General features: G+C 46.4%; 1 protein-coding gene across 4 annotated transcripts; it reads left to right on the top strand.

The window, feature by feature from the left end:
* The first annotated feature begins 76,559 nt into the window (after positions 1-76,559).
* On the top strand, positions 76,560-134,663 carry LOC122556134 (interleukin-1 receptor accessory protein-like). Of its 4 annotated transcripts, XM_087993360.1 has the most exons (12): positions 76,864-77,448; positions 83,660-83,736; positions 89,133-89,215; positions 96,045-96,330; positions 97,844-98,075; positions 105,087-105,255; positions 105,363-105,434; positions 105,949-106,075; positions 123,331-123,479; positions 124,619-124,762; positions 128,044-128,187; positions 131,175-134,663. In XM_087993360.1, exons 3-12 carry the CDS (start codon positions 89,134-89,136, stop codon positions 131,585-131,587), a joined length of 1,818 nt encoding a protein of 605 aa, XP_087849486.1. In that variant the 5' UTR covers positions 76,864-77,448; positions 83,660-83,736; position 89,133; the 3' UTR covers positions 131,588-134,663. The 4 variants fall into 4 exon arrangements, with proteins under 4 accessions (XP_087849487.1, XP_087849486.1, XP_087849488.1 ...); XM_087993361.1 differs by lacking the exons at positions 76,864-77,448; positions 83,660-83,736 and adding an exon at positions 76,560-76,733; XM_087993362.1 differs by lacking the exon at positions 83,660-83,736 and having other exon boundaries at positions 128,044-128,181.
* Positions 134,664-144,179: the final 9,516 nt, after the last annotated feature.

Here is a 144,179-nt window from a genome sequence, read left to right as displayed (position 1 = left end):
TTCTCAATCTGATTGTGGCCCCTACATGTCTTTCTGATCATCATAAAAGTTTAACTTTGGAACCATTTCATCAATTAAGTCCCCAAGTAGTTTATCTTGTCATTTACTTAAGTCGCATGCTTTCTTGGAAATGATATTTGCATTCACTGTTCCAAAATAACTTACTGACCTCAACAAAAAGTTAGGTTTACTGTATTAAAACCATGTATCTATTTACCTTTCCTTTAAAATCCACATTCCTGAATCATAAACCTTTATCATACCCACCAGTACAAGCTAAGAGGTTTAGATCCATTTTTAATTTCATATTTAACATGAGGATTGAGTAACTTCAAGCCACTCTTACTAATACTAACTTTTTCATTCCAGATAAAACCAACTGAATCAAAAGTCCTAACTGCTGTGGTGGGATTTGTACTCACTCAAATATTCACTCAGGTCTCTAGCTCATTAGACCAAGAAAATACCACTTCACCACCACAGCTTTAAGTGTGTATACATGGTGTGTGAATGTATGCATCTGCATGCATGTATTTCTCTGTATGCATATGTTGAGAGTGTGTTACTGGAAAAGCACAGCAGGTCAGGCAGCATCCGAAGAGCAAGAAAATCGACGTTTCGGGCCGGAGCCGTTCATCAGGAAGGGCTCCGGCCCGAAACGTCGATTCTCCTACTCCTCAGATACTGCCTGACCTGCTGTGCTTTTCCAGCAACAAACTCTCAACTCTGATCTCCAGCATCTGCAGACCTCACTGTCTCCCTCTGTATGCATGTGTATCAGGCTCAGGGCAGCCAGCAGAATGTTCAATTGTTCAGTTGTGTTACGTTTGATATGGAAGGCTGGGAACTGATCTATGGTCACTGTGTTTGATTTGCTAAGCCTGGAGCAAAATAAGGAGTTACCACAGTAGCTACTCAAAGCTGCGCTGGCATAAGTATGGTGCAGACATTTTGTTATTGCAGAGGCAATTTAAAACTCTTGTAAACAAATCTATTGCATATTTAGAAAATTGTGCCATCTCTGAGATACAACTGATAGGATAGTCAGGTTGACTCTTCGGCTTGACTGGCCAGTCCTCATGAATATTCTGCATTTTGTCTTGACATTAATTACCATATGTTATCTCCCATTTGGTTAGGAGTGAGAGTTGTCTTTGCAGTGAGAAATGGTTTGTTACTAATGTGATTCCGTCGTATTGATTCCTCTGCAGACATTGAACAAATAAACCATCTGCTCAAGGGTGAAAATCAATCGCCCAAAAGTACACAAATTTTTAAAACTAATTAGAATTCTTACTTTTTCCACAGATATTTTCAAAGCAACACAGAAATGTTCATCCATAAAACTCACAAAGACTTTATCCTCCATTCTTGATTGATGGCTATAATCTTTCAGAAAACCTCTCCTTGAAATTGTCCCTTCCTTCGTCGCATAGTTACCTATTCTCTCTCAGATTGACACACAGTTACACATTGAATTGTTGTGATTCAGTCTTCACCCCCACTCATTGTATCAGAAAAAGGAACAGATGTAACATTTCTCAATTATTTTTTATTCATTTGTGGAATGTGGGCGCTGCTGGCTGGCCAGCATTTATTGCCCGTCCTAGTTGCCCTTGAGAAGGTGGTGGTGAGCTGCCTTCCTGAACCACTGCAGTCTACCTGCTATGGGCTGAGCTAGGATGCTGTTCGGGAATGAATTCCCGGATTTTGACCCAGCAACACTGAAGGAATGGTGATATATTTCCAAGTCAGGATGGCGAGTGGCTTGGAGGAGAACTTGAAGCTTGTGGTGTTCCCATGTATCTGCTGCACTTGTCCGTCCAGATGAAAGTTATCATGGATTTGGAAGGTGCTGTCTGAGGATCTTTGGTGAATTTCTGTAGTGCATCTTGCAGATAGTATATACTACTGCTACTGAGCATTGGTGGTGGAAGGAGTTGATGCTTGTGGATGTTGTGCCAATCAGGTGGGCTGCTTTGTCCTGGTTGGTGTCAAGCTTGAGTGTTATTGAAACTGAACTCATGCAGGCAAGTGGGGAGTTTTCCATTACATTCCTGACTTGTGCCATGTAGATGGCATACAGGCTTTGGAGAGTGAGGAGGTGAGTTACTCATCGCAGTAACTCCTAGCTTCTAACCTGCTCTGGGGGTAGACACTATGTTTATGTGGTGAGTCCAGCTGAGTTTCTTGTCAATGATAAGCCCTGATAATTTGACTGATTCACCAGTTTCTGTTGGATTATGGGATCTTGATAAACTGCAGAAGTTGCCTGGGTCTGCCGTAAAGTAAAATCAGTAGGAGACTTTATTCTCCCCACCTCCTGCACCTTATTACAGACAGCCCAATGAGCTCCTCAAAAATAATAGTGTTAAAAATAATCAACTTGCAGTTGTCAGCTGGCTCCTATTAGCTATACACACAGACAAGGACCATAAATTCAACTGCGCCAACACAACAATAATAGGACAAGCCAAAGAGAGAACAGCCAGAGAAATTCTAGAAGCATGGCACTCATCCGCTGACTCCATCAATAAACATATTGGCCGAGACGCAATATACCGACCACTGCAATGAACTACTGGAACCAGCAACCGGAAGCAGCAGGAACGTTACCAAGTAAATTCCAACTGATGCGGTACAGCAGCGCTTCACAGGAGGCCCCATAGCATCGAGGATGTCACCTAGAAAGGGGATGAAATGTATGCAAACCAACTTCCCAGCTCAGCGAGCATTCCCACCACAACTGCAGCACCCGAGCGACAAACCTTCACACGAGTCTTGACAATAAGCCTGCATGGAAGTAACTCCATGCTATAGTAAACATGTCAAGGCAGATCTCAGGATTGATTATCAAGCAAAATTAGACAAAGATGGAAGGAAGGGAATATTAAAACAGCCAACTAAATGTTTGGTCAAAGTTGAACAATTGTCATAGTCTATCACTGCATCAGACACCAGGTGAAGGTTTAGATAATGTCTAAAGAGATAAATGATTGCTTTACCAGCTTTTCTCTGTGTTACATTAGGTCACTTGTCAATTGAAATAGCTCCGTTAGGTGAGCATTAGGCTGTAGAACTCAAGGTCCCTGATGCAATCCTGTGTTTCAGTAAAATTCACAATTTGTTTCCATTGCAATGCTTCTTTGGGGTTCTAATGGTGCAGTGGTAGTGGCTGTACCTCTGAACCAGAATTGCCAAGCTCAAGTCCCACCTGCTCAAGAGGTGTGTCATATCATGCCTGGAAGGGTTGGTTAAAAATATTGACATTGGTTCGCCACATTGCCTGCCAATTGCCCTTTACATTCCCCACCCTTTTTTCTTATTTTGCTGGTGGTTTTGCAGCTAGCTACTCTTCCTGTTCCTAACCCTTTACCCGGGCTGGGGACTGGCACTGACACACACTGGCTCACCAGCACAAGTTGCTGGGCAGATAAATGGTCGTGTTTCAGTTCACATAATCATTTTTGTTCATGCTGGTCTTTGAACAGCTACGCTGAGTAAGTAGTCTGCTGAGAGTGCCATTACCCTCACTGGATTAACAAATGGCCCCACAGTTGGAGGATTATACAAAATTTATCACACATAAACAATCTGTCAATGGGGCAGAAATTAGTCATGTGACTTCAAACATTGGACAGGGACTGTTATAGGGCTCAGAAAATTAATAATATTACTCAAGCAACTGATTTACTGAATCAGACTTCTTGGGAACGTTTACATGGAAGGCTGGTTAGTTCATTGACTGCACTGAGGATCAAACCAATGGCAATAACATGGGATCCAATCCCCATTCCAACTGAAGTCGAATCTGCACGTACCCTCTTTTCCCTGTACAAATTCAAATTTCTGCTGTTTTATCAAAACAGTTGAAGAAATTGCATAGACACTTAACACGTCAGAGAACAGAATATAAAGACACAAACCTGATGAGCCAAGTTCAACTATGTAGAGGTCACAAATTGTGAACTTAAAGGGTCTGGTCAGATTAGCAGTCGAACATTGTAACCACACTCTCCAGCCTACTCCTGTGTGGAATGCCATCAAGAACGTAATGTTGAGGGGATTGAGGAGATTGTGATGAAGTATTGAACAAGGTGAAGTATGCAGTCTTAAAATCTGAACTAGGCCACTCATGGATGGTTCAAGATTAGAGTGGTGCTGAAAAAGCACAGCAGGTCAGGCAGCATCCGAGGAGCAGGAAAATCAACGTTTCGGGCAGGAGCCCTTCATCATTCCTGATGAAGGGCTCCTGCCCGAAACGTTGATTTTCCTGCTCCTTGGATGCTACCTGACTTGCTGTGCTTTTCCAGCACCACTCTAATCTTGACTCTAATCTCCAGCATCTGCAGTCCTCACTTTCGACTAGCACTTATGGATGATGTCCAGAAGTATCTCTTCATGCACAATATAGATCATAATAGACGTGTTCAAAGTCATGAGGAGTTTTGACTGAATGCATTAAAAAAACACTGATCCTAGTTAGAAGGAGGTTAATAATTGAAGGGACACAGATTAAAGACAACTGATATTGCCCTTTGATGTGAAGGGCACTGCTTGTCACTGGCCACTTGGGTGTTTCCTTTCTTCCTGGTGGTGGAAATTTGAATAAAGATTTGTACACCTTGTGAAAAAAAAAGAAAAAAAAAGAAAAAGAAAAAAAAAGAAAGGAAAAAAAATAAAGACAACTGATTAAAAAAAGCCAGAGGAACGATGAGGAGAATTTTTTTATACAGAGTGAGTTGTTGTGGTCTGGAATGTATACCTGAAAGTACAAGCAAATTGCATTGTAATATACAAAGGGAACTGGATTAAATATAAAACAAAATCAAATGTGACCGGGCCTTTGGTGAAATCTAAACCCTCCTCTTCTGCATCCCAGCTGCACAATGGTTCTACAAAGTAGACAGGCGGGAGGCTGGAGGAACAGAGCAAGCCAGGAAGCATCAGGCAGTGGAGAAGTCAACGCTTTGGGTGTAACCTTTCTACAGCACTAGGAGTGGGTGTTGGGGGAGCTGCAGATAAAGGGGGTGGTGGGGGCAGGTTGGTGAGTTGGGATAGATGGAGACAGGTAGAGGATACAACCTGGTTGGTCAACGGGAGGAATGAATCCATTTGGTGGCAGAGAGGAAGGGTCACTGAGAAGAATGGAAGGGATGGGGAGGGGCTGGGAAGGGAGTCAGGTGATGGGAAGGGAAGTTATTTGAAGCTGGAGAACTCAGCATTAAGTCCTCTGGGATGTAGGCAGCTCAACCAGAAGATGAGATGTTGTTCCTCCAATTTGTGGTTTGATTCGTTATGGCAATGGAGGAGGCCAAGGATGGTCGTGTAGGAAAGGGAGTGGGAAGAGGAGTTAAAAAATGGGTGATAACTGGGAGGTTCAGTCAGCCCCTATGGGCCCGGCTGAGATGCTCAGTGTAACGTTCCCTTAGTTTAAGTTTGGTCTCCCCAGTGTAGAGAAGGCCACATCAGGAGCACTGGATGCAGTAAACTATGTTGGAGGAGAGGTAGGTGAACCTCTGTCTCACCTGGAAGGACTGTTTGGGGCGCTGGATGGAGGTGAGGCGGTAGTGTACTGGCAGGTTTTGCATCTTTTCCAGTTACAGGGGAAGGTATCTGGGAGTTCGGGGGACAGTGGTGTAAACCAAGGTCTGTCGAAGGAAATGATCCTTGCGGAAGGCAGAGAAGGGTAGGGAGGGGATGATGTTCTTGGTGGTGGGATCTAGTTGGAGTTGGAGAAAGTATTTAAAGATGATGCATTGGATGCAGAGACTGGTGGGGTGGTAGGTAAGGACAAGGGGGACCCTGTCTTTATTGCTTTTAGAGAGGGAGGGTTTAGAACGGTGCAGTGAGGAATGGAGGAGGTGTGGTGGAGGGCTGTCTGGATGACAGAGGGGGAAAAGCACATTGTTCAAAATAGGTGGACATCTGGAATGCTTGGGAGTGGAATGTGTCCTTGTCTGAGCAGATGTGACAGAGGCGTAGGAATTGGGAGAACGGGATAGGGTTCTTGCGGGATACTGGATTCTACAAAGCAGCTTTGAATCCTGGGGGTCAACTAGCATTTATAGAACGAAGATTGATTGAGTTTGGATGGATCAGAGTACCAAGGGGTAGGGAGCAAGGAGGGGAAGAGGAGTTGGGGCACAGATCTGCCATGACCTAACTGAACAGGTTTATGGAATTGACTGACTTCTGCTCCTGTGGGTTGTGAGGTGAAAAAAGTGGCAGTGAAGTAAATTCCAACCACAAGAATTTATAGGAAGCACAGGGACTGGTCTCTTGCCAATACAGTTAAATCACAGCTGCAGACACAGAAAACAGCAGTGATATAATGACTGCTGATGGAGGGCGGACGAGCAAAGGGACCAAAGGTGATATGAGGACTTTAAATTACAATGAAGGGGCAGCCCTGATCCATAGGAGGCTGTGCTAATCCAATAGGGTTGCACACTCCTCTTGGTCTTAATGGGGCAGTGCCATTACAATCAGATTGATATTAGAACCCATTCATAAAATGTTAGCTTTATTGACAAGTCATTGCCCGTTTCTAATTACACTTGTGCTGAATGGCTTGCGAGGCCTTTTCAAAGGGCTCAAAAATATTACTGTAGGTCTGCAGTTACACACAGGCCAGAGCAGGTAAGGTCAGCAGATTTCATTCCCAAAAGGGAATAAATAAACAGGATCGAACCAGACAGCAGTTATGCAGTTCCCATTACTAAGACAACCGCTACGTTTCAGATGTATTTGATTAAATTCCACCAGCCTCCCTGGTTTTTCAGAATGGTTCTGTGGATAAGGGATTCCCAGTAATGTGGAGAGACCTGAGAAACTGGGATAATTTTTCTTCTTGGATCAGAGGATGCTCAGAGGAGATTTAACAAATGTATTCAAACTCATGAGGAAAGTTTTGACTGAATGCATAAAAATAAATCCCAGTTAGAAGGAGGCTAATAAGTGAACAGACACAGATTTAAGACAACTAGTAGAAAAGCCAGCGGAGTAATGCAGAGAACGTTTTTTGCACAGTGAGTTGTTGTGATCTGTAATGTATATCTGAAAGTGAAAAGGAACCAAATTGCATTGTGATATACAAAGGGAATATAAAACAAAAACCAAATGTGACTGGGCTTTGGGGAAAAAGCTGGAGAGTGGAATTAATTGGACAGCTCTTTCAAAGAGCTGGAATGGGCATGATGGGTTGAATAGGAGAAAGTGAGGACTGCAGATGCTGGAGATCAGAGCTTAAAAATGTGTTGCTGGAAAAGTGCAGCAGGTCAGGCAGCATCAAAGGAGCAGGAGGGCTTATGCCCGAAATGTTGATTCTCCTGCTCCTTTGATGATGGGTTGAATAGCCTCCTTCTGTCCTGTGTGACATTGTGATTTGGTGATTTGTCACAGTAAAACTCCAATTCAGTCCCGAGCCAGAAACTTGTAATGCTCAGAATTCCATTAACATGTAGTCAAGTAACTCTCCCCTGCAGGGAGGGAAGGAGTACGGAGCCACTCATTACTTCATCCTAAAGCTTTACCCTTTTCTGAAGGTTTCCTGGTGTTTCCAGTACTGCTGATACATTGACCTGCCGAGTGCAGCATTGGCTTCCTTGGTCGTGATCAGCTCGTGTCTTGTCACAGGGCGTTCCTCTGTAACTATAGGTTACTTGGACACTCTGTTGCTAACACGAAAGCATCTTGTGTGAGGGTCTATAGTTGAGCCATTGCTTCTTACGCACTCATGCACGCTCTGCTTAGTTTTCTTGCTCTCTCATTCATATCCACTGGGGCTCAAAACATTTCTCACACCCAACCAAGAATATCACCTACACATTTAGTGCCAATACTGAGGGACTGCTACACTGCTGGAGATATTGTCCCTCAGTAAGACATTATGTTCAGCCATTGATCTAGTCAGCCATTATAGTAGAAGTATAGGTTCCTTGCCTCTATTCTAAAAAAGAGCAGAATATTTCAACCTTGGCTCAACCAAGTATTAAACTGAATTAGTCAGTACCTGTTATTGGGCAAGTGAAATCCCAAAGTGAAAGCTAGCTTGATAGATCATAGTTTATTAGTTTTCATTAACATGGTGATTGGTTACAGAAATAGTCATGTGAGGTTGCAGCATTTTATTAACAATAGAATAGAACTTTACTGCATAAAAAAATTAAAAATCAAACTACTTAATAAAGAACACAAAAAGATCCTAAAGCACACAGCAAAACAACATTTCCACTTGTTTGCTCACACTGTCCATTACAGCGCGTCAGATCCAGAGAAATTACTCTTCTATATCAAATTCTCCTGATTATTTGACCTGTGAACATTTCATTAATTGTCACAAAAGAGAGAATGTAACTTTTCTCAGCATTTAATAACCACAGCTTTGGAAGTTGCACAAAAAGTAAATTTTTTGATGAAGTGACTTTATTTGCCCTGATCTTGTCTATACTCCTCTAAGGAGTGAAAGCATACACGCTTCTGATATCCATCAAATCTCCTCCAATCTTTGGGAATTTTAAAAGTTCAAATCAATCTTTGATTATTTTTAACTAAAAAGAAGCCAACTGCCTTCAATATTTAGTTAACGTGTCCTGAACTTCTGCAGAATAAACATCTTATAATATTGACACTCTAGGTTTTTGCAGTCACCTGGTCTAGGAACACAGGAACTGCAGTAGGCCATTCAGCCTTTCGAGCCTTTCCTACCATTCGATGCAATTATGGCTGATCGACCCTTCGTTGTCTTTTACCCATCCCATCCCCATACCCCGGTTAATCAGAAAGCTATCAATTACTATCTTAAACATATGCTAAGACTGAGCCCCTACAGCCCTCTGTGGCAGAGAATTCCAAAGGTCCAAAACAATCTGAGCAAAATAAATTCCCCTCATCTCAAACCTAAAAGTCATTACATTTATTTTTAAAGACTCCCCCACCATGGTATTGTGGAAACATTTTACCTGCATCTACCCTGTCTGAACCTTCAGAGGTTTTGTAGGTGTCAATTAGACTACCTACCATTCTTCAAAACATAGAGGATGCCAGTCCAACCTAGGGCACTTTCGCCACTCACAGGACAGTTCCGGCATTCTGGGATCATGTCTGGTGAATTTTCACTGCACTGCCTCAATGGCAATAATATCTTTCCTAAGATAAAGAGACCAATGCTACACACAATACTCCAAGCAGGGTCTAACCATGCTCCTATACAATTAAGCAAGTCTGCATTGCTGCTGTATTCCAAACATCTTGCAATGAAGAAAAACATTCCATTTGTTTTTGCAATAGCTTGCTGCACCTGTACCAGCAAGATTTCCCTGAGGCCAATGCAAATAGAGGCTGGAAGCTTGAAGCAATGTATAGCTTTCGTTTCCTGATATATACAACAGGGCCATTGGAAGGTCCTTAATCTCAAGATTTCCTAGAGAAATTGTGCTTTTGAAGGAAAAATGAAAAGCTTTGACAAAAATATGCATGTTATCAGCAGAACAGATTTGATTGAACAGCAAAGTGGGCTTGAGGGACTGAATGGCCTTGTCTTAAGACAGCTGGCCCTAACCCATTGCAATTAAATGCTGTAGCATTTGGATATTGTGCAAGTCAGTGATAAATCATTTCCTTCACCTTTGGGCAGTAGAGATTATTCGAACAGTGACAACAAGCTCTGAGTTAATCCAATTTTGATGAGCATTCAGCAAAACAGAGCTGCTGACACTAACTTTTACACAAAGCTTTATTCCAGTTGTATTTGGTGCGAAGTGAAGGTTTTATTTCAGTGGCTGCGGTGATCGTGCTAACAACAGAAATGAGTTGCATTTTAAAATCACCATTATGTATTCAAAGTGTTTCCAGGACCAATTATCGGACAGTGAGCCACATAAGGCGACATTACTTCTGAGGAATTGTCATTGATCTGAAACATTAATTTTGTGTCGTTCTCCACAGTTGATGCCTGATTTGCCAAACATTTCAGGGAGATCACCTATTTTACACCTCTTCCCACCCTACCTCCTGTAAAATGCCATCCTTTATTCCCAATTCCTCCCCCTCCACCGCATCTGTTGCCAGGATGACCAACTTCACCTTAGAAAATCCCAGATGGCCTCCTTCTTCCAAGATCGCAATTTCTCTTCCCATGTGATCGACGATGCCCTCCAGTGCATCTCCTCCACTTCCTGCACCTCTGCCCTTGAACCCCACCCCTCCCAACACAACAAGGATAGAACCCTCCTGGTCCTCACCTTTCATCCCACCATCCTTTGCATACATCACATCATCCTCCGCCATTTCTGCCACCTGCAAAAGGACCCCACCAACAGAGATATATTTCCCTCCCCACCCCTATCACCGTTCCGGAGAGACCATTCCCTCTGCAACTCCCTCGTCAGATCCACGTGCCCCACCAGCCCACACCCCACTCCTGGCACCTTCCCCTGTGTGGTGAAACGGTTAAAAATTATGTCCCAATACATGTGTGAATCTAACCGGAATGGAGGTGTTGCTTAGTCCCGTGTGAATCTTATTACACACCTCCCCGTGTGAATCTTCTTATCTGTATGTAACCAGAATGGAATGTGTTTTTTAGCCTTGCTCTGCTGTTCACATGAATGTTTATATCTGGAAAAGAGTATATCAGCTGGAAAAGTCTCCAGTTCGGTGAGTCTGCTCCGGGGTTACGTTTAACCGCCGAGCGTGGGTTGTTGGCAACCGCTCTACGAGAACTGACGGCTCCCAGTTCCGGTAACATGTAGAGTGAGTATAAGCCAGACCCGTTGTAAGTATGAGACCTGGTTGTGGCGACGCTGCGGGGAATAAAATGCTCATATTCTAGCAAACTCGCCTCTTGGTCGTTTGTTCTGTGTCAGACTACTCTCCTACGAACCTGACCTTGAGAATTTTTTAAAACATTTTGGCGCTGCGAGCAGGGTCAATCGCAATTGAGGAGAGATTTTGATACAGAACAATGTTTTGGAAAAAGACTAAGAAACCAGAAGAACAAACTGTGGAGGTCCCGACCGTCCCGGGATGGCATGGATGTGGGCATGTACGTGGCAGTTTGTTTGAGAAATGGTGGGGGGCGACCGGAGGAACCCCAGGGTCGCTGCTGTCCACCCTTGAGAGGATCCCAGTCCTGCCGAAGAACCCCTTGCCTGGGGTACAGCGGAGGATGTGGGCATGTCCAAAAAGCTGAAGCGGAGTTAACAGAATTGAATGGGATTGAACTGAACTGAACTGAGTGGAACTGAAGTGAATCAAATTGAACGGAACAAAATGGAACTGAGCTAAATTGAATTGAAATGGACGGAACTGAATTGAACACAATTGAATTGAACTGAACAGACCTGAACTGAGCTGAATTGAACTACACTGAATTGACTGAACTGAAATTAACTGAAACGAATTGAACTGAATTAAGCATAATGTAACACATGTATTGGGCCAAGCAGTGGAATGTGGTGTAAAATTATGTCCCAATACATGTGTGAATCATAATGTAACACATGTATTGGGCCAAGCAGTGGAATGTGGTGTAAAATTATGTCCCAATACATGTGTGAATCATAATGTAACACATGTATTGGGCCAAGCAGTGGAATGTGGTGAAACGGTTAAAAATTATGTCCCAATACATGTGTGAATCTAACCGGAATGGAGGTGTTGCTTAGTCCCGTGTGAATCTTATTACACACCTCCCCGTGTGAATCTTCTTATCTGTATGTAACCAGAATGGAATGTGTTTTTTAGCCTTGCTCTGCTGTTCACATGAATGTTTATATCTGGAAAAGAGTATATCAGCTGGAAAAGTCTCCAGTTCGGTGAGTCTGCTCCGGGGTTACGTTTAACCGCCGAGCGTGGGTTGTTGGCAACCGCTCTACGAGAACTGACGGCTCCCAGTTCCGGTAACATGTAGAGTGAGTATAAGCCAGACCCGTTGTAAGTATGAGACCTGGTTGTGGCGACGCTGCGGGGAATAAAATGCTCATATTCTAGCAGACTCGCCTCTTGGTCGTTTGTTCTGTGTCAGACTACTCTCCTACGAACCTGACCTTGAGAATTTTTTAAAACACCCTGCCAGCGCAGGAAGTGCAAAACCTGTACCCACACCACTCCCCTCACCTCTGTCCAAGGCCCAAAGGGATCCTTTCACATCCGACAGGAATTTACCTGTACCTCCACCAATGTCATCAACTGTATTCTTTGCAGCTGATGTGGTCTCCTCTACATCAGGGAGACAGGACGCCTACTTGCGGATCATTTCAGAGAACACCTCTGGGACACTTGCACTCACCAACCCCATTGTCCCATGGCTGAATTCTTCAATTCCTCGTTCCACTCTGTCAAGGACATGGAGGTCCTGGGCCTCCTCCATCACCAAATCCTTACCACCCAACACCTGGAGGAGGAACCCCTCATATTCCACCTTGGAATCCTGCAACCAGATGGGATCAATGTGGATTTCAACAGTTTCCTCATTTCCCCTCCTCCCACATTAGTCCAGTTCCAAGCCTCCAACTTGGCACCGCCCTCCTGACTTGTCCTCCTCTCTGACTATCACCTTCATCCACCTATCGCATTCTCAGTTCCACCATCCCATTTACCTCTCAGCCCTCCGACCCAAAAGCCTCATTCCTGATGAAGAGCTTATGCCCGAATCATCAACTCTCCTGCTCTTTGGAGGCTGCCTGACTGGCTGTGCTTTTCTAGCATCACATTCTCGATCCTTGCCAAGCATTTCAACCTTCTTCTGTTAATAGTCCTGTTTTTTTGCAGAGAGAGAGGGATCACATTTCCCAGCTCTTCAAACCCAACCAAATGGAAAAGTGCTCCAGATCCTGTTCTGGGGTGGTCTGGTCCCCTGGGAACCAGGCTGGGTGACCCTAAATTGCTGTCTGTAGCTGTGGGTAGCCATGAGACCTAAACCCCTGTGCTGCAGTTTTATATAAGAATAGCTATGCTACAGACATTTTTCCAGTTGTCTCTCCTGCATCCCAAACACTCCCTCTGCCCCAATCCTACCATTCCCTTGTCCTCTACCTACACCCTTTAGCCCTGCATACCCTCTACGCCAATTTATTGCTCGGTACCAACTCCACTGCACTTAAAAATCCTTATAGTAATCTTTGCACCTCACCATTGCCCTAAAATAATCGCCCTATGCCAACTCATTACTAACCAAGCCCTTCACCAACACTTTTATCCTCACCCCTCCATGTCAACTTACCTCAGATTCATTGTAGGTAAACCCCAGGAGCCATGCAATCATGATCCTATTGATGTTTCCATTATTCAAAAAAAGCCACACAAATTGATAATAACAGTCAATGGATTGGAATTCCTTCTATTAATGTCTTATCGGGGCTGAAACTTAACATCTTTTGGACAAGTGTCAAATTCATTGAGATTCCTGGAGAATATCTCTCTGCGATGTTTAGCAAAGTTTCCCAGACCTGTTTTAAATCTGCATTCGTTTAGGGGTGGGCAATAAATGCTGGCCCAGCCAGTGATGCCTTGAAATAACTCCATGAAGGCCCGAACCCCATTACCATGTCCCCCTTTATTCACACATGCATATCACACAATACTGACCCAGCTAGCTCAGATTCAGCTCCTATCGTGAATAGAACCTCTGATACTCCATTTATATCTGTCAGCCAGGACTCCCTGATTGGACCAGGTTAACAGCCTGGTGGCATGGTGGCTCAGCAGTTAACATTGCTGCCTCACAGTGCCAGGAACCCAGGTTCGATTCCCGCCTTGGGCGACTGTCTGTGTGGAGTTTGCACATTCTTCCCGTGTCTGTGTGGGTTTCCGCCGGGAGCTCCAGTTTCCTCTCACAATCCAAAGATGTGCAGGTCAGGTGAATTGGCCATGCTAAATTGCCCATAGAGATGTGTACGTTAGGTGCATTAGTCAGGGGTAAATATAGAGTAATAGGGTAGGGAAATGGTTCTGCGTGGGATATTGTTCACAGGGCAGGTGTGGGCTTGTTGGGCTGAAGGGCCTGTTTCCACACTGTAGGAATTCTATGATTCTGTAGGGACTCTATAAGCAGGGAAATACTATTCTATGCGGTCCACCTGGCTGATCTCATTCCAATGAGTGAATTGAAATAAGATCTGAGATTTGTAGGATTGAAGGCCTTTATAATGTTCAGGCAGGAAAAGGTCTAGGTTGTATTTGAAGATGAAGACAAGAATGCTGCAGTACTGTCAGACCAGAAGCAAAACAGGTCAGTAATAGCTATCAAGGACTTGGATAAGTTAATTATGAGGTTGAGAGGTTTGGCTGAGAGTGACACTTCTGTTTTTCAGCAAAATGCTACAAAAGGCTGGTACAAAAAGATTATCAAGACCTTCGAAACCTAACTGGATACATACAGTACTTCACATCGTAAAATTTGCTGGCACAATCAGCAAGTGGACTTGGACCAATTGGATAACTCTCTTCAAATGGCAGCAAAAGCATGATGGACCAAACAACTTCATTTTGTGTTGGAATGTATTACATTAAATGTGCTATCAAAATGCAAGCTGTAAATGATGGCACAATGACTGAATATGATCATTTACATTTCTCTTTGAAGAGATTACTGAGGACTTTGGTCAAAAACATAAATAAATATAGGGACTTAAGAACTACGTAAGCAATTTAGCCTTTCCACATTTAATAGTCATGTCTGATCTCATCTTGGCTTCAACTCCACTTTTTTGCCCATTCCCCATAACCCTTTAACCTGTTACTAATTAAAAATCTGTTTGCCTCCTCCTCAAATGTATTCAGTATCGCAGCAACACACTGCACTCTGGGGCAGTGAATACCATCGGTTCAAGACCTTTTGAGAGAAGTATTTCCTCCTCATCTCGCGTTTAAATCTGTCACCCTTTCACCTGACACTATGACATCTCATTCCACATTGCCCCAAATACGGAAACATCCTCTCCATATCTATTTTGTCAATCTCTTTCAGCAGCTTATATACTTTGGAGTGCAGGTTCATAACTCCTTGAAAAAGGAGTCGCAGATGGTCAGGATAGTGAAGAAGGTATTTGGTGTACTTGCCTTTATTGGTCAGTGCATTGAACATAGTAGTTGGGAAGTCATGTTGTGGCTGTACAGGACATTGGTTAGGCCACTTTTGGAATATTGTGCGCAGTGCTGATCTCCCTGTTATAGGAAGGATGTTGTGAAACATGAAAAGATTTACAAGGCTGGGGCAGGGAAGAAGCTGAATAGGCTGGGACTATTTTCCCTGGAGCATCAGAGGCTGAGGGGTGACTTGTAGAAGTTTATAAAATCATGTGGATAGGGTAAATAGCTAAGGTCTTTTCCCTGGGGTGATGAAGTTTAAAACTAGAGTGCATGGGTTTAAGGTGAGAGAGAGATTTAAAAGGGACCTAAGAGGCAACTTTTTCACACAGAGCATGGTGCACATATGGAATGAGCTGCCAATGGAAGTGGTGGAGACTGGTACAATTACAGCATTTAAAAGGCATCTGGGGGGGGATCTAAGATGGCGGTGATCTGAGAAGATCACACTGCAGAGCTTCGCAACGCAGCAGGAGCAGGACGGTCCTTTAACCCACCCAACCCAGGCCATCAGGATTTCTTGGGGTGTTGGAAAGAGTGTGGAGCCCCAAGAAACATTTAAAAATTGACTTACCTGTATTTTCAGCTGTCCAGAGATGCCTAAAAAGGGAGGAGGAGCATCTGAGGCCGGGCCTGCAGCTCAGCCTGCAGCAGCCTCAGAGCAGATTACTCTCCAGGACCTGGTGAACCAGCTCTCGAAATCTCGCGAGATGTTGGGGAAACAGATTGAAGAGAAGCTGGCTCCAGTCTCTCTCATGCTGCAGAAGCATGAGCAGGAGCTGGGAGACCTGGAGAAGAGGACGGATGTGGTGGAGCACAGGGTCACAGTAGTGGAAGCTGATGCCAGTTCATTCAAGGAAGAGATCCAAGCCCTGAAGACGCAGGTTTGTAATTTGCGTGACCAAGTGGATGATCTTGGAAACAGGGGCAGGAGAAAAAACATTCGGATCATCGGTCTGCCTGAGGGTAAGGAAGGTGAGCGGCCTGTGGAATTTGTTGAAGATTGGCTTCCGAAATTCCTTGACTTGGAGACTGGCATGACAGGATTGAAGATAGAGAGGGCTCACCGGGTCGCAGCACAGAGGTCGGGTCTGGGTCAACACCCTCGTCCTTTCCTGGTGCGGTTCCATCATTACCAGGATAAGGAGAGAGTCATGGAGGCTTCCAGACTCAGGGGAAGGATCAAAAGGCCCTAATTTATGAGGGGTCTAAGATCATGTTTTTTCAGGACTTTTCAGTGGCAGTGATCCAGAAATGAAAATCGTATAATGGTGTCAAGAGAAGATTGAAGGAGCTTGGGATTCAGTACTCCCTGAGATATCCGGCAGTGCTTCGGATCACCTTAGATGGATCCATGCATCTTTTTCACACATCGGAGAAGACAAGAGACTTTGTGGACAAACTAACCTAATTTAAACAATTGTAATATGTATAAATATTGTTGCTTGGGTATGCGTTTATCATTCTGTAAAAGAAATGGAGGAAATCCGGTTGGAGCTTTGTTTTTCCCCTTTTTTCCCTCTATTGATAATAATTTGGTTCAAACTATGTCTGGCAGTGGTTAAGATGTACACTTTAAATTTCTAAGTTAGGACATATCAAAGGATGGGTGGGGTATTTATTCCCCCTTTTTTTATAAAAAGAATTTTTTTTATTCATATTGATATTCTATGGGGTGTTTATTCTTTTTAGCTTGTGCTTGCGATACGGCTCTAGCTGGGAGAAGTGAAGGTGGTTGAGATGGTTAGATGCCTATTTATGGGCAGTTCGGGACGGGTAGTTGCCCCCTCCGGGCAGGGGGTGGGTTCCCCTACTCAGTGCTATATATGTTGGTTTGTTTTCTGGTTTTTGTTGTTTTTTATTTTTAATAATTTTGTATGTTTGTTAAATGTAGTGGTTTTAGTTTATGTATTATATTTGGTGGATCATGCAACACTAACACTCAGCAATTTGTGGTTCGGGTTCCTCCTCTCTGGAATTTAAATGTAATTGCAGAAAATTATGGCTAAAGATTTGATTAAATGGTGTACCTGGAATATCAAGGGAAGTCACTCACCAATTAAGAGGAAGAAGGTACTCTTGAGTCTTAGAAAGGAGAAGGTGGATATTGCTTTGTTACAGGAGACACATTTGGATGACAAGGAGCATCTGAAATTACAGCAGAATGGCTTTGATCGAATTTATTTTTCATCACTTAATACCAGAAGTAGGGGAGTGGCTATATTGGTTAGGAAAAATCTCACATTTAAATTGTTGGAATGTGTTAAAGACACATATGGGAGGTTTGTAATTCTTAAAGCCTTGATAAATGGGGAAGAATATGGCATTTTAAATGTTTATTGTCCCCCAGCTCATCCTCTTAAATTCTTGGTAGATGCTTTTTCTAAACTGATAAGTCTCAAGTCTCAGCACATCATTATAGGGGGAGATTTTAACTGCCTCATGGACCCCACAGTAGACTGGTTGCCTAAAGGTCCCTCGATACCCTCTGCACAAACTAAACAGTTATTGGGTTTGTGTGGGGAATTAGGATTGGTGGATGTCTGGAGGTGTCTCCACCCTACAGGGAGGAATTTCACGTTTTTCTCCAATCCACACAGATGTCACACGAGGATTAATTTTTTTCTGACCCCTGCGGTAACCCTGAATCTGGTGGCATCCTGTACGATTGGTAATATTGCCATCTCTGATCATGCTCCAGTGTACCTCATGGTTAAAATTAAGGATGTTACAGTGGATCCAAGGTACTGGCGAATGGACCCCTTTATTCTCAAGGACAGCAAGTTTGTGGAGTATTTCTCTAGGGAATTTCGGGCATTCCTTGACATCAACATAGGCTCGGTTGATAGCTCATCTGTTCTCTGGGAAACTGCCAAAGCTTATGCCAGAGGGTTAGTGATTTCATATTCCACAAGTAGGAAGTGACAGAAGGGTGAGCAGCAACGTCTCCTTGAAGCACCATAAGACCATAAGACATAGGAGCGGAAGTAAGGCCATTCGGCCCATCGAGGCCACTCTGCCATTCAATCGTGGCTGATGGGCATTTGAACTCCACTTACCCGCATTCTCCCTGTAGCCCTTAATTCCTTGTGACATCAAGAATTTATCAATTTCTGCCTTGAAGACATTTAGCGTCCCATCCTCCACTGCACTCTCTGGCTGAAGAAATGTCTCCACATTTCTGTTCTGAATTTACCCCCTCTAATTCTAAGGCTGTGTCCACGGGTTCTCGTCTCCTCGCCTAATGGAAACAATTTCCTTGTGTCCACCCTCTCCAAGCCATGTATTATCTTGTAAGTTTCTATTAGATCTCCCCTTAATCTTCTAAGCTCCAATGAATACAATCCCAGGATCCTCAGCCGTTCCTCATATGTTAGACCTACCATTCCAGGGATCATCCATGTGAATCTTCGCTGGACACGCTCCAGTTCCAGTATGTCCTTCCTGAGGTGTGGGGACCAAAACTGGACACAGTACTCCAAATGGGGCCTAACCAGAGCTTTATAAAGTCTCAGTAGCACAACGGCACTTTTATATTCCAACCCTCTTGAGATAATTGACAACATTGCATTCGTTTTATTAATCACGGACTCAACCTGCATGTTTACCTTTAGAGAATCCTCAACTAGCACTGCCAGATCCCTCTGTACTTTGGCTTTATGAATTTTCTCACCGTTTACAATGTAGTCCATGCTTGTATTCTTTTTTCCAAAGTGCAAGATCTCGCATTTGCTCACATTGAATTCCATCAGCCATTTCCTGGACCACTCTTCCAAACTGTCTAGATCCTTCTGCAGCCTCCCCACTTCCTCAGTACTACCTGCCTGTCCACCTAACTTTGTATCATCGGCAAACTTCGCTAGAATGCCCCCAGTCCCTTCATCCAGATCGTTAATATATAATGTGAACAGCTGCGGCCCCAACACTGAACCCTGTGGGACACCATTCCGCAAAAGGACCTTTTATCCCAACTCTCTGCCTTCTGTCAGACAGCCAATCCTCAATCCATACCAGTAGCTCACCTTGAACACCTTGCTCAGCAGCCTCCCGTGTGGCACCTTATAAAAGGCCTTTTGGAAGTCTAGGTAGACCACATCCACTGGGTTTCCCCGGTCTAACTTACTTGTCACCTCTTCAATGAACTCCAACAGGTTTGTCTGGCACGACCTCCCCTTACTAAATCCATGTTAACTTGTTCTAATCCGACCCTGCTCTTCCAAGAATTTAGAAACCTCATTCTTAATGATGGATTCTAGAATTTTACCAACAGCCGAGGTTGGGCTAATTGGCCTATAATTTTCCATCTTTTGTCTTGATCCTTTCTTGAACAAGGGGGTTACAACAGCGATCTTCCAATCATCCGGGACTTTCCCTGACTCCAGTGACTTTTGAAAGATCCCAACCAATGCATCCGCTATTTCCTCAGCCACTTCCCTCAGAACTCTAGGATGTAGCCCATTGGGGCCAGGAGATTTATCAATTTTAAGACCTTTTAGCTTTTCTAGCACTTTCTCTTTTGTAATGGCAACCATACTCAACTCAGCCCCCTGACTCCCTTTAATTGTTGGGATATTACTCATGTCTTCCACTGTGAAGACTGATGCAAAGTACTTCTTAAGTTCTCCTGCTATTTCCTTATCTCCCATCACTAGCCTTCCAGCATCAGTTTGAAGTGGCCCAATGTCTACTTTTGCCTGTCGTTTGTTTCTTATGTATTGAAAGAAACTTTTACTATCATTTCTAATATTACTGGCTAGCCTACCTTCATATTTGATCCTCTCCTTCCTTATTTCTCTCTTTGTTATCCTCTGTTTGTTTTTGTAGCCTTCCCAATCTTCTGATTTCCCAGTGCTCTTGGCCACTTTATAGGATCTCTCTTTTTCTTTGATAGATTTTCTGACTTCCTTTGTCAGCCATGGATGTCTAATCCTTCCCCGGATAATCTTTCTTTTCTTGGGGATGAACCTCTGTACAGTGTCCTCAATTTTACTCACAAACTCCTGCCATTTTTGCTCTACTGTCTTCCCTGCTAGGCTCTGCTTCCGGTCTATTTTCGTCAGTTCCTCTCTCATGCCCTCATAACTACCTTTATTTAACTGTAACACCATTACATCTGATTTTGCCTTCTCTCTTTCAAACTGCAGACTGAACTCTACCATATTATGATTGCTGCTTCCTAAGTGTTCCCTTACTTTAAGATTTTTTATAAAGTCTGGTTCATTACATAGCACTAGGTCCAGAATAGCCTGCTCCCTTGTGGGCTCCATGACAAGCTGTTCCAAAAAGCCATTCTGTAAGCATTCCATGAATTCCCTTTCTTTGGATCCACTGGCAACATTATTTACCCAGTCCACCTGCATATTGAAGTCTCCCATGATCACCGTGACCTTGCCTTTCTGACATGCCTTCTCTATTTCCCGGTACATGTTGCGTCCCTGGTCCTGACCACTGTTAGGAGGTCTGTACATCACTCCCATTATGGTTTTTTTGCCTTTGTGGTTCCTCAATTCCACCCACACAGGCTCCACATCATCCGACACTATGTCATTCAGTGCCATAGATTTAATTTTGTTCTTAACTAACAAGGCAACCCTGCCCCCTCTGCCCACCTCCCTGTCTTTTCGATAAGTTGAAAACCCTTGGATGTTTAACTGCCAGTCCTGATCCCCCTGTAACCACGTCTCTGTGATGCCTACCACATCATAATCATTCACGATGATCTATGCCATTAGTTCGTCTGCTTTGTTACGAATGCTACGAACATTCAGGTAAAGTGCCTTAATGCTAACTTTCTTATCATTAGAGATATTGGAAGTCATAAGATGTCCTAAGTTATCCTTCCTTTTTGCTGCATTCCCAGTCTGCCACAAGTTTAAATCCGCCCACACATATGCTATCCTGCCACTTATCTTTCCATTTAACTCCATACTCCCTGTCGCTTTCACTTTCCCCTCCCCCCAACTCAGAAGTTTAACGTCCTACTGACCACCCTATTTATCCTCTTCGCTAGAACATTGGTACCTGATCGGTTCAGGTGGAGACCGTCCCAACGGTACAGATCCCACCGGTTCCAAAACTGATGCCAATGCCCCATGAAGTGGAATCCCTCTTTCCCACACCAATCCCTTAGCCACGTGTTTACTTCCCTAATTTTCTTATCCCTATGCCAACTGGCACGTGGCTCGGGCAGTAATCCGGAGATTATGACCCTTGAGGACCTGTACTTCAATTTCCTTCCTTGTGCTCGATAATCCCCAAACAGGTCCTCCACCCTAGCTTTGCCTATGTTGTTAGTCCCAACGTGGACCACAACAACTGGATCCTCCCCCTCCCGCTCCAATATCCTTTCAAGCCGGTCAGAGATGTCCCGCACCCTGGCACCGGGCAGGCAACACACCATGCGAGACTCCCAATCCGGCTTGCATAGGATACTATCTGTCCCCCTAATTATAGAATCCCCTATAACAACTACTTGTCTTTTTGCTCCCCCCTCTTGAATGGTCTTCTGCACCATGGTGCCTTGGTCAGTTGGCTCATCCTGTCCAGAGCCCTTTTCCTCATCCGAACAGGGAGCAAGAATCTCATACCTGTTGAACAAGGTCAAGGGCTGAGGCTCCTCCACTCCTGAACTCAGGTTCCCCCTACCTGCCTCACTTACAGTCACACTCTGATGTCCCTGATCACTAACTGAATGTGAATTACTTAATCTCCCAGGTGTGATTGCCTCCTGAAACAAAGCGTCCAGGTAACTCTCCCCCTCCCGGATGTGCCGCAGTGTTTGAAGCTCAGATTTCAGATCATCAACTCTGAGCCGGAGTTCTTCCAACAACCAACACTTGCTGCAGATGTGGTCGCTGTCATTCACAATGGGATCAGCCAGCTCCCACATCATACAGCTACAGCACACCACCTGACCAGCCATCTCTGCTTAGTTAATTACTTTATTACTTTGTATTGGTTTGAGTTAAAATACTTTCTGATACCTCTCTGCTATAGTCTTTTTCTAAAACCAATTAATAGATAAACAAAAAAAGTAATTTTTTAACCAGTCACTGATAAAGAAATAGAAAATCCTTGCCCTAAAAAAACCCAGAGTACTTAGTAAGGGGGTTAGAGGAGGAGGGCGGGTGGGAGACACTACAGTTGTAGAGACTCGGGTTTAGCCGCCTTCCTGATTTATATACTCACTGCTTTCCTTCCCGGCTGCCCCTCTGGTCATCGTCACTTCCCGCTGCTGCTCCCGCTCTTTCTGTGAAGAAAAAAAAAACACCGCTGCCTCCTACCGGTAAGTAATTTTAAAACAAACTGTCTTACCTTAGCTGTAGCCTTCCGAGTTCGTTTAAACTCAGCTGCTGCTCGCACTCAAAAAAAAAAAGAAAAAAAAAGGGCTGAGCCTCCTGCACTCCTGAACTCCGGTTCCCCCTACCTGCCTCACTTACAGTCACATTCTGATGTCCCTGATCACTAACTGAATGTGAATTACTTCATCTCCCAGGTGTGACTGCCTCCTGAAACAAAGTGTCCAGGTAACTCTCCCCCTCCCGGTTGAAGGCAGATGAGGTTGAAGGCAGCCGAGAAGGCCTATTTTGACAGACCCTCGTTGGTCAAACTACAGAGGATTACGGCACTGCGGTCTGCACTAAATTCCGTGCTCACCAGATGGCAAAGAAGGAGCTGGCTTTTGCAAAGCAAAGGTTATACGAGCATGGTGACAAACCAGGCAAATACTTAGCATACCTTGCCAGAAAGAGAAATGCCACACAAACCATTACAGCGATTAGTGAAGGGTCTGGGAACCTAACATGTGATTCTAAAAAGATTAATGTGGCGTTCCAGAGATTCTACTCTAAGTTATATCAGTCTGAGAATTGTGAGGAGGGGCAGGCCAAAATGGAATCCTTTTTTAGAGATCTGAAGCTCCCGGGTGTGACTCCCAAACAACAGTCCTATCTCAATGCCCTGTTATCAGAGCAAGAAGTGCAGGAAGCTGTAAGGCAGCTTCAGAGTGGAAAGGCGCCCGGTCCTGATGGACTTCCCAGTGAATTCTATAAGGAATTTATAAGTATACTGTCAGGCCCGATGCTGAACATGTTTAATGATTCATACAATCATGATTGTCTCCCGCCATCTCTGAAAGAGGCCAATATTTCACTTATCCTTAAAAAAGGGAAGGATCCGGAAGACTGTGCTTCATTCAGGCCCATCTCACTCTTAAATGTGGATTTTAAGATCCTCTCTAAGGCTCTTGCGTTAAGGCTGGAGACTGTGTTACCTTCTATTATTAAAGAGGATCAGACAGGCTTCATAAAGGGTCGCAGATCCTCCAATAACGTTAGGAGGCTGCTTAACGTAATCCAAGCATGTCAACAGCAGTCAACACAGGGATTGGTGATTTCTTTAGATGCAGAGAAGGCATTTGACCGAGTTGAGTGGCCGTACCTTTTCTATACTCGAGACCGGTTTGGTCTGGGTGAAGTTTTCATAAGATGGGTAAAGGTTCTCTACAGTGTACCTCTCGCTGCGGTCATTACCAACGGGGTACAATCAAGCAATTTTAATATTTGTAGGGGCAGCCGGCAGGGCTGTCCCCTTTCACCATTACTTTTTACGCTGGTGATTGAACCGTTGGCAGAGGCCATTCATGGGGATCTCAATATATCAGCTCCAGAAGTGGGGTCAAAATTACATAAGATCTCGCTGTATGCAGATGATGTTCTAATTTTCTTGACAAATCCAGCAGTTTCAGTGCCTTGCCTGATACAATGCATTCATGCGTTTGGCCCTTTTTCAGGGTATAAGATTGATTTTGCTAAATCAGAGGCTTTGCCTATGGGTGGTCTTACGAAAGAATTGGCTCTTGAGAGTGACTATAGATTCCCATTTAGGTGGTCACAGGGGGGTTTTGTGTGTTTGGGCATATTTATTACTCCAGTTCTGGATTGGCTGTTCAAAGCCAATTTTACTCAATTATTTGAAAAAATTAAACAAGATCTCCAAAGATGGGAGGCACTTCCAGTCTCATGGTTGGGTTGCTATACCCTAGATGGATGCTCCCCCTGATTTTCAATAAACAAACACTCAGGAGACTGAACAGTTGGTTCAGCTCCTTTATCTGGCACCGTAAACGGCCGCTCATTAAATTAGCCAAACTGCAGTTGCCTCACAGATTGGGGGGAGTAGACCTTCCGGACATTAAAAATTACCAATTAAGCTTGCTTTTGACCTACATAAGTGATTGGATTTGTGGGGACCCTCTTTCAATATGGCTAGATATCAAAGCCTCCCAGGCAAGGTGCCCCCTTACCAGTGTGCTGTTTTTGGACAAGGTGAGGACAGTTAGGGAATATTGCCATAACCCAATAGTCATCAATACTGTTAAAGCATGGAGGGCAATTTGGCAGAGGGAAGGTAATATTGGCAAAACATCTTTGTTTACACCTTTAGTGGGTATGCCGAGTTTTCCACCAGGTATGATAGATTCAGGATTTAAATGTTGGGCAGCGAGGGGTATATCTTGCATGGGTGATTTATTTGAGGGAGATGTAATGATGTCCTTCGAGCAGTTAGTACGGAAGTACGAGTTACCTAATAGAGACCTCTTTCGTTTTTTTCAAGTTAGGGATTTTATTCAAAAAAGGACCACACTTTTGACTGATCCCTACAAATCTGACATAGAAAGAGGGGTACTAAGGGCTAAGAGTACACTCTCTGTCAGTACTCTATATCACCAATTGGGGGCTGCCACCTCAGATGAGTCTGATCGACTCTGCAAGATGTGGGAAAGAGAGCTGCGTGAAGTTTCTTCAGAGGCATGGGAGGATATTTGGGAGAATGCAAGAAAGATATCAATTTGCAATAGGACCCATGCTTTACAGTTGAAGATTCTCCACAGGGTCCACTTAGCCCCAGACCGTTTGTCAAAATTTAAACCAGGGGTATCTTCAGCATGTCCCAAGTGCAAGGTCTGTACGGGTACTCTTACCCATTGTCTTTGGTCTTGTGACAGGCTTGGAGCGCTGTAGCGGGTGCAATGGAGAGGATTTTAGGTGTAGGGGTGGAGAAGGACCCTATTTCGCTCCTTTTGGGCCTACCTATTGTATTTCCTGCAGACTCGCATAAGGCAAAACTTTTCAATATTCTTACATTCTGTGCAAGGAAGAATATCTTGCTAGTTTGGATATCAGAAAAACCCCCAGGCCTGTCGGGTTGGCGGAAGATTGTTATGGAGCATATTCCCCTGGATTTTCTCATAAATATGGTACACCACAAAACTGAGAATTTTTACAAGACATGGCAACCCTTTTTGAAATACCTGGACACAGATTTATCTGCCACACTAACAAGAGCTTTTATATAGCCGTAATGATTGTGTTGCAATATCCAGGGAGGAGGAACTGTGAATGTATGAGTGTTTTGTTTGGCTGGGCTGAGTTATTACTATTTATTTGTTTGTTGTTAGGTATTTATTTAGTTAGTTAAATAGCTAGTTTAGGTTTTTTTTTAAATTTTATACTTCTCTATATATGTTTATACATTCGTATAGGAGCGTGAGTTGGGAATGTTTTTTATTATTTGGGTTTAGTTTTGTACTATTTTTGTACTGTTTTGAATTGCATTGTTTTGTATTTGTTGTAATATTTAAAAATCTATTTTTTCTTAATAAAAATATATTATTAAAAAGAAGGCATCTGGATGGGTACAGAGAGATACGGTCCAAATGCTGGCAAATGGGATTAGATTAGGTTAGGATATCTGGTCTGCATGGTTGAGTTGGACCGAAGCATGTTTTCATGACTCTATGACTTCATCCTTCTAAACTCTAGACAGTATTGCCTTAATCTGCTCAATTTCTCTTTTTAGGAAAAGCCTTTTATCACTGGAATTAATCTAGTGAACCTTCTCTGAATTGCCTCTGATATAGTTACACCCTTCCTCAAGTAAGGGGACCAAGACTGTTCATAGTGCTCCAGGTGTGGTCTCGTTAATATTGTGTACAGTTGCAACACTTCCCTACGTTTATACTCCATTCCTTTAGCAATAAATCCAAAACTTCCATTTGCCCTCCTAATTACTGAGTGTACAGAAATGTTATTTTACTGAAGCTATGAAACAACAAAAAGGTGCAATGATTGCTCTTCCTTTGAAAGCTTTCCTAGTTGCAATGTGAGTTTTACTTTCTGTTTGTTCCAGTGTTCTGTTACCCCCAGGCATTTCTTCAGGGCCTCTGAATGAAAGTGGTCTCTTTTGATGCATTTCTGAGCAATTTATTGACTTAGTCAGCAACACATTTAGGATGCCTTAGGGCAGATCTCATCCTTGTTACTTCGACATGTCCAATTTTTGTCTTCTTTCACACCCCCTTTCATTAACTTAGTGTGAAACAGTGCAATGCATGACTCTGGCTCCAGGAATAATACTGATGCATACTGAACATACATAGCTAACCACACAGCACCACATGGACAGCTGCAATTCGAGAGGGAGACCCATTGGCAGCCTTTTAAGGGTAACTAAAGGTGAATAATAATCATCTTGCTAGTGATGTCCCAAGCCCAAAACAAACATCAAAGAAAACACAAAGGATACCTGAAACAGAAACAGACAATGCTGGAGAAGGATCACTGCATCCAATCGTTGACTCTGCTTTCTGGTGGGAGGGTGGCTCAGCGGTTAGCACTGCTGCCTTACAGGGCCAGGGACCTGGGCTCACTTCCACCCTCAGGTAACCATCTGTCTGGAGTTTGCACGTTCTCCCTGTGTCTCTGTGGGTTTTCTCCCACTGTCCAAAGATGTGCAGGTTAGGTATATTGGCCATGGGATACGATGGGTTGGTATGGGCTGAATGGCCTGCTTCCATTCTGTAGGGATTCTAACTTTCTCCCCACAGACCTATTGAGTTTCTACAGCACTGCATTTGTTATTTAAAGAACACAATTGTATTATCAGGATATTGAACAGGGAATTGTTCCTGTACCTTGGCTGAGCTCTGATGAGAGATTACAGAAACTTTGAATGTTAAAATTGCAGAAAGGAAGATTGTCACTGGGTAAGAGTAGAGATAGCTTGAATCTTAATAGATTTGACATAATCATTCTGAAAGATTTAAGATGCCACCCTTCTGCTTGCTTCATTGATCTGGGCAATGATTTTGATAGATTCCTTGCACCAAGTTCACTAGATTTGGATTTCATCCACAGCCTTCATTAGTGCATGTCTGGCAATAACTAAATGTGCAGGGAAATGAATGGTTGCCGCTGTTGATATATGGTGTTTTGGAATCGTCCAGTGGCCCAGTCGTAAAGAGAGCTATAGACACTACTTAACTTCCAGTCTCTGTTTAAACTGGCCAGTCTCAGGGAAATGCTGCTAGTGCAGGTGCAGAAAGATGTTAGGAAGGCTAATGGAATGTTAGCATGCTTTTCAAGAGGGGCTAGAATACAAGAGCAGAAGTATACTAACAAATCAGTCATGATCTAATGGTGGAGCAGACTCGACTGGCCAAATGGCCTAATGCTGTGGCTGTATAAGGCTTGGTCATACCGCATTTAGAATCTAGCGAGAAGTTTTGGGCCCTGTATCTAAGGAAGGATGTATTGGCACTGGAGGGGGTCCAGGGGAGCTTTACAAGAATGATCCTGGGGATGAAGGGTTTGTCATTTAAGGAGTGGTTGAGGACTCTGGGTCTGTACTCAATGGAGCTGAAAAGGATGAGGGGGAATTTCATTGAAACCTACAGAATACTGAGAGGTCTGGATAAGGTGGACATGAAGAAGATGGTTTCCCAAGTAGGGGGACCCTGAGGCACAGCATCAGAGTGAAGGGACGACCCTTTAGGACTGAGATGTGGAGGAATTTCTTCGGCCAGAGGGTGGTTAATCTGTGGAACTCAGTGCTGCAGAGGGCTGTGGAGGCCAAGTCATTGAGTGTGTTTAAGACAGAGACAGATAGGTTCTTGATTAGTAAGTGAATCCAAGGTTATGTGAAGAAGGCAGGAGAATGGGGTTCAGAAACATATCAGCGATGATGGAATGACAGAGCAGACCTGATGGGCTGAATGGTCTGATTCAGCTCCTATATCTTATGATCTTATTGTTTGCATGTATCACGAACATCATGGGGCCTATCACAGATCTCTGTAGTATACCACTGGACACCAGTCTCCGGTCACACAAACAGCCTTCTACCACCACCCTCTGTCTCTTAACCATGAAACTGATCTTTGCCAGATTCCACTGGATCCCTTGTGCTTTTCCCTTCTTTATCACTGTCCCATATGGAACCTTGCTTAAATACAGAAAGCTACCCTCATCTACACACCTGGTTACCTCCCTGAAAAATTTAATCAAATTTATTGGTGTGACCTTCCTGTGACAAAGCCATGCTGACTATCCAAGACTAATATTTTAAATTTAAACGTGGGCAATTATGAAAATAAAGCCAGCCGAAGTGAATTGGCAAATAGGTCAATGGATGAGTCAATAGGGATAGAATATAGGGGGATATTTCAGAATACACTGAATAGATACATTCTAATAAGTAAGAAAATATTCAAGGGATAGACCCACACTCCATTGTTACCTACAAAGGTTAAAAACAGCATTAGACTCAAAGGAAAAGCATATCATTATGCAAAAATAGGTGATAGGTCAGAACTTGGCAGAATATAAAAAGAATGACCAAACTGTTAATGAAGAGGGAAAATTTAAGAGTTTGAGACTAAGTTAGCTAGAAGTATAAAACAAATAATATGGATTCCTATAATTATCTTAAAAAGAAATTAGTTAATTGAGGCAGTTTTGTCCACAGGAAGTGCATCTGGAAAACTGATAATGAAAAAAAGATGTGGGATACATTGAACAGATCAATTGCATTGATCTTCACTATAAAAAGTATAAGTATCATTCTGAAATATCATTAACAGAACATAGAGCAGAGAACAGTATAACATAGGCAAATGCTCTTCAGCCCGCCATGTCTGTGCCAATCATAATGCCATTCGAAACCAAAATTTGGCGACACTGGTGTTGGACTGGGGTGTACAAAGTTAAAAATCATACAGCACCAGGTTATAGTCCAATAGGTTTATTTAGAAGCACTAGCTTTCGGAGCGCCACTCCTTATCACCCGATAAAGGAGCAGTGCTCCAAAAGCTAGTGCTTCCAAATAAACCTGTTGGACTATAACCTAGTGTTGTGTGAATTTTAACATTCTAACCCAATCCCATCTGCCTGTGCATGGTCTGTATCCTTCTGTTCCCTTCCTGTTCAGGTGCCTGTATAAACAGGTTTTATATCTGCTTCTACCAACTCCCCCAGTAGTGTGTTCCAAGCACCTACTACCCTCTGTGTAAAAAAACTTTCCTCACAGGTTTCCTTTAAACTTTACCCTTCCCAACATTAAACCAATGTCCCCTTGTATCTGACATTTTCATTCTGGGGAAAAACACACTGACTATCCGCCCTATCGATGCCTCTCTTAATTTTACATACTTCCATCAGCCTCTGATGTTCTAGTGCAAACCATCCAACTTTGTTCAATCTCTCCTTACAGCTCATACACTCCAGTCCAGGCAACATCTCTTCTCACCCTCTCCAGCTTGATAATGTCCTTCCTATATCTGGGCCACCAGAACTGGACACAGTGCTCCAGAAGAGGCCTCAGCAATCACTTCACTGTTATCTGGGTTAAACTCCATCCACTATTTCTTTGCCCAATTTTCCAACTATTCCGTATCCTGCTGCATCCCTTGATATCCTTCCCCGCTATCCAAAACTCCACCAATTTTCATGTCATCTGCAAATTTATGAATTAGAGTACTGACACTTTCATCCAACTTATTTATATATATATATATTGCAAATAATAGAGGTCCCAGCATTGAATAGCACTATTGGTCACAGACCTCCAAGAAAGCAAGAAAAAATATAGCGGGAGGAACTCGGGAAGATCACGATATCAAATTGTTGGAACTCTGAACTGCCTGAGTCCTCATGACTTCATATATTTAAAGATGTGACATGAGGGATATTTAATTCATTGGCTTTAATTTTCCAAAAGATACAGGAAAGGTTCCATTTAGATTGGAGGAAAGCAGATATAACTGCTTTATTTAGAAAGGGAGGGAGATAGAGAGCAAGAAAGTACAGGCCTGCTAGCTTAACATTTGCCATAGTGAAAAAGTGTGATGCTATTATTTAGGAAGTTATAACAAGGCACTTTGGGGTCATCGGGGATGTCAACATGATTTTGTGAAAGGGATATTATGTTTGAGTAACTTTCTGAAGCTGTTTGAGGAAGTAACTTGTGGTGTAGACAAAATGGGTAGATGTACTGTATTCAGATTTCTAGGAAATTTTCGATAAAATGCCACCTCAAAGGTTATTGCAGAAATTAAAAGCTCATGGTTTAGTGAGTTTTCTGGCATAGGTAGTAGTTTGGCTTTGCAACAGGATCCAGATAGCGGGCATACATGGGTAGTTTTCTCATTTGTAAGCTGTAACAAGTGATGTATCATCTGGATTTGTGCTGCGACATCCACATTTTCCAAGCTATAAGAATGATTCAGATGAAGGAATGGAAGATATGGTTGGTAAATTTTGTGTTGACATAAAGTTGGTGGGAAAGTAAATTGTGAAGAGGACATAAGGAGGCTAGATATGACACAGATGGTTTAAGTGAGTGAGAAATAATCTGGTGAAAAGAGTAAAATGGGTACGTGTTGTTCATTTTGACAGGAGCAAAATCTAAATGGTGACCGAGTTCTGAGATGCAGAAGGATGTGGATGTATAAAACAGAATTACAAAATGGTTGTGTGTAGTGATGGCAAGTAGCGATAATAACTAACAGAATGTTATCATTTATTGTAAACAGAATAAAATGCAGAAGCAGAAAGGTTATGCTTCAGTTATAAAGGGCACTAGTGAGAGTACGCCTGGACTACCATGAACGATATTGGTCACTTTATTAAGGCTAGTTATAAATGTATTAGATGAAATTCGAAGAAAATTCCCCAGTCTAATCTCTGGAATGGTCAGATTTTCTTATTAGGAAAGGTTGGACAGGTGAGGCCTTTATCTGCTGGACCTCAGAAAGGTAAGAGGTGATTTTATTGAAATTTATAAGATTGTGAGGGGTCTTAATATGATACATATGTAGATATATTTCTATGCATGGGAAAATCTCAAGTAGGAGACCCTGTTTAAAAGTAAGGTATCACTCATTTAAAACAGGGATGAAGTGCTGTTTTTTCCCCAAAAGAGGGTTGTATATCTTTGGAATCTGCTTCCTGAAAAGTGGCAGTAATCAAGACCTTGAATATTTTTAAGGCATTTTGTGGAGAGAATCTTGGTAAGCAAGGGGTTAAATGCAATCAGTGGTAAGTTGGCATGTAGCATACTCAGATCAGCCATATGCTATTGAATAGTAGAGCAGGCCTGAGGGGTTGAATGGCTTACTTCTCTTTTTAATATATTCGTATAGCAACTATGGCTACAAGAGCAGATCAGCGACTGGGACCTCTGAAGCAATAACTCAGCACCTGAATCCCTCCAGTCTACTTATCTCCAGGAGGTCAGATCACAAATCAGGAATTTGATGGGATACTCCTCATTAGACTGGATGGCTGCAGCTCCAACAACACTGAAGAATCCATGGCAAGCAATCCATTTGAGTAACACCACATTGGCCCACATAAGTATTCAATCCCTTCACCACTGAAGGTAGCAGTGTGTATCATCTACCAGATGCTGCATAGTAGCTTACAAAGACTCCTTTGGCAATACCTTCTAAATCTATGCTTTCTACCATCTAGAAGGGCAAGGGCAGCAGATTCATTTGAACGCCATTACCTGCTAATTCCCCTCCGAGCCAAATGTAATTCTGACATGGAACAACATCATCGTTCTGTCAGAGTTGCTGGGTCAAAACTTTGGATAAGTCTTCCTCACAGTACCAGTAAATACCATTGTCTTTAAGAACATAGAACATAGAAAGGTACAGCACAGAACAGACCCTTTGGCTCACGATGTTGTGCTGAGATTTAATCCTAATGTAAAATATAGTAACAACCTACGCACCCCTCAACTCACTGCTAACCATATGCATGTCCAGCAGTCGCTTAAATGTCCCCAATGACTGCTTCCACCACCAATGCTGGTAACGCATTCCATGCATTCACAACTCTCTGCATAAAGAACCTACCTCTGACGTTTCCTTTATACCTTCCTCATAATATCTTCAAACTATGACTTCTCGTACCAGTCAATGCTGCCCTAGGAAAAAGTCTCTGGCTGTTGACTCTATCTATTCCACTCATTATCTTGAATACCTCGGTCAGGTCTCCTCTCTTCCTCCTTCTCTCCAGAGAGAAAAGTCCGAGCTCATTCAACCTTTCTTCATAAGGCAAGCCCTCCAGTCCAGGCAGCATCCTGGTAAACCTTCTTTGCACCCTCTCCAAAACTTCTGTATCTTTCCTAAAGTAGGGCGACCAGAACTGGACACAATATTCCAAGAAGGTGACTCACTACCATGTTTTCAAGGATGGTTAGGGAAGGGCAATAAATGGTAGCCTAATCAATATCCCATAAATGAGAAAAAACACTATAATTAGATTAGATTAGATTAGATTAGATTACAGTGTGGAAACAGGCCCTTCGGCCCAACAAGTCCACACCGACCCGCCGAAGCGTAACCCACCCATACCCCGACATTTACCCCTTTACCTAACACTACGGGCAATTTAGCATGGCCAATTCACCTGACTTGCACATCTTTTGGAGTGTGGGAGGAAACCGGAGCACCCGGAGGAAACCCACGCAGACACGGGGAGAATGTGCAAACTCCACACAGTCAGTCGCCTGAGGCGGGAATTGAACCCGGGTCTCTGGCGCTGCGAGGCAGCAGTGCTAACCACTGTGCCACCGTGCCGCCCTTCAGGAAGAAGGGCTCATGCCCGAAACGTCGATTCTCCTGCTCCTTGGATGCTGCCTGACCTGCTGCGTTTTTCCAGCAACACATTTTCAGCGGCCAATTCTTTGAGCCAATGTGTGTCCATTTGGTAAAGCTATGGAAAGGTGTTCCAGAATTTTGACCCAATGATAATGAAACAACGATGATATTGTTCCAAGTCAGAATGGATGTAACTTAGAAGGGAGCTTGCAAGTACTGTCATCCTTCTAGATGGTGAAACTTCCAGGTCTGGAAGTTTCCGTTGAAAGTGAGTTGATGCAGTGCAACTTTTAAATGATACACACTGCTGCCATTGCCACATTGGTGGTGAAGTGGATGACCATTTCAACTAGTAAGTGAGGTGCTGATCAAATGATCTGCTTCGTCTTGGATAGTTTCATGTTTTTGATGTGCTTTGAGTGGTCCTAATCATTCAATCTTGAAGCAAAGGACATTATAAAACTTTCAGAGTAAATTATCCAGCAGTGTAAGAAGGATTAACAGAGGAAAAGACAAATCTATCCTTGTCTAACAGTGTTCAACTTTTTAATTTAAATTTCTTTATTCAAACTGGGGAAGGTGAGAAACACTTGCCCAAACGATGCCCAAACTTTATTTTCTGCAGTGCCTTAAGAGTTAATGTAAGATTGGAGTCATATGTAGGCCAGACTTCATAGGCTCCCCTTCCCTGAAGGTCATTGTAAACCAGTTGGTACTTTATGACAATCTGTCACTTTTAATGGACATTTGCTTTGGCACAGCCTCTGCCTTTATCTAACTTCACTGCACAATGTATTGTGCTAGAATTTAACCTCACACCAGGGATCAAATATACTAAATGTTCCAATTTTCAAATGACAATAACAAAAAGACCTGGGAGTGTTTTTGCATTTATCTTTGAAGGTGGCAAAACAGGTTAGAGAAGCTGTTCATAAAGTTTAAGAGAATATGTAGTTAATAAAATTGATGTAGCCTCAAAATCAGAAGGAGATATGTGGTTGAGATTCTAACTTACTCAAAATCCATTCATGAGGTAAAACATTTTTTGCTTAAGAACAGGTTAGGATTTGGAATTCACTGCCTTACAGTTGGATGGATATAGATCTAATAGTAATCTTCCAGAGGAAATTGGTAAATACTTGGTGAAAATTGTAGTTTTACAGGGAATGAGATAACTAGATTGATCTTCCTAAGAACTAACATAGAATCCCTGGGCCAAATAGCCTCCTTCTGCTGTCACATAATTACTGTGTCACAGAAGCCGGCCATTTGGTTCACCATGCCTGTGCCAGCATTCCAAATTAGCATCTCACTTAATGATTAACATAATTATTTTCTCACTCAGGTAGTCTGAGATGTTCTTGCATGTTGTAGCTTGAAGCTATGCTTAGCAATGGTGGGGTCTCAAATTTCTTTGCATCTCATGACTCATCAATAACATTCTGACTCTTATCGGTATGCATTGGCAGGAGTTACAGGTTGATAATCAAACACCTTAGTTGGGTTATATGTGCAGTTTCTTTGTTATCACGTGCTGGAGTAGGATTTCAACCCAGAGCTTTGGGCTCTGAGACAGGAATGCTAGGAAGGATATATCCATTGTGCGACAAAACCATCTTCAGTCTTGTTGAATACAAACAAAGCAGGAATCTGGGGGTGTCACTGAAACTGCAAAGGACACCATTATTTTATTGGCTCTGCGTTAAAATCATCAAAAGATCCTCTTGAATTCATGGGTGATTTTTGTGGAAATGATTTCTACATGGACCATTTTGTTTAAATATTAGAGGAATGAGTGATAATTAGTTTCGATGGCATTTATTTCAGTCATGTAGATGATACTGGCAAATGTTTGTGCCCTGGATCACATCCCTGCATCACCTTCCTGCCACCTTAATATGTATTTCTCAACTACTTAATTACTTTATTCAATTATTTATTTTCCTTTTAAATGGTTATTTATATTTTAATATTTAATATATTTTAATAATCTTTCTTCCAGTTCCTACAGCAGTTAAAAACTTAGGAAGAGCCCTTCACCAATTACCAGGTAGCAAACAGCAAGCTTGTTCCCCATAATAGAGCAAGAACCAATTCCGACAGAGTGAAAAAGGTTTTGAGAAAAAGCAAAGGAGCAGCTCCAATTCCGATTTCCTTACTCACCCAATTCTTGGTACCGTATTTAAAAGTGCACTCGGTGCTAAGTTGCACTGAGGTGTCTGCTTGTACATAAATCCAGACCAGAGCAGAGGGAGACATTCAAAATGGTATAGTGAAAATGCAAGGCCAATATAATCCCATAAAAGTGAATGGTGGAACCTACAGATCCAATGAACCCTGAAAGTCAACTGATGCACAGGATATATGTTAATGATATAGAAGATGGTATCAGCAATAACATTAGCAACTTTGCTGATGATACAAAGCTGGGTGGCAGGGTGAAATGTAAGGAGGATGTTCGGAGATTACAGGGTGACCTGGACAGGTTAGGTGAGTGGTCAGATGCATGGCAGATGCAGTTTAATGTGGATAAATGTATGGTTATCCACTTCGGTGGCAAGAACAGGAAGGCAGATTACTACCTCAATGGAATCAATTTAGGTAAAGGAGCAGTACAAAGAGATCTGGGTGTTCTTGTACACCAGTCAATGAAGGTAAGTATGCAGGTACAGCAGGTAGTGAAGAAGGCTAATAACATGCTGGCCTTCATAACAAGAGGGTTTGAGTATAGAACCAAAGAGGTTCTTCTGCAGCTGTACAGGGCCCTGGTGAGACCACACCTGGAGTACTGTGTGCAGTTCTGGTCTCCAACTTTGAGGAAAGACATTCTGGCTATTGAGGGAGTGCAGCGTAGGTTCACAAGGTCAATTCCTGGAATGGCGGAACGACCTTACACTGAAAGACTGAAGCGACTGGGCTTGTATATCCTTGAGTTTAGAAGACTGAGAGGGGATCTGATTGAGGCATATAAGATTATTAAAAGATTGGACACTCTGGAGACAGGAAACATGTTTCTGCTGATAGGTGAGTGCCGAACCAGAGCACACAGCTTAAAATACAGGGTAGACCATTTAGGACAGAAATGAGGAGAAACTTCTTCACCCAGAGAGTGGTGGCTGTGTGGAATGCTCTTCCCCAGAGGGCAGTGGAGGCCCAATCTCTGGATTAATTTAAGGAAGAGTTGGATAGAGCTCTCAAGAATAGTGGAATCAAGGTTTATGGAGATAAGGCAGGAACAGGATACTGATTAAGGATGATCAGCCATGATCATATTGAATGGTGGTGCAGGCTCGAAGGGCAGAATGGCCTACTCCTGCACCTATTGTCTATTGTTTATTGTCTATTGTACAATAGGTAAAAAGGTAGACCACCAAAGGCTTAATGCAGCAGATGCCCTTGAGATGTAGAGCAAGTTCAAGCAATTGCTAGAAATGAAATTAGGAAGGCAAAGATTGAACTTGAAAAACCACTGGCAGGTAACATTAATAAAAATCCACAGGAGTTTTATAAGTATATTCGGGACAAGGGAATAACCAGGAAAAAAGTTGGGCTCATGAGTGCAAATGTGTGTATGAGCTGGAAGATACAGCTGAGATTTTAAATGAGGATTTGTATTCTCTGTGGAGAAGAATGATGGAGGTATATACATCATGGACTGAGACTGTGATATACTTGAACTAATTAACAGAGTGAGAAAGGAGACATTAATAAATTTTAGCAGACTTGAAAGTGGAGAAATCACCATGCTGCTGTGGGAGGCAAAGAAGAAGATTACAGAGGCTATGGCATTAATTTCCAAATTCTCTCTGACCACAGGAAGGGTGGAAGAGGGTTAGGGGTCAGCTCATCTGCTACCTTTTTCAGAAAGCGCGGTGGGGATATACATGAAACTACAAGACAATGAGTCCAACAGCTGTGATAGGGAAACAATTGTAAACATTTCTGGGAGACAGTGTTAATCTCCACTTGGAGAGATAAAATTGAATCAAGGATAGTCATCATGGGTTTGTAAGGAGAAATCATGACTCACAAATTTTGTTGAATCTTTAAAGAAGCTGACGAGGTATGTAGATGAGGGTGGTGCAGTTGATATTGTCTCCTTGGTTTTCAGTAAGACTTTGATCAAGGTATCACACAGCAGACTGATTAAAAAGCTAACATCCAATAGGATCCAGAATGATTTGGCCAAATGGAAGCAAAATTAGCTTCGTGGCAGAAAACAGAGGTTAATGGTTGAAGGGTGATTTTGTGACGAAAGCCTGTGACCGGGGTGCTTACAGCTTGTTGTGTACATTAATGATCTAGACATGAGTGTAGGAGATATGTTCATTAAGATCACTGGTGACATAAAAATTGTGGTTTGGCAAATAGTGAGGAGGAAAGCCTTAGACGACAGAATGATATATTGGGCTAGTCAGATGGGTTGAATGGTCTCAAATGGAATTCAATGCTGAAAAGTGTGAGGTGATGTATTTTGGGAGAAGTAACAAGGTAAAGCAGTACGAATTGGATAGCAGGACTCTAAGAGGTGCAGAGGTTGAAAGAGACATGTCCATAGATCCTTGCAGAACAGACAGATAAGGTGATTAAAAAGGTATAAGCTATACTTGTCTTTAATAATCAAAGCATTGACTACAAGTGCAGTTTATGAGGGAGCTGTGGTAGAAATTAGTTAGGTCAAGGCTGGAATACTGTGTACAGTGCAGGCTGCCACACTATAGGAAGGATGTGATTATGCTAGAACGAGTGCAGAGGAGATTTACCAGGACTGGGCTGGAGTGTTTCAGCTATGAAGAGAGACTCATTAGGCTGAGGTTGTTAACACGGAGAAGAGAAGGTTGAGGAGAGTCCTGATTGAGGTGTGAATAGTTCTGGTGGTCTTAGACTTGGTAGATAGTGAAAAACATTTCACCCTATTAGAGGGGTCAGCAACCAGGGAGGGGCATAGTTTTAAGGTAAGGAGAAGTGAGTTTAAAGATAATCTCTGAAAGAGCTATCACCCAGATGTTGGGTGGGTCTCTGGAACTAAAAGGTGGTAGAGGCAGGAATGTCTCAAGTAGTTTAACAACTGGTTAGATGAGCATTTGAAACACCATTGCAAACAAGGCTATGTGCTGGAAAATGGGCTTCAAACAGATGGATATTTGATGACCAATGCAGATACAATGGGCCGAAGGGCATCTTTTCACCCTGTAATATCTCTGTGACTCTGACATTCTGTGCCTCTAAAACTCAGGCCCAGATATAGAACAAAACAGTGAGTTTCCTTAACTAAATAACCTCAGCTGCTCTCAAGTGGAGAGTTTGAATATCCTTGCTCAGAGCTGGATTTATAGAGGAAATTTCAGTTAAATACTGAAATGCAATGATGCCTATCACCGATTACCATGTGATATTTGTGGGGAGACAGATGCTGCCACCAATTCTCTGCCTTTTCCTCACCCAAGCCTGTGTGACACAGTCAGACTGAATGGAGCTTAATGCAGTCTCCAGTATTAATCCTTTCAGATTAATTACTCCATATAATAATGTCACCTTTTTGAAGCTTGAAATTGATTTACGCTGTTTATATTTACAGAATTTTGGACATAACATCCTTTAATCCCCAGTCAAGAATTTCAAACTGGTAAGCAAAAATTTCCTTCCATTTGTAAAATGATGACAACTTCAACTCCATTCCAGTTTGTAACTATTCAGTAAACTCACCTGCCTAATGGAAGGAAATCTACCCTCCCTACCTGGTTTGACCTACATGGGACTCTGGTTCTACACCAATGTTCCTAATGCTTTGCTGTATTCTGAAGTGGTTTATCCAACCCTTTATTTGTAGCAAATCAATATTCTGAGAATGACTCCCACCATCAACTCCGCCACCCCCCGCCCCCAACCCCCAACTCTCCTCTGAGCATGAGTGATGGGAAATATAAATATAAATATTGACCTTGTCAATGAAGCCTACATCTCCTGACTAGCCTTTGTCTGAGCATCTGTGAATTGTAAAACTTTGGATCTTACTGCAATCTCATTGTACTGCAGATAAGAGATTTGTTAATGAAAAGAAAGCTTTCATTTACATAGTATCTTTCATGGTCTTCAGTACATACCCAGCCAATTAAGTTATTTTTGGAACGCAACAATGTAGGAAAGGGAATTTGCAAATAGCAAGATCCAGTAAGTCATGAACAGTTGTTGACCAGATATTCTACATTCTTGTTGGCTGAGGGATGAATATTGGCCTTTCTAAACAAGGAGAGAACCCTCCCTCCATCGCAGCATTCTGTTTCTATTCAGTGTTACAAGCATATTTGATATTTGTGTGTATGAATGGTTGGGCTCTCAGTTTAGCTTCTCATATGAAAGTCAGCCTTGCTCAGTTAAAGGAACTGGGAGCATTGGGCAAAAGTCAGGACTGCAGATGCTGAAAACCAGAGTTTAGATTAGAGTGGTGCTGGAAAAGCACAGCAGGTCAGACAGCATCCAAGGAGCAGGAAAATTGACGTTTCGGGTCAAAAGCCCTTCAAAACTGAGAGCACTGGCCTGGGCTTTACGCTGAAGCTTCGGAGTGGCATTTGTCAGCCTTGAACCCATAACCCTTTGCTTCCATGGTGACAGTGCCAGCTACTGACTCACAGCTAACACTGTGGCATTGATTTCACTGTTGGCATGGTTTCTGCCAATCTTGGACATTTACACGTACACTTCCATTAATGTCACTGCATCGTGATTTGTATTCAGGATTGATGCATTTTAGAAAGGTCGAGAATAAAGAAAGTCTGGCCAATTCTCATTTAGCATCTAGTAAACTGCATCAAGCCATTTATGCAAATTGCTAACTATTAAAATGGTTGAAGGACATGCGGCAGGAGAAAACCTGTGTCTTACTTATATCAAGGTGTCTCAAAGGAATAACACCTGCTAATATCTTGTTCAATTCACAACAAGATCAGGAATTAATTGAAAAGTCAAACAACACTCTAACATCCAAGTGGGAGAAATGTTGTATTGCTGCTTTTAGAATCTAAGTGAGGCTCCTCGTTAGTTAAATTAGTTGATCAAATTGATTCAGACAAGCTATTCACTACAGTGAAAAGCTCAAATCCCACACAGAAATGGAGAAGGCAAGTCAGGTGAAACTCTTTCATCTGAAGGGTAACTCAGTTGTGAAATGAATGATTGGGAGAAGGGTACTTAGGTGTGCAGTGGAAACAGATTCGTGAGAGAATCAGTTAAGTGAGGAAAATTCATCTGTTTCTTAGGCAACACTGTAAACACCATAGGAAGCTAAGTGCTTGGATGAGAAGGTGCATGTTGACAAAACTGTAAACACTTGGGATGATTACCTCTGACCTCGAGATGTTGATAATGCTGTAAACACAATGGGAAGACACGCATTGGGTGCATTGTGAGGATATCCTCTGGTTGGTAAATATACAAGAAAAACATGATCACTTTGCCAGAAACAGTGACTGATAATGTTCTCTTAGTGGTTCATGATTTTGCTAGCATTTAGGAATTTTTTTCTTCAGATGGAATGACAAAAATAAAAAGTATGTAACGAAAATCAAAATTGCTGTTAAAGCAACGCTAACTCTGATTTCTCTCCACAGATGTTGTCAGACCTGCTGAGCTTTTCCAACAATTTCTGTTCTTATGTCTGATTTAGAGCATTTGAAGGTCTTTTGGTTTTTATAAAAAATGTGTAATTAAGAGGGTGATATGTCGAACAAAATAAACTAATCCTTGCGCTGAGGCTGTCAGCAATGATTCAGTGGTTAACACCACATGAAACTGTGGATCAAGTCCCTTTCAGAGATTTAAAGTGAAAATCCTCAAGGACATGCCTTTGCAGGATCCAGGACATTAAAGATGCCATGGCTTTATTTCAAAGAAGAGTAGTGAAGCCAATATCACTAATAAACAATCTCATTGCTGTTTGTTGGAGCTTGCTATGCATTTCACATTTCCTGACACTATGACAATCATGATAAGGGTTCCTAGTATTGTCATTTGAAAACTTAGATTCTAAGCTAGAGGAAAAATAGATTTTAGTTTTAAATTATGCAAAGATCTTCCTGTCAATTTGGAAGTCATTTCAAAAAGGAGCCAAAGACAGCATTTCCAAAAAAAAATTAATTTCAGTTAAATGACTAGTGAGCCCATGGAAATATAATTGCTGACTTGAATTTTACAATCCATAAGATCATAAGACATAAGATCATTACTTGGCCATTTGGTCCATCTACTCCATTCCACCATTCAATAAAATGACTGATCTGATAATCCCCAACTCCACTTTCCAGCCTTTTCCCTACATCCCTTGATTTGCTAACTGATTAAAAATCTGTCTATTTCAGCCTTGAATATGTGTAAAGACAAAGCCTCTACAGCCACCTGTGATAAGGAATTGTACAGATTCACAATCCTCTAAAAGATGAAATTCCTCATCATTTCTATCCTAACTGGGCAATCCCCACTTCTGAGAGTTTGCCCTCTGGCCTCAGACTCTCCCACAAAGGGAACCAATTTCTCTGCATCTATCCTGACAGATGTTCCCGAAGAATAGGGTTAATATTCTCCTAAGAGTGTGTTTCAATAAGATTGTTTCTCATTCTTCTAAACTCCAATGAGTACAAGCCCAATCTACCCATCCTCTTTTCATTTAACAATCCCTCCATACCCAGGATGAACCTTCTTCAAATTGCTTCTAATTCTGGTACACTTTCCGGGACAGAAAATGTCCACAGTGTTCTAACTGTGGTCTAACTAGTGATTTATGTCATTTCAGCAATACATCTCTTTTTATGTTATTTTCACTTTTATTCTCATCCATTCCCTTTGAAATAAAGGCAAACGTTTCATTTGCCTTTTGTTACCCACTGAGCTTGGATGCTAGTTTTTTGTCTTTCAAGCACATGGACACCCAAAAAACTCTGTGCTGCAGCTTTCTGCAGTCTTTCTCCATTTAAATAATATTAAACTCTTTTATTCTTCCTGACATAGTGCATAGGATCCCAATTTCCCAGATTATGTATCATCTGCAAATTTTTGCCCATTCACTTAAACATGACTATATTTTTATGAAGTTTCTTTATATCATCCTCATGAAGTGCCTTCCCATCTACTGTTGTATCATCCACAAAGTTGGCAACAGTACATTCTTATCTCCCAGAATAATGGTGGTCCAGCACTGATCCCTGTGGGACACCACTAGTTACAAGCTGTCATCCTGAAAATCCTTATCTCAATGATCTGTCTTTGATTAGTTAGTAAAACCTCCATTCATATTAAAGCGCTACAGCTAACACGATAATGTCTTATCTTATTAAGTAGCTCAATGCACAGTATTTTATCAGATGCCTCTTGAATATCCTAATATATAACATCTACCAGTTCACTTTTATCTATTCTGTTTGTTTCCACCTCAAAGAGTTCTACCAAACTTGTCACAAATAATTTCTCAATCAAGACGCCATGTTGACTCTACTAGATAATATTATGTAATTTGAAAAGCTCTGCCAGTACATTCTTTATAATAGATATGAACACATTCCCACTAACAGATGTTCAGCTAACTGATGTATAAGTAACTGATTTTGTCTCTCCCCTCCATCACCCCAACTCTCCCTTCTTGAATAAGGGTGCTACATTGACAGTTTTCCAATCGTCTGGAACTTTTACACAATCTAAGGATTCTTGGAAGATTACAACCAATTCATTTCACTTTCTCTGCAGCTCCTTCCTTCAAATCCAATCAGATCCAGTCCAGAGATAGAGAGAAAGAAAGAAGGAGGTCCAGCCATCAGTTTATTCAGAGAGAAAGAATCTATAACAGCAGAGCTTCTATTGAATTAGCAGTCTCCACAACAGTCGGTGGGAGAAGTCCCAAGTCTGTTATTTAGAAGAAAATTCCAGAAGGCTATGAAGATGCCAGAGAGGAAGACATCCACTGAGGTTGCTGAAGGTAGGAATTATGGAACACATGACCTATAGATATAGTGAGCTAGGTTAGCAGCATCTTTAAAAGTCTCAGACATACATTATTTGATGAGATTAGTACTAAGTGAATGCACAGAACTTTGCCAAAAAGAAACCAGCTATCAGCTATGCCGAGGAGCTTTAGAGTGAAGTTAGTGATGACTCTACATTAAAGGTTCAAGGATTGTAAGGTTATTGTTGCTGTAAAAGGGTTGAATGCTTATTTTTGATATTTTGATATTGTAATTTTTTTCCCAATTGTTGTTGCCGAGTGTAAGGTAATTTTTTTTTTTACCCCTCTTGTGTAATGAAATGTCATGTTATTTTGTTAGAAGTATGATGACAGCCTCTTGAGAATATATTCAGGGACTGATTTCCACAATAAACAAAACAGAAAATAAAACTTATGGTCTGTGAAGCCAAGTTTCTCTTTGGGTTTGGAGTTGCTTAGTATCAGATGAGATTGTAAAACAATGACATTACTTACCACACAGCATTTAATTCCCCTTGCAATGAATGCCTACCTTTATTTGCCTGTTTGCTGTCCTAACGTACTAACCTTTTGTGATTCAAGTAACAGAACATCCAGATCCCCCTGGATTATAGATTTCTACAACTTGTAGTATATGTAGACTGTTCTTCAAAACAGCCAGTTAAGACTCAACAGGTTAAATGGTCTTGATTTGTGCTATATTATAATGTTATTGCGTGGAGACTGGGCTTGATACAATAAGCTGGCACTTATATCTATGTTTGACATAATAAAGTGTCCCATGATTCTTCACAAAACTGTTGACAGAAAATCTAACATCAAGCCGTGTAGAAGGTAGAAGGACTGATGACCAAAAGCTTGGTCATAGAGGTGGTTTAAAGAGTCTTCTCAAATGAGAGGAGAGGTAGAGAGGCAGAAAAGGATTTAGGGAGGAAATTCTTGAGCTTAGTGCCCAGGCTACTGAATCCATAACCTCCAATGACAAAGAGATGGAAATTAGGGATGTTCATGAGATTAATGCTAGAGTGCTGAGGAAATACAAAATGACTTTAGAGACTGACAAGGAGTTATAGACAAAGGGAGTTTGAAGGCCATGGTGGAATTTGAAAATGAGAGGCACAAGAATATAATTTTTTTTAAATGTTCATCATGACTACTTTCTCTATTCCCTTCCTATTCATGAATTCATCCAGGTGTTTCTTGAATGCAGATATTGTGTCTGCTTCGACCACCTCCTCTGATAGTGCATTCCAGGCACTCACCACCCTTTGTGTGAAAAACTTGCCTCACACATCTCTTTTAAAATTCCCGCCCCCACACCTTGAACCTCTGTCCCCGAGTAATTAACCCCTCCAAACTGGGAAAAAGCCTCATACTGTCCACTCTCTCCATGACATTCACAATCTTATAAATTTCCATCAGGTCACCAATCCCCACCCCCTCCCCCCCTCCACCCCCACCAACCTCCTGCATTCCAGTGAAAACAAACCCTGTCAATTCAACTTTTCTCCATAGATAAAATCCCCCATAACAGGCAACATCCTGGTAGACCTTTTCTGTACCCTCTCCAAAGCATCCACATCCTCTGGTTGCATGGTGACCAGAACTTTACACAATATTCCAGCTATGGCCTAGCTAAAGTTCTATTAAGCTGCAGCATAACCCGCCTATCCTTATACTCAATGTTGCTTCCAATGTAAGCAAACATGCTATAGGCATTTACTAATGTTCCTTCAGAAAAGTAACCCTTCCATCCTTACCCAGTCTTGGCATAAACATGATTCCAGTCCCACACCAATGTGGCTTCCTGTTTGACTGCCCTCTGACATGACCTCTCAGTTGCACCAAACTGTGCTCATCAGGAAGGAAACCCTCCCCCACCTTTCTGGAAAATGTTGATCTTTCTTCATCTCTGGAAAACAAATCGTCGGGAATCATTGAATCCAATGCAAATGCCCTCAAGGAGATCAGTTGATGCAGTGAAGGGTCAATGTAACCCATTCATCCCAGGTTCATTTCCTGCCCATTTTCACCCCCCTTCCTCCCCCTCCACCATTCCTTCCATAACCTTCATCCCATTAACCCCAATCCCCTGGCCGTTTAATGTTCCTTTCAGAGGCTTTAGCTCAGAGTCATCTCCGAATTAAATCCTGAGGAACTTCAAGACACCTTGAAACCAACTGTCTTTTTTGCCATTAAATCTGTCTCTTGAACTGGCAATCGTTCAAAAACTGAGAAAACTTTCACCCACCCACTGCTTCCCCAGTCCAAGTCTGCCAAGTAGATGTTGCAAATGAAAATAGCATTGAGCCCCATCCAATTCTGCAGTCAGACTATTAAGAAAAATGAGATTGTCAATTGGCTCTCGGGCAGCCATAGCTGAACAAGGTCAGCAAGACAGATCTGTGGCCAACATCAAAGAGTTGAAACATCATTGGGAATACAAGACTTTTGAGTGAAGCTTAAGGAAGAGGTCAGCATGGAAACACATACAAAGCTAATGACTGCGCAACCACACTTGACCTCCAGGCCATTCCTTGTCAACCATCAAAAATATTTGCAAAGTCAACCAATATTAGTAGCAGACTACATTTGCTGGCTGCGATTACACAGCTAAAGTTAGCCATGGCACCAGGGGTGAGATACAGTTGAACATCAGCAAACAGCAATCATTATTGAAGAAAGAGGATTGGGGACAGTGGAAGGCAGGTTCTGTCAAAGCTTTTTAAAACATAGAACTTAGAACAGTACTGCACGGGAGCAGGGCCTTTGGCCTATGATGCCAAATTAAACTAATCCCTTCTGCCTCCCATGGTCCATATCACTCCATTTCTTGCTTTTTCATGTGCTTATCAAAAATCCCCTTAAATGCTCTATCATATCTGTTTGTACCACCACCCTGGTAGCGCATTCCAGACCCCTGCCACTCTCTGTGTAAAACAACAGCCCCTCACATCTCCTTTGAACTTGCCCCTCTTACCTTAAATGCATGCTCTCTAGCATTAGACATTTCAACTTTGGGAAAAAGATTCTGACCATGAACCCAATCTATGCCTGTCATAATTTTATAAACTTCTATCAAGTATCCCCTCAGCTCCTCCAGAAAAAAAAATAACCCTAACGTGTCCAGCTTCTCCTTATAACTCTTATCCTCTAAAACAGGCAGCATCCTGGGTACCTCTTCTGAACCCTCTCCAAAGCCTCCACATCTTTCCTGTCATGTGGTAACCAGAACTGAATGCAATACTCGAAGTGTGGCCGAACCAAACTTTTATAAAACTGCAACATCACTTTCTGACTCTTGTACTCAATGCCCCAACCAATAAAGACAAGCTTGCATTCTGCCTGCTTTACTAGCCTATCTACTTGTGTGGCCATTTTCAGTGAGCTATGGACTAGGACCCTAAGATCCCTCTCTATGTCAATGCCATTAACTGTGCACTTTCCCTTAACATTTGATCTCCCAAAGTGCAACACCTCACACTTGCCTGGATTAAACTCCATCTGCATTTCTCTGCACAAATCTGCAACTGATCTATAATCCGCTGCAGCCTTTGACAATCTTCTACACTCTGTACATAACCTGACAACCTGTCCACATCATCCGCAAATTTACTAATCCATTAATCTACATTTTCATCCAAGTCATTTATTATATAAGTCACAAATTTATTTCGTTTTCACATTGTGTGCAACATTTCAAGTTTCCATCAAAAACGTAATGGCCTGCTAACTGCTATCACATGTCAGATCTCCAGTTAGGTCATCAGCCACACCAGATAAACCCATTAACCAAACTTAAGGATTCCTGAGGGCCGATAAAGTCAAGCTTAGATTAAATTAGATTCCCTACAGTGTGGAAAGAGGCCCTTCGGCCAAACCAGTCCACACCGACCCTCCGAAGAGTAAGCCACCCAGACCCATTTCCCTCTGACTAATGCATCTAACACTATGGGCAACTTAGCATGGCCAATTCCCCTAACCTGCACATCTTTGGACTGTGGGAGGAAACCAGAGCAAACCCACACAGACACAGGGAGAATGTGCAAACTCCACACAGACAGTCACCTGAGGCTGGAATTGAACCTGGGACCCCGGTGCTGTGAGGCAGAGTGCTAACCACTGAGCTACCATGCCACCCATCAAGGTTTGGGAACAATCACCATTCGGTGCTGACTAAATTCTGTCATTTTGTTTGACAGAATTATAAAGGTTTACCTACACAAACAGCAAAACATTGAAGAAAGCTCAAAAAATAAATAGAATTGTTCAGAACTGTGCAATAATTGACATAGGGATGTTTGACGCGAATGGTGTAGCGAGCCCTTTAATCTGACTAGAACCTTGTGCTGTACCTATCCTGGGAGTTTTTGATGAGACAATGTTGAGGGAGTTTTATTCTGTGTCCATCTCCATACTGTAACTGACGGGGTGTCTGTTGTTAGAGGGAGCTTGCCGTGTTTGTCACATTCTCGCACTGATGTTCTGAGACATCTGGAGCTGAGTGAAATGTGCTGTATAAATTGTCTCATTCCCATCTTACCCTCGCTGTCATTGAGAAATTAATGGAGAATGTATCACTGTCTTGGTTCTTGTCCTGCCCTTGCAATGTGCTGCAGCTTTCACTCTTTCATACATTGTCCCTGAACTCCTGCCAAACTCTTGCTTTTGAAAACAATTTATCTTCTTTTATTGCTTTCCCCCTTGGGCTTCTCATTGTGTTCTTTTTCTCCTTTAGAAATTCACCTCAATCATTTGATTTCATTTGTTTTGTGTTTCCCTTTCCTGTCTGTTTAAAGGGGGTTGGAGACTCTTAGGGAGCAGGGGAGGTGCCTGTTAATGAAACAAGTTTTGGGCGTGTTTCACTTATTTATTATTCTGCAAGGTGCCAATCAAGAGGGCAGTTTTGTCCTGGATGGAACGTGTGTAGCATACAGACAAGGAAGAGAAGCAGACTAGTCAGTTCTTCAAGTCCCCTTCACCATTCAATACAATCATAGCTGATCTGATTGCAACCACAAATCCACATTCCCAGCTACCCGATTATTTTTCACTCCCCTGTTTACCAATAATCCATCTATCTCTGCCTTAACTATGACTCTATGACTCTGCATTCATCAGCTTTTTTAGGAAGTGAGTTCCACTGACTCTTAAACCTGCCAGAAAACATTTTGCCTTACTTTTGTTTTAACTGGGTGACCCCTCACTTTTAAACAGTGACCATGAGTTCTCAATTCTGCGTCAAAATGAAACAATATTAGAGTGGTCCTGGAAAAGCACAGCAGGTCAGGCAGCATCAGAGGAGCAGGGAAATCGAGCAGGAGCCCTTCATCAGGAATGGTGCTTTCCCAGCACCACTCTAATCTTGACTCTAATCTCCAGCATCTGTAGTCCTCAGTTTCGCTACAAAATGAAACAGCCTCTCCGCACCCACCTTGTTAAAACCTTCACCCTCCCCCCACCAAGGATCTCATATGTTTCAATCAAGTTGCCACTTTCTCTTTTACATTCCAGTGGATCCAATCCTATCATATACGACCTTTCCTCAAAAGCCAGCCCAAACCTTTCAGGTACTAAATTGGCTCTGAACCTCTTCTAATGCGTTTCCATCTTTCCCTACATCAGGGTGACCAATACATTGCACAGTACCCTGGATACCTGAAACATGGTCTCCTATTTTTTATATTCAATTTTCAAACTACATGACAATGTTTCATCAGCTTTCCTAAATACTTGCTTTATCTAGAAGCGAGTCGCTTACAATTTATGCACTCAGACACAGAGGTCCCTCTACACTTCCAAACTCTTCACCATTTAGATAATATTCTTCTTTATAATCCTTCCTGCCAAAATGTACAGTTTTGCATTTTCTGACACTATACTTCATTGGTCTGATTTTTGCCCACTAACTTTGCATTGCAATATGTTTTTGAGGCATTCTCTAGGCCTCTTTACAACTTACTTTCCTACCTATCTTTGTGTCATCAGCAAATTTGGCAACTAGACTTACCTTCCCTTCATCAATGACATTGACATAAATTGTAATCTATCAAGATCTCTATGGCACATCTCTTGTAACATCTTGCCAACCTGTAAAAGATCAGTTTGTGTCTATTACCAACTCCCTGTTCACCAGCCAACCTTCCACCCAGGCCAGTATACTACCCTTTACACCATGAACTTCTACTTTCCACAATAACCTTTGTTGTGGCACTTCTTCAAATATTTTCTGGAAATCTTAGGACAGTACATCCACCAGTTCTGCTTTATTCACAGCACATGTTAGTCCCTTAATGAATTCCAGAGGTTGGTTAAGTATAATTTCCCTTTCACAAAACCATGTTGACCCACCGTGATTACAAAGAATAAACAACAATACAGCAATGGAAATGGTCCTTCAGCCCACCATTATCTTGAACGCATCTAAGTGCCCTGTTATAATTTGTTCAACATTAGCATCTAATATTTGCCTTATGACAGATATTAATCTAAACGGTTGTATCTGGTCTGTTTTTCCCCTTCAGCTCTTTCTAAATAAAGGAGTTGCATTTTCCATTTCCCAATCCAATGGGACTAATCCTGAATCAAGGGAGTTGTGGAAAGTTAAAACCAATGCAACAACTGTCTCACTTGCCAATTATTTTAAGACCCCAGAATAATGTCCATCAAGATAGATGGACACTTGTCAGCACTCAGCCTCCGCACTTTACTGAGTACCACGTCTCTGGTGACTATGATTTTCCTGAATTCCTCCCTCCTTTTCATTTCCTGAATGTCTCTGCTTCTGCAATGTTATTTCTATCCTCGATAATAAAGAGTGATGCAAAATACCAATCCAATTAATTTGCCATCTCTTCAATTTCTATTATTAATTCTCCAGACTCATTTTCTGTAGGAACAATCCTAATTATGCTCACTCATTCTAAAATATTTATAGAAACATTTGCTATTGATTTTTACGTTTCTGGACAGATTTTTCCTCATCTTGTAATTGTCCTTGATCAGTTGGACACATCTTCTAAGCAGTCTGTTCAAGGATCCTATCTTACACTGCTGGAGCAGGTGGGATTTGAATTCAGACCTCCAGATCCAGAGGGATTGTCACTGCCGCTGCACCAGAAGAGTCTATAATGTAACAATTTGCTTTTTACTTCCATTTGATGTTAATCTTTAACCTTGGCAGTTAACCACTTACCAGGTCAGACCCTTTGAATATTTTTTACTTGGTGGAATATATGTCGGTGTGGACTTGTTGGGCCGAAGGGCCTGTTTCCACACTGTAGGGAATCGAATCATATTTAGTATGTGTGTTTCAAAATATCCCTTTAAGTATCTCCCACCGTATTTCTGTGTTGAGTATTGATTATTTTGATTATTATTGGAACTGCACTCATCCTGGAAAGTGGGGAGCATTGCATCACACTCCTGACTTTTGCTTTGTAAATTGTGGACACACTTTGAGGTCTCAGCAGGTGAGTTATTTACTGTAGGAGCTGTGCGAGGAAAGTTTTTCACACAGAGAGTGGTAGGAGCCTGGAATGCGCTGCCAGAAACTATGTTAGAAGCAGGCACATTGGCAACATTTAAGAGGCATCTGGATGATTATGTGAACAGGGAGGGAACAGAGGGATATGGATCGAATAAATCGAATGGGGTGGCACAGTGGTTAGCACTGCTGCCTCACAGCGCCAGAGACCCAGGTTCAATTCCTGCCTCAGGTGACTCTCTGTGTGGGGTTTGCACATTCTCCCCATGTCTGCATGGGTTTCCTCCAGATACTCCGGTTTCCTCACCCAATCCAAAAATGTGCAGGTAAGGTGAATTGGCCATGCTAAATTGACCGCAGTGTTAGGTGAAGGGGTAAATGTAGAGGAATGGGTCTGGGTGGGTTGTGCTTCAGCAGGTCGGTGTGGACTTGTTGGGCCGAAGGGCCCGTTTCCACACTGTAAGTAATCTAAAGGCAAAGGGTTTGTTTTTTTAAGTTTAGTTAGAACATGATGATTGGCACAGGCTTGGAGGGCCGAAGGGCCTGTCCCAGTGTTGTATTTCTCTTTTAGTCTTTTGATTTTTGATTCCTCGCCTTTGACCTGCTGTTGTAGCAGCATCACGTATATAGTTGGTCCAATTCACTTTCAGCTCAATGGTATTTTTCACATTGTTGACCAGGAGGGATTCAGCAATAGTAATGCTATTAAATGTCTAGGGAGTTTGGATGGATTCTATTTGTTGGAAATGGTCAACACTTGTATGGTACAAATGTGTCTTGCCATTTAGCTGCCCTAACCTGGTGTTGTCCAGGTCTTGCTACATTTGGTCATTACCCTACTTGCCCTGGAACTGAGTGATTTGCTCAGAAGCCATTTCAGAAGGCAGCCATGAATTAACATGACTGTGTGTCTGGAATCACGTTTAGACCAAACGAGGGAAGAATGTCATATTCTCTTCTCTAATGGATATGAAGGGCCAGGATGTTTTTAAAATGGTGATCAATTATTGTTGTCAAGATAGCTTAGATTGAGATGATGAGTTTTCAATGCCAGATGTTTTGGTCAATTAAATTAAATACCACCCGCTGGTGGGATTTTAACACATTGGCTCAGGACAGTCGTGTGGTTAACTGGCCCAGTGACGTTACATGTCTCCTTCATAAGGGGAGGTCCACTCAATGAAGCAGAGGTACAGTTGAGCTTGTATTGACACTGGCTATGAGGAGATGTTGTGAGTTGTGCATTAAGGATGACAGAGAGGATTCATAGGTCCCAACTGTAGGATCCTTAATCAGGGAGATTGTCAGGAGGAGAGAGGTCATCTTCCCACAGGGAGTCAAGAGGTTTAAAAGATTCTCCTCTGAAGAGAACAGGAGCATGTGACCAGGGAATGTTGCAGGAATCCAGCAGCACCAAGATTTAACGACTGCATTGTCTGTGGCCATCATGCATGCTTTGAGCACATTTACTGCATTGATAACCCGACGTGTTTCTCTTCATCCTCACACACTTTACAATGCTGCAAGGCTCGACCAACTCTAATGGCTTCCATACACCACCAGCTATCCAACTGGGGCAGGTATATCAGCTAAACACAATGGGACACAGTCACTGCCCTTTTGAGGGACAAACATTGCCCTTAACCATTGCAGGCAAAGCGGAAGTGATGGGGACTCACATCTTTGGGTCCACTCAGTTCTACAGAAGAGATGGGTCTCCACACCATGGGGCTGTGACATCTAACATCGCTGAGAATATTGAGGACAATGGTACAACCTTACTTTAAGCCCCTTGTCAGTTCCCAGCAGACCACTTGGTTACCCTCTCCCACCCTCCACTCTTTCTCCTCAACCTTTCAGAAGATAAGGAATTGTCACTGCCCGACTCCGCTCTATTCACCCTCCCTCCAACCCCCAAAAACAGTATACCCCTCCCCCCAACCAGTTTGCACCCAGGAGAAACGGAAAGAGAGATGGCAATAGCACAGCACTGATGAAGAGGCCCCTTCACTTGGTGTGACATTTTAGCTTTGAGCTTGGCTCAGCACCAGGTATTGCTGGGCTGCAGCCAGTCTAGTGGAAGGAAAAAGGATACTTTGTGTGCCAGCTCTCTGGAGGACAAGGTTACAAATCTATTTTGCTAAACAGAACTCTGAAGACTTTGACGGGGTTGGCAGACAAGACAGTGCTGATGAGAATGCTGATTGTGTTTGAAGGGCTGCTGGATTGCCGCTATTAGAGGAGCCCAGCTCCACTCTGGTACAGGCGGTTGTGCAGTGATCTGCTATCACTGCGGTAGAGGAGTCGAGCTCCAGTCTGGTACAGGGGGGTTTTGCAGTGATCTGCAGGGGGGTTTTGCAGGGGCACTGTCGTTTTTTTTCTTTTATGAACCATATCCTTTGTCCTGTCTGTAATACTGCAGCAACACTTCCTCCCTGTCTAAGGCAGAGACATCGCTCCATACTCTGCCAGCGTCAGGCCTCTGTCCAAACCAGCTTTACAGCCAATCAGACATCAAATCAAAACACCGAGAGTGCGGGATTCCTCCCGTCTGTTAGTGAGTGACAAGCAGATGTGTCGAGGGAATTCCAAGTTTGTAATTTGAGCACCAAACAAGCTGCGAGCGTGTCAGAATCTCTGGGCACACTTATAGAATGTCCAGCTGGCCCACACAGGGTACCTTGTGGTTGGTAGCATGGTGTGCCCTACACAGAGGGCCCCCAGATACCAGTAACACAAAGGAGGTTGGTTTTGCTGCAATAGTCTTTGTTGGCTTAATATCCCTAATACAGAGTTTTCAGGCAAGTTATAGATGGGGCAGCATGATGGCTCAGTGGTTAGCACTGCTACCTCACAACACCAGGGACCTTGGTTTGAATCCACGTCAAATGTCTGTGTGGAGTTTGTACATTCTCCCTGTGTCTGCGTGGGTATCCTCCGGGTGCTCCAGTGTCCTCCCACAGTCCCCAGATATGCCGGTTAGGTGAATTGGCCATGCTAAATTGCCCAGCGTGTTGGGTGCATTAGCCAGAGGGAAATGGGTCTGGGTGGGTTGGTGTGGTCTTGTTGGGCTGAATGGCTTGTTTCCACACAGTAGGGAATCTAATCTAAAAAAGATTAGTGGGGTATCATTACTGGTTAAAGATTACAGCTGTCAGGAGATATAATGCATCAAATGTGGCCAAATGGATTGAGCTCAAAAACAAAACAATAGCAGCCACAGTGTTAGATGTATATTATAGACCCATCCAAAAGGATTGAGAATGAGAGGAGCAGTGACTAGAGGAATAACAAAAAGATCAGTCCTTCAGCCACAGCTATTCACAATATAAAAACTGGATGATAGAAGCAAATGTAGCCATTGCATAATGAGCCCAATGAAAGTTGATATACAATTAGACTTAGGAAATTAAGCTTGGCAAGTGGACAAAATGGCAATGGTTGACTATTTTGGAAGTAGTGATCATAAATAAGTCATTGTTTCACCTGTTTAGACCTGTCACTGTTTAATCAGAAGTGACATCACTGGTCAATGTTCCTGTCCCACTAACCATTTCATGTGCATTTCATTGGTTTAAAAAGAGCTTAAAGACAACTTGAAAGTACTATACAATTTGTTTTTTCCTTCTCTTAACAGTGTACGTAGATACTGTTCTTACAAAAGACCTGATCCCATAGACAGAGAAAAGCTATTTATCTACACAAGAGGATCTCACCTTAAATTTCAGCCAGGCCATTTAGGGGTGATGTCAGGAAACACTAACATTAGTGGAACCCTAAATCTTTTCCCCACTGGCGTGTTATTGTGGGTGGGGGATCAGTTAAAGTTTTCAAGACTGGGATTGATAGAGTTTTGTTCTGGGAATATACCACATGAACAATCCAGAAGAAAAGTTAACAGCTACTGCATATGTTGTCTCGCTGTAATAACAGATTTAATTGTGTCGAAGTGTCTACTCTTGAACAGAGTTTCTGATTTGAGTCCAAAGATCAGAACATGACACAATGCACTTAAATATGGTGCATATTTCTTGTCAGGTGCTGTCATACAGTCAGTGGTTTACACGGTTGCAAGTCACCAAGGCAGAGCATGTTATGGGTTATACGTCACTGATCTCTTTCTCTCCATCTCTTACTAAAAACACATTCTGACTGGCTTCCTACCTTGGTAATGTTGGCACTGTGCCATTTTTAACAATTCTAAACAGGCAGGTCAAGCGTTTAGCTCATTAACTGCACACTGCATGTGAGCAACTTCTCTGAAACTACTTGAACTTGCCCTGGATCCGATCAATATCGGCATTACAAGCAACAGTTACATCCTCTGAATGCATTTCTAAACACTGATGTTGAGGAGCAGTTGTTGGACTGGGGTGGACAAGGTTAAAAATCATACAACATCAGATTAGAGTCCAACAGGTTTATTTGGAAGCACTAGCTTTCAGAACGCTACTCCTTCATCAGGTGACTGATGAAAGCTAGTGCTTCCAAATAAACCTGTTGGACTTTAACCTGACGTTTATCTAAAAAATGTTGACATGGCGATCAGGATTCCAGTACATCATCTTTCTGATTGCAAGGCAGCCTGTATGAGAGGTACAGAGTCTGAGAAATAGAGTAAGTGTGTGTGCGTGCGTTCGTGAGAGAGAAAGAGTGTAAGTCAGAGAGAATAAATGTGAGCTGAAAACAAAAAATGCTGGAAATCACAGTGGGTCAGGCAGCATCCAAGGCGAGAGAGGAAGCTATTGTTTCAAGTCTAGATGACTCCTCATCAAATTTGCTCCTAAAATAAATGTGAGAGTATGTGAGCATTTGAGAGGGAGTGTGAAAGGGAGTTTAAGTGGACGAGAGTATGAGTGTGAATGAGCAAGAGTAAGTGTGAGAGAAGAAGTGTGAGAATGAGTTCTGTCTGTGTGTGTGTAAAAGTGAGAGTGTGAGAAGTCTGAGACTGGGAGTGAGGTGGACACACACACACACGGACAGAAGTTGGCTGGGACAGAAGCATCGATATCGTACACACAAATACTACAGCATATCCTCCTCTTCCCTGAGGGACTCCCTATCTATGCACTGGCCAGTGAGAGAAGGAAAATCCAGGCTGAAAGGATTTCTGCCGAGGCCTGGTTAGAGTGTACTCTACCAGAGGGGAAGGTAAGGTTGGTGTTTGCAAATCCACCTCCTTATCTTGGCCTCACTCCTTCCCTGATGACCAGAGCATCGGGCCTTGTTTGGTGTCTCTGGCTCTGTTTCTTGATTGAAATGCTAGAAACAAATTATTATTAGTTCGCTCAGCTGCCTGGAATATTTTAATGGTCATTTTTATTCATTACTCATCCTTTAAATTATCAATTCAGCTTCAATTTACTTTGATATTGATTTATTTTTGCTCAGCAGTTTATTTATGTTTTCCTCAAACTTTAAGTTTTCTTTTGTTAAATTTGTTAAGGTTAATATTATACTTAACCAGCTGTCAAGCAGCTGCTGCTAACTTCTTACTGAAGGGGAGTGCAAGGCTCATAGGAAGTCCGATTGGAGAAATGGCAAAGAGATTGTTTCTGGTCAGTCAGAAAGAGGAAGTGTTCGAAATGCTCAACACACCCAGTGACATCTGGGCAGAGGGAAAACGAGATCAGTGAGCCTCAGTCAGAATTACTGCAGACACAAAAGGCTGACTCTGCTTCTCCCTTCACCTTCGCTGCCTAGCCTGTTGAGTATTTCCAGCATTTCTTGCTTGGAGATCAGTTTTCCAGCTATTACATTATCTGCTCCTTGTTGGGCACTTGTAAATGCGCTTAGTTTCAGTTTATAATTAAGTATATTCATCACTTGGTGCAAAGTGTAATTTTTCTGTTAACAAAGTGCACTTGTGTGAATAGAAATAGCACATATTTGCAGGTGAAATGGTCGGTGCTAATTTATTGAAAGGTTTTGTTATTTTTAAAATTGATAGTCATACACCAATATAATATGTTAGTTCAAGGTGTTCTCGTTTGTACATGGGATTATTGGTTGTGAGCCTTTCAAGTTTCAAATCTTTTCATGTTGCTGCCTGAATATTACATCATGCCAGGTTCAAAGGAGTGGAGCTAGTTCCACAATATTAACAACCAAGATAAGTGTGCTTGTCTAACACAGCAGTGGGAATAAAGTGTGTCAAATTGAAGACTAAGCTTCAGATGGTCTTTGTAAATAGAGTCAAAAAAAAAACAAAAGCCAATAGGTTTTGCTAAAATGTAATAAAATAGTTCAACTCCACTGCCCGCTGTGACAATTCACAGGCAGCAATGTTATGTGAGTTTGCGGAGTTCTTTTGGGATTTACTTCATAGTATAATTACTGTCACGGAAAACCTTTGCAAACCTTTCCTGGTATCTTCTTCCCTCTGCTGGAAGTACATTAAATTGCACAAGGGCTTTATTATTTTAACAAACACAGAAATTGCTGAAGAAGGTCTGGCAGCAACTGTGGGAAAAAAGTAGAGTGAAGGTTTTGAGTCCAGTGAGCCTTCTTCAGAACAGATTGGAAATGTTAATTCTGCTTTCAATCCCTCCTCCAGTGCATCGACCTCCATGTTTTTTTTTTCAAAATAACTGTGATGCTTCTCATGGTTGAATATATTGCTGGCATTCACCATCTGGAGTAACATATGAAAAAAAATCTGTATTTCTCTAGTGTTTGCCAGGCCCTCAAAACCCCCAAGCCCCCTTACAGTCAATGATGTAATTTTATTTGTCATAAATTATATGATGTAGAGTCATAGAGTCAAAGAGATGTACAGCACAGAAACAGACCCTTCGGTCCAACCCGTCCATGCTGACCAGATATCCCAACCCAATCTAGTCCCACCTGCCAGCACCCGGCCCATTTCCCTCCAAACCCTTCCTATTCATATACCCATCTAAATGCCTTTTAAATGTTGCAATTGTACCAGCCTCCACCACATCCTCTGGCAGCTTATTCCATAAACTTGAGAGCCATATATTAGCACAGTAAGATCCCACAAACAGCAATGTAATAATGATCTGGAACAAAGTCAGTTGAACTCCTTCGATTGTCTTCAGTTTAATGCTTTGTGATCTTTTGAGTCCATTGGCAAGTTCAGGTGAGGCCTTAGTTTAATGCCTCACAGTGCAGCACTCCCTCAGCACTGCACTATAGTGTTGTCCTAGTCTCTGGAGCATGGCTTGAATCCACACTTTTCTAAGCCTGAGGCTTTCAGTAAATGGAATGCTGAGTTGGAAGTGGAGACTGCAGGTTAAATTTCAACCGATGATCTAAGATGGGTTGAAAGATCGCTCTCAAATTCACCTGTCCTGTGATCTTCCAGCAGACAATGCTGGGGTGAAGATTTCTAAATTCTGACCTTTGCCAAACACACGGATTTTAAAGTCAGTGGGAAACGTGACATTAATGCAGCAACTAATCGACCCTCCAGGCATCTGTGAGGAACTCCAGCTCTATTGTTCCTGTCAGTAATCTCCTCCAACCCTGCAACTCCAAAGCCATTTCGGAAATCTTGCAGGCCCCTAATTTTATGTGCTTGGCCACTGACTGGCATGGCTTCAGCTGTCTGGGCCATAAGCTCTGCAAATCCCTTTCTGGATCTGTCTCTTTTTTTAAAAACTTCTATTCATGGAATATGAGTGTTGCTCACAAGGCTGGCATTTGTTGTCATCTTGATTCTTGAATTAAATAGCTTGCTGAGCCTCCTCAAATGGCGGTTAAGAGACAATCACATTGCTGCGGGTGTGGAGTCACATGTAGGCCAGATCAGGTAAGGATGGCAAATTCCTTGCCCCGATGAACCAGATGGAGTTTTACTGCAATGAGGAAGTGTCACTGAAACCACCGACTCACTTTAAATCTTACTTCTTTGATCTTTGAATTCCAGAGGTGAGGTGAGAGTCTGCCTCTGACATCAAGGCCTTAATTCTCAGAGTGTGGCATCAAGGAGCTCTCAGAAGACTGGAGTCAATGGGAATCGGTGGGAGATCTCCACAGATTGGAGTCATACCTGATACATCAGAAGTTTGATGTCACTTTTGGAGGTCAATCATCTCTTCAGGAATTCCTCAGGATAGTGCCCTAGACCCAATTATCTTCAGCTGCTTTATTAATGAGCTTCCCTCTACCATAAGGTCAGAATAGGGATGTTCACTGATGATTATACAATGTTCAGCACCACTCACGATTCCTGAGACACTAAAGCAATTCACACCCAAATACAACCTGGACAACTTCCAGGCCATGGCTGACAATTGACAAATAACATTCATGATACAAGTGGCAGTCAATGATCATATCTAACAAGATAGAACATAACTATCATTTCTTGACATTCAAAGACATTACCATCATTGAATCTCCCACTATTAACATCATGAGGTGGGGTTAGCATTGATCAGACTCTGAAATGGACTAGCCAGGTAAATAGTGTGGTTAAAAGACCACATCAGAGTCTAGGAATCCTGCAACAAGTAACTCACCTTTATGTCCCCCAAGGTCTTTTCACTAGCTACAAGATATAAGTCAGAATTGTGATGGAACAATCCCCTCTTCCATACATAAAGAACAAAGAACAGAATAATACAGTAATGGGAACAGGTTCCTTTCTAAATGAAAACCCATACTTCTACATGGTCTGTATCCCTCTAACCCTAACCCTATCCGTCATGTATCTCTCAAAATGCTTCTTTTTTATAGATATTTATATTGAAAAGGAAATTTTTGAAGATTTTTTTACAAAATTACAAAAATAATACAAACTAGTGTATTCCACTTTACAATATGATAACAACACCAATATAAAATTAAATCAATTTTTTAAAAAAGAAAAAAAACACCAACTAACTACTAATCTATACAAACAATCAAGACATAAAATAGGCTATCGTATATTACTAACAGTAAACAGCAAAGTTATTAAATAACTAGATACATGATCAAAATAGATTTGCATCAAGTCATAGTAAAACCTGTATTTATACAGGATTCCTCCTCCCTGTGGTCTCTGAACCAGCCAGAACCATTACCACAGCTAGTCAAAAGCCCTGGACAGTATGGCTGAAATGTCTGTGTCGATGTAGTTCAAAAAGGGCTGCCATGTTTTATAAAATAATTCCGTTTTTTGGTGCACCATATTTGTGAGGAAGTCAAGATGTATATATTCCATGACTATCCTGCGCCAGTTTGAAAGTCCTGGGGGACCTTCGGATACCCAATTCACTAAAATATTTTTCCTCACACAAAAGGAGAGGACAGTAAATAATTTCCTCCCGTATACATCCAGGGAGGGAAAATTTGGAGAGCCCAAAAGTAGGGATGTTGGATCGGATCCAATCTCCATACCCAAAATCTTTGTCAAAGCATTCGCTACTCTATCCCAATACCTACAGATTTTATGACATGTCCATAGACAATGCGTGAGAGTGCCAACTTCTATTTTACATTGAGGACACATTGGGGATGCTCCTGCCTTGAACTTTGCGAGTCGTTCAGGTGCCACGTGAGCCCTGTGAAGTTTTTTAATTGAGTAGCCTGAGTTCTGTTACAAATCGAGATCTTCCTGGCATTTTCCCAGATATCCTCCCAGATTTCTAGAGAGATTTCCAACCCTAATTCTTGATTCCAGGTTTTATATAATCGTTCCATGTCCTTCGAGACCTTATTGTATAGTGAATGATAAAGAGTACTGACTGAGGGCGGCCCCATCGGCCATAGCACTCTCCTTTCCCTATCCGATTTGTAAGGATTGACTATCAGTGTGGTCTTCTTTTGTATAAAGTCCCCTATTTGAAAATACCGAAAGAGGCAGTCCAAACTTCTGGCGCGGCTGCTCAAAGGACATCATAACCTCCCCATCGAACAGGTCTCCCAAACAGGAGATACCTCTGGACTCCCAAGTTTTAAATGTAGCATCCGGCAGCCCTGGGTGAAATCGTATTGTTCCCACTATGTTGGTATAAGGGGAGGTTTCTTGCAGGTTACCCTCATCTTGTCACATTATCCCCCAGGCTTTAATTGTATTTAGTACAATGGGCTTTTTACAATAGTCCATAGTAACTCTGATCTTGTCTATAAATAATAGATTGATGAGGGGACATTTTGCTTGGGAGGTCTCAATATCTAACCAGATTGATTGTGGGTCACAAGAGACCCAATCAGCTACATAAGATAATAAGGAGCTCAGTTGGTACCTCCTGAAATCTGGAAAGTCCAGACCTCCCCTTGCTTGTGGAAACTGCAGCTTTTCTAATTTGATAAGGGGCTGTCTATGATTCCAAATAAAGGAGCCGAGCCAGCCATAAAGCTTACGCAATGCCTGTCGCGGCAGCATTAAGTGGTGCATTCTCATAGGATATAGAAGACGAGGGAGAATATTCACCTTAACTAAGGCTACTCTGCCTAACCAGGATATTGGGAGATCTCCCCAGCGTTGAAGGTCCTGCCTTATTTTCTCTAATAAGTGTACAGAATTGGCTTTATATAGCTGACCAAATACTGAGGTAATAAAAATACCTCAGTACAGAAAACCTTCCAGTGACCACCGAGAGGGAAAACAGGATCCGTCCAGTAAATTGGATACACTGGCATGGCTTCCCAATGGCATGGCCTCCACTTCCATAAAACTGATTTTGTAACCTGAGAACATTCTGAATAGATTGACCACTTGAATTAAGCGGGGCACAGATGTCAAAGGATCACTTAAGAAGAGGAGGACATCATCCGCATAGAGGGTAATTTTGTGCTTGCCCGATCCAACCCTCGGAGCCGTTATGTTAGGGTCAGTTCGTATAGCGTCTGCTAGTGGTTCAATCACTAGCATGAATAATAATGATGAGAGAGGACATCCCTGACGACAGCTTCTGCCAACACTAAAGCTATCCGAACTTAGACCATAAGTGATCACCACTTCTTTGGGATCATTATATAATACTGAAACCCATTTAGTAAAGACCTCTCCAACACCGAACCATTCCAGTGTATAAAAAAGATATGGCAATTCTACCCAATCAAATGCCTTCTCTGGGCCTAGGGAGACAACTAATCCTGGTACTGTTCCCTGTTGACAGGCTTATACCATATTTAAGACCATTCTAATATTAATTGACCTGCGACCCTTTATAAACCCCTTCTGGTCCTCTTTTATAATGGATGGTAAAACCCTCTCCAGTTTTAATGTTTTAATTTTTGAAAGAATTTTAAAATCCACATTTAACAAAGACATGGGTCTATATGAAGAGCAATCTTCTGGGGCCTTTCTCTCCTTAAGAATGAGAGAAATATTTGCTTCTCTCAACGAAGGCGGTAGGCAGCCTGACTATGTGAGTAATTGTACATATTTATGAGTGGCCCGGCCAGTTCCCCTGTAAATTCTTTATAGAACTCAACCTGGAATCCATCTGGCCCAGGTGCTTTGTCACTCTGAAGCTGTCTAACCACATTCTGTACTTCCTGGGTTGTCAAGGGGGCATTCAAGGTCAACACCTCCTCCGAGGTTAAGCCTGGAAGGAACAAATTTTTAAAAAAAGACTCCATCTTCCCAATTCTATCCTCACAATGCTGCGATTTATACAGTTCAAAACAGAACTTTCTAAAGGCTGTATTAATCTTTTAACGGTCACAAGTCAGGGTACTAGCACTTTCTCTAATAGCTGTAATGGCTTGAGGAGCCTTTTTCTTTCTAGCAAGGTACGCTAGGCATCTGCCAGGCTTGTCACCATATTCAAATAATCTCTGCTTCGCAAATAATATTTCCCTCTTTGCTGTTTGAGTAAGTGCAGTATTCAAGGCTGCCCTAAGGGTTGTGATCCTTTGTAGCTTAGTAATGGAAGGCCTGTCAACATATGCTGTCTCAGCTACCTTCAAGTGAGCCTCGAGCAGGCGCTGTTGCTCTCCTTTTGTCTTTATGAGGTTGCAGAATATGAGATGATCAAGCCTCTCGCATAAGCCTTAATGGTCTCCCACATCATCGATGGGTTACTGGCCGTACCTGAGTTAATTTCCCAGAAGGTTTTGAATTCCTGCAAAAAATACTTTATGAATTTGGATCCCTTCTTATTGAAGGATAACATACGCCAACGTCGGGGGCCTATCCCATCATCCCTAATCTTGACTTCCATATATACTGCGGCATGGTCAGAAATAGCTATATTACCTATTTACAAGACAGTATGGAATTCAAAAGGGTTGAGGGGGCAAAAACATATCAATTCTGGTATGACACTTGTGTGGGTTAGAGAAGAAAGTAATGTCTCTACCCTGGGGGTGAAGACACCTCCACACATCTACTAGTCCTAGCTCCTTGTTCAGATCTGCTAGTTGCCTAGATCTCAGAGATATACCCGCAGTCCTCCTAGGTAACCTATCCGTCTCTGGGTCAATAATACAATTAAAATCTCCCCCTATAATTGTATGGCGGACCCCAAAAGCCATTAACTTAGAGAACGCTTCCATAACAAATGTTAAAGGGTGTGCCAGGGGACAATAAAGATTCAAAATCCTGTATTCCTCTCCATATATTAGGGCTTTAATCAATATATACCGTCCAGGCTCATCTTTTATCTGGCTTAACATTTAAAAGGAAGATTCTTCCGAATAGGAATGGCTACTCCCCTACTTTTTGAGCTGAAAGATGAAAAAAACACGTGGCCAAATCCACCCTGTTGTAGCTTCGAATGTTCCTTATCAAGTAGATGTGTCTCCTGTAAAAGAGCTACATCAACCTTTTTTTAGACTTGATAATATCTTTTTCCTTTTGATTGGTGAGTGGCTCCCCTTGACATTCCAGGTGCACCACCTAAGCAAATGGCTAGCCATGATCGTCCAGGCAGGCCCAAGACCCCCAGGAGGAAGAGCCCCACCCAAAAGACATTGACTAAAGACCATAGAAAATTCACATATAAAAAAAACTCTTCAAAACAATTAAATCAACACAATTAAGAACTACTCCTCAGTAAAAATAACACAAAATGTATTTGAAAGGAGACTTTCCCCCTTGCTCCCAGGGGGCACTACTACCTACTAATAACCCACCATGACTTCTCCCAGCTAATTCCCTGCACTCGGCCCAGGCATTACAAAATGGAGTAAATAAATTCAAGCGTTTTATAAAACAGGAGTTAAAAGTGAGTGACCCACCTCCGCCCCGCCCATGCCATCACCTAGATATGTTTAATAAAACAATACAAAATAGAAATATATCAAGTCAGAAAATTACAATCCCAGCAAGTATTAGGCAACTAAGCAAAAAAACACCACTTAAAAAAAACCTCCCCCACGAATCAGATATAGCGCACGAGCTATAAAAAGGAGACCAAAGAAAGAATAAAGCATCAAAGTTTTACCTGCACATCCACCAATATCATTTTTTTGTTGCTCCCGATGCGGTCTCCTCTACATTGGGGAGACTGGGCGCCTCCTAGCAGAGCGCTTTAGGGAACATCTCTGGGACACCCGCACCAATCAACCACACCGCCCTGTGGCCCAACATTTCAACTCCCCCTCCCACTCTGCCGAGGATATAGAGGTCCTGGGCCTCCTTCACCTCCGCTCCCTCACCACCAGATGCCTCATCTTCCGCCTCGGAACACTTCAACCCCAGGGCATCAATGTGAACTTCAACAGTTTCCTCATTTCCCCTTCCCTCACCTCACCCTAGTTCCAAACTTCCCACTCAGCACTGTCCCCATGACTTGTCCTGCCTGCCTATCTTCTTTTCCACCTATCCACTCCACCCTCCCCCCGCCCCCGACCTATCACCTTCATCCCCACCCCCACTCACCTATTGTACTCCATGCTACTTTCTCCCTACCCCCACCCTCCTCTCACTTATCTCTCCACCCTTCAGGCTCTCTGCCTGTATTCCTGATAAAGGGCTTTTGCCCGAAACGTCGATTTTACTGCTCCTTGGATGCTGCCTGAACTGCTGTGTTTTTCCAACACCACTCTAATCCAGAATCTGGTTTCCACCATCTGCAATCATTGTTTTATTGTTTTTACCTAGAATAAAGAACAAGCACCACCCCCCCCCCCCCCCCCCCCCCCACCCCAATCCCCAGGGAAAGATGGGGTAAAAGAGAGATGGAGAAAGAAAGAAGGGTAAACAAAGGGGGAAAAATAAAGTCGTTATCCATACAGTTCAAGTCCCACAGTCTATGGGAGAGCATCCAAGAATTCTTTTACTTTCTCCAGTGATCCAGTTTTATACAGATCCTCCATGGCTGAAGCGCAGCGTTGCCGGATATCGTATAGAGTATTGAATATTTAAGTCTCTCAGGCGCTTCTTTGCGTCGTCGAATGCCCTCCTCTTATGGCCCATGACTGGAGAGAAGTCCTGAAACAGCATTATCTTGGAGCCATTGGACATCATGGCCTGGGGATCTTTACCCGGACTCTGGAGGCCTCGAGGAGCATTTGTTTTTCCTTATAACATTGAAGTCGTACTAAAACTGGGCGGGGATGCTCCATCCACACCTGGCCTGGTCCCAACTCCAACTTTAATTTTTGTGGGAGCCATTGCTCCAAGAAATCCACAAGCTGGTCTTCCTCGTCCCATTCGAGAAGGCCCAGCAACCGAATATTTTTCCGACGACCTCTATTTTCACCATTCCAGAGCCCGGATGTGACCCATGGATGACTCAGCAGCAGCCTCCGAGACTACAGCTCATTGCTCTGCCCCTCCAACACGCTGCCCGAGTGTTTCGATCTCTCGGTCATGCTACTACAGCATGACTGAGATTGAATCCCACCTGGACGGGGCCTCCTCGGTGGACGTGTCGATCTTCTCCTGGGGTTTGACGATCTCGGAGATCAGGCTCGCCTCCGCAGGTGAGTCCCCAGAGGCGGCCGCGGATGTCCCTGCTGTTGCGGGAGGAGGTGGGGGAGGAGTCCCTGCCTGTTGCGAGCTGCGGGAAGTTTTGCCCTTAGTCATTTTTAAAAAAGCAACAAACTGTTAAAGCTTGATGCAAAATGACTAAGAGTGCTGGGCAAATGCTATCTTGAATGGTTTAACAGGTGAGGTGAAGATGGGTGCTCCACTTTGCCCGAGTCTTAGGCAGACATTTACTATAAACCGACCGACTCCCACAGCTACCTAGACTACACCTCCTCCCACCCTGCCCCCTGTAAAAACACCATCCCATATTCCCAATTCCTTCATCTCCGCCGCATCTGCTCCCAGGAGGACCAGTTCCAAATCCGTACAACCCAGATGGCCTCCTTCTTTAAAGACCGCAATTTCCCCCCAGTCGTGGTCGACGATGCCCTCCACCGCATCTCTTCCACTTCCCGCTCCTCCGCCCTTGAGCCCCGCCCCTCCAACCGCCACCAGGACAGAACCCAACTGGTCCTCACCTACCACCCCACCAACCTCCATGTACAGCGTATCATCCGCCGTCATTTCCGCCACCTCCAAACGGACCCCACCACCAGGGATATGTTTCCCTTCCCTCCCCGATCAGCGTTCCGAAAAGACCACTCCCTCCGTGACTCCCTCATCAGGTCCACACCCCCCACCAACCCAACCTCCACTCCCGGCACCTTCCCCTGCAACCGAAAGAAATGCAAAACTTGCGCCCACACCTCCCCCCTTACTTCCCTCCAAGGCCCCAAGGGATACTTCCATATCCACCACAAATTCACCTACACCTCCACGCACATCATTTACTGCATCCGCTGCACCCGATGTGGCCTCCTCTATATTGGGGAGACAGGCCGCCTACTTGCGGAACGTTTCAGAGAACACCTCTGGGACACCCGGACCAACCAACCCAACCACCCCGTGGCTCAACACTTCAACTCCCCCTCCCACTCCACCAAGGACATGCAGGTCCTTGGACTCCTCCATCGCCAGACCATAGCAACACGACGGTTGGAGGAAGAGCGCCTCATCTTCCGCCTAGGAACCCTCCAACCACAAGGGATGAACTCAGATTTCTCCAGTTTCCTCATTTCCCCTCCCCCCCACCTTGTCTCAGTCAAATCCCTCAAACTCAGCACCGCCTTCCTAACCTGCAATCATCTTCCTGACCTCTCCGCCCCCACCCCACTCTGGCCTATCACCCTCACCTTGACCTCCTTCCACCTATCACATTTCCAACGCCCCTCCCCCAAGTCCCTCCTCCCTACCTTTTATCTTAGCCTGCTGGACACACTTTCCTCATTCCTGAGGAAGGGCTCATGCCCGAAATGTCGATTCTCCTGCTCCTTGGATGCTGCCTGACCTGCTGCACTTTTCCAGCAACACATTTTCAGCTCTGCAGACTCAGACCTACTAGCTGTGGTTCTGTTCGCCGAGCTGGAAGTTTTTGTTGCAAACGTTTCGTCCCCTGTCTAGGTGACATCCTCAGTGCTTTGGAGCCTCCTGTGAAGCGCTTCTGTGGTGTTTCCTCCGGCATTTATAGTGGCCTGATCCTGCCGCTTCCAGTTGTCAGTTTCAGCTGTCCGCTGTAGTGGCCGGTATATTGGGTCCAGGTCGATGTGTTTGTTGATGGAGTTTGTGGATGAATGCCATGCTTCTAGGAATTCCTGGCTGTTCTCTGTTTCGCTTGCCCGATAATGGTAGTGTTGTCCCAGTCGAATTCATGTTGCTTGTCATCTGCGTGTGTGGCTACTAAGGATAGCTGGTCGTGGCGTTTCGTGGCTAGTTGATGTTCATGGATGCGGATCGTTAGCTGTCTTCCTGTTTGTCCTATATAGTGTTTTGTGCAGTCCTTGCATGGGGGTTTGTACGCTACATTAGTTTTGCTCATGCTGGGTATCGGGTCCTTCATTCTGGTGAGTTGTTGTCTGAGTGTGGCTGTTGGTTTGTGTGCTGTTATAAGTCCTAGTGGTCGCAGTAGTCTGGCTGTCATTTCAGAGATGTTCTTGATGTATGGTCCCATGCAAGGACTGCACAAAACACTATATAGGACAAACAGGAAGACAGGTAACGATCCGCATCCACGAACATCAAGTAGCCACGAAACGACACGACCAGCTATCCCTAGTAGCCACACACACAGACGACAAGCAACATGAATTTGACTGGGACAACACTACCCTTATAGGGCAAGCGAAACAAAGAACAGCCAGGGAATTCCAAGAAACATGGCACTCATCCACAAACTCCATCAACAAACACATCGACCTGGACCCAATATATGTTAGTACTTCTAAGGTTCTGCCATTGACTGTATACTTCCCTATTAGACTTTCCAAGTGCATCATGTCACATTGTCCAGTTTGACTTCCATCTGTGGTATATATTACAAACAGTAGGGTCCTAGCACTAGTCCTTGTGGAACACCACTGGTCACAGATCTCTCAGTCAGAAGAATACCCTACCACTGCTACTCTCTGTCTTCCATGACTAAGCCAGTTCTGCATCCATCTTACTAGCTCATCATGGATCCCATGTGACTTCAACTTTTGCAACAATCTGCCAAGAGGGTGCTGGTCAAAAGCCTTGCTAATGTCCATGTAGATAACATCCACCACCCTGCCCTCATTGATCATCTTTGTCATTACCTCAAAAAACTCAATCAAGTATGTGAGACATGACCTCCCCAGTATTAAAGCATGCTGCATGTTGCTGATAAGTCCATATTGTTACAAATGTGAGTAAATTCTGTCCTTAAGAAGCCTAAGAAATAGTGTTACTGGCTGGGTCAACACTTATTGCCCTTCCTTAATTGAGCCTGGGAAAGGTGATGGTAAGCTGCCTTCTTAAACTGTTGCAGTCCTTGCAGTGGAGATATAGCCATGGTGCTGTTAGACAGGAGGTTCCAGGATTTTGACCCAGCGACGCTGTAGGAACAACAATATATTTTCATGTGCTAAATCAGCCCATGTCATGACATGGCCTGGGGCGTGGGGGTGTGTAAAAGACATGGAAGAAGTTGTTCAGGTTCCCATTCACCACTCCAATGTAGAGTGGACCCCATTGGGAGCAGCCAATACTGTAGGCTAGCTAGAGTGAAGTGCAGGTAAATCACTGCTTCACCTGGAAGGTGTGTTGAGGCCATGGATAGTGAAGAGGAAGGAAGTAAACAGGCAACTATTGCACCTTCTGGGATTGCATGTGAAGGTGTTGGGAGTGGAGGAGTAGTAGACCAAGTTATCTCAGAGGCGGACCTTCCCTGTGATATGCTGACAAGGGAGGGGAAGGGAATACATAGTTGGTGATAGCCAGTCTATTGTATTTGCTACTCACAGTGTGGACTCCTGTACACTAAGAAGAGAAAACACAGACTGGGAAACCACTTTGCAGAACACCTACCTTCTGTCCACAAAAAAGACCCTGGTTGTCTGCCACTGCAACACACCACCCTGTTCCCCGGGCATATCTCTGCCTCAGGTTTGCTGCAGTGCTCCAGTGAGGTTCAGCACAAGCTGGAAGAACAGCCCCTCATTTTCTGCTTGGGACACAATATCGAGTTCAATAATCTGAATACCTTGCTGAACTTCCCAACATTTCCTGTTTTTACATCCAGTTAAGAGCAAATATTCCCGATGGCTTGCATGCTCAGATAAATGAGGCCCATGTGGAGAATTACTTTAAGGTTGATGTTAACAGTGGTACAGTTTGTTTTTACAGATGTCTTCCTGCTGGTGGCAATGGTGGTGGTGGGGGGATGAAAGGGGCGGTGAGAGTTAAAATGGCAACAAAACCCTCACTAGTAGACTCAATGCTCCCTGCTGGTATTCCCATTGGCTGTCAATGTGCCAACTAGGTTCTCACTCAGGTAGTTACATTTAAACAATCTCTAATAAGGTACATCTGGGACAGCTGGGCTTTGAACGCAGACCTTCTAGTCTTGAGGTAAGGACTCGACCACTGCACCACAGGAGTCCAGTCCTTACTCAAGTAAACTGAGGGAGTCAGCATTTAAATAGTGGTGTCTGCATTGCAAGTCAGTTAAACTGGTAAATGATACATAGTGGTCTAACTTGTCTTGTGCATCTCAAACTGGTGCTCCAATATCACCTGTATATTCATTTCCAAATATCAATATGTTATTTTTTTAGATTAGATTAGATTATAGATTAGATTTTCTAGTCTTACTTCTTGGTGCAATGGCATGCTTCCTACTTTGTACCAAGGAAGCTCTGGGCAGTTCCTGTTGTGACAGGGCTACCACAATTAACGTTCGATGACTCACATGTGGGCTACTAGACACCTAACTCATCCCCATTCCTCACCACAAGAACACACATGACAAACCAACCCCTCTACAACCCCCTGTGCTGCCTAGTCTCCCACACCTACCAGCCTCTGCCCAATCCTTAACCCAGCAACAAGTAGCTATTCCATGGTGGAATAGGCCCGGATACCTGGATTCTCCAGAAGTGAGGAAACTGGACTTAGAATCGCTACATGTTGTTTCCACTACTATCGAGTATCTCCTGCCATCATCCACACACCTTGTTTATGACGGAGACTTCCTTCAAATAGTCTCATCTGCTGCCCATCTTTGTCAGTGAGCCTCAATCTGAGAGTCAGAGGGCTGTTCATCTGAGGAAGGTATCAAGACAAGCCTGGTCCTGCAAACATTTGCACACCCTGAGGAGATAAAGCTGGAACGCTGGCTGACCTTCCCCTCTCCTTGCATCAATCAATGCACCATAACCTTGCTTCTGAGGTGGGAAGGGCATCAGTTCCAGCCCTGCTCTGGAGACATCAACCTATCATCAAGGTGTACCCACCAATGGGATGCTGCACTGTTGGAGGCTCCACCTTCCAAATGAAACAATAAGCCCCATCTGCTATTTGAGATGCATGTACCAGAAACCATAGGCCTCAGTTCTCCCTGATCCAGAACGATTTATCTCCCAAATAATATCACTGAAGTAGACGATCTGGCCATTATCTCATTGCTGCTGGGGGAGCCTACAAACTGGTTGTCATATTTCCTACATTGCAACAGGGACTGCCCTGTAAAAGTGAACTGCAACACAATATTGGGGAAGACCAATGCCATTGTGTTCAGATCATACCCCAGCTCCATTTCTGAGCTTTTGACTCTATTATTCTCACTCACTGCCTGAACTATTTGCAACCTTGGCATGTCAGCGCGAAGATGTCCTCTACTCTGGAATCGCTCCTGCAGCTGGTGAGACTCTTTTGAACTCCAAACAAGAAGACATTGAATCTGGACCTTATACATTTCTCTTTGATCAAAGGGTCCAACCAGAGTCCAAGGGGGTGGGATTAACTTACCCCTTGTAACAACAGAACATTTTCCTCTTGTATCTGATATCATAAACTCTACCTCCAGTTGCTTCTATATTTTGGGTTTCACTAGTTCATGCTTACAAAATGCCTCCCTTGACTTTGTTTACAGATGGCTGCAGTCTTAGCACTCACCCTGATTGGGACACATCTTTCATTTCTTGACTTTATCGTAACCACTTCCTCTGCCTCTTGAAGCTCAAAAGCGTTTGTCATTTAATCTCTCCCATCTTCAGCCCTTTCACAGAACTTACCTCTTATTCTTCCTTCCTCCTTTCACTTGTCCATATTTCCGTCTTGCTTCATCAAACGGAAATATTGGACTGGGTTTTGTTCAAGTTGTCGGAGGTCTCACTTCCTGTTTGGAGAATGACTGGGACATGCTCCCATCACTAACCCCATTGGTTCAATGTGCGAGGTCTGACAGAATCAAGTGGCCCTTGAGGCTTTTCAATGGCCATCTTCAGGCCTCACCCTTAAGACTGTCAGGTAAAGGGACAGAACAAGGCCATTCAGTTCAGAAAGTCTGTTCCCCCACTTAAGCGAGATCTTCACTGATCAGACAACCCTCAGATGGTTGTTGGTAAATTCAAGCAGCAGGAAAGCCAAATGGCTCCTGGTAAATCCCTGAGGTAGTACTAAATCTGACAAGAACAATTGTGGGGATGAGGAACTTCAGCTACATGGAAAGGTTAGAGTTTTCTCCTTGGAGAAGAGAACGTTGAAGGGACATTTGATTGATGGGTCTGTACAAAGAAGATCAAGGGATACCGTTCCCCTTGGTTGGAAGGTTGAGAAGCAAGGGACAGTGATTTACCATAAATACCAAAGGATCAAAGAAGACATGAAGGAAAACACATTTTGCAGCAAATAATTAGGATCTGCAATGCACTGCCCAAGAGTGTGGTGAAGGCAGAGTCAGTCACAGCTTCTAAAAAGGAATAGGATTGTTACCTGGATGGACATTATTGCCATGGCTCGGAGGTGATTGGGACTGACTCCGTTGTTCTTGCAGCAGGCCAGCACAAATATTATACAGTGAATGGCCTCTTATGGAATGTGATCAGTCTGTGATTCTCTGAAAATCCTGACAGCATTTTCAGGAGGTAAAGAGGGAAATGCAAGCCATGCCTTTGTGTCAGGAATTGGAAGGAAATAACTAGTTTTTTATTAATTCTTGAGAGACAGTTGTCGCTGTCAATTTGTTGTCCATTTCCAGGATTCCATTAATTTAGAAGTCTTCACTGGATGGAGAAAAACTGGTCACATTAGTATAGTTTGGAGTCACATAGGAAACAGGCCAGTTACGGATCGGCTGATTTTTCTGCTTAGTTGAATGGTTGGGTTTCCACCTTGGAAGTTTGGTTATATGTTAGCAATGAATTAATTGTAGTCCACATTGTGAGATACTATGGTCGGCCGATGCAGGTTCAAATCTGACTCCAGAGATTCGAGCTGTTTTCTTGTATTCCAACAGTAGCTACCATTCTAAAGTATGCCATTGTCTGTACAGTGCTGGGAGCACTATGTAAATGCTAGTCTCTTTTTACAACACATATCCTAAAATAATTCCCACAATTCTTCTCCCACCTGGGGTTACATGAGGCAGACGAAAAATATGCTTTCATCTTTTCTATAGTGAGTTTTCCTTGGAGCAGGTTTCTAGAGGTTGGAGTGTAAGTGGTACCATTTCATATCAAGCTTAGCTCAATTGTCAAAGGCATATTATAGGGATTAAAGTTTGGCCAGATTACAAACACACTTTCCATGACCGTTACATTCAAGTGAGACTGGATCCCAGATGCTTCTGGGTTAAAGATGTGGAAACTACCCACTACACAACAATGCCTTCAACATTTGCACGACTGGACCTGAATATTTCACCATATACCATGCAAGTTATGGAGAATGGCAGTCATCTAAATATAGGGTGCAAATTGTGGTCATGTTCTGCTGATCTGGAGCTGCTCCCTACTCTGAAAAATGTTCGACCTTGTGGAGAGTTAATGAACCGACAGTTAAGAATCCTCTTCTTAAAAACCAACAAGGTCAGGAGTCACACGAAACTAGATTATATTCTAACAGGTCTGTTTGAAATCACAAGCTTTCGGAGCGTTGCTCCTTCGTCACCTGACGTAGGGGCCACGCTCCGGAAGCTTGTGATTTCAAATAAACCTGTTGGCATATAACTTGGTGTCATGTGATGTTGTCCATGCCAGTCCAACATGGGCACCTTCGCATCATAAATCAACATTAACAAGAAGGACTGAAGTATTCAGAGACAAATGCATGACTCAGCTTCTGACACATCAAGTGCTTGTGCATTGAAATACTTGGCATTAGTGATAATGTTAACCCATGAGTGTAAAATTCATGGAGAGCATGGTATACACAGGGTGAGTAATTCATTCTCTACAGTGATAAAGATAACTGACAATAAATGTGCTTCAAAGGATGTTTGAAAGATTTAGATCAGGATGTTTAGGGAAATAGTTTTGGGGTAAAGAATGTCAACCATCTACATGAATAAAAGTAAAATACTGTCAGCACGGAATTTCTGAAATAAAAACAGAAAGTTCTGGAGAAACTCAGTGGGTCTGGCAGCAGTTGTGGAGAGAGAAAAAGTTGACATTTCAAGTTCGGTATGACTCTTCTACAGAATTCATGAACAGACTGTCTTCAAACACAATGGATATGCCACGAGATTTTATCAATGCTATATAACTGATGTGGGCAAAATGTGATGCATAAGGGTGCATGGTTTCCCATAGACAGATTAAAAAGTGGAATAGTCATTCTTTAATCTGCCTTTGAGTTGATGGTTGCCCTAGAAATCAATAAAATCGGTTCCTTACGCTAACACTATGATGCATCGATCACAATGCATTGTTTCAAAGAGAGTGAAGAAGGTTAAGTGTTTACATGTAACAAATCCCAACGCTTCCTTCATTGCCTGTGTCCTGATGGCTGGATCAAGGGAACACATCACCATGACTCACAAACCAAACCCAAAATGGAACCCACAATTATTGATCAGGCCATTATTGTAGCTGAAAACCCTGCATTTCAATACTATCTATCACATCCAAAGTGCTTCACAGACAGTGCAATGTAGTCGCTGTTGTAATATGAAAACGTTGGCAGCCAAATTGCACACAGCATTATACCCATAACCGTAGTGCAATCTTGACCAGAAGCGTTGTTTTTCTAATGTCGCGTGTTGAATGTTAAGGGGGACAATAGGGAGACACTGCTGCTCTTCATTCAAATATTAGCCATGGGATCCTTGTATCCAAGCAGAATGGCACAGTATCTCTATTTGATCTGAATTTCAACTGAAAGATGGTATCTCCTAAGATTATATAATACCTGATTTACCTGGACTGGAATTCACTGCCTGAGGGGACAGGTTCAAGAACAATAGATTAATCCAAAAGGGAAATACTTGAAGAGATTGATAATGGAGAAAGAGCAGATGATTGAGACTCATCTCATATAAACTCATGTAATAAAACTACATGTCACCAGTAAAACGTTGGCCAATTTCTTGCACAAATAAATAGATTTTAGCTACAGATAAACAACAATGAAGTGTCAGCATGTAACTCTACAGACTGAAAATATGAACCTTCTTCTAAACTAATACAGTGATACACAGACAAATATAAAAACATTGGTGTTATGGATGGAGAAAAAAAATACTGGATAGATAGTTTAATAGTAAAAGCCATCAGGATTTGATTAGATGTACCTTTTGTTTCCCAAGTCCTTAAATTATTTGATTTTTTTTCAGATTCTTTCATCAATTCCCCAGAGGCACAGAATGACTTGTACACAAATTACAAAGTCTCTGACTTTATGGTTAATAACAATAGCTTGCACCAATTGAGGAGAGCATAATTGACTTTCTATAGCTTAGGGAAATAGTTTTGGGGTAAAGAATGTCAACCATCTACATGAATAAAAGTAAATTACTGTCAACGCTGGATTTCTGAAATAAAAACAGAAAGTTCTGGAGAGACACACAGAGAGAGAGAGAGAGAGAGAGAGAGAGAGACCACATCCTCATTCAAAAGGACTTCTCACCGTATAACTCACACTCACAGCCTGCTCTGATTTCCAGAAACCAATCTGACAATTGTCATCAAGCTGATGAGCTTTGTCATTAGTAGAAAGTGAGGACTGTAGATGCTGGAGATCAGAGCTGAAAATGTGTTGGACAGACATGAGAAATGACCGATAGGATACCTTTTATCATTCAGCACTTCCCAGGAGCAGAGAAATGACGCCATGTTCTTTGCAGCCTGCAACACATTATCGATGGAGATGAGCACCTAATCAAGACCTTCCCTACACTTCCACTTTTCACCTTTAAATAACTGCCAAACCTCAAACAGATCATTATTCGCAGCGAACTGCCCAGCCTTCAGGACAACATCGACCACCACCCCAAACCAACCCTGTCACAGCGTGTCAGAGTATCGACACAGATACCACCATTACACATGGGGACACCACCCACCATGTACCCGGCAAGTACTCATGTGACTTGGCCTACATTGTCTATCTGATATGCTGCAGGCAAGGATGCCCTTGACACATGTTATATTGGCGAGACCAAGCAAATGCTATGACAACAAATGAATGAACACTGCATAACAATCACTGGACAGGAGTGTTCCATCCCAGACATGGAACACTTCAGCGGTGAGTGGCATTCAGCTTCGGATCTTTGGGTGACCATCCTCCAAGGCAGACTTAGAGTTACACAACAATGCAGAGGCTGATAGCCAAGTTCAGTACCCATGGGAATGGCCTCAACTGGGACCTTGGGTGTATGTCACACTGCAGGTGACCCTGCTATACTACACATTCTCATACACACACAACACAGACCCTCTCTCAGGCACACACACACCCCACACTCGCACCCATGTGCAGACCCTCTCACAGGCAGATACTCCATCAGACTCATGCACACATTCTATCAAGCACACAAACACACTCTCTCCCTCTCTCCCACACACACACACACACACACTCACTCCCTCACATGCATGCACACACACATGAAAGTCTATGGGGTAAATTTGCATTTGCAGAACTATATTTGCAGATACACTCTATTTTGTTCAAAAGCACACAGTCTGTAGGCAGTCAATATTTTTAATAACCATTTTATAAATTCCTACTTTGGAAATAGAACCAGTCTGACTCAAGATTGGAATACATACAGACTCTACCCTCACACCTTTAATGCATTCTCTGAGCTGTCACTTTTTTTTAATAAAACCTTGTTATCTCAGGAATGTGACTTGAAGGAAGTTCTAGGATTTACATTTAATGAATCAAAACCAGCAACCCATTCTAAAAGATGAAAGGCTTAACAGCAATCTAGGTTTGATCAATATATTGCATCAATTACAGCACTATGATGTTGTGCTATAAATTCTGTGTCCTATGATCCTGCTCCACTAGCTACCTGATGAAGGAGCAGCGCTCTGAAAACCTGTACTTCCAAATAAACCTGTTAGACTACAACCTGGTGTGATGTGATTTTAACTCAGCAGAGGAGAGTAATTCCTGTCCCTCATGTAGCGCAGTGGTAGCGTCTCTACCCTCTACCGGCTTATAAAGCAAGAGTTCAAATCTCACTTGTTCCGGGGTATATATTAACAAAGAAATAATTAGAAAAATAGTTTATTTGTTTTTAAATGAGGGCGAGAGACATAAACAAATTGAGACACTGACAGGAGAAGGAGCGTGAGAGATAGACATTGAGGAAACAGACGATAATACTGTCAAATGAATCTCAGGTTTGTTGCCTATTTTTAACAGCGAGTCCGGCAAAAAAAAATGGGTCAAATTGTTCTCTCCGGAAGACACGGCTCCTTTAAATAGGCGTGGTCCCGGCGGATCTGAGACTGCCTCCGAGAGGCAACTACCGGGATTCTAGGCTTTCGAAATGTAACGAGGTTCCTGTAATCCTCCCACATAGTCAGTCCATGTTCAGTGGCCCGGGGTAAGCCAGGTCAGTTTCACAGAAGCGCGGCGGGGGGGTTAGAAAGCGTGGGACTGAGCTAGACAGATCCTGAGGGAGAGTGAGTCACACACAGAGAGGGTGAACGTGACAGAATAGACAGCGTGCGAGATACAGGAAGAGGCAGCGTCAATGTATGAGAGAGACAAGCGACTTCCAAGGCAAAGCCAAGAAAGGGAGAGAGTCATTGAGAGAGACAGTACGAGAGAGAGAATAAGAGTGACACAGAGAGAGAGTCAGTAAGAGTGAAAGAGACGGACAGAGAGGGGCGTTGAGAGGGAAACAGCGACAGACTGGGAGAAGTAGAAAGAGGGACAGTGACATTAAAGAGAGGCGGAGACAGACACAGCGACAAAGTAAGTTAGTGGGAGAGATAGACATAAAGACAGACGGGCTAATAAAGGGTGGGGGCGAGGGAGAGTTTGAAACAGGCAAACGGATGGACGAACCTTGGATGTAAAAAAAGGGAGATAAATGTTGGGGAGGTAGGTGGGAAGAGGAGATTGTCCCTGCTTCACTTCTCAGTCCGGGACTGGGAGAGTAGGAGCCTGGACTGGAGAAAGGCATGGACTGAGGGCGGAGTCGGGTTGGAAAGGGAGTGTTCCGGTTCAGAACCTGGGATGCAACTTCAAACTGAGACCAGTCGGGTCGGTGTGGACTTGTTGGACTGAAGGGTCTGTTTCCACACTGTAGGGAATCTAATCAGGTATGTGATTACTCTGTCAGTGACACAGCTCAAATCACAATCTCTCCAGTACCATTCTGAATCAACTGTCAGTCAATCCTGAGGAAGGTCATGGTGTGGCTGTATAGGACATTAGTGTGTGCAATTCTGGTCTCCCTCCCATAGGAAGGATGTTGTGAAACTCAAAAGAATTTGGAAAGGATTTACAAGGATGTTGCCAGGATTGGAGGATTTAAGTTCTAGGGAGAGGTTGAATAGGTGGGGGCTATTTTCTCTGGAGTGTTGGAGGCTGAGGGGTGACCTCGTGGAGGTTTGCAAAAGTATGAGGGGCATGGATAGGATAAATAGATAAAGTCTTTTCTCGAGGGTGGGGGAGTTCAGAACTAGAGGGCATAGGTTTAGGGTGAGAGGGGAAAGATATAAAAAGGACCTAAGGGGCAACTTTTTCACAGAGGGTTGTGCGTGTATGGAAAGAGTTGCCAGAGCAAGTGATGGAGGTTGGTACAATTACAACATTTTAAAGGGCATTTGGATGGGTACATATGTCCCTTTTTTATGTAGAGCATGGAAACAGACCCCTTCAGTCCAACTTGTCCATGTTATATACCCACACTGAAGGGATCTGTTTCTGTGCTGTACATATCTGAGTTGACCTAAAACACCTATCACCATTATGTTCTTCCCCACCCTGACCCACAACCCTGCCACTTTCACCCCATCACTCTTCTTCCTCCAATCTCCCTTTATTACCTGCAAGCAGCCTTCAAGACCCACTTGACTTCCTTCTTTGTGCCTGTTCTGCTCATGTTGCGACTGATCTCCCCTCCCCAGTCCTGATCTCTCCCTCTGAATACCCCACTAACCTACCTTGCAGCTGCTACTCTATGCATGACATATTCATGTATTTAAAATAGGTTGTTACATCATCAGGAATCACAAGCCTCTCTCCACCTTCCACCAAATTGTTTCTCAACTTCATGCTGCTGGCTGGAAGTTGACATTTTGTCTCCTGAACAATTTAAACCAGGAGGAACTGTATGTGGAATGCTGCAGAAGGCTGTGGAGTCCATGTCATTGGGTGTCTTTAAGGCAGAGCTAGGTATGCCCACATCCCATGGGTGAATTGTGGGGGGTGGGGGGGGAAATCAGGATGCTGCTTAAATGAGAGCCAGTGTTCAAATGTTCTTTTTCCCCAATCCATAAGTTATCAGTTCATTTAAAACTATCTACATCCTAACTCTCACACCAAATCCCAATCACCCATCACCCTTATGCTTACTGTGGCTACTGCCATGGCAATACCTTTTTGGTGTTTTTTTTCACAATCCTCCATGATTTCAAATCTCTCCCTGGCTTTACTCCTCCCTCCCTGGGTCACCTCTATCTGCTCCATAAGATATCCCACTGAGATCTCTGCACTCCTCCCAGTGTGGGTTTATGCACATCCTCTTTGGTAATCTCCTGTCATCTCCTCCGTTCCCAAGGCTCAGACACCACTGGAATACTCTGAATGGTTTTAGACTCCTGATTTTGTGTGTGTGTGTGGATTCTTGGGGGAGGGGGAGGGTTTCACAAGGTAGATGTGCAAACCATTTTTGCATAAGACCAGAGGGCACAATCTCCTCTCCTATTTAAGACAGCGCTGAAGAGGATTTCTTTCTGTGTCTCGTCAAGTCTGTGGGTTTTTTTTAACCACAGGCGGTTGAGGAGGCCGGATTGTTAAGTAAATTCAAGTGCACTCAGGCAGGATTTTAATCAGGAAGGGAACCAAGGGCTATGAGGATAAGACAGGAAAGTGAAGTTGAGGATTATCAGGTCAGCAATAATCTCAATGAATGATGGAACAGTCTCAATGGATCAAAGGGGTGAAAGTGAGGACTGGAGATTAGAGTCACGAGTGTGGTCAATGGATCAAATCACCTACTTCTGTTTCTACATCTTAAGGTTTTAAACCTCTTCAATTCTCTACCTCTCTCCTTTTTAAGAACCACTTAAATCTACTTCATCTAAGTGTTTTGTTAGCTCCTTTCATTCTGTAATAAATTTTTTGATTGGTCACCTTTCTGTGAAGCATATTAAGCCGTTTTGTGTAAGGACTTCTGATGAAGAAAGTAGGTGGTGGCATTGTGGTAATGACAGTGGATTAGTAATCCCCAGGGACCAGGCTAATGTTTTGGGATCACGGATTTGAATCCCACCATTGCCGATCAGTAATAACAAACATTCTGGAATTAGAAGCTAGTCTGATGGCAACTACACAACCACTGTTGAAATCTGCTGTCCTTACCTACATGTGACTCCAGACCAACGGCAATGTGGCTGAATCCTAATGCCTTCTGAAATGACTGAGCGTGTGCAATTGCTTAGAATGCAATAAACATTGGCCAGTCAATGACAACCACATCCCATGAACACATTCTTTTTAAAAAGTTGTAAATGACTTTAGGAAAAAGTGAAAAAGATAGAATTAAAGTGCTTCTGGAACTGAGAGAACAGGTCTTGTGTGGACTGGGCTGGAAGAGATGTCTGGAGAGTGGTCTGTGAGTGGGAGAGGGTACAATGATTGACTGAGACTGGGGAGGAAGAAATCCCTAATGATGTTGGTGAAAGAGGTCCCACAAATTGGGATTAGGTGAGAGTTTGAGGCTGGATGTCTTGAGTTGGTTGAGAGACTTTGGGCGTTGGGATCTTAAATCTGTCCCATGTGACACTCATACCAGTGGCAATCAGTTTCTCCTTATTTACTCTTTCAAAATCCTTCAGGGTAATACACCTCTCTTTCAAAGCCTCTCTCAATCTTTTCTGCTCCAATGGGGACAGCCACAGCTTCTCCAGGCCAACTCCATAAATTCATTTGAAGTGAGTTTCTCATGAATAAAAAAAAAATCTTAAATTGTCAGTGAAGTTTTCCTCAGGATTTCTTACAATGCACTCTTCAGTGACTCTGGGAAATGTTGGTGCACCGTTGCTGATTGAGGACTTGTCACAGTTCCTGTGTCAGCAGCTCGAGGGATAATTCACTGCCTGTACAACTCTGGGCGAACTGAAGATTTTATTGAACCCACTAGCGTGTCAATCCATACTTGGATAGTATTTATAGACCCCCTAATAGTCAGCAGGAAATTGAGAAACAAATTTGTAAGGAGATTTCTTATCTGTAAGAATAATAGGGTGATTATGGTAGGGGATTTTAACTTTACAAACATAGACTGGGACTGCCATAGTATTAAGGGTTTAGATGGAGAAGAATTTAAGTGTGTACAAGAGAATTTTGAGTCAATATGTGGATATACCTATTGGAGGTGGTCAAGTTTTGCACCTACTCTTGGGGGGAGAAAAGGCAGGGCAGGTGACTGAGGTTCAGTGGGGGAGCACTTTGGGACCAGCAGCCATAATTCTATTAGCTTTAAAAGTGATGGAAAATGATAGACAAGATCTGAAAGTTGAAGTTCTAAATTGGAGGAAGGCTAATTATAGTTTTAGGCAAAAACTTTCAAAAGCTGACAGGGGGCAGATGTTCACAGGTAAAGGAATGACTGGAAAATGGGAAACCTTCAGAAATGAGATAACGAGAGTCCAGAGACAGTATATTCCTGTTTGGATGAAAGGAAGCCTGGCAACTGGAGGGAATGCTGGATGACTAGAGAAATTGAGTGTTTGGTTTAAAAAAAAGAAGAAATCATATGTCAGGTATAGACAGGATAGATCGTGTGAATCCTTCGAGTATAAAGGCATTCGGAGTACACTTAAGTGGGAAATCAGGAGGGCAAAAAGGGAACATGAGATAGCTTTGGCAAATAGTGTTAAGGAGAATCCAAAGGGTTTTTACAAATACATTAAGGACAAAAGGGTAACTAGGGAGAGAATAGGGCCCCACAGATCAGCAAGGTGATCCAAGATGTGTCCAGGGTCCTACTGTTCATCAAGTATTCCATTGCCTTGTTTCTCCTGTCCCAAGTGCATCACCTTGCATCTTTTCAGAATGAGTTTCATTTGCCACTGATCAGCCCATCTGACCAACTTGCCATATCCTCCTGTAATCTTAGGCTATCCTCCTCATTATTTACCGCCCCACCAATTTTTGTAACATCTGTGAATTGGCTGATCAACCCTCCTACATTCAAGTCTAAATCTTTTTATATAAACCACGAACAGCATGATCCCCAAATCCAACTTCTGTGGGAACCCAGTGGACACAGATTTCCAATTGGAAAAACATCCCACAACAATCGACATCTCCTTCCTGTCACTCAGTCAACTGAGGATCCAATTTGCCAAATGTCCTTGGAATCCCAGGGCTTTTACCTTCACTATCAGTCTCCCAAGTGAAACCTTATCAAAAGCCTTCATCCACACACCTGGTCACCCCTTTTAAAAAAAATTCAATCAAGTTAGGCAGACGTGACCTCCCTTAACAAAACCAATGCTGATTTTTTCTTGATCGATCCCAGCTCCTCTAAATAGAGTTTCATTCTGTTCCTCAGAATTGCTTCCAACACTTTCTCCACCAGCGAGATTAGACTGACTGGCCTGTAGGTTCGCCGATTTATCCCTTGCTCCCTTCTGAATTAAGGTTCAACGTTAGCTGTCTTTCAACCCTCAGGCACCTCACCTCTGGGGAGGGAGGAATTGAACATTTTCGCAAGCATCCCTGCTATTTCCTCCCTTGCCTAACCCAACAACCTGGGATACATTTCATTTGTCCTGGAGATTTAACATCTTTTAAGCCTGCCAGACCATTCCATCTCCTCTCTGTCTATGCCAATTTTAAAAATTGTATCATAGGCTTTCTTCCTGACTTCTACCCCAACATCATCCCTCTCACTCGTGAGCACTGAAAGTATTCAATTAGAACACTAACTACATCCTCTGACTCACCGCTGTGGTCCTAAATTGGCTCTTCTCTTGTTATCCTTTTGCTCTTAACGTATCTTTGAAACAATTTGGGATATTCCTTCATTTTACCTGCTACTTTTCTTTCATGTCCCCTTTTTTTTTTAGCTCTCCTTTTTAGCCCTCCTAATCTCCTTTTTAAACTCCCTCTTCCACATTCTACACGCCTGTAGGCATTTTGGTGTCATAAGCCTCCCTCTCCTTTTCACCCAAAGCTCTATGTCCCTCAATATCTAGTGTTCTCAGGATTGGATGGCCCAGCCTTTTTCTTTATTGGAAAACGTTGGTTCTACATTCTACCCATTTCTTCTTGTATATATCCCACTGCTCCGAGACAGATTTACCTGAAAATATCTGCTTCCAGTCCATTCTGGCCAAATCGTACCTGACCTTATTAACATCAGCCTATCCCCCAGTTGAGAACTTTGATATCAGGCCCATCCTTGTCCTTTTTCATAACAATCCTTGAATCTAACAGAGTTATGATTGCTGCCTGCAAAATGCCCCCACACTGATATTTCAACCATTTGTTCAGCTTTGTTATCTAAACTTAACTCCAGGACCACCCCCCTCTTGCAAGACCTTCTATGTACTGGTTTAAAAGGCTTTTCAGGGTACTTTTTTTTTAAAGAATTCCGCTCCCTCTCGATCTTTCACACTATGACCAACCCAGTTAGAGGAGTTGAAATCCCTGACTGTCACTACCCTATTACTTTGACACTTCCCTGAAACTTGCCTGCATATCTTTTCTTCTGTTTCTCTCAGACTGTTCGAGAGTCTATAGGACACTTCCAGCAATGTGATTGCTCTCTTTTAGTTTTTAGGTTCTACCCATATGGCTTTGTTTGTGAACCCTTCTCAGACGCCATCTCTCCTTACTGCCAAGGCATACAAGGCTATGGGCCAAGTGCTGGAAAGTGGGATTAGAATAGTTGTTTTTGACCAGTGCAGATGCAATGAACCGCAGGGCCTTTTTCTATGCTGAAGGTCTCTATGATTCTATGATCATATCTTATTGCTTTCCAAGCGAGTTCACAATATACAAATTGGCTGCCACATTTTCTGTCTTACAACAGTTATTACATATTGACAAGCCCTTAACTGGTTGTAAGTTGCTGATGGTTATCCCAAACTTGCGAAAGCATTCCTACAGGCAGCCTCTGTTTGACTCCTTGTTTTGAAATAGCTTCACTGCTTGTGAGCTACGAATTGATAATTGCTTAATCAGTTTGCCTGGCTCGCATTGTGAAGGATTACATGCTGGTGCCTGTTGGCTTTTCTCTTAAACTGTTTCCAGAGTGACTAACCTGGAAGTGCTTCATTTTCACACTTTGTTCAGAAACTGGAGAGTATGCAGCCCTCAGCATTGAGCTCCATCAGTTTGAGCTAAAAAGATTGAAAATTAAACTGATTCAGGTGAGTGGGGAGAAGACGCTGCTTGTTCCTGAGCTATTAGTTGTTGATGCGTATCCTTGTTCCAATGTTGCATCCCTTTCAGATTTGGTTTAGTGTGAAAGGCATTAATCAAAGGAACAAATATGTCTTGTTTAAAATTGTTACAGTGTACATAAAATTAGCTTAGATCATTGTCACAGTCATACAGCATGGAAAAAGGCCCCTTGCTCTGAATAGTCCACGTAGACCATAATCCCAAACTAAACTAGTCCCACTTGTTTGTCCTTGGCCTGAGCCCTCCAAACATTTCTTATTTATGTACTTATTCCCAATGTCTTTTAAGTGTTGTAACTGTACCCACATCGACTACTTTCTCTGGAAGTTCATTTGGCACACAACCACTCTCTGTAAAGAAAAGTCGTCTCTCACGTCTTTTTTAATCTTTCTCCGCTCACCTTAAAAATATATACTCCTCGTCCTGAAATCCCTCACCTTAGAGACAAGGCCTTTGCTATTCACCTTATCTATGACCCTCATGATTTTATAAACTTCTATAAGGTTATCCCTCAACTTCCTATGCTCTAGTGAAAAAAGTCCTAGTCAAGATTAGAGTGGTGCACAGAAGGTCAGACAGCATCCAAGGAGCAGGAAAATAGATGTTTTGGGCAAAAGCCCTTCATCAGGAGATTCCTGATGAAGGGCTTTTGCCCGTAACCTCGACTTTTCCTTCCACCCCCCCCCCCCCCCCCTACTCCTCGGGTGCTGCCTGACCTGCTGTGCTTTTCCAGCACCACTTTAATCTTGACTCTAATCTCCAGCATCTGCAGTCTTCACTTTTGCCTGAGAAATGTCCTAGCCTATCCAGCCTTTCTCTATAGCTCAAGCCCTCCATTCCCAAAAATATCCTGGTAAATATTTTCCAAACTATGTCCAGCTTAATGATATTCTTCCAACAACAGGGCAACCAGAATTGCACACAATACTCCAGAAGAGACCTCACCTATATCCTGGACAACTTCAATATAATGTCCCAACTCCTATATTCAAAGGTCTGAGCAATGAAGGTGTAAAAATTAGAAACCTTGAATTGTAACAAAATTCAGGATAGTGTGTTCCTGGACTTTGGATTCAGCAACACTGAAGGAATGGAAACATATTTCCAAATTTGGATGATATGTGGCTTGGAGAGGAATTTGCATTTGATGTTCCCTGGATCTGATGGCTATGTCCTTTCTCAGTGATAGAGTTTGCAGGTTTGGAAGGTACTGTTGAGGGAGCCTAGGTGAGTTATTGCAGCACATCTTGTAGGTGGTTGACTCTGCAAATGTGTATCATTGTTGGAGAGAGTGAATGTTGAAAAGTAGTTGATGGGGTGTCAATGAAGCAGAGTGTTGTTGGAGCTGCACACATTCAGGTAAGTGGATAGTATTTTGTCATATGTCTGACTTGTGCCTTGTAGATGATAAACGGACTTTGGGGAAGCAAGAGGTGAGTTACTATCTGCGGGATTCCTAGCATCTGATTCTAACCTACTCTTGCACTACAGTATTTATATGGATGGTCCAGGTCAGTTTCTGGTCAATGGTAACTTCAATAATATTGATTGTGGAAGATTCAATTATGATAATGCCTCTAAATGCCAAAGGGTGATGGTTAGATTCTCTCACTGCAGTTGGTTATTGTATGGTGCAAATATTATCTTCTAGTTAACAGCCCAGGCTGGATATTGTCCAGGTTCTATTGCATTTTGAATCATCTCTATCTGGAGATTCAATATTGAACATTTTGCAATCATCAGTGAACTTGATGACCTTGTGATGGAGAAAAAAAACATTGGTGAAGGTAAATGGGCCTAGGACACCACTGAGAATTAGGGTTCTGGTGGCACAATGGTAGTGTTGCTATCTCTGAGCCAGGAGGCCTAGTTTCAAGTCTTAGCTGCTCCAGAGATGTGTACTAACATCTCTGAATAGATTGATTGATTGATTAGAAGATATCTACCATGTAGAACTCTTGCAGAGATGTCCTAGAGCTATGATGACTGACTCCCATTCCATTTGAGATAGATAATGAATCCAACTGGCATTTTCCAGAGGATTCTAGTCTTGCTCAGGCTCTTTGCCACTCTGTCATTTTTTTTTTTACTTTGTTGTTAAGGGCTATCACTGTCTCCTCTTCTCCTAGATGTAGATTATTTTTTGTGTTTGAACCCAGGCCATAATGGGATCAGGAGCTGAGTGGCCTTGGTGGAACCCAAACTGGGTGTCACTGAGCAAGTTATTGCTGATCAGGTGCTGCTTAATAACACTGTTGATGACACTTCCCATCATTTTACTGATGATCAAGAGTAGGCAGGGTGGTAACTGGCTGGGTTGGATTTATCGTGTTTTATATGTACAGGACATACCTGGGCAAATTTCCACCTTGTCAGGTTGATGCCAGTGTTGTAGCTGAAATAAACAAATCAAATTATCCTAATACAACGAGTCAGCAGAGGCTTATTGAGCTGAATGTCATCCTCCCAATGTTTAAAATTTGATGTAATCCGCACAATGGAATAATTATTTAATCAAAATCAGGAATAATTTCTCTTCATAGCTGTCCAATATCTACCGTTGACTATTGAAATAATTGCACAGGGGCTAGTATCCTGTCACCAAATCACCCTTTATGTGCACAGCAGATTGTCTTTGACCAGTCAGTCCCTAGAATGAAACTATTCTCTGAATCTCCTGTTTATTTTTTTCTTAATTTTCCTCCACACTACCTTCTAACAGTGGTATTGCTTATTTTTTCTCCAGCACCCATGTCATGTGCATGAATTATTAAACAATTATTAAACAATACAGTTTACAAAACAGTTAACAGCTGTATACTGAGAAACAGCAATCTATAAGGGAGAGGAGCAGCAAAGCCAGGCCTCAAACCCTACCTTCAACTAGTTCTCAGGGAAGTGAGGACCAACCCAAACCCCACTTTGTCATTGTAAAACAGCAACAAATATATACCAGAGAGTCCAATTAGATAACAGTGCATAGAATACAGACCCCCCCACCCCCACCCCAGGCAAGCCAGCGGCCACTCTAAGGCAGCCTGCCCCATGCCCCTTCCAGTTCTTGGTCTGCCCTGGCATACCTTCCAATCACCTTAGAACTGCCCGTCCTGTTTCCCCAACCCCCCCCCCCCCCCCCCCCCCCCCCATGATGACAGCTGTCAGCACGGCCGACCCAATTTCCCGCTTCCCTCACCGCCCTTCATACCTTCCGGCCATCTCTCGGACAGCCCGCCCTGGTACCTTCCCGGGGTGACAGTGCTGAGGACGGCCTACCTGGCTTCTGGCTCTTGGTCTGCCCCTATGTATTATCTTGCTCTCGTCCACCCCTTCCGGCCACCTCTAAGACAGCCCATCCCCTTCCCTGGGACGACGACACGCAGGGCAGCCCACAAGCACCCCGGATCTCGGCCTGCCCCTACACACCTTCTGGCTGTTGAACACTCTGACACCTTCCAACCACCTCTAGGACAGCCTGTCCAGATCACCCCTTTTCAGAATGACAGCACTCAGAACGGCCTACCCACCTTGCAGCTCTCAAGGCCACCTAACCTCCTTCTGGTGCACAGGATGACTTACCCACCCTCTGGCTCTTGGGGTGACAGCTTTCAGAATGACTGAGCCTCCAAGCTCATAGTAAGGCCTGCGCAGTCAATTACCAACAAATGGAGTCCTTTCTGGTACAAAGTCCATTACCATAAACATTATCATTCTCTTCAAAATTTAGAGTCCATTCCCAGGAACAGAGTCGACTCCAGTATGCAGAATGCATTGTCAGAAATGGAGTCTACTCCGGTATGCAGAGCCCACCCCTGAAGGCAGCAAGTACACACCCAACAGCGCGCACACAGGTGCTCAGTCTCCATAGAGGCCTGACTTATCCACAGAGAACCAGGTCCACTCACAGGAACCCAGTACATTGTGAAGGCGCAGTTAACTCTCAGGGGTTTGGTCCACTTCCAAAGGAAGAGTCCACTTCCAAACTCAAGGATGCAGCAATTGCTTACCTCCCAGCGTGCACACAGGTGTTCAGTCTTTAGAGGCCTAGTCCATCGACAAGGGCCAGGCCTACCCACAGGAACAGCTCATCTGGAAAGATGTACTTTGTTACAAGGGCTTAGCCCAAACACCAAAAAAGTGAAGGCCCATTCAAAAGAGAGAAAACCAGAGTGCAAGGCCTAAGCTCTGCCACAAAATCAACATTGTATTTTTCTCAAAGTAAAAAAAGAGAGTAACACACTGGCTGTAACCAGCCAGTGAAACAACCTTAATGAGAACTGAGTATACCAGAAACACATTGTGTAGATCAGGCAGTTTAGAAATCAGTCCTCAATAAAAAAGGAATACCAGAAACAAATTGGCTATATAACTCAGCCAGTTCAGGAATCAAGTTCCCCAAAAAGCAGAAACCAACAGTAGTAGGAACACACCTACTGTGGCCAGCCAGCACAGAGTCAATCACCTAAACTGAGGAGATTCTAAATCTTTTTTTTTATCACAGTGAAAACAATAAGTGTGTAAATCTTTATTTATATTCCAACAGGAAGAAAGGAAATACCTGAGTGGCCAGTGACAATCAGTGCCCTCAAAGGGCAATGCTGCATGATCAAACAGTGAAGGGGAGGGCAGGAATTAAATCAAAATAGAGTTGGAGGGGGATACTCCTGTTCGTGTTTTTTTTCTTTTTGTAGTGAAAGACACAAGGTGCACGAACCTTTATTCAAATTTCCACCACCAGGAAGAAAGGAAACACCCGAGTGGCCTGTGACAAGCAGTAGCCTTCACATCAAAGGGAAATGTTGTGTGATCAAACAGTGAAGGGGAGGGCAGGGATTAAATCAAAATAGAGTTGGAGGGGGATACTCCTATTCATATGTCAGCTAGGGTTCCCTGATTGTTCCAGGTTAACAATCCCTTATAGTCAGTGAGATCCACCTTTCCACTTGTTTCAATCAATACAACTATCATGTGTTATAAGTAATCAAGATTCTTGATCTATCATGGTTATTTGGAAACTTGTATTCTAAGTTTGAAGAATTATATCTAACTTTAAGTGTGATTGAATTTGTAAATTGTGTGCTCAAGGGATATATTTTGGTGTTGAATAGTAGCCATATTTCTTTTGAAATTTGAGGCAACCTGTTCCTGATATTTTTAAAAAGTTAAGTTAAATCACTTTTTTTTCTTATTTAAAAAATGTTGTCTGCAGTTAGTTGAGAGGTTTTAAAATGGGGAACCATCCCAATCATTGTTACAGGTGAGAAACAGTTCTGTATTAAACTACCTGAGCCTTGATAGGTGTGAAATTTGTCTTGCCATCATTTTTTTTCTTAGAAAATTGAAGGTTATTTCTGCTTTGTTCTAGAATGCCTTGGTCCCATTCACTCTTTGCCCTGTGTGTATTGACCTGCATTGATCCAACAGAAACCTATTGGCTCAATGCATCTGGTGAGTATATAGTAGTTCTTTTAACTCCTGAATAAAGAAATGTGTTTACAGTATCCATCCTCTGTTTTCAATCAATTATTATGGAATGATTTAGTTGTACAGAAAGAAGATCATTGAGCCCCATCACACACATCTGCCAGCTCTTTGAAAGAATTATCGCAATTAGGTTCACTCTGCTGCTTTTCCTTCTAAGTTGCTGTCTCACCCTCTTCTGTGAACCAACATCGTGTAAGAAACTGCTCTGTTCCTATCCATGGTTTGGAGTGCTGTTTGTTTGTTTAAACTGTGTGACATCAACTTTTTTGCATCTGACAATCTTAGGTTCAAACTTCACTCAGATTTAAACAGATACTCCAAGCTGCCATTCCAATGCAGTGTTGAATAGGCACTGCGCTGTCTGAGATGGCTTTTTTAAAAAAAGAAAGACTTTAATGGAGTCCCTGTCAGCCTCGTGTGTATAAAAAGATGTTAATTATCCTTCAACCAACATTTATTAAAATCAGTGATCTGGATATTCTGGCATTGCTTATAGGAGCTTACTGTTGCAATGTAGGTATGTGAATATATATTAACATCATTTATTTTATGGCTTGGAGTTTGAATTAGTGGCATCTGAGTTTTGGTTAAGTGTATGAGTTGATTTAATAATTAATTTGTCAGTATTTCTGTAGCCTCAACTTCTTTTCAAACCAGTATGACAGAGTCATAATGGCTGTAGTGGTGAGGAATTAGTGGATTACTCTGCGCATGGGACAATATAGGTAGCCTTTGTGCTGCTTGATTCTATGACACAAACAATGGATTGGATAGGACAGTAAGATGAATGGATAGCATTTAAGTGCACATTGGACATTTATACAAAGCAAATTGAAATGAAAACCAATTTTTGCTTTTCCATGACCACACTATAAAAGACAGCCCCTGCCTAATTAATAAAAAGATTGTTGAAAGCGAGTCCAACATATTTCACAGTGCTGCATGATCATCCTGTAGGTGATTCTTTATCTCTTGTCTCTACAACTGGCCAGTGATTGACAGACCACTGAAGTGTTACTAATAGCTAGTGCTAGGAGAAAGTGAAGACTGCAGATGCTGGAGATCAGAGTCGAGAGTGGAGTGCTGGAAAAGCATAGCAGGTCAGGCTGGTCCTCGGATGCTGCCTGATCTGCTGTGCGTTTCCAGCACTACAATCTTGAGTAATTGCTAATGCTGTCCCTTTCACGACCTCAGCAAAATCCCAAAGTCCATTACACCAAAAATAGTGCTGGACCCCCTCAATACTGTGTGTCAATGTCAATTCAAATGTTGAGCTGAGGTTTCTGGAGTGGGACTTGAACACAGGGCCTGCTGCTTCAGAGGCAATAGTCTGATTCACTGAGCCCTGTCTTGCCTCCTGTGTACAAATTGACTCTCAAGGCCAATCCAGTCCCAAGAGATTTAATTCTCATCAAAGTTATAGTTTTATGCCCAAGTCTAAAAGTTTGGGTTCGAGCCAGACTGGTTGAGAAGGCAAAGCCAAGATCTTTAAGCTTGTTTTTCCTTGTAATGCTGTTTAGACATTTGTTGTCATAGATATACCAGGCTTCAACCTTGTTGTTACATCATTAAAAGATGATTCAGACTTCAGGCTGCTGTGTCACTCTCCATGTGGATCCACGTGCTTTCTCCTGTTAACTTCACCCACACTGTGCTATTTAAGCCCAGTGATGAGCAGGTCTGTTACATCACACCAAATTTGCTTGAAGAACCTGAAGTCCTGTGCCAACTTAAATCAAATAGTTTAATCCATTAGTGACCATTGTGCCAGATTTCAGAATTGCCATCAAACAGCCAACAGAGGAAACTCCATCACGATGAGTTTAATGCCGGGAAAATGCAATATTCCCACTGATTTGTGGGAATCATTTGTCTAAGATTGCCTAAATCAGAGGAAAAGTATCTGGAAAGGTGCCAACCATCTCAAATACCCCTGACAGACCCAAGTGGAAGGAACATGCAAAAACCTATGCGTCCCACCCACTTGCTTATTTTAGACACCACTTCCTTCAACTCTGCCAGGGGTGTGTGGACCAGCATTGAGCATCAGTTATCTCAGGACCCACACTCTGGAGTGGAGGCTCATCAATCATCCATGCTTTTGAGCGACTGAAGAAGAGCTGGCAGAACCCAGAACAATGATACTTTTAGCATTGTAATGGAAAGTAGGGGATAAAAGATTTTAAACTGCTTTAATGGTGTGAAGTCCCTAAGCAGATTACAGCAATGGACTGTAAACATCCAATCATTATCATCTAGAACTGCTTATGAATTAGATAAAACTTACATCACTGAAACAGGCCACTTGGGCCATCTGTTTCATGCTGATATTGATGCTTCATAACAGCCTCCTCTCAACCCATCTCCATTTCACTCCATCAACATATCCTTCTATTCCATTCTCCATTTAAGTGTGTATCTAGGTTTCCCTTTACATGTGTCTAACTACTCTCTCGAATATAAACCCTGCAGTGAGCAGGGCAGCAGAAGATGTCCAGTTCGTGGCCACTGCCATATGACGCCTTAAAACGGCGTTGCTCGGACCCGACATTGTGCACACCAGTTGGAGGATTTTCAGGTGTGCGGTGGAATCCCGTCTGCAGTTAACCCCTGCCTGGACGGCATTTCACATTGGTCCCAAGATCCCGTACTTCCTGCTGGAGCCTGTGCCCTACAACCTGAGCCACGTCCAGAATTTTAACTTTGTCCCCTCAGGGACGTAACAGCAGGCCCTGTACAGACTGCTGCTGCACACCATCCACCTCTTCTCCCTCGCCAACCACCTGGACACCCCTAGCCGTGCCCATTTGCCAATGGTTGGTGGGGATCCCCAGTGGAGAGCTCTCTACAATGGAGTCCTCCCCCTTTTCTCTGAGATCTGGGTGGAGAGCGCTGCACGCAGCGGTCCCCTGCAACCGCAGATTGCGGTGGTTCACGGACTCCCAGCCCAACTGCTTGTTCTGTGGTGCTGTGGACTGCGTGGACCATGTATGTATTGGGTGTGGGCATATGCACTCCCTTTTTTAGTTTTCTAGAGCGCCTCCTCTGCTTTTGGTTGCACTTCAGTCCCACGCTCCTGATCTTTGGGCACCCGGTGCGGAGGGGGGAGAGTAGATCAGAGGATCTCCTCATGGGTCTGCTCCTGGGCTTGACCAAACTGGCCATAAACAGGCCCAGGCAGCGGGCCACGGAGGGGGTCGTTAGGGCCAATTGCCTGCACACGGTGTCCACCAACACCCTTGAGCTGTTCAGGGAGAGGTGGGTGCCGCAGGGAGTGGAATGTTTAATTTCCCTCTCCAACTCTATTTTGATATGATCCCTGCCTTCCCCTTCACTTTTTTTGATCATGCAGCATTGCCCTTTGAGAAGGGCGCTGCTTGTCACTGGCCAGTCGGGTGTTTCCTTTCTTCCTGCTGGTTGATTACAAATAAAGATTTAAACACCTGTTGTTCTTCACTATGTAAAAACAAAAAAAAAACCCTCTAGTCTCACCCCTCTGGATAGAGATATTTTCCCCAAATTCCCTGATAAACTTATTTGTGACTGTCTTATATTTTACAGACCATACTTCTGAAAACCCTTAAATGAGGGAACATCTTTCCAAACTTAACTTATCAAACACCTTTACAAACTTATACCAGATCACCCCTTGGTCTATCATTCTGAGAGAAAATAGGCACAGTCTGGTGCTCAGTGAAGAATAAATGCCAAATTCCAGTGGCAATGATGTGCTCACTGCACCATCTGTAACATTGCAATAAATTAGAATTTATGTACATGAAATAGGAATATTAAATCACACAATGTGTAAATATCACATTGTACCAAGCAACCATAGAGTGTAAGGAAACTCGATAACAGAACAGACTTAAAGAATTTGTAGCTGAACCCATGAAGTGTTCAGAATAAGATAGATAAACCTCAAATCAAGGTCACAAGGACTTCAAATTTGTAAAGCGAGGGAAGCGAAAGATTCAAACCACTACAAATGCCGGAGGAAAGATCACAGAAGTGCTTCACAGGAGGCTCCCAAGCACTGAGGATGTCACCTAGACAGGGGACGAAACGTCTGCAACACAAATTCCCAGCTCGGCGAATAGAACCACAACAACGAGCACCGGAACTACAAATCTTCTCTCAAACTTTAAAGGGAGGGAGAGCTTAGCAAGGGTTATTAAAGTTTCCAGAACAAGTAAGAGGGCAGAGTATGGAAAGAATCAACAATCTAATTTCAGGCACAGCAGATAAATATGAGAAGGGGGTGGGGTGTGTGGTCAATGCAGGAACTGAGGGTGTTGTACTTGCATGTGTGCAGCTTATAAAACAAGATAAATGAGCTTTGAATATCAGATTGCAATTGGCAGGTAAAATGTTGTTGAGATATGGCTGCAAGCGAATCCGGGCTGGGAACTAAATATCCAAGCATAAAGTCCGATGAAAAAGATGGGAAGAGAGGCCAGGGGTGTCTTTTTAGTGAGAAATGAAATTAAATCAATGGCAAGAAATGATATGGAAACAAAGGATTTGAATTATAAGGAGAGGCTGGATAACCTCTGACCTTTATCACTGGAATGTAGGAAGTGAAGGGTGATCTTTTATAGAAATTTATAATGCATGAGGCATACAGATGAGGTTAATGGCATGTGTCCTTTCCTTAGGATGGGGGATTTCAAGACTAGGGGACATATGTTTTAAGTAAGAGGAGAACGATTTGACAAAAACACGAGGGGCAATTTTTTTTTTACATAGTAGGTGGTTTGTGTGTGGAATGAACTTCCAGCGCAAGAGTGGAAGAAGCTACAGTTATAACAATTCAAAGACATTTGGGTAAGTACATGAATAAGAAATGTTTAGAGGGATATGGGCCAAGCAGGTGAGACTAGTTTACTTTGGGATTATGGTCGGCATTGACTAGTTGGACCGAAGGGTCTGTTTCCGTGCTGTATGATTCTATGACTGTGGAAGGTGTAGGATTTGTGTGGGTAGAGTTAAGAAACTACAAAGAAATAAAGACCCTGATGGGAATTGTGTACAAGTCTCCTAGCTGTTGTCAGGATGTGAGGCAGAAAATAAATTAGGAGGTAGAAAAGGCACAATTACAATAATCGTGATGGACTTCAATATGCAGGTGGTCTGGGAAAATCAGTTTGATGGAGGATTTCAAAATTGGGATTTGCGGAATGTCTACAAGTGATTTTTTTTTTAAGAGCAGCTTGTGATAGAACCACTAGGGAAATTTTAGACTTGCTGATGTTATGTGGCAGGCTTGCTGAGGCAGCTTATGGTGAAGGAACCTCGAGGAGGCAGGGACCAAAATATGATAGTTTGAGAGGGAGAAGCTGGAATCCGACATAATAGTAAGTACATTTGAGTAAGGGTAACTTCAAAGACTGGAGGGAGGAGCTGGCCAGAGTTGATTGGAAAGGAAGCCTAGCAGGGAAGATGGTGGAGCAGCAATGGCAAGGGTTTCTGGGAATAATTCAGGAGGCACAGCAGAAATTCATCCCAAGGAGGAAAAAACATAATAAGGGGTATACGAGGCAACTGTGACTGACCAGGGAAGTCAGGGTCAGCACTACAAAAAAAAAGAAAACATACAATGTGGTGAAGATTAATGGGAAGCCGGAGGATTGGGAAGTCTTTAAAGACCAACAGAGGATAACTAAAGAAGCAATAAGAGGGAGAAAATGAAATGTGAAAATAAGCTTGTAATATAGAAGAAGTTTGGCAGTGTTTTCAGATATATAAAAGGTAAGAGAGAGGCCGAGTGGACATTGAACCACTGAAAAATGAGGTTGTAGATGTGGTAATGGGGAACAAAGAAATGGCGGAAGAACTGAACAAGTACTTTGCATCAGTCTTCATGGTGGAAGATGCGAGTAGCATACCAGAATGTCTGGAGAATCAGGGGGCAGAGGTTAGTGTAATGGCCATCACGAAGGAGAAGTTGCTGGGGAAGCTGAAAAGATCTGAAGGAGAATAAATCATCCAAACCAGAGGGATTGCACCCGAGAATTCTGAAAGAGTTAGCTGTCTTTTCAAACCACCCAACACCACGCTGGGACTCACCATCCACCCTGTCCTCCTCCTGTGTGAATACCGTACAAAGTATTTATTAAGGACATCATCCACTTCCTCCAGCTCCACATGTAAATTCCCTCCTTTGTCTTTGAATGGACCTACGCTTTCCCTAGCTACCCTCCTTGTTCCTTTTATATATGTATAAAATGCATTGGATTTTCCTGTTTATTTAAGACATTTCCTAGCCCCTTTTTAGCTCTCCTAACTCCTTGTTTGAGTTATACCGGACTGCTCCTACATTTTATGGTCTTTTTACTTCTTCCTTACTACCATGAACACTTCCATTGCCTTTTGTTCTGGGCACCTTTTTCCATTTGTTCCACTTGCTCTCCCTCCTCCTCTCCACTTCTCAACAGCTTAAGAATGTCAGGGTTTGATCCCTTTTCCAATTCAAAGGAGAGTCATTCTCTCTCTGGCTGTCCATGTGATTAAATCAATCATTGACCTTAACCCCTTCCTATATATATGTGGTCCTCCAGCACCATTATCCTCCCCTTCACACACCCATCCCTGAATTTAATGCATCAGGTGTATCTTCTCAAAACTAACTGTTTGTGGGTGAGCTTTTAGTCATCTCTCCCAGCATCTCCCATGACTTGGAATATTTTACCTACCTCATATCAGCGCCAGTTGCTGAAATCATCTGCCTTCTCTTCTATTAGCTTCTCAAATTAAAGACTATCCCTCTTTTCTCTCTTTTTTTTCGCTTCAGGACAATGCATGGACTGGGATGTGAGCAATATCCGTGAAGTGAGGGCCTACAACGGGGAGCCAGCAAGAGTTAGCTGTCCCCTCTTCTCAACCCACGTCAAGTTAAACTACAGCACGGCCCGTGGTTCAGGACTGACACTAACGTGGTATAAAACCAAACAAACTGAAGAGCTGCAAGAGCTGATTGACTTTGATCAAGCAGGAAATCGAATCACAAAGGAGCAGGAAGTGCTGTGGTTTTGGCCAGTGTTTGCTAATGATTCTGGGAATTACACCTGCATGTTCAGGTATTTCACTTGAAACTGTTTGATTTATAGGCTTTTGCTCCTTATCAAGATTTTTGCTTTGGAACTGATGGCTGTGACATCACCGAAGTACACATTACAGAAGGATGGCCGACAGTCATTCTGATTGTTACCTTTCTCTTTTGTTGGAAAGAGAAATCTGTCTAGTCCCACACCCACTGCATTTTTTTGGGGGTTTTTGTTTGGGCTCTGATCTAGTTAATAACTTTTTGACAGTCACTCGTGCATTCACTTCCAGCACGATACTGAGCAGCGTAACTCGTCATCTCATTTTGTAAAAGGAAACATTTCTCATTTCCGTTTTTTACCAATTACATTGACGGTGTCCTCTGATTACTGTGTCTTCTGACAGAGGGAACTTTATTGATTCCTGTCTTGTGCACTTGGAGCTTGGAAAGGAAAGTGGGTCAGAATTTTGGGGAAATGTTGAAAAGGAGTTGGACTACTCTGGTCTTGTACTGCTTTGTTCACTTCCTGTGGGATTCCGTGGTCTGTTGAACAAAATCATGAGCTTGATCTATATTGTTAATCAGGAGGTGGAATCCTCTTCTTGAGGCCTGGGGCTAGCAACTTTCCCATTAATGGTAATCAGTTGGAATGTACCATCGGATTTATCTCCGTGCTGTGTATTAACCTGGTATTTGGATGGGGTAGAATCTCTGTCTTGCACACATACAGACGCGCAGAGGCAGACACAGACACACGCAGAGGCAGACACAAACATATGCAGAGGCAGTCACACACAGACACACTAACCTGTTCAGCTGGTAGCATGCTGCTCCACAGTTTACCATCAGATAGTGTGTATCGAGAAACCTACATTAACAGTTGTCAACATGTTAGGCCTGAGTTTGTATCAATAAATGTATAACTCGTATATAACCAAACAGTGGGGAAATCTTCAATCAGGGCTTCCTAAACTTTGGGTCACAACCCACCCCCCTGCAGTCAGCAGCCATAATTCTGAGGCTGTAATTTCCAAGATAACAAAGGTAGCAATGGAGCTCCATCTGAATGCTAACAGATGCATGGTCCCTTTTTAAACCTTGGTTTCTTTTTGAAATAATAGGCATGGCCTAATTGGCTGAGCCTCGAAACCTGAATCCAGTCCTGAAAAAGTCAGTCTCATAGTAGGTGTATTCTACTTTAAAGCTCTGTAGACTGAACAGTCCCTTCCACTCTGTCTCACATGACTCCCACCTGCTTTACTACCCCCCCACCCAGTCCCTCACTATCACATGTTTACCTACCCAACTCTCACCACTGCCTTCTCAGACTGGGGCATGGCTATTTTCAAGTATAAAATAAGGGAAATGTCTGGGAGGTCATGTCTTAAAGAAAACTAGTAAATGCTGTAAGCATAGCACATGGGTAAGAAGGATTTGACTATATGAGAAAGTAAAGCTCCTTGACAACAGAAAGGGGCACAGAGTACATTTGGCCTCAAACAGGGTTGCATTGAATTGAATCTTCTGTCTTGTTAATTCCATACTAGGAACACTACTTATTGTCTCAAGGTGGCTGTACCCCTTCTGGTCATTCAGAAAGGACTGAATGATTGCAACGGCAGTAAGGAAATGATTTTCCCTGTGCAGTTCGCTCTCGGAGAAACAAAATACTTGAGCTGTCCAGACACTACTGAATTCTCCAAGTCTTCAACCAACTCAACAGTTGCCTGGTATACTTATAAGGCCCCTTTGGAGCACCACACAAAGGATCAGTGTCAGGTATGGAACATTATGGTGTATTGCAGTTCACCTCAGGGATTCCAGGTTATCGTGGTTACTTGTACTTTTATATGACACACAATGGAGTCTAGAGTTATAGATAGTGAGGGTAGAAGATCCAATCTGTATTCCACCATATGACTGTCCAGGAATCTCTCCCACTCATATTGCCTCCCATTATTTGTGTTGGAAAGATTTGTAGCTTGATTGTATTATGAATGTACATTCCTTGTCAACAACAAGAGAGCGTCTCCAACATGGAGACCATGGTTCGGAGGCAGGGGCACTACTCACTCCTCCACAAAACCTCCATGGATTTTACTATTGGTCAGTTAGTTAAAGTGGAGGTGATGGCCTAGTGGTATTATCACTGGACTTTTAATCCAGAAAACCAAGTCATGTTCCAGGCAGTCAGGTTTGAATCCCATCACGGCAAGGGTGCAATTTGAATTCAATAAATATCTGGAATTAAGAATCTAATGACTACTATAAATCCATTGCCAATTGTCAAAAATCCATCTGATTCATTAATGTTCTTTAGGAAGGAAGTCTGGCCTGCATGTGATTCCAGACCTACAACAAAGCGGTTGACTCTCAACTACCCTCTGGGTAATTAGGGATGGGTAATAAATGCTGCAAGCTAGCAATGCCCTCATCCTGTTAAAGACTAAAGTTCTGATGGCTACTCTCCCTTTAACATAAGCAGTCAAGAGAACTGAGCTGTGATCATTCAAGCAATTGTCCTGCCCTTGCTATAAGTCAGTCTTCAAAGCATTTTTAAAAATATAACTAAGTCTATTTACCTACTGAAAAATCCAAAAGGCCTTCAGTTTGGGGTTTGTGCTAGATCTGGTTGACAACTCCTTCAGGGTGATCACGAATTGATAAGGAATTGAAGACTAATTTCCAGGACACTTTCATCAGCAAGTTCTGGAGAAGAATAATCGAGGTTTTTTTTTTTTTAAATGTTCTCGTTTATTTTGTGCTCCATCTAAATAATTTTTCAGAAGTTAGTTATGAAAAGAGACTGGAGATGCGGGAGGAAAAGGACAGTTAGACTGAAGTGGGGTTTATAATGGTCTGTTTGCTTCTTAAATGCTTCTTGTGGAAAAGTGTGGCAATTCTGAGAATTGCCATGCCATAGCAGCAATGCAACATAGGACTTAGCAGCAGGAGGAGGCAAAACAACCATTGGTACAGTATGTACCTTCAGAAGTGGAAATAGATGATTGAACCAATGTCTGTCAGTTTTTCCTTTACAATGGCTCAGAGATTCAATTCCTGTCACTGTCACATCTCACCCTGGTTCCCTTATGTTGTAGACAACATGGATGCTGTAGAACATAGAAGAATACAGCGCAGTACAGACCCTTTGGCCATCGATGTTGCGCCGATCCAAGCCCACCTAACCTACACTAGCCCACTATCCTCCATTTGCCTATCCAATGCCCGTTTAAATGGCCATAAAGAGGGAGAGTCCACCACTGCTACTGGCAGGGCATTCCATGAACTCACGACTCGCTGAGCAAAGAATCTACCCCTAACATCTGTCCTATACCTACCACCCCTTAATTTAAAGCTATGCCCCCTCATATTAGCTGACTCCATATGTCGAAAAAGGTTCTCATGGTCAACCCTATCTAAACCCCTAATCATCTTGTACACCTCTATCAAGTCACCCCTAAACCTTCTTTTCTCCAATGAAAACAGCCCCAAGTGCCTCAGCCTTTCCTCATATGATCTTCCTACCATACCAAGCAACATCCTGGTAAACCTCCTCTGCACCCATTCCAGTGCCTCCACATCCTTCCTATAGTATGGCGACCAAAACTGCACACAATACTCCAGAAGCGGCCGCACCAGAGTCTTATACAACTGCAACATGACCTCAGGACTCCGGAACTCAATTCCTCTACCAATAAAAGCCAGTACGCCATATGCCTTCTTCACCGCACTGGGTGGCAACTTTCAGAGATCTGTGTACATGGACACCAAGATCCCTCTGCTCATCCACACTACCAAGTATCCGACCATTAGCCCAGTACCCCATCTTTTTGTTACTCTTACCAAAGTGAATCACCTCACACTTACCTACACTGAACTCCATTTGCCACCTTTCTGCCCAGCTCTGCAGCTTATCTATATCCTGCTGTAACCTGATACATCCTTCCTCACTGTCAACAACTCCACCGACTTTCGTATCATCCGCAAACTTGCTCACCCAACCTTCTAGCCCCTCCTCCAGGTCATTTATAAAAATGACAAACAGCAATGGTCCCAAAACAGATCCTTGCGGAACACCACTAGTAACTGCACTCCAAGAGGAACCTTTACCATCAACTACTACCCTCTGTCTTCTTCCAGCCAGCCAATTCCTAATCCAAACCTCCAACTCACCCTCAATGCCATACCTCCGTATTTTTTGCAGTAGCCTACCATGGGGAACCTTATCAAATGCCTTACTAAAATCCATATACACCACATCTACCACTTTACCCTCGTTTACCTCCTTAAACACCTTCTCAAAGAATTCAATAAGGTTTGTGAGGCACGACCTGCCCTTCACAAAACCATGCTGACTATCCTTGATCACATTATTCCTATCCAGATGTTCATAAATCCTATCCCTTACAATTCTCTCTAAGACTTTGCCCACAACAGAAGTGAGACTCACCGGCCTATAGTTACTAGGGTTATCCCTACTCCCCTTCTTGAACAAGGGAACCATATTTGCTATCCTCCAGTCTTCTGGCATTACTCCTGTAGACAACGAGGACATAAAAATCAAGGCCAATGGCTCTGCAATCTCCTCCCTTGCTTCCCAGAGAATCCTAGGATAAATGCCATCAGGCCCAGGGGACTTATCTATTTTCACCCTTTCCAGAATTTCCAACACCTCTTCCCTACATACCTCAAAGCCATTCATTCTAATTAATTGTGACTCAGTATTCACATCGGCAACAATGTCCTGTTCCTGAGTGAATACTGACGAAAAATATTCATTCAGTGTCTCCCCAATCTCTTCAGCCTCCACATGCAACTTCCCACTACTATCCTTGACTGGACCTATTCCTACCCTAGTCATTCTTTTATTCCTGACATACCTATAGTTAGCCTTTGAGTTTTTCCCTAATCCTACCAACTAAGTTATTTTCATGTCCCCTCCTTTCTGCTCTTAGCTCTCTCTTCAGATCCTTCCTGGCTACCTTATAACTCTCAATTGCCCCAATTGAACCTTCACGCCAAATCTTTACATAGGCTGCCCTCTTCCCTTTAACAAGGGATTCCAATTCCTTATTAAACCATGGCTCCCTCACACGACCCTTTCCTCCCTGCCTGACAGGTACATACTTATCAAGGACACTCAATAGTTGCTCCTAGAACAAGCTCCACATATCATAGGCAGACCAGCATACAAGGAACTAGCACTGAGCACCATCAATGGTATCATCAAGACAATACCATTGGAAAGCCTGTTGGGGTGGCATGGTGGCTCAGGTATTAGCACTGCTGCTTTACAGCGCCAGGGTCCCAGGTTCGATTCCAGCCTTGGGCGACTGACTGTGTGGAGTTTGCACATTCTCCCGTGTCTGCATGGGTTTCCTCCGGGTGCTCCGGTTTCCCCCCACATTCCAAAGATGTGCAGGTCAGGTGAATTGGCCATGCTAAATTGTCCATAGTGTTAGGTGCATTAGTCAAAGGGAGGTGGTTTACTCTTCAGAGGGTCAGTATGGACTTGTTGGGCCGAAGGGCCTGTTTCCACACTGTAGGAAATCTAATCTTACATTGAAAAGTGATCACGTCACTCTGTAAAGCTGATCATTGGCCAATATACTATTTGGCACAAACATTACAACACTGTGATCCAAACATGGTCACTTCATTGATCTGTTAAATGCAGAACTGCTTTATGGTAGACAAGTACAGACAAACGTCCCCAGTCAACATTCACCAATGCTTCCAGGAGTGCAAGATGCATCACTCTGAAAAACAGCCAAGGTGAAAGAAGCCCATGACTGTATTCAGGTCATGAATCACCCAATCTGCATATTGGACAAATGTTTGAATATATTATCCAACTGCTGGCAGCTGGAATCAAGCAGAAATTTTCAGCATATGCCGTCAACCATAATGGTTTCATATCTGAATACCGAATGGCATGACCGTATGATGAATCAGATTCATAATAAGAAACACATAGTAACAATAATGCAACTAGAATATAATCCAAGATGCAGCACAAAAATAAAAGTGACCTTAGCCAGCATTCTGAAAACCCAACAGCCTCCAGCAAATATCACAAAAGCTGGATAGATCAGCAAATAACAGATATGTTTCAGGAGCTTGTAAACGGTTGTATTGCTACCTGTCTAAAGTATATTCAGAAACAGGATTATTTTTGTTTGTTGTCATGTAAATGGCCTGATTCTTTAAGAGTAAACCTTTAGTCAGAATAAAAAAGGTATTTGTATGTACCTTTTAAGGGAGTGAGAGTTAGACACAGTCGATAACTACAATAGTATTTTCCCCAGTGACCACTCCAGTAGTGTATAGTATTTGCTACTTCCACCAGTATATGCTACTGGGTATATGTTCTGAGACATTTTACTGCAACCAATCCTCTTTTATCTTTGCTTTGCCTTAGGCCTATTTCGTGACTAGGACTAGAGGATTCACCATGTAGAGTTTTTATAGCAGAGACACTATTCTTTGATGACAAGAAAGTGTATTGCATGATAGCAATATGTACAATTATATTAGGTCAGGCACGTTTACTAGGACCTTGGGGAACTAGTACAGACACTCCTCCGAAAGCTACTGTAGAACTTCCTATGTCCACCCAGAAACACTGCAACATTGGTAGAATGAGCTAATGTAGCAGGAATATTAATCCCTTCAGAGCTCTTAGCTCATACAGCAACTATACACCTCAACAAGGTATGATTTAGTCTTGTGACGTATCAAGTTATGTAAGTAGCTATGATAGAGATCAGGTGTAATGATTGATGATACTTTGACTTTAAGAAGAGTATTTTGACTTTTTTTTTGAGAGGTTAAGACCAGACGTGATGAGCGCTCTCTTCCAAGCCAATAAACAGCTTGTGAGGCCTGGGTTTTTTTTAAACTTTACCAATAGAAGCAGCATGAATGGGTGGAGTCAGGCTCTCATAGAACTGGGTTTTAGTTTACCATTCAATAGTTATCAGGGTTTGAAAACTGTTTGTGGACATTGATCTCTCACTTTGTTACAGCTAAAAGCTTGGGTTCTTTCTACTGCCAGAATCGTATGTGAGACTATCTGTCTTACTGAATTTGCCTTTGCCAAAGGTGTGTTTGTGGTGTGTTATTATATTGTGACAGTTGTTATTCAGTAGTTATATAATCTATTATTCTGTTAAGCTTTCTAATAGAGATAAAGTTAGACCAATTCTATTTTGTTTATTTGTATTTTAATGAGAGGTAAGAGTAAGTGTGTTTTGGTTAAAACCAAGGAGCATGCCCAACTGAATTATAACTGGAACACTTAGGGTCTAAGCTGTCTCCTTGATATATTTGAAGGGGTTTGGTCTGGTTCATAACATGATCAAGTGAATATTATCTGTATGTAGTCTTCAAACTAAGAATCCATGTTATTATTTCACCAATCGTCGTGTCTGATTGTTATGCTTACTTGTAAAGAGAGATGTAACTCATCTTTGAAAGTTGCTACAGGTTTAAATTTACTGCTGCATTAAGCATCTTGTGGAAAGGTTAGTTGGAATGTGTCCTTCAGGCTGAAGTGTTCGAACTTTAGGAAGGCTCCTGCACTGGTATAAACCTGATTGCTCTCTACTGCGTTTTAATGTTTAAATGGTTAAACCTTCAATCATCACTGGTTCCACAAATATGCTGCTGACACCCTGTTCTGACTCATCACTGCCTTTCTCAGCCAGCTCTGCTATCTGTAATTGTTACATGAATCATCAGTTTTCTCAAGGAGTAGAAATTTCCTGCTGCAAGATTAAAGCCCAATGTCTTCAGTGCCATCTATGAACCCTGTTTCTGAGACACTGACTCAGCCCCTCCTCTTGGCTGTTATTTGAGACTGATTCAATCCTATGCACTACATTTCTTTTTTCATTCACTGGATGAGGGTGTTGCTGGCTAGGTAGCACTTATTGCCCATCCCTGATTGCCCAGATGGCAGTTAAGAGTCAACCACGTTGCTGTGGGTCTGGAATCACATGCAGCCCAGACCAGGTAAGGATGGCAGTTTCCTTCTTTAAAGCACATTAGTGAACTAAATGGCGTATTTCTTTTGACAATAAACAATGGATTCATGGTCATCATTAGTTTCTTAATTCCAGGTATTTATTGAATTTGCATTCTACCCTGCCGTGGCGGGATTTGAACTTGGGTCTCCAGAACGTTATTGAGACCTCTGGATTAACAGTCCAGCGATAATACCATGAGGCTATTGCCTCCCAGTTAATGTGCTTTTTCTTGAATGCAGCTTTGTGGGACCAAATTTCACTCCTATCCTCGACCATCTTATTCAGTTTATTTGGTATTGAGTACTTGGGGTATTCCTTTAAACAATGTTGCTCATAATTTTTTTTAAAATTAATTTTTGTGTGACATTTGGTGGTGAGGCCATTGTTTTGTTGGGCATCCCAGTTGCCTGTGTGAAGGTGGTCTTAAGTCACTGCAGTCTGTGAGGTAAAGGTAAATCCACAGTGCAGTTGGGAAAGGAGTTCTCAGATTATAACCCAGTTACAGGGAAGGTGCAAAGAATTCTAATTTTAAATCAAGACCTGACCTGGGGGTGATGGTCCTTCTTTGTCCCTGCTGCTTTTGCCTCACCAAATTGGCGAGGTCCCTTTTCAAGATTGATGAATTTGGGTCATTCAAAATGACTGAATTTGTGACCAGTATGTGATTAGATGGTTTCAGTTTTGTATTTTGAAAGGGTCTAAGGGAAAACCAACTCAATGTTATTTGTTTTGGTTTCTTTCTCTCTTTTACACTTAGGGGTGTTGTAGAGTTGAGGAAGTGGTGGAGATTGTGACAGAGATTGAAGGTAAATTGGTATTCCACGTTGTACGAGAATACCACAGAGGAGAATACACGTGTATCGTAACAATGAAACAAAGAGAACAGCCTTACACTCTGACCAGAACAGTCAGCATCTCGATTTGTGGTAAGTCTTTTTGACCTAGAGCACAATTTGTCTCTTCATCCCAGAGCCTCTGGGTAATTGATAGGCTGACAATTCTTGTTTTAATTTGCGATTTTGTTTGCCCACAGCTAGCCAACAGGAATTGAAGGCACCGGTTTTAATTTTGCCAAAAGTCAATCAACAAGTTATAGTTGAACACGGTGAGTGCGATTTTGCCAATTTGTGTTTGGTTTTGCCAAATTTGGTAGTATGAGGAAATTTAAATAATGTATCTGTCAGTGAGTATGACCAAGTTGGTCAATGTAAGATCTTGTACGGAGATGACAAGTGATTGTAAGAAAGAATTCAGCAACTTACTCCACATCTCCTCCCAGTGGTCAGTGTCTGTTGACCTTGTAAATTACTAGGTTGAACTGTGGTCAGAAAAGCACAAGCATGACTGTGTCAAAAGAAAGCTCATGGCTGTGTGTGGTCCATACAGGACTTTTAATAACATTATCATCTTTTGATTAAAAAGTGCTGCAAGTAATTTTATTGAAATTATGACATGCTCAAATGTCACATTTTGGCCACAATATTGGCCTTCTCTTGCAAATAGAGATCACAGAATAAACATCTGAAAGTAGCGTTACCTTTGTTTCGTTGGGAGAGATTGGTATGTTTAGCAGATTATGATATGGCAAGTATTAAATGTGATTTTCAATTTCTGTCTAGGTCAGGAAGTAAATTTAACCTGTAGGATGTATTTCCATTGTATCCAAAATTCACCCACAACTCTCTGGTGGACTGTCGCTGGGCAACATGCAGAGGACCTAGCTCCAGCAATAAAATTATTTCAGAGGTACTTTTGAACCACCAGCTATCCTAAAGATGGCTTTCTACTTTTTAAAAATAATGAGGTCAAACTTCTGCAAGTTATATTGATGCAACCTGGGTGGAATTGGGCAAGGTCATGCCAGAGATTTGGGAATTTTTAAAATTCATGTTGCAACCGTATCCATTTGCTTTGATATTTATTCTGATTCAAAAGTCGGTTTGCCTAATCAGGCCTTGCCAACAAAAGACGGCACTGCCCAGGGTTTGACACAATTGGAAATAGAGTTTCCAGAAATTTGTGTATGTGTTTGGTGAGGCATATATTTTGGGATGCATTGATTTAAAATTGACCACTGCCCTTCAAAACTTGTATACTGATTTTTATTGTTTGAAGTTATGCTCTGGAATGATTCTTCGATCTTTACATAAGTTCAGGCCAGAATTCCAGGTGACCTTTGAACAACATTTCTCTTCATCCAGGCATTCGACAAAGTTCCATCTGATAAACTGGTGAGCAAGGTTAGGTCACATGGAATCCAGGGTGGAACTGGCTTGAAGATAGAGACAGAGAGTGGTGATAGAGGGTTGTTTTTTCAGACTGGAGGTCTTGACCAATGGTGTGTTGTTATAATTGGCGCTGGGTCCACTGCTTTTTTTTGTCATTTATATACATGATTTGGATGTGAATATAGGAACAATGGCTAGTAAGTTTGCAAATGACACCAAAATTGGAGGTATAGTGGGCAGCGACGAAGGTTACCTCAGTACAATGGGATTTTGATCAGATGGGCCGCTGGACCAAGGAGTGGCAGATGGAATTTAATTTGGATAAATGTGAGATGTTGATTTTGGTAAGGCAAATTAGGACAGGACTTTTACAGTTAATGGTAGAGTCCTGGGCAGAGTTGCGGAACAAAAAAACCTTGGGGTTCAGGTTCATAGTTCCTTGAAGATGGTTTCACAGGTAGACAGGGTGTTGATGAAGCTTGCCTTTATTGGTCAGTGCATTGAGTATCGGAGTTGAGATGTTGTATTGAGGCTGTACAGGACATTGGTTAAGTCATTTTTGAAATTCTGCATTGAATTCTGGTCTCCCTGCGATAGGAAAGGGTGCAGAGAGGATTTGAAAAGATGTTGCAAAGGTTGGCGGGTTTGAGCTACAGCGAGAAGCTGAATATAGATAGATAGAATAGACAGAAGAATACAGCGCAGTACAGGCCCTTTGGCCCTCGATGTTGCGCCGATCCAAGCCCACCTAACCTATACTAACCCACTATCCTCCATATACCTATCCAATGCCCGCTTAAATGCCCATAAAGAGGGAGAGTCCACCACTGCTACTGGCAGGGCATTCCATGAACTTACGACTCGCTGAGTGAAGAACCTACCCCTAACTTCAGTCCTATATCTACCCCCCCTTAATTTAAAGCTATGCCCCCTTGTAATACCCGACTCCATACGCGGGAAAAGGTTCACACTGTCAACCCTATCTAACCCCCTAATCATCTTGTACACCTCAATCAAGTCACCCCTAAACCTTCTTTTCTCTAATGAAAACAGCCCCAAGTGTCTCGGTCTTTCCTCATACGATCTTCCTTCCATACCAGGCAACATCCTGGTAAACCTCCTCTGCACCCGTTCCAGTGCCTCCACATCCTTCCTATAGTATGGCGACCAAAACTGCACACAATATTCCAGATGCGGCCGCACCAGAGTCTTATACAACTGCATCATGACCTCAGGACTCCGGAACTCAATTCCTCTACCAATAAAAGCCAGTACGCCATATGCCTTCCTCACCGCACTATTTACCTGGGTGGCAACTTTCAGAGATCTGTGTACATGGACACCAAGATCCCTCTGCTCATCTACACTACCAAGTATCCGACCATTAGCCCAGTACCCCATCTTTTTGTTATTCTTCCCAAAGTGAATCACCTCACACTTAGCTACATTGGGGCTGTTGGGGCTATTTTCCTTGAAGTGTTGGAGGCTGAGGGGTGACCTTCGAGATTTATAAAATCATGACGGGCATGGATAGGGTGAAGAGCCAAGGTCATTTTCCCAGTGTGGGGAGGTCCAAAGCTAGAGGCCATAGGTTTAAGGTGAGAGGCAGAAAAATTAAAAGGGACCTAAGGGGGCAATGTTTTCACTCAGTGGGTGGCACATGTTTGGAACAATCTGCAAGAGGAAGTGATGGAGGTGGTCCAATTACAACATTTAAAAGGCATCTGGATGGGTACATGAATAGGAAGGGTTTAAGAGAGATTTAGGCCAAATGTTGGCAGATGAGACTAGATAAATTTAGAATATCTGATTAGCATGGATGAGTTGGACCGAAGGGTCTGTATCTGTGCTGTACATCTCTAACTCGTACGGATTGTATGTGATGGTAAGGCTACAAGACAGAAAGCTGTGAGCTGAACAGATTGCAATCTCCTAGCAGAGTATTAGTGCATGACTACTGAGGTAACCATTATATCTCCCCTTATCTCAGAGGCTGATCTATGTGTGCGTTAAAACCTTTGCTGCAGTTATTAATTAGATCAACACCTCATCAAGCTATAAGTGAGGTTAAGAGTTTTTTTTTTCAGGTTGGTGACCTTACCTGTAAACAGTAGCATTCCACAGGGATCAATAATAGGACTGCACCTATGTACAATATATGTAATGTCTTGAAGGAAGGAAGCATTTATACTGCAGCCAAGTTTATAGACAAGACAAAAATAGATGGAAAGGCAAGATGTGGAAGGGATAGAAACAGTTTATGGAAATAAAAATCACACAACACGAGGATATCGTCCAACAGGTTTAATTGGAAGAACACTAGCTTTCGGAGCGCCACACCTTCATCAGGTGATAGTAGAGGGCTCAATCCTAACAGCAGAAAGGTGCAACACACAGGGGTTTGTGTGTGTGTGGTGTCTTAGGTCTGTCTGTCTGTGTGTGTCTGACAGTCAGTCAGTCTTTCTTACTCCCCCTTGCTCGCCCCCCGCCCCTTGCTCGCCCCCCCCCCCTCGTTCGCCCCCCCCCCCTCGTTCGCCCCCCCCCCTCGTTCGCCCCCCCCCCTCGTTCGCCCCCCCCCCTCGTTCGCCCCCCCCCTCGTTCGCCCCCCCCCCTCGTTCGCCCCCCCCCCCCCCCCGTTCGCCCCCCCCCCTCGTTCGCCGTTCGCCGCCCCCCCCACCCCCGGCTTGCCACCCCCCCCAGCTCGCACCCGCCCCCCACGGGCTCGCCCCCCACGGGCTCGCCCGCCCCCTCGCTCGCCCGCCCTCTCGCTCGCCCCCCCCCCCTCGCTCGCCCCCCCCCCCCTCGCTCGGCCCCCCCCCCCCCCTCGCTCGCCCCCCCCCCCCTCGCTCGGCGCCGCCCCCCTCGCTCGCGCCCCCCCCCTCGCTCGCGCCCCCCCCCTCGCCCGCGCCCCCCCCCTCGCTCGCGCCCCCCCCCTCGCTCGCGCCCCCCCCCTCGCTCGCGCCCCCCCCCTCGCTCGCCCCCCCCCTCGCTCGCCCCCACCCCTCGCTCGCCCCCCCCCCTCGCTCGCCCCCCCCTCGCTCGCCCCCCCCCCCTCGCTCGCCCCCCCCCCTCGCTCGCCCCCCCCCCTCGCCCGCCCCCCCCCGCCTCGCTCGCCCCCCCCCCCTCGCTCGCCCCCCCCCCCCCCTCGCTCGCCCCCCCCCCCCCCCCCTCGCTCGCCCCCCCCCCCTCGCTCGCCCCCCACCCCCGCCCGGCTCGCCCCCCCCCCCTCACCCGGCTCGCCCCACCCCCCCCCGCCCCCCCCCTCGCCCGCCCCCCCCCGCTCGCCCCCCCCCCGCTCGCCCCCCCCCTCGCCCGCCCCCCCCCTCGCCCGCCCCCCCCCTCGCCCGCCCCCCCCCTCGCCCGCCCCCCCCTCGCCCGCCCCCCCCTCGCTCGCCCCCCCCCTCGCTCGCCCCCCCCTCGCTCGCCCCCCCCCTCGCTCGCCCCCCCCCTCGCTCGCCCCCCCCCTCGCTCGCCCCCCCCCTCGCTCGCCCCCCCCTCGCTCGCCCCCCCCTCGCTCGCCCCCCCCTCGCTCGCCCCCCCCCTCGCTCGCCCCCCCCTCGCTCGCCCCCCCCTCGCTCGCCCCCCCCTCGTTTGCCCTCCCCCTCCCCCACGCGCCCGCCCTCCCCCTCCCCCTCGCGCCCGCCCTACCCCTCCCCCTCGCGCCCGCCCTCCCCCTCCCCCTCGCGCCCGCCCTCCCCCTCCCCCTGCCCCTCGCGCCCTCCCTCCCCCTCCCCCTCCCCCTGCCCCTCGCGCCCTCGCTCCCCTTCCCCCTCCTCCTCGCGCCCGCCCTCCCCCTCCTCCTCGCGCCCGCCCTCCCCCCTCCTCCTCGCGGTCGCCCTCCCCCTCCTCCTCACGCCCGCCCTCCCCCCTCCTCCTCGCGCCCGCCCTCCCCCTCCTCCTCGCGCCCGCCCTCCCCCTCCTCCTCGCGCCCGCCCTCCCCCTCCTCCTCGCGCCCGCTCTCCCCCTCCTCCTCGCGCCCGCCCTCCCCCTCCTCCTCGCGCCCGCCCTCCCCCTCCTCCTCGCGCCCGCCCTCCCCCTCCTCCTCGCGCCCGCCCTCCCCCTCCTCCTCGCGCCCGCCCTCCCCCTCCTCCTCGCGCCCGCCCTCCCCCTCCTCCTCGCGCCCGCCCTCCCCCTCCTCCTCGCGCCCGCCCTCCCCCTCCTCCTCGCGCCCGCCCTCCCCCACCTCCTCGCGCCCGCCCTCCCCCACCTCCTCGCGCCCTCGCCCGCGCGCTCGCCCGCCCTCGCCCTCGCGCCCGCCCTCGCGCCCGCCCTCGCGCCCACCCTCGCGCCAGCCCTCGTGCCCGCCCTCGCCCTCGCCCGCGCCCGCCCTCGCCCGCGCCCGCCCTCGCCCTCGCCCTCTCCCTTGCCCGCCCTCTCCCTTGCCCGCCCTCTCCCTTGCCCGCCCTCGCCCTCGCCCGCCCTCGCCCTCGCCCGCCCTCGCCCTCGCCCGCCCTCGCCCTCGCCCGCCCTCGCCCTCGCCCACCCTCGCGCTCGCCCGCCCTCGCCCGCCCTCGCCCGCCCTCACCCTCGCCCGCCCTCGCCCTCGCCCTCGCCCGCCCTCGCCCGCCCTCGCCCGCCCTCGCCCGCCCTCGCCCGCCCTCGCCCTCGCGCCCCGCCCGCCTCGCCCTCGCCCCGCCCTCGCCCTCGCCCGCCCTCGCCCTCGCCCGCCCTCGCCCTCGCCCGCTCTCGCGCCTCGCCCGCCCTCGCTCTCGCGCCTCTGCCCGCCCTCGCGCCTCGCCCGCCCTCGCCCTCGCGCTCGCCCGCCCTCGCCCTCGCCCTCGCCCGCCCTCGCCCGCCCTCGCCCCGCCCTCGCCCGCCCTCCGCCCGCCCTCGCCCGCCCTCGCCCTCAGCCCTCGCCCTCTGCGCCTCGCGCGCCCTCGCCCTCGCCCGCCCTCCCCGCCCTCGCCCTCGCCCGCCCTCGCCCGCCCTCGCCCTCGCCCTCGCCCGCCCCTCGCCCTCGCCCGCCTCGCCCTCGCCCGCCCTCGCCCGCCCTCGCCCTCGCCCGCCCTCGCCCGCCCTCGCCCTCGCCCTCGCCCGCCCTCGCCCGCCCTCGCCCCGCCCTCGCCCGCCCTCGCCGCCCTCGCCCTCGCCCGCCCTCGCCCCGCCCTCGCCCTCGCCCGCCCTCGCCCTCGCCCTCCTCGCCCCGCCCTCGCCCGCCCTCGCCCGCCTCGCCGCCCTCTGCCCGCCCTCGCGCCCTCGCCCTCGCCCTCGCCCTCGCCCCCGCCCTCGCCCTCCCTCGCCCTCCCTCGCCCGCCCTCGCCCCGCCCTCGCCCTCGCCCGCCCTCGCCCTCGCCCGCCCTCGCCTGCCGCGCCCTCGCCCGCCGCCCTCGCCCGCGCCCTCGCCCGCGCCCTCGCCCGCCCTCGCCCGCCCTCGCCCGCCCTCGCCCGCCCTCGCCCGCCCTCGCCCGCCCTCGCCCGCCCTCGCCCGCCCTCGCCGCCCTCGCCCGCCCTCGCCCGCCCTCGCCCGCCCTCGCCCCGCCGCCCTCGCGCCCCTCGCCCTCGCTCGCCCTCGCCCTCGCCCTCGCCCGCCCTCGCCCTCGCCCGCCTCGCCCGCCCTCGCCCGCCCTCGCCCTCCCTCGCCCGCCCCTCGCCCTCGCCCCGCCCGCCCTCGCCCTCGCCCCCCCCGCCCTCGCCCCCCCCGCCCTCGCCCCCCCTCCCCCGCCCTCGCCCGCCCTCCCCGCCCTCGCCCTCGCCCCGCCCTCGCCCTCCCCCGCCCTCGCCCTCCCCCGCCCTCGCCCCCTCCCGCCCTCGCCCCGCCCTCGCCCTCCCCCGCCCTCGCCCTCGCCCCGCCCTCCCCGCCCTCGCCGCCCCTCGCCCGCCCTCGCCCCGCCCTCGCCCTCGCCCCGCCCTCGCCCTCGCCCGCCCCTCGCCCTCGCCTCGCCCGCCCTCGCCCTCGCCGCCCTCGCCCTCGCCCGCCGCCTCGCCCTCGCCCGCCCTCGCCCGCCCTCGCCCTCGCCCGCCCCTCGCCCTCGCCCTCGCCCCCTCGCCCGCCCTCGCCCCCCTCGCCCTCGCCTCGCCCTCGCCCTCGCCCCTCGCCCGCCCTCGCCCGCCCCTCGCCCGCCCTCGCCCCCCTCGCCCTCGCCGCCCTCGCCCTCGCCCCCCCGCCCTCGCCCCCCGCGTCACCCTCGCCCGCCCTCGCCCTCCGCCCTCGCCCGCCCTCGCCCTCGCCCGCCCTCGCCCTCGCCCCGCCCTCGCCCCGCCCTCACGCCTCGCCCTCACGCCCTCGCCCTCGCCCTCGCCCTCGCCCTCGCCCCGCCCTCGCCCTCGCCCTCGCCCTCGCCCGCCTGCCCTCGCCCGCCCTCGCCCGCCCTCGCCCGCCCGCCCTCGCCCGCCCTCACCCTCGCCCTCACCCTCGCCCTCGCCCTCGCCCTCGCCCTCGCCCGCCCTCGCCCTCGCCCTCGCCCTCGCCCGCCCTCGCCCTCGCCCGCCCTCGCCCGCCCTCGCCCGCCCTCGCCCTCGCCCTCGCCCTCGCCCTCGCCCTCGCCCTCGCCCGCCCTCGCCCGCCCTCGCCCGCCCTCGCCCTCGCCCTCGCCCTCGCCCGCCCTCGCCCTCGCCCTCGCCCTCGCCCGCCCTCGCCCTCGCCCGCCCTCGCCCGCCCTCGCCCTCGCCCGCCCTCGCCCGCCCTCGCCCTCGCCCGCCCTCGCCCTCGCCCGCCCTCGCCCTCGCCCGCCCTCGCCCTCGCCCGCCCTCGCCCGCGCCCTCGCCCGCGCCCTCGCCCGCGCCCTCGCCCGCGCCCTCGCCCGCCCTCGCCCGCCCTCGCCCGCCCTCGCCCTCGCGCCCCCTCGCCCTCGCCCGCCCTCGCCCTCGCCCTCGCCCGCCCTCGCCCTCGCCCTCCCTCGCCCTCCCTCGCCCGCCCTCGCCCTCGCCCGCCCTCGCCCGCCCTCGCCCGCCCTCGCCCGCCCTCGCCCGCCCTCGCCCGCCCTCGCCCTCGCCCTCGCCCTCGCCCCCGCCCTCGCCCTCCCTCGCCCTCGCCCTCGCCCGCCCTCGCCCGCCCTCGCCCTCGCCCGCCCTCGCCCTCGCCCGCCCTCGCCCTCGCCCGCCCTCGCCCGCCCGCGCCCTCGCCCGCGCCCTCGCCCGCGCCCTCGCCCGCCCTCGCCCGCCCTCGCCCGCCCTCGCCCGCCCTCGCCCGCCCTCGCCCGCCCTCGCCCGCCCTCGCCCGCCCTCGCCCTCGCCCGCCCTCGCGCCCCCTCGCCCTCGCTCGCCCTCGCCCTCGCCCTCGCCCGCCCTCGCCCTCGCCCGCCCTCGCCCGCCCTCGCCCTCGCCCTCGCCCGCCCTCGCCCGCGCCCTCGCCCGCGCCCGCCCTCGCCCGCCCTCGCCCGCCCTCGCCCTCGCCCCCCCCCGCCCTCGCCCCCCCCCGCCCTCGCCCCCCCCGCCCTCGCCCCCCCCGCCCTCGCCCCCCCCCGCCCTCGCCCCCCCCCGCCCTCGCCCCCCCCCGCCCTCGCCCTCCCCCGCCCTCGCCCTCCCCCGCCCTCGCCCTCCCCCGCCCTCCCCCGCCCTCGCCCTCCCCCGCCCTCGCCCTCCCCCGCCCTCCCCCGCCCTCGCCCGCCCTCGCCCGCCCTCGCCCGCCCTCGCCCTCGCCCGCCCTCGCCCTCGCCCGCCCTCGCCCTCGCCCGCCCTCGCCCTCGCCCGCCCTCGCCCTCGCCCGCCCTCGCCCTCGCCCGCCCTCGCCCTCGCCCGCCCTCGCCCTCGCCCGCCCTCGCCCTCGCCCGCCCTCGCCCGCCCTCGCCCGCCCTCGCCCGCCCTCGCCCTCGCCCTCGCCCCCCCCGCCCTCGCCCCCCCTCGCCCTCGCCTCGCCCTCGCCCTCGCCCTCGCCCGCCCTCGCCCGCCCTCGCCCGCCCTCGCCCACCCTCGCCCTCGCCCGCCCTCGCCCTCGCCCCCCCCGCCCTCGCCCCCCGCGTTCACCCTCGCCCGCCCTCGCCCTCGCCTGGCCTCGCCCTCGCCCTCGCCCTCGCCTGGCCTCGCCCTCGCCCTCGCCCTCGCCCGCCCTCGCCCTCGCCCGCCCTCGCCCTCGCCCGCCCTCGCCCGCCCTCGCCCGCCCTCGCCCGCCCTCGCCCTCGCCCTCGCCCTCGCCCTCGCCCTCGCCCTCGCCCGCCCTCGCCCTCGCCCTCGCCCTCGCCCTCGCCCTCGCCCGCCCTCGCCCTCGCCCTCGCCCTCGCCCTCGCCCGCCCTCGCCCGCCCTCGCCCTCGCCCTCGCCCTCGCCCGCCCTCGCCCTCGCCCTCGCCCTCGCCCGCCCTCGCCCTCGCCCGCCCTCGCCCTCGCCCTCGCCCTCGCCCTCGCCCTCGCCCTCGCCCTCGCCCTCGCCCGCCCTCGCCCGCCCTCGCCCGCCCTCGCCCGCCCTCGCCCGCCCTCGCCCGCCCTCGCCCGCCCTCGCCCGCCCTCGCCCTCGCCCGCCCTCGCCCTCGCCCGCCCTCGCCCTCGCCCGCCCGCGCCCTCGCCCGCGCCCTCGCCCGCCCTCGCACGCCCTCGCCCGCCCTCGCCCGCCCTCGCCCTCGCCCTCGCCCTCGCCCGCCCTCGCCCGCCCTCGCCCGCCCTCGCCCTCGCGCCCCCTCGCCCTCGCCCGCCCTCGCCCTCGCCCTCGCCCGCCCTCGCCCTCGCCCGCCCTCGCCCTCGCCCTCGCCCGCCCTCGCCCTCGCCCTCGCCCGCGCCCGCGCCCGCCCTCGCCCGCCCTCGCCCGCCCTCGCCCTCGCCCGCCCTCGCCCGCCCTCGCCCTCGCCCGCCCTCGCCCGCCCTCGCCCGCCCTCGCCCGCCCTCGCCCCCCCCGCCCTCGCCCCCCCCGCCCTCGCCCCCCCCCGCCCTCGCCCCCCCCGCCCTCGCCCTCCCCCGCCCTCGCCCTCCCCCGCCCTCGCCCTCCCCCGCCCTCGCCCTCCCCCGCCCTCGCCCTCCCCCTCCCCCGCCCTCCCCCGCCCTCCCCCGCCCTCGCCCGCCCTCGCCCGCCCTCGCCCGCCCTCGCCCGCCCTCGCCCTCGCCCGCCCTCGCCCTCGCCCGCCCTCGCCCTCGCCCGCCCTCGCCCTCGCCCGCCCTCGCCCTCGCCCTCGCCCGCGATCGCCCGCCCTCGCCCTCCCTCGCCCGCCCTCGCCCTCGCCCTCGCCCGCCCTCGCCCCCCCCGCCCTCGCCCCCCCCGCCCTCGCCCCCCCCCGCCCTCGCCCCCCCTCGCCCTCGCCTGGCCTCGCCCTCGCCCTCGCCCTCGCCCTCGCCCTCGCCCGCCCTCGCCCTCGCCCGCCCTCGCCCGCCCTCGCCCTCGCCCGCCCTCGCCCACGCCCCCCCCCGCCCTCGCCCCCCGCGTTCACCCTCGCCCGCCCTCGCCCTCGCCTGGCCTCGCCCTCGCCCTCGCCCTCGCCTGGCCTCGCCCTCGCCCGCCCTCGCCCTCGCCCGCCCTCGCCCTCGCCCGCCCTCGCCCGCCCTCGCCCTCGCCCGCCCTCGCCCTCGCTCGCCCTCGCCCTCGCCCTCGCCCTCGCCCTCGCCCGCCCTCGCCCTCACCCTCGCCCTCGCCCTCGCCCTCGCCCGCCCTCGCCCTCGCCCTCGCCCGCCCTCGCCCTCGCCCTCGCCCGCCCTCGCCCTCGCTCGCCCACGCTCGCCCTCGCCCGCCCTCGCCCGCCCTCGCCCGCCCTCGCCCGCCCTCGCCCTCGCCCGCCCTCGCCCGCCCTCGCCCGCCCTCGCCCTCGCCCGCCCTCGCCCTCGCCCACCCTCGCCCTCCCTCCCTCGCCCGCCCTCGCCCTCGCCCTCGCCCTCGCCCGCCCTCGCCCCCCCCGCCCTCGCCCCCCCCGCCCTCGCCCCCCGCGTTCACCCTCGCCCGCCCTCGCCCTCGCATGGCCTCGCCCTCGCCCTCGCCCTCGCCCGCCCTCGCCCCCGCCCTCGCCCTCGCCCTCGCCCGCCCTCGCCCTCGCCCGCCCTCGCCCTCGCCCGCCCTCGCCCTCGCCCGCCCTCGCCCTCGCCCGCCCTCGCCCTCGCCCGCCCTCGCCCTCGCCCGCCCTCGCCCGCCCTCGCCCGCCCTCGCCCGCCCTCGCCCTCGCCCGCCCTCGCCCTCGCCCGCCCTCGCCCGCCCTCGCCCGCCCTCGCCCGCCCTCGCCCGCCCTCGCCCCCGCCCTCGCCCGCCCTCGCCCGCCCTCGCCCGCCCTCGCCCGCCCTCGCCCGCCCTCGCCCTCGCCCGCGCCCTCGCCCGCCCTCGCCCTCGCCCGCCCTCGCCCTCGCCCTCGCCCGCCCTCGCCCTCGCCCGCCCTCGCCCGCCCTCGCCCGCCCTCGCCCGCCCTCGCCCGCCCTCGCCCTCGCCCGCCCTCGCCCGCCCTCGCCCGCCCTCGCCCGCCCTCGCCCGCCCCCGCCCGCCCCCGCCCGCCCCCGCCCGCCCCCGCCCTCGCCCGCCCTCGCCCGCCCTCGCCCTCGCCCTCGCCCTCGCCCTCGCCCTCGCCCTCGCCCGCCCTCGCCCGCCCTCGCCCTCGCCCGCCCTCGCCCTCGCCCGCCCTCGCCCTCGCCCGCCCTCGCCCTCGCCCGCCCTCGCCCGCCCTCGCCCGCCCTCGCCCGCCCTCGCCCGCCCTCGCCCGCCCTCGCCCGCCCTCGCCCGCCCTCGCCCGCCCTCGCCCGCCCTCGCCCGCCCTCGCCCGCCCTCGCCCGCCCTCGCCCGCCCTCGCCCGCCCCCGCCCGCCCTCGCCCTCGCCCTCGCCCTCGCCCTCGCCCGCCCTCGCCCCCGCCCTCGCCCTCACCCTCGCCCTCGCCCTTGCCCGCCTTCGCTCGCCCTCGCCCTCGCCCTCGCCCGCCCTCGCCCGCCCTCGCCCGCCCTCGCCCTCGCCCGCCCTCGCCCTCGCCCGCCCTCGCCCGCCCTCGCCCTCGCCCGCCCTCGCCTGCCCTCGCCAGCCCTCGCCCGCCCTCGCCCTCGCCCGCCCTCGCCCTCGCCCGCCCTCGCCCTCGCCCTCGCCCGCCCTCGCCCTCGCCCGCCCTCGCCCACCCGCCCTCGCCCGCCCTCGCCCGCCCTCGCCCGCCCTCGCCCGCCCTCGCCCGCCCTCGCCCGCCCTCGCCCGCCCTCGCCCTCGCCCGCCCTCGCCCTCGCCCGCCCTCGCCCTCGCCCGCCCTCGCCCTCGCCCGCCCTCGCCCTCGCCCGCCCTCGCCCTCGCCCGCCCTCGCCCGCCCTCGCCCGCCCTCGCCTGCCCTCGCCCTCGCCCGCCCTCGCCCTCGCCCGCCCTCGCCCGCCCTCGCCCTCGCCCTCGCCCGCCCTCGCCCTCGCCCGCCCTCGCCCTCGCCCTCGCCCGCCCTCGCCCTCGCCCGCCCTCGCCCTCGCCCGCGCCCTCGCCCTCGCTCCCGCCCTCGCCCGCCCCCGCCCTCGCCCGCCCCCGCCCTCGCCCGCCCCCGCCCTCGCCCGCCCCCTCCCTCGCCCGCCCCCTCCCTCGCCCGCCCCCTCCCTCGCCCGCCCCCTCCCTCGCCCGCCCCCTCCCTCGCCCGCCCCCTCCCTCGCCCGCCCCCGCCCCCGCCCTCGCCCGCCCCCGCCCTCGCCCGCCCCCGCCCTCGCCCGCCCCCGCCCTCGCCCGCCCCCGCCCTCGCCCGCCCCCGCCCTCGCCCGCCCCCGCCCTCGCCCGCCCCCGCCCGCCCTCGCCCTCGCCCGCCCTCGCCCTCGCCCGCCCTCGCCCTCGCCCGCCCTCGCCCTCGCCCGCCCTCGCCCGCCCTCGCCCGCCCTCGCCCGCCCTCGCCCGCCCTCGCCCGCCCTCGCCCGCCCTCGCCCGCCCTCGCCCGCCCTCGCCCGCCCTCGCCCGCCCTCGCCCGCCCTCGCCCGCCCTCGCCCGCCCTCGCCCGCCCTTGCCCTTGCCCGCCCTTGCCCTTGCCCGCCCTCGCCCTTGCCCGCCCTTGCCCGCCCTTGCCCGCCCTTGCCCGCCCTTGCCCGCCCTTGCCCGCCCTTGCCCGCCCTCGCCCGCCCTCGCCCGCCCTCGCCCGCCCTTGCCCGCCCTTGCCCGCCCTTGCCCGCCCTCGCCCGCCCTCGCTCGCCCTCGCCCGCCCTCGCCCGCCCTCGCCCGCCCTCGCCCGCCCTCGCCCGCCCTCGCCCTCGCCCGCCCTCGCCCGCCCTCGCCCGCCCTCGCCCGCCCTCGCCCGCCCTCGCCCGCCCTCGCCCGCCCTCGCCCGCCCTCGCCCGCCCTCGCCCGCCCTCGCCCGCCCTTGCCCTTGCCCGCCCTCGCCCTTGCCCGCCCTTGCCCGCCCTTGCCCGCCCTTGCCCGCCCTTGCCCGCCCTTGCCCGCCCTTGCCCGCCCTTGCCCGCCCTTGCCCGCCCTTGCCCGCCCTTGCCCGCCCTCGCCCGCCCTTGCCCGCCCTCGCCCGCCCTCGCCCGCCCTCGCCCGCCCTCGCCCGCCCTCGCCCGCCCTCGCCCGCCCTCGCCCGCCCTCGCCCGCCCTCGCCCGCCCTCGCCCGCCCTCGCCCGCCCTCGCCCTCGCCCGCCCTCGCCCGCCCTCGCCCTCGCCCGCCCTCGCCCGCCCTCGCCCGCCCTCGCCCTCGCCCGCCCTCGCCCGCCCTCGCCCGCCCTCGCCCGCCCTCGCCCGCCCTCGCCCGCCCTCGCCCGCCCTCGCCCTCGCCCTCGACCGCCCTCGCCCTCGACCGCCCTCGCCCTCGACCGCCCTCGCCCTCGACCGCCCTCGCCCTCGACCGCCCTCGCCCTCGACCGCCCTCGCCCTCGACCGCCCTCGCCCTCGACCGCCCCCGCCCTCGCCCGCCCTCGCCCGCCCTCGCCCGCCCTCGCCCGCCCTCGCCCTCGCCCGCCCCCGCCCGCCCTCGCCCTCGCCCGCCCTCGCCCGCCCCCGCCCTTCCCCGCCCTCCCTCGCCCGCGCCCTCGCTCGCGCCCTCGCCCGCCCTCGCCCGCCCTCGCCTCCCCCGCCCTCCCCCGCGCCCTCGCCCTCGCCCGCCCTCGCCCGCCCTCGCCCTCGCCCGCCCTCGCCCGCCCTCGCCCGCCCCCGCCCCCGCCCGCCCCCGCCCGCCCTCGCCCCCGCCCTCGCGCCCCCGCCCGCCCCCGCCCGCCCTCGCCCTCGCGCCCGCCCTCGCGCCCGCCCTCGCGCCCGCCCTCGCGCCCGCCCTCCTCTCCTTCCTCTCCTACCTCCCCTTCCTCCCCTTCCTCCCCTTCCTCCCCTTTCTTCCTTTCCTTCCCTTTCTCTCCTTCCCTTTCTCTCCTTCCCTTTCTCTCCTTCCCTTTCTCTCCTTCCCTTTCTCTCCTTCCCTTTCTCTCCTTCCCTTTCTCTCCTTCCCTTTCTCTCCTTCCCTTTCTCTCCTTCCCTTTCTCTCCTTCCCTTTCTCTCCTTCCCTTTCTCTCCTTCCCTTTCTCTCCTTCCCTTTCTCTCCTTCCCTCTCACTCAGACACACACACTCCCACACACAGGAAAGAAATTATTTTGTTGGATACAGTTCAGACAAGGTTCACTAAGATGACCCCTGGTGTGGCAGGATTGTCTTAAGTCCAAAGACTAAACAAGTTAGGATTCTACTCATAGGAATTTAGAAGAATGATAGGTGATCTCATTGGAACATATCCAATTCTAAAGGGGCTTGATGGGGTAAATGCTGAGAGAACATTTCCCCTCATGGAGGGTCCAAGACCAGAGGACATAGCTTCAGAATTAAAGGGCACCAATTTAAGACTGACATTTTTAGATTAGATTCCCTACAGTGTGGAAACAGGCACTTTGGCCCAACAAGTCCACACCGACCCTCCGAAAAGTAACCCACCCAGACCCATTTCCCTCTGACTAATGCACCTAACACTATGGGCAATTTAGCATGGCCAATTCACCTAACCTGCACATCTTTAGATTGTGGGAGGAAACCGGAGCACCCGGAAGAAACCCACGCAGACCCTGGGAGAATGAGGAGAAATTTAATCTGTCAGAGAGTTGAGTGTTTGGAACTCCTTGCCAGAGTGAGCTGTGGGGGTGGAGCCTTTGTGTATATTTAAGGCTGTGATAGGTTCTAGATCTGAGTCATGGGTCACAGAGAAAGGGCAGGGTCATGGCTGCGGAGATGGTCAGATCAGCCATGACCCTATTGAACAAAAGAGCAGTCTGGAGGGGCTGAATGGCTTACTGCTGTTCTTATTTCTTATGGCTTTATATTGGGTACATGGCAGTAGTATATTTGTAGGGAGAGAGAAATTGTCCTGATTCTTTCAAGGAAAGACTCTGTCTATGGAATCCCTACAGTGTGGATACAAACCATTCGGCCCAACAAATCCACACCAACTCATCCAATCCAGACTCCCCTCCTACCACCCTATCTCTGTAACCGTCCATTTCCCATGGCTAATCCACCTAACCTACACACCTTTTGGATTGTGAGAGGAAACCAGAGCACCTGGAAGAAACCCACGCAGACAGAGAAAAATGTGCAAACTGCACATAGACAGTCCCCCGAGGCTGGAATTGAACCCAGGTCCCTGGTGCTGTGAGGTAACAGTGCTAACCACTGAGCCACCATGCTGCATCCACGTGGCGATTTTATTTATACACAAGACACCTCTTCAGATTCCTGGCTACTAAAGATTATTGACCCCATTCTGCGCTGTCTAATTGGAAATATTTAGTTGAATCTTTATGCAAGTACATTTGGGTGCAGGTGTCAAAATTAGTCCAAAATGAAAAAGCAGCAGCATTTTCAGCTTTAGAGTTTTGAATAAAAATGAGATTGATTTGATCACTGGCAAGGAGTACAAGATGGTGCGTGGTTTGTCAGAGAAATTTCAGCAACTTGCTCCACACCTCCTCCTAGTGGTCAGACTGGAACAACCTTGTCTGCTGACACAGCAATTTATAGGAAAGCTTCAGCAAGACTGCATCAGAAGAAAGTTTGTTTGTGGATGGAAGGTGCGTGGCCTATAAAGAACTTCTAATTGCACTGTGTTACCTTGTGATAAAAAGCCCTGCAAGTAATCTTAGTGAGAGTGTGATACACTGAAATGTCACGTTTTGACCACAAATCCAAAAATTACCTTTGTTTACCTTTGGGTGATCGTAGAATAAACATCACAAAGTATAGTTCTTTTTTCATAAAAATGTTGTTCTCCTTAACATTGCAATTTCTAGTGAAGTCTCTTGATGGATACAAGATGGAAGTCTTGGACAAAATGGGTCCTTTTTTCAGCAATACTTTGGTTTGTTTTACCAAAGACTGATAGATGTGCAAAAGCCTGTGGTGTTGTGATTGCTTTCTAGTTAGGTTGCCCCAAAGTCAAATGTTTTTAGGGCTTTGATAGAACACGCTGTCTTAAAAAAAAAATGTTCATAATCCTTGCAAAACAATAAAAACAAACAATTGCTTCAGTGTTCAAAGTAATTGGTGGTGATGTTGGTGAGGCCTCTTCTAGAGTACTGGGTACAGGGTTGGTCTCCCTGCTATAGGAAGGATATTATTAAGGTGGAGACAATTCAGAAGAGATTTGCCAGGAATGGAGGGTTTGATTGATAAGGAGAGGCTGGATAGGCTGGGACACTTTTCACTGGAGCCGAGGAGGTTGAAAGGTGACCTTTTTGTGGAGGTTTATAATATCATGAGGGACAAAGATAAGGTGAATGGCAGGTGTCTTTCTGCTAGGGTGGGGGATTTCAAGACTAGGTGGCATATACATTAGATGAGATGAGAAAGATTTTAAAAAGACAAGAGGGGCAATTTTTTTGAGTGGTGTATGTGTGGAATGAACTTCCAGATGAAGTGGTTGATGCAGGTACAGTTACAATGTTTAAAAGACATTTAAACAAGTACATGAGTAAAACATGTTTAGAGGAATATGAGCCAAGCACAAGCAAGTGAGACTAATTTAGTTTGGGATTATGGTTGGCATGGACTGGTTGGATCAAAGGGTCTGTTTCCGTGCTGTGTGTCTGTATTACTCAAAGCACGTGTTCTATAAAAAGTCTGCAAGGAGAATGCTGTTTATTTGGTAGCTTTGTTTTCTGTGTCGGAATATCGTGGATCAATGTTTGATTTCAGGCCTTAAATAGATAATAAAAGTAGCTACATCAATGCAGGAATGTAACGCTGAGAGGTACTTGCTTCAATTTAACGTCTCATTGAAACAGCATCGTCTTGTTCAGGTGGATGTAAAGGATCTGTGTTTGTCTGAGCTTAATTCTATTTGTAAAATTTCATTCACAAATTCACTACCTATGTAATGGTGACTAAAGGAAGTTAACTGGATATAAAATACATGTACAAGACATCTCAAAGTAACATGAGGCTTATCAAAAATTATTATAAAGAAAGAAGTAACTTATTAACTCTAACTTTTATGTAATTATCTTGCTACCAACACTACCAGAAACCAATTATCTGGTTATTTGTCTTCTCATCTTTCCAACTACACTTTGCTATGATCCCAGCTGATGGTTATTACTGAACAAGTCAGATTGCAGACTGAAATCTAGCCTCGTCAATTGTGTTTTGTTTTTTTTATTTCACAAGATGCTCTTTCCCTGAAACATATACACCGATTTGGTTTTAACAATAAAAGAGAATTTTATTACACAAAAGAAATGCAGCTAAAATTAGATTAAAATAAAGATAAATTTGCATAATTACTCTGGGAGGGCTTCCATCATTTGTGTTCTTTGACACATACTGATTTTAAAATTGTAGCCCCAGTAATACTGACAAGTTAGTGATTAAACCTTCTCGTGCTCACAGATCAAAACACATATGCCACTTGTTCAAAACCCAAAATGCATGATGAGTTGTTTATATTTTACATGATGCAGAGGAAAAAGAAGCAGGTTTGAAGCCTTGACTTGGTAAATACCAGGAAACTCAATTCTCACTTTTTGTTGCAGTGAAGAGTTGTTGCAACTCAAGGACAAAATCATTACAAACACAATAAGCTTCAAAACTGTGACCTCGAGTGACCTCCAGAGGAACTACACGTGCTTTGGGCAAAACCGCAAAGGTCTGACCAGTGTACAAGTGACTTTAGCCTGGAAAGGTATTCAAACTTTATTCAAACATGCTAGGGATCTTAGCCCTCTACTGGATTTAGTCTGATTCATTGCCTGAAATATTTCTAGTGAGGTCTTCTTAGGCTCTTCCCACATGAGAAAAGATCATGGTTCAAGTTCCATTCCAAGGACATAAGCACATCGTTAAAATCATAATTCTTACAGTGCGGAAAGAGGTCATTTGGCCCATTGAGTCTGTGAGACCCTCCAAAGAGCATTCCAACCACTTATCCCTGTAACCTTGCAGTTCCCACGGTTAGTCTACCTAGCCTGCATGTCCCTAGACACTGTGGGCAATTTAGCGCGACCAATCCACCTAATCTGCACATCTTTGGATTGTGTGGGGGGGGAACCAGAGGACCTGGAGGAAACCCATGCAGACAGAAAACATTTACCTTAGGCTGGATTCGAACCCAGGTCCCTGGGACTCTGAGTGCTAACCATTGAGCCACCATATTGTCTACAGATCAGCAGTGATGGAGTGCTGCACTGTCATCTTTCAGGCAGAAAGCTAAACTGTCACTCTGTCTGCCCCCTCTGGTCGAGGTAAAAGGTCCCACAGCTCTCTGGCAGCACCCGGGGAGAGGAAACAGAGATAACATTTCCGTTTGACGAATGATCAATCTGAACACAATGAGAAGTTTTGGGAGGATTGAGTGGAGGCTGGAGGATTGTGAGATGAAGTACAGAGTTTGAAGTTTGGAGGATTGATGAAAGATGAAGGTCCTAGACAATGAGATCTGATATGTGCAGCACCATTTGTAAAATTTATTCAGAGGACACTTAAGAAGGTAGAAGGGAAAATGATGTTGTCTGTACCTGGTCTGGCTTACATGTGATTCCAGGCTTACATGTGATTCCAGGCACACAACAATATGGTTAACCCTTAACTGCCCCCTGGACCATTAGGGAAAAGCAATAAATTTTTACCCAGAGAGCCAAGACCGCATAGTGAATGAATAAAAGCTTGGGCTTATCTTTTTATTGCTTTTGGCATTAGGTTTAGTTGAATTGTATGAGTTTCAAAGATATTTTGGATGTTCTGGGGATATTAAAGGTGCTATGTTTGTAGTTTTGTTTTCCTTCTAACAAGATTTTTCTTTCATCGTTTTTCACCTGCTCCCAGCTCCTAGTTATGCAATTGAACTTGGATGCGCCTTTGGAGTTACACTATCGATCCTGATCACTTCCATCATTGTCTACCACTTCTGGTGGATTGAGATCGTGTTGCTCTACCGACTGTACTTTGGCGCCGATGAGACAGTGGGAGGTGAGGGAAGCCGGCAGTAGGATAATTGTCGAGCTGTGTGTGTGGCATGATGAATCCATGTGTCGAGCTCAGAATTCTCATAGTGAATTCAGGAAATTGGGGGATGTGCAAACTTTATTCCCACTGACATCCAACACTGTCCCCAAAAGTGATGGCTTTTCAGCTGACATTTGGCAGACCAAAGTGACCCAGAGCCTGGCCCCGAGTGTGGGTACTTTAACCAGCATGTTTGCTCTTTCCTCATCCTACTATAGGGTTGTTAATGTCCACCATGTTCCCTGCTGTCTAACCTCTGTACAGTAATAAGGGCAAAATACTGTGGATGCCGGAAACCTTAAACAAACAGTGTTGGAGTAACTCAGCAGGTCTGGCAGTATCTATGGAGAGAGAAATAGAGTTAATGTTTCGAGTCTGGAATGACTCCTCTTCAGAACTGTATGGGCTGCTGTATTTTAGATCAGAGTGGTGCTGGAAAAGTACAGCAGGTCAGGCAGCATCCGAGGAGCAGGGAAATCGACGTATCGGGCAAAAGCCCTTCATCAGGAATAGAGGCAGGGAGCTTCCAGGGTGGAGAGATAGAGGGGTGGGGGGAAGGTAGCAAAGAGTACAATAGGTGAATGGGGATGGGGATGGAGGTGATAGGTCAGAGGGGAGGGTGGAGACGATAGATGGGAAGGGAGATTGACAGGTAGGACAGGTCATGGGGACAGTGCTGAGCTGGCAGGTTGGAACTGAGGTAAGGTGGGGGAGGGGAAATGAGGAAACTGGTGAAGTCCACATTGATGCCCTGGGGTTGAAGTGTTCTGAGGTGGAAGATGAGGCATTCTTCCTCCAGGTGTCGGATGGTGAGGGAGCGGCGGTGCAGGAGGCCCAGGACCTCCATGTCCTCGGCAGAGTGGGAGGGGGAGTTGAAATGTTGAGCCACGGGGCGGTGTGGTTGATTGGTGCGGGTGTCCCGGAGATGTTCCCTGAAATGCTCTGCGAGGAGGCGCCCAGTCTCCCCAATGTAGAGGAGACCGCATCGTGAGCAACGGATACAATAAATAATATTGGTGGATGTGCAGGTAAAACTTTGGATGTGGAAAGCTCCTTTGGGGCTTTGGATGAAGGTGAGGGGGGGAGGTGTGGGCACAGGTTTTGCAATTCCTGCGGTGGCAGGGGAAGGTGCCAGGATGGGTTGTAGGGGGGCATGGACCTGACCAGGTAATCACGGAGGGAACGGTCTTTGCAGAAGGCGGAAAGGGGTGGGGAGAGTGGCGGGGTCTGTTTGGAGGTGGCGGAAATGTCGGCGGATGATTTGGTTTATGCGAAGGTTGGTAGGGTGGAAGGTGAGCACCAGGGGGGTTCTGTCCTTGTTAGAGGGGTTGGAGGGGTGGGGTCTGAGGGCAGAGGTGCGGGATGTGGATGAGATGCGTTGTAGGGCATCTTCAACTACATGGGAAGGGAAATTGCGGTCTCTAAAGAATGAGGCCATCTAGTATGTTATGTGGTGGAACTGGTCCTCCAGGGAGCAGATATGGCGGAGGCGGAGGAATTGGGAATATGGGATGCCATTTTTGCAGGAGATAGGGTGGGAAGAGGTGTAATCCAGGTAGCCGTGGGAGTCGTTTGGTTTTTAAGTGGGTGTCAAGTCGGTCATCATTAATGGAGATGGAGAGGTCCAGGAAGGGGAGGGAGGTGTCAGAGATGGTCCAGGTAAATTTAAGGTTGGGTGGAATGTGTTGAAGTTGATGAACTGCTCAACCTCCTCGCGGGAGCACGAGGTGACACCGATGCAGTCATTGGTGTAGCAGAGGAAGAGTTGGGGAGTGGTGTCGGTGTAACAGTGGAAGATGGACTGTTCTACATAAACAACAAAGAGACAGGCATAGCTGGGTACCATATGGGTGCCCATGGCTACCCTTTTGATCTGGAGGAAGTGGTAGGATTCAAAGGAGAAATTGTTGAGGGTGAGGACGAGTTCAGCCAAACGAATGAGTGTGTCAGTGGAAGGGTACTGTTGGGGACGTCGGGAGGGGAAGAAATGGAGGGCTTGGATGCCCTGGTCATAGCAGATGGAGGTGTAGAGGAATTGGTTGTCCATGGTGAAGATGAGGCGTTGGGGGCCGGGGAAACAGAAGTCTTGGAGGAGGTGGAGGGCGTGGGTGGTGTGTTGAACATATGTGGGGAGTCCTAGACTAGGGGGGGATAGGACAGTATCAAGGTAGGTGGAGATGAGTTCAGTGGGGCAGGAGCAGGCGCAGGCTTAGACAATGGGTTGGCCATGGTGGTCAGGCTTGTGGATCTTGCGAAGGAGATAGTCTGCACCTTCCGATTCTATGAGGTTGGAAGCTGTGGATGGGAGATCTCCTGAGTTGATGAGGTTCTGTATGGTCTGGGAGATGATGGTTTGGTGATTGGGGGGGTGGGGTCATGGTTGAGGGGGCGGTAGGAGGTGGTGTCTTAGAGTTGACGTCTGGCTTCAGCAGTGTAGAGGTCATTGCGCCAAACTACCACTGCACCCCCTTGTCCGCTGGTTTGATGGTGAGGTCGGGATTGGAGCAGAGGGAGTGGAGGGATGCACATTGTGAGGGTGCGAGATTGGAGAAGGGGAGGGGGTAGACAGGTTGAGGCAATTAATGTCTCGGCGGCAGTTGGAAATGACGAAATTGAGGGCAGGTAATAGGCCAGTACGGGGTGTCCAGGTGGATGGGGTGTGTTGGAGGCGAGTGAAGGGGTCCTCAGAAGGTGGGCGGGAGTCCTGATTGTAAAAGTAAAATCGGAGACGGCGGAAGAAGTGTTAGACGTCACGATGCGGAGGGATTGGATGTCCATGGTGAAGATGAGGCATTGGGGGCCTGAGAAATGGAAGTCTTGGAGGAGGTGGAGGGCACAGATGGTGTCTCGAATGTATGTGGGAAGTTCCTGGACTGGGGGGGGATAGGACAGTCCCTCATCACGATGTCGATTTTCCTGCTCCTCGGATGCCGCCTGACCTGCTGTGCTTTTCCAGCACCACTCTAATCTGGACTCTGGTTTCCAGCATCTGCAATCCTCCCTTTTGCCTGGGCTGCTGTATTCCCTCAGTTAACCTTTTACAATATTAAAACGTCAGGGGGTCCTTGTTCTTAGATCTCCTCGGGATTAATGCTCCGTGGCTGTGGATTACTAGATTCAGCGACCCACCCAGTCCGTTGTTTATATGCTGTGCATGTAACTGACTGGGAGGTGGAAGTGAGGCTGTCACAAGACATTCACATTGAAGTGTTTCTCTCTGCCTCTTTTCTCTTGTGATATTACAGACGGGAAGGAGTTCGATGTCTACATGTCATACGCGAGGAATTCCAAAGAGGAGGAGTTTGTCCTCACCACGCTGCAATCCGTTTTGGAAAACGAATATGGATACAAAATCTGCATCTATGACCGGGATAGTTTACCCGGTGGGAGTATGTATAGAATCTTTCAATGTCACCTGGTACTTTTACCGGAGCTCCTATACTCACCTAGCCTTTTCCCTCTATTCTCCACATCTCGAAGGTGACTAGAATCAGAGTTGTACAGCACAGAAACAGATCTTTCAATCCAACTCGTCCATGCCGACCAGATATCCCAAACTGATCTGCTCCTGTATGCCAGTATTTGGCCCATATCCCTCTAAGCCCTTCCTATGCATATACCCATCCAGATGTCTTTTAAATGCTGTGTTTGTACCAGCCTCTACTACTTTCTCTATCGGCTCGTTCCATACATGCACCACCCTCTGCATGAAAGTTGCCCCTTAGGTCCCTTTTAAATCTTTTCCCTCTCACCTTAAACCTATGCCCTCTAGTTTTGGACTCCCTGACTTGAGGAAAAATGTCCTGGTTACTCACCCAATCTATGCCCCTCATGATTTTATAAACTTCTATAAGGTCTCCCCTCAGCCTCTGATGCTCCAGGGAAAATAGCCCCAGCCTACTCAGCCTGTGTCTATCGCTCAAAAACTCCAAGCCCAGCAACATCTTCGAAAATCCTTTCTGCACCCTTTCAAGTTAGTAACATCTTTATTACCGCAGGGAGACCAGAATTGCATGCAGTATTCCAAAAGTGGTCTAACCAATATCCTATACAGCCACTAGCTGACCTTCCAACTCCTTTACTCAATACACTGACCAATAAAGGCAAGCGTACCAAACATGTTGACTTAGGCCCAGAAAACTCCAGTGGTTGTGACTGGCAGCTTCTGGTCATGATACAAAGAGGCCTGTTGAATGTCAGTTCCATTTCCCTAACCACTCAATGTGTTGCCATCTAAACCATTCACACCACTTCCAGAAAACACAGAATTGTTCCCTTGTCTGTGCTGTTTTACTCATCTGGGCTGCAACTATATCAGTTCAGTGTAAACATCAGCTTCCAACATTAACCTGGTAAACATTCAGCTGGTAAATGATGGAACGGTCGCAGTTCTGAGGAAAGGTCATTGGATCCGAAACGTTAACTCTGTTTTCTCTTCACAGACACTGCCAGAGTTGCTGAGCTTTTCCAGCAACTTCTGATGATAAGCCCAATTGTGAGTCTGAGTCTGTATCAATTTTGATACAGGAAACAGTTCATAGACAGGTATCTTTGGTCAACAAAGAAAAATGAGTTCATTTCGTATAAAACTTACTCCAACAAATACGCAAAGATCTGAAATGAAAGCAGAAATTACTAGAGAAACTCAGCAAGTCTGGCAGCGTCTGTGGGAAGAAAGCAGATTAGTTCTGATAAAAGAGCCACTGGATTCAAAACAATAACTCTGCTTTCTTCCCATAGATGCTGCCAGACCTGCTGAGTTTTGCATTCAATTTCTGTTTTTGTTTCAGATCTCTGGCATCTTTAGTTGTGTTTTTTTTTCAGGTTAGATTCCCTACAGTGTGGAAACAGGCCCTTCAGCCCAACCAGTCCACACTAACCCTCTGAAGAGTAACCCACCCAGACCCATTTCTATCTGACCAATGCACCTAACACTGTGGGCAATTTAGCATGGCCAATTCACCTGGGCTGCACATCTTTAGACTGTGGGAGGAAACCGGAGCACACTCACGCAGACACAGGGAAAATGTGCAAACTCCACACACACGGTCACCTAAGGCTGGAATCGAACCTGGGACCCTGGTGCTGTGAGGCAACAGTGCTAACCACCACCCCATTGTTTATTGTTTAAAAATGCAGAGATTATCATCAAAAAGGTTTAAATTGTACAAAGGTAGGTATGACTTCCATTCCAGCAAACCAAACTTTGACACTTGGCATTTCTAACATTGTCAAAGTTTGGTATGTTAGAATGTATGTTGGTAGACAGCGAGTGCCTTTTCCCTCGGATGGCTAGCATGAGGAGACATAGCTTTAAATTAAGGGGTGATAGATATGGGACAGATGTCAGAGCTAGTTTCTTTACTCCGAGAATAGTAGGGGTGCTCAATGCACTGCCTGCAACAGTGGTAGACGCGCCAACTTGAAAGGCATTTAAATGGTCATTGGATAGACATATGGATGTGAATGGAATAGTGTCGGTTAGATGGGCTTCAGATTGGTTCCACAGGTTGACGCAACATCGAGGGCTGAAGGGCCTGTACTGTGCTGTTATGTTCTATGTTTTACTTCAAGGGTGGATATAAAGTTGGCGGAGTGATAGGAAACAGAGTGTGATCGATATGATACAGGCTGGAGACTTGTGGAGGAGTTTCCTAGGAATCGGTTTTTGGGACTCATGTTTTTCCTAATGTATACATGATCTAGATCTTGGTGTGCAGGGAATGATTTCAAAGATTACAGATGACACACAACTTAGAATTGTAAACTGTGAGGTGGGCTGTTTGTAACTCCAGAAGGTCATTGGAAAGGTTCAATGCAGAGGAATGTGAGGTGATGCACTTTAGTTGGAAGAACATTATGAAGGAGTGGAGGGAGTTGGGTGTATATGGGCACAGATCATTGAAGATGACAGAGCAGTAAGTAAACCATGCAGTGTACTCACCTGGGTAGTGCAGTGAAGGTGGGGAAAGAGGGAGGGGATAAAATCAAAATGGAGTTGGTTCAATTAGTATCATCCGCTCTTAAATCAGGCCCTCCTGGCACACAGGAAAATGGGAGTGGACATTCCACCACTCTCATCAAACTTTCCTATCTTCCTTTTACATTACGGAGACCAGAACCATGCAGAGAGTTCAAGGTGATTTAACATAAGTTACCGATAATTCCATCATAACGTTGAAACACCGGGCCAAATGCTAGAAAGTAGGATAAGTGTAGATAGCTTGGCACAGATTCTGTGGGCCAAGGACACTATTTAGAGCTGTGTCAAGCCACATAACAGAAGCATAGCGTTGACCTGGCAGTGTTTGTTGCGAATGTTGACTATTATTCTTCATTTCTTTCTCCTGACAATGCCTTTTGTTTTGTATTTTAGTCATTACAGATGAGACATTGGCTTGTATTTGGAAAAGCAGGAGGCTGTTGGTGATATTGAGCCCGAATTACCTAGTGAATGGGACACAGGCTCTTTTAGAGTTGAAGGCTGGCACTGAACGCATGGCCAGCACTGGGCAGATCCGAGTTATACTGGTGGAGTTCAGCCCAGTGAAGAAAGTCCACCATGTGCCAGAGCTGAGGAGGCTGAAGGCGGTGACGGCAACCATCAAGTGGGAAGGGGAGAAGTCCCAAGATCCCAGGAGCCGATTCTGGAAGCAGCTCCGGGTCGCTCTTCCCACAAAAAGCAAAACACAGAGGTCCGAGAGAGAGAGCAGGAGGTTAGTGTATGACAATTGTGACTCACTCCTACAAGATGGAAAACTGCCCAGATATTCTGTTTCTGAGAACTGATGATTGCAATTGCCAACAAATATCTTCATGGTTAAAGAGCAAACTATGACTTAATAGTTGTTGAATACTCTACAAAGGAAGAAGTCAAATCCTCAATATGTTGAATATTAACTTATTGTTTAACAGTAAAATTCTTCCTGTATACCATGCTCCTTTTCAAAGATTCTGAAAAGGTACAAATCAGGGGAGCAGTAAAAGGAGTAAAGTTGCAGATCAAATCTTCAAACTGTCGTACAACGTATTGGTGGCAGTAGAGTGAGGAGGTGGAAATGTCTAGTGCATATTTCATTCCAATCTTCTCCTGTCTCAGTGAAACTGTGTCTTACCAATCACTGCCAAGACAACTGCCCCTTTGCAGCATTATCCAAGAAGTTTAACTTCTAAAGGGCATTTGGTCTCATGCTCCCTGAATTTTCAATTCTGTGTCCTCACTTCCACAACCTTCGCCAGTCTCTAGGTAGACCAGTAACTCTGCTGGCATTTGTTTTCTGTCCAATCACAGTTGGCTGGTAGAAATTCAACTCGCCAGTTTGATTTCAGAACTATGCCTCTTCACATTGACTATTAAATTAATTCAATTCAGGAACCATCTCAGATGGAAGTGACCTTCACATTCCACCAAAATGTGGCTATCATGAGTGTTCTTCCCTTTACCCGACTTGACAGCATGGAGCTTTAGTGCAGACTTGAGGGATGCATCAGAGAAACCCTTCCCTTCTTGCGTTCCAGTTGATGTCCCTGATCTATCTGGTGTGGCTTCCAGGCCAGTTCAGGCATGACCTGAAGAACAGCAAAAGAACAAAGGCAGAGGGATGCAAATGATGCTTTCCCATCATGAGCCATTGACCTGTTTCCCCTGTAATTGTCTCTCAGTTTGTGTGTGTCTGTCTCTGTGGACAATTCACAGTATTTTGGTATTGGCTGCTGAAAGAGATCAGAATCAATATGTGCCCTTTCTTCATGGATGCCGAGAAGGACAAATGGCAATAGTTGGATTCGTTAATCAAAGGTCAGTTATGGTTACATTCCTGAATTTCTAACTCGACACATGGAGTGGACAAAGTCAGAAGTCACATGACAACAGGTTATTGTCCAAACAGGTTTATTTGAAATCACAAACTTCTGACTTCAATACATCACAGTGTAATTATTTTTTTAAAATGGTTGGAGATTCAGAATTGCCAGTCCACTGAAGATTTTTAACATTTTCTATTATCAAGCAGCTTCTGAGTTCTAAAGTTCAAGAAGTGATCTTAATCAGTGTGGTTGGGGGTGGGTAGACTATAGCTGGGAAATCTTTGAGGAGAAAGTGAGGACTGCAGATGCTGGAGATCAGAGCTGAAAATGTGTTGCATTCCTGTAGAAAGGCTTATGCCCGAAACGTTGATTCTCCTGTTCCCTGGATGCTGCCTGATCTGCTGCGCTTTTCCAGCAACACATTTTCAGCTATAGCTGGGAAATGTGTATTAGAGGCAGGTGAGCCAATTGCTTCAAATCGAAATGGTGGAACAGACACTAGACTTCTTGACGACTTTAAATGAGCCGCAAAGTAGGAATCTTTCCACTTGATGGCAGAAAACCTGAGATGATGTTGAAGGAACCCAAAAAAAACAAGAGTAGTGGCTGGTTGAATTGGCAGCTTTCTTGAGGAACTGCTAGAGATCAAACTGATGGCTTTACATTGATTGAATAATCAAAAAGACAGGTGAACACATTGTCTGCCAGGCAAAATCTAATCTGCTGGTGGGACTAAGTAGGGCCACTTTATCATTGAGCTGCTCAAGATCAAATTCAAATTATTGATGAATAAGATTAATATTTACAGTAGTAACTGGGACAGGGTGGCATACAGTCAAGGTAGAGGAGTACAGTTGCTATAGTCTCACTCCTGTATGGGTTACAGTATGAAATAAAAATACTTTTCTGTATTATAAAAATGGACAATTAAAATGATTAGTTGGTAGATAAGATATTTATTAAAAAGACACAATTGGTTATACTACCAAAGCCAATGTTATGGAGAGATGACTGGTGGTGGTTTAACCTGAGGGTCATCATGCCTCAAGTGAGAGAAGAGATTGGAGTGGAGAGTCCTTCATGGTAACCTCAGCTATTACAGGAATTGAACCCATGCCTTTGTATCACTCTGCATCGTAAACAGCCACCTGAGCTAACCGATTTCCCCCACAGCTATTCAATAAAGGCGCAGTAATTGATTACCATACTGAGTCAGTAATATAGAAGTACGTATCCCTTTAAATATCCCCAAAATACAAACTCTTCATGAAAGGAAGGAAAACAAAGATGCCTTTCTCTGCAGAGATTGACTGCTGAAAAGAAAAGTGATTTGGCCCATGGATTATTCTTGAAAGAGAATAGATAAAACGTAGTGTCACAAAATCTATTGCTGTGCTGTTCTTGTTGTTGCGGCCAAGTCATTAATCATATACACAGCTATCTCTGCAGTCCTTCAGATAAAGCCTGCTCAGAAAATACTGAATGGAAAAATCCTTCCAATTGCTCTTTCCGAACAGCAAATAGGTCTCACCCTGAACTCAACAGGAATTTTTACTTTTCAGAAATGGGAACAGTCAGCAAGCAGTCCTTCCTCACTGTCTTCACTACCCCAGGTCATTCCATTACCAAGGCCCTCTGCATCCAGTCACTGTTCAAACAGCAGCAACAGCAAGGTTGATAGGAAAGTGAGCTTTTCTCATCAGCCACGTGAACTTGAGGAAGCTTTGTTTTTACAAACAAATCTAATGTTCACAGTGAACTTTCCATAACCTCTTTTACAAATGCCACAAAAATGGCTTCACTCTGGGTATTGTCACAAAACGTAATGAATTCATTTTTACACAATCCTTCACAAAATTAAATACTGCATGAAATATTAAACATGGAGCAGCCTGATAATGTGGGTTATTATTTTACTTGTTATAAGATGTGATGTTGAATTTGAGACTTGCTTATAAATATTTCACTACTTGTTCACTTCACAATTGTAAAATAAACCAATTAATTGATTTTTACGTTTCACCACAGAGCATTAATAAACTATCGGCGAATTGGCTAACACTGTGTAAGCTTAGTGTTAATTTAAGCAATAAAATTATCAGGACCGAGTGAGAATGGCAGAGTTCCTTCCTGAAAGGACATTAATGAACCAGATGAGTTTTGTGACAATTGACAGTAGTTATTGCTGAGATGAGATTTGTATTCCATGTTTATGCATCAAACTTAAACATCTCCAGCTGTTGGTGTCATTTGAACTGACATCCCAAGAGCGTTAACCTTTATTTCTGGGTCACTCGTCAAGTGATATTACTGCTGTGCCCCATCTCCCATAATGCTGTGCGTATGAGAGTAAGATGACAGATCCTTTCCCTATACTTCCAATTTTTTTGGTCTACTAGCCAAAAATGCATTGTGACTAACATTTTGAACAAGACTGTGAAGTACCGTATATAAAAGTAAAATACTGCGGATGTTGAAAGCCTGGGATCCTCCCCCATTTCCCACATGTCTGCACTCGCTCCTTCCCAGAACAACAATAAGATTGTCTATGTTCTCACTCCCCACCCTACTAGTCTCTACATTCAAAGGATCATCCTCCCCGATTTCTGCAACCACCTGAGAGATGCCGTGACCAAACACATCTTTCCCTCCCTGCTGCATTCCACAGGGACCATTTCCTCCAAATCATCTTGTTCCACTCCTCCATTATTCTGACCAGCTCTTCATTTCCCCACGCACCTTCCCATGCAACTGCAGAAGGTGTAACACTTCTCCTTCCTCCCTCATTGTCCAAGGCCCCAGCACATCTTCCGGGGGAAGCAGCATTTCACTTGCACTTCTTTCAATCTAATCTATTGCAAACATTGCTTACAATACAGTCACCTTTACATCGGGGAAGATCAAGCGCAGACTGGGTGGCCACTTTCAGAATACCTGTGCTCCACCTGTAAGAATGATTCCCGCCCTTCCAGCTTCTTGCCAGTTCAGTAAACCATCTTGTTCTCATGCTAACATTTCTGTCCTGAGCCTGCTGCAGTGTTCCAAAAAAAGCACAATGTGGGCTGGAGGATCAACAATATGTTTTCAACATTAGTACTTTACGGCCTCCAGGACTCAATACAGGACTGAACAACTTGAGAGCCTGAATGCTGCCCTCCGTTTTGATTAGAGGACCCCCAATACCTCTCCCTCCCTGGCTGTATTTTCATTATGTCTTAAAAACACAGAAAACATTGGGGGAACCTCAGTGGGTCTGGCAGTATACGTGGAGAGAGAAACAGTTAATGTTTCAAGTCCAGTATTCCTATAAGAGCCTAGAGTCATACAGCATGGAAACAGACACTTGGGTCCAACACATCCACACCATACAGGTTTCCTAAACTGATCCTGTCCCATTGGCCAGCATTTGGCTTATGTTCCTCTAAACCCTTCCTATTTAAGCACCCCTTCTTAAGACGTTTTCTCTTCTCTCCTGAAGAACCAGGCTCGAAACGTGAACGCTGATTCTTTCTCCACAGATGCTGCCAAATTCAAGAATGTACGAACTAGGAGCAGCAGTAGGCCATCTGGCCACTCCAGCCTGCTGCGCCATTCAATAAGATCATGGCTGATCTTTTGGTGGACTCAGCACCACTTACCCACCTTCTCACCATAACCCTTAACTCCTTCACTGTTCAAAAATCTGCCTTTGACTTAAAAACACGCATTGAGGTAGCACGGTGACTCAGTGGGTAGCACTGCTGCCTCACAGCTCTCGGGACCCGGGTTCAATTCCTGACTCCGGTGGCTGTCTGTGTGGAGTTAGCACATTCTCCCGATGTCTGTATGGGTTTCCTCCGGGTACTCCGATTTCCTCCCACAATCCGAAGATGTGCAAGTTAGGTGACTTGGTCATGCTAGATTGCCCATAGGGTTCAGGGATGTGTAGGTTAGGTGTGGAGTAAATATAGGATATTAGGATAGGGGAATGGATCTGGGTGGGTTACTCTTCAGAGGGTTGGTGTGGACTTGTTGGGCCAAATTACCTGTTTACATACTATAGGGATTCTATGATATCCCTAATTGCTTCCCTGGGCAGGGAATTCCACAGATTCACAACCCTTTGGGAGAAGATGTTCCTCCTCAGCTCAGTCCTAAATCTGCTCTCCTTTAGGTTTGGGGTTATACCTCAAAGTTTGCTGAGTTCCCCAACATTCTCTGTTTTTGTTGTTGTGAATCACCTTCGAGGTTGGCACACATCACACAACACCGCACTAATATTCATTGGGATGTGCTTCAAATGCAGTGAGCTTCTGCCTAATTGACAATTCTTTTCTCCATCTATCTAGTTCAGTTCACAACCCACAGCAGTTTGATTTACAGTAGCATAGTGGTTATGTGACAGGGCTTGTAATCTAGAACACCAGACTAAAAAGGAAAAACACACCTGAATTTAAATCTCTGCAGCTGGGAAATTTTGAATTTTAAAAGATCTGAAATAAAAAGCTAGTACCATTACTGGTAACTGTACAATCAGAGGATTGTCGTAAAATCCTATCTGATTCAGTGAATGGCCTTTAGCTGTTCTTACCTAAAACAAAATGCGAGAGAAACTCAAACAGGTATTGCTGGAAAAAGCTCAGCAGGTCTAGCAGCATCCGTGGAGAGAAATCAGAGTTAACGTTCTGGATTGAGTCACCCTTCCTAAAGAAATTCAGCAAGTTTGGCAACAACTGAAGGGAGTAAAATAGAATGAACTCTTTGTAGAAGTGATCACAAAATGGGAAAGATTCTGTCATCTATGAAGAAATTGGCAATTGCTGCATTCATGAATTCAGCTTCTAGTTCAGGCTCCACTATTCATAGCATTCCTTTAGAGAGAGAAAGGCCTCAATTAGGGCGGCAAGGTGCCTCAGTGGTTAGCACTGCTTCATCACAGCTTCATGGACCTGGGATTGATTCCAGCCTCAGGCGAGTGTGGAGTTTGCACATTGTCTCCATAGGTTTCCTCTGGGTGCATCAGTTTCCTCCCATGGTTCAAAGATGTGCAGGCTAGGTGGATTAGCCATGCTAATTTGCCCATAGTGTCTAATGATGTGCAGGTTGGGTGGATTAGCCATGGGGAATGCAGGGTTACAGGGTAGTGGAGTGGTTTTGGATGGAATGCTCTTCAGAGGGTCAGTTTGGGTTTGTTAGGCCAAATGTTTCCACACTGTAGGGATTCTATGTTCAGTTGCAGGAGGCTCTGCCTGTGGTTAATGAATAAACACTTGAATATATATGAAGCCTGTGACATCCACAGGATATCCTACACCCAATGGGCACAATTTGAAGTTCACATATTGTTACAATGTCAGAAATATGGCAGTCAATTTGTCCACAGCAAGCTCCTACAAATAACAATGTGACCATTAATAGATGATATTATGTGAAGGTGAAGCAGTGACCTTGGATACACACCAGGGATTCTGTTGCACTTGCCTGAGAGGAGAGATGGGGAAGAGGAACTGACAGAAACAAAACAGATGACTTACACAACATGGCCTGTTTTGATGAGACAATAATGAGGAACATTGTTAGCCAAGATCTTTTTCCGAGGTGGGATAATCCAAAAGTAGACGGCATGGGTTTAACATGAGAAAGATTTTTTTAAAATGACCTGAGGGTTTTTTTTTCCCACGCAGAGAGTGGTGCGTGTATTGAATGAGCTGCCAGAGGAAATAGTGAAGGCTGGTACAATGACAACATTTAAAAGGCATTTGGATGGGTATTTGACAGGAAGTGTTTAGAGGGATATGGGCCAAGTGCTGGCAAATAGGACGAGATCAGACTGGTCAGCATGGACACATTGAAAGGTCAGTTCCCATGCTGTATGCCTTCCTGACTCTATAAACACTCTCTTCGTCCTATCTCTCTGGGTGCTACCCAAACATTTCCAGCATGTTTTTTTTAAAAATTTCATCATGGATAAATGTCTGGGTGATGCTCTCTGGTAGGTAAATGTTTGTAAAAATATCCACCTGTGCCTCAGAAAATAGAAACTGACTGGGGTGACAGAGCAAAGGATCCAATGATACATGTAACGAAATCCATAATAGCAGCAGCACTGGTTTGGTAAACTAATAACAAAAGCCTGTGATTTATTGTTTGGGGATTGCATTCAAAAGGAGTGAAGTTATGATAAACTTGTACAAGAAGGTTCCTGGTCCAGGTAATCTCATTACTGCATGCAATTCTGATCTCCATCCTCTCGACAGGACAGGGAAACGCTGGCTATCAATCTTAGATTTTAAAAAGTCTTGAATCAAGCACAACTCTGAAATATCAGCCAGAGATGTACTGTCCCTGACACCTAGTGGTGACTGGAATGATTACAGCAGCAACATTTCCATTTTAACACAAAGAACTTCTGATGTTTTTTTAAAATTGCTGTGAACACCCGGCACTGCCATATGGTGCTTCTAATTTGTCATTAATATTAAATGTTCAGAGATATTTGGTGCCACGTACAATGATGACCATGAGAGAGACTGGCAAGAGAAATTGTTAACACTGTTGCAGCACAGGGGATGTTTTTCTATGGTGTAGCTTAGCTACGCGGTGGCAGCTTTACTTTGTCACTAACCCCATGCTTTACCTGTCCTGGCAGTCTTCGAAGGAAGTGGTGTAGAGAAAGCTTTGCTCTGTTTCTAACCCTGTGCTGTACCTGTCCTGGGACTGTTTCATAGGGACAATGCAGAGGTAGTTTTACTTTGTTTAGAGTCATAGAGATGTACAGCACGGAAACATACCCTTCGGTCCAACTCAGCCATGCCGACCAGATATCGCAACCCAATCTAGTCCTACCTGCCAGCACCCGGCCCATATCCCTCCAAACCCTTCCTATTCATATACCCATCCAGATTTACTTTCAGGTTAAAAGAGTGGAGGGTGAAATAGTCTTTATCTAACCCTGTGCTGTCACCCTCCAGGGAGTGTATGATGATGGCTGTCTGGAGGGAGCTTTAATTTCAGTTTAAAAGAGTACTGGAGTGTCTCAATTTGTACCTAATCCAGTGCTGTCCCAGCCCTGGGAAGGTTTGATTTGGACAGTGAAGAGGGAGCTTTGCTTTCAATTTAAAAAAAACAGAGGGAGCTTTATTCTGCATCTACCCCTGTGCTGTACCTGTCCTAGGGATAGTTAATGAGGACAAGGCAGAGGGAGCTTTACTTTCAATTTGAAAAGACAGAGAGAGCTGTACTCTGTATCTAGTCCTGTGCTTTACCTGTCCTGTGAGTGTTGGATGGGGACAGTGTAGAGAGAGCTTTATTCTGCATCCAGTCCTATGCTGTTCCTGTCCTAGGAGTGTTTGATGGGGACAGTATCGAGAAAGCTTTACCTTCAGTTCAAAAGATTAGAGGGAGCTTTACTTCCAGTTTGAAAGAGAAAGGGGTGCTTTACTCTGTATCTAACCTTATGCTGTCCCTCTGCTAGCAGTGTCTGATTAAGTCTGTTATTCCCTCACATTAACATTCCACTCCCTGATTCACGCACACAAAGACACAATAACTTCATTCCTGAGTCATTGGCTAATGAATAAAGGATCATATGCACCTTGAACACAATCAAACTGTTTCTATTCTGACTTTCTCTATTTTGAAAGAGGAGTTGATGTGGATTCATTCCATACATTTTCATTTTGTGATTGAATGAGTGACAGAATGGTTAGTTCTCTGCAGGGAGCCGGTCCTCGGAGTGTTTAACATGAGGTGTCTAACAGCATTGGGACATGTAATTATCTTCAACTCATTGTTGTAGGAAGGCCATGGAGAGTGACTCAGCAACTGGCTGTTTAAGAACAAAGTTGTCATTTCGATTCTCCACCTGTCTCAGGAGATGGAACATTTCAAGGTCTCAGTGGATTTGTTGCAGATTTCACTGAATCATGGAAACCACCACCACCACCACCCCTCCCCCCACAACCCCCTCCTTTCACACACCCCCCCCCCCCCCCCCCCCCCTCAGGTGAGGCATTTAGGCATTTCATGCGCTTTCAGAGTCAGTCAGAGTATTGAGTACAGGAGTTGGGAGGTCATGTTGCGGTTGTACATGACATTGGTTAGGCCACTGTTGGAATATTGCGTGCAATTCTGGTCTCCTTCCTATCGGAAAGATGTTGTGAAACTTGAAAGGGTTCAGACAAGATTTACAAGGATGTTGCCAGGTTTGGGAGGATTTGAGTTGTAGGGATAGGCTGAACAGAGCTGAAAAAGTGTTGCTGAAAAAGCGCAGCAGGTCAGGCAGCATCCAAGGAGCAGGAGAATCGACGTTTCGGGCATGAGCCCTTCTTCAGGAATGAGGAAAGTGTGTCCAGCAGGCTAAGATAAAAGGTAGGGAGGAGGGACTTGGGGCAGGGGCGTTGGAAATGCGATAGGTAGAAGAAGGTCAAGGTGAGGGTGATAGGCCGGAGTGGGGGTGGGGGCGGAGAGGTCAGGAAGAAGATTGCAGGCTAGGAAGGCGGTGCTGAGTTCGAGGGATTTGACTGAGACAAGGTGGGGGGAGGGGAGATGAGGAAACTGGAGAAATCTGAGTTCATCCCTTGTGGTTGGAGGGTTCCTAGGCGGAAGATGAGGTGCTCTTCCTCCAACCATCGTGTTGCTATGGTCTGGCGATGGAGGAGTCCAAGGACCTGCATGTCCTTGGTGGAGTGGGAGGGGGAGTTGAAGTGTTGAGCCACGGGGTGGTTGGGTTGGTTGGTCCGGGTGTCCCACAGGTGTTCTCTGAAACGTTCCGCAAGTAGGCTGAACAAGCTGTTTTCCCGAGAGCGTCGAGACTGAGGGCTGATCTTACAAAAGTTTATAAAATCATGGAGGGGCATGATTAGGATAAATAGACAAAATCTTTACCCTGTGGGGTGGGAGGAGTCCAGAACTAGAGGACATAGGTTTAGGGTGAGAGGGAAAAGATATAAAAGAGACTTAAGGGGCAGCTTTTTCTACACAGAGGGTGGTACATGTATGGAATGACTGCCAGAGGAAGTGGTGGAGGCTGGTACAATTGCAACATTTAAGAGGCATTTGGATGGGTATATGAATAGGAAAGGATATGGGCCGGGTTGGAGGGATATGGGCCGGGTGCTGGCAGGTGGGACTAGATTGGGTTGGGATATCTGGTCGGCATGGACGGGTTGGACCGAAGGGTCTGTTTCCGTGCTGTACATCTCTTTGACTCTGAGTGGACCCTGACAATGTAATGAACGGAACCAACTAAACAGCAGTCTTTCATGGAGGCCACGCCTCTTGGCCTCATCTCCAACCCTTCTGTGAGCATTGGAGAATAGGGCTGATTGAACTTGCCAGGGTATGTGTTGGCTTTTGAATCAGAGTGGTATTGGGATGAGGCCTTTAACTTGCACCTCATCAGTCACATGAAATGATGGTGACAGGCCTTTGGGCATATGCCCAAACTCCTGTTGGCAGGCCAAAGGTTCCAAACTGTTCCCATCAAACACTCCTAGGACAGACACAGCATAGGACTGGATGCGGAGTAAAGCTCTCTCTACACTGTCCCCATCCAACACTCTCAGGACAGGTAAAGCACAGGACCAGATAAAGAGTAAAGCTCTCTCTGGTCTTTTCAAATTGAAAATAAAACTCCCTCTGCCCTGTCCTAATCAAATATCCCTAGGACAGGTACAGCATAGGGGTAGATGCAGAATAAAGCTCCCTCTGCTCTTTTCAAACTGAAAGCAAAGCTCCCTCTCTATTGAGCAAATCAAACCCTCCTAGGGCTCCCAGAAATAGGTCCCCATATTTTCCTGGAGAAAGGTCCAGTGTTGTTCGTCAGCAGTTTTCCACAAATAGCCATGGTTTGACTGATGAAGAATATCATGAAAGGGGGCTGTTTGAGTAAAACACGTTGAATGATACAGTCCTACCTCTATTTCAAATTATGGCTTGGGTTGTATTTGAATGTGTCTAAGCCACAGCAATAGGATGATAAGTGTTTAGATTCCCTACAGTGTGGAAACAGGCCTTTCAGACAAACAAGTCCACATCGAACCCCTGAAGAGAAATACACCCAGACCCATTACTCTACCCAATATTTACCCCTGACTAATACACCTAACACTACGGGCAATTTAGTGTGGCCAATTCACCTAACCTGCACATTTTTGGACTGTGGGAGGAAACCGGAGCACCCGGAGGAAACCCATGCAGACATGGGGAGAATGTGCAACTCCACACAGACAGTTACCTGAGGCTGGAATCGAACCCGAGTGCCTGGCGTTGTGAGGCAGCAGTGCTAACTACTGAGCCACCGTGCTGCCCCTTTGTTTACGTTATTGTGCCACAACATGCACCTCTCATTCCTGTATTTGCTGATCTGTATTGGCCCCTATACCAGCAATGGCTTGATTTTAACATTCTCTCCCTTGCTGCGTCACGAAAAGGTCACCTCACTAGCTTCCCCAGTCCTATAACCAGTCTTAAACCCTCCCTGCCACCCTTTCCCCCCCCCACCCCACCCTTTCCACCCCACCCCACCCCCCCACCCTACACACACACTACCCCAGCTCCATGTTGGATTCTCTGCCCATGTGCAGAGCTCTATGTCTTAAAGTTTCTTCGTTCCATCTTTAGCTGCCTGGTCTATGAGATTTGAAATCCCCCTTCAGATCCCCACTTAGACAATAGACAATAGGTGCAGGAATAGGCCATTCTGCCCTTCAAGCCTGCACCACCATTCAGTATGATCACGGCTGATCATCCTTAATCAGTATCCTGTTCCTGCCTTATCTCCATAACCCTTGATTCCATAATCCTTGAGAGCTCTATCCAACTCTTTCTTAAATGAATCCAGAGACTGGGCCTCCACTGCCCTCTGGGGCAGAGCATTCCACACAGCCACCACTCTCTGGGTGAAGAAGTTTCTCTTCATCTCTGTCCTAAATGGTCTACCCCGTATTTTTAAGCTGTGTCCTCTGGTTCGGCACTCACCCATCAGCGCAAACATGTTTCCTGCTTCCAGAGTGTCCAATCCTTTAATACTTCTCTTCCTCATTCTCATTCTTCCGAGGAACCCCCCCAGAAAAAGAACATTTTGACCAGATACTGCTTACAATGTCTACATTCATGGTTTACAGTCCGCCATTGCTTGATGGTGCACCTGCAGAGCATCATGGGATATTAAAGATGCTTTATCAAGATGAGTTGTCATTGGTCATGCAGTGTTTACCATACTAAATTTAAATAATAAGGAAATCTGTCAGTGTTTGACAGGTCCAACTGGGATGACTGTGTGACCATGTCTCAGAGTAGGGGTGAGTGGGTGGTTTGAATCCAAAATGACCAGCTGAGCAAAAACCTCAGAGTTTGCAGCACTCAAAACGTAGAACACACGCAAAGAAAAATTATCATAATCCAATCTTTATTATTGGGAAAGACGCCGTTTACTCCAAAGCAAACACCATCTTTGCAAAATCCACTGAAAGTTTCTCATGAGCAGTCTGGTCAGCTACGTCAGCCATCTGAACTCTTGTGTTCTTTCAGATCCTCCAACTTCTCCTTGTGCCGCTCAATTTTCTCCTGCAAACGTTCAATCTCTTTCTCTTGA

The sequence above is a fragment of the Chiloscyllium plagiosum genome, unplaced genomic scaffold (genome assembly GCF_037043375.1).
Source record: "Chiloscyllium plagiosum isolate Xiang-an unplaced genomic scaffold, Cpla_swu_hap1 HiC_scaffold_13, whole genome shotgun sequence".
In the NCBI taxonomy this organism is placed as follows: domain Eukaryota; kingdom Metazoa; phylum Chordata; class Chondrichthyes; order Orectolobiformes; family Hemiscylliidae; genus Chiloscyllium; species Chiloscyllium plagiosum.
This window is presented reverse-complemented; position numbering and strand designations above follow the sequence as displayed.

Coding starts and splice junctions, on each gene's coding strand:
- LOC122556134 (XM_087993361.1), top strand. CDS start 89,134: ATGCCTTGGTCCCATTCACTCTTTGCCCTGTGTGTATTGACCTGCATT. Junction 98,076..105,086: donor ACACAAAGGATCAGTGTCAG/GTATGGAACATT, acceptor TTTTACACTTAG/GGGTGTTGTAGAGTTGAGGA. Junction 105,435..105,948: donor ACAAGTTATAGTTGAACACG/GTGAGTGCGATT, acceptor ATTTCTGTCTAG/GTCAGGAAGTAAATTTAACC.